This window comes from Podarcis cretensis (assembly GCF_951804945.1).
Source record: "Podarcis cretensis genome assembly, chromosome: 6".
Taxonomy (NCBI): Eukaryota; Metazoa; Chordata; class Lepidosauria; order Squamata; family Lacertidae; genus Podarcis; species Podarcis cretensis.
Genome location: NC_137175.1, coordinates 19,919,991 through 20,064,169, shown reverse-complemented (window position 1 = coordinate 20,064,169; position 144,179 = coordinate 19,919,991). Strand labels below are relative to the sequence as shown.

At 44.3% G+C, this 144,179-nt stretch overlaps 3 protein-coding genes and 4 long non-coding RNA genes across 12 annotated transcripts in view; 3 read left to right on the top strand and 4 right to left on the bottom strand.

Annotated features, from left to right (window-relative positions):
• Positions 1-24,907: 24,907 nt before the first annotated feature.
• On the bottom strand, positions 24,908-41,417 carry LOC307217979 (ubiquitin-conjugating enzyme E2 variant 1). 3 transcript variants are annotated; one of them, XM_079980099.1, is made up of 5 exons: positions 41,270-41,343; positions 36,981-37,245; positions 28,752-28,900; positions 26,205-26,330; positions 24,908-25,409 (listed from the first exon to the last, which is right to left on the bottom strand). In XM_079980099.1, the coding sequence occupies exons 2-5, from the start codon at positions 37,021-37,023 to the stop codon at positions 25,263-25,265; spliced, it is 465 nt and encodes a 154-aa protein (XP_079836225.1). In that variant the 5' UTR covers positions 37,024-37,245; positions 41,270-41,343; the 3' UTR covers positions 24,908-25,262. The 3 variants fall into 3 exon arrangements, with proteins under 3 accessions (XP_079836225.1, XP_079836227.1, XP_079836226.1); XM_079980101.1 differs by lacking the exon at positions 36,981-37,245 and adding an exon at positions 34,761-34,875 and having other exon boundaries at positions 41,270-41,284; XM_079980100.1 differs by lacking the exon at positions 36,981-37,245 and having other exon boundaries at positions 41,270-41,417.
• On the top strand, positions 37,781-38,121 carry LOC307218432. The gene is made up of 2 exons (XR_013839967.1): positions 37,781-38,005; positions 38,042-38,121. It is a non-coding gene; the product is annotated as an uncharacterized lncRNA (long non-coding RNA).
• A 7,959-nt stretch (positions 41,418-49,376) lies between the features above and the next one.
• Positions 49,377-82,329, bottom strand: LOC307217854 (plasmanylethanolamine desaturase 1-like). Its single transcript, XM_079979822.1, has 6 exons — positions 82,008-82,329; positions 72,100-72,219; positions 56,485-56,576; positions 54,561-54,705; positions 53,034-53,246; positions 49,377-50,511 (listed from the first exon to the last, which is right to left on the bottom strand). Exons 1-6 carry the CDS (start codon positions 82,312-82,314, stop codon positions 50,390-50,392), a joined length of 999 nt encoding a protein of 332 aa, XP_079835948.1. The 5' UTR covers positions 82,315-82,329; the 3' UTR covers positions 49,377-50,389.
• Positions 82,330-83,964: 1,635 nt separating this feature from the next.
• On the bottom strand, positions 83,965-85,217 carry LOC307218170. Of its 2 annotated transcripts, none has more exons than XR_013839848.1 (2): positions 84,839-85,217; positions 83,965-84,734 (listed from the first exon to the last, which is right to left on the bottom strand). It is a non-coding gene; the product is annotated as an uncharacterized lncRNA (long non-coding RNA). The 2 variants fall into 2 exon arrangements; XR_013839849.1 differs by having other exon boundaries at positions 84,856-85,217.
• Positions 85,218-95,540: 10,323 nt separating this feature from the next.
• On the bottom strand, positions 95,541-100,153 carry LOC307218036. Of its 2 annotated transcripts, none has more exons than XR_013839674.1 (3): positions 97,755-100,153; positions 96,634-97,443; positions 95,541-96,574 (listed from the first exon to the last, which is right to left on the bottom strand). It is a non-coding gene; the product is annotated as an uncharacterized lncRNA (long non-coding RNA). The 2 variants fall into 2 exon arrangements; XR_013839675.1 differs by lacking the exon at positions 95,541-96,574 and having other exon boundaries at positions 97,228-97,443; positions 97,755-97,886; positions 98,796-100,153.
• Positions 100,154-100,603: 450 nt separating this feature from the next.
• CEBPB (CCAAT enhancer binding protein beta) lies at positions 100,604-103,049 on the top strand. The gene has a single exon (XM_079979759.1). The coding sequence runs from the start codon at positions 101,084-101,086 to the stop codon at positions 102,203-102,205; it is 1,122 nt and encodes a 373-aa protein (XP_079835885.1). The 5' UTR covers positions 100,604-101,083; the 3' UTR covers positions 102,206-103,049.
• Positions 103,050-140,703: 37,654 nt separating this feature from the next.
• LOC307218517 overlaps positions 140,704-144,179 on the top strand; it is a 4,898-nt gene continuing 1,422 nt past the window's right edge. The window contains exons 1-2 of one of the 2 annotated variants that reach the window (XR_013839999.1): positions 140,704-141,115; positions 141,206-141,288. This is a non-coding gene — a long non-coding RNA (uncharacterized lncRNA). Of the gene's footprint in view, positions 141,289-144,179 lie in introns of both variants that reach the window. The other variant, XR_013840000.1, reaches the window with a different exon arrangement.

Genomic DNA, 144,179 nt, shown 5'->3' with positions numbered 1-144,179 from the left:
CATACCCTCCAAGTGTCCCTATTTTCCAGGGACAGTCCTGGAATTACGAAAGCCATCCTGGCTTCTGATTTGATCCCAGGATGTCCCTATTTCCCCCATCAGTACCATTGCCGTTGAGCTTGAACCAGTGCTTGCCCTGAGCGATGGTGGTGGCAGCAGTGGCAGCTGCGAGGGAGCATCCTGTTGCCTCTCCATGGCCACTGCTGCTGGCTTTGGGCAGCTCATAGCGGCTGCTGGAGAGCGGGCAAGGAGGAGGAAAAGCTGCTGATGGCAAGGCCCAGCCTTGTTTGATACACCGGTTCTGAGGTGCAGGCAGAGAGCTGGGTGGTGGAAATGTTTTGCAGAGAGCAGGAGGGGTCAAAAATGGGGGGGGGGGGTTCAAGGAGGGTCAGTTGGTTGGGAGTGAGAAACGTCCCTATTTCCATCTGAGGAATGTTGGATGGTATGCTATTCTAAAACAAGGCCAAGCAGATTCTTTGTCATTGGTCGTTACATTGCACTGTATGTTGCAAGTTATTCCAAACTGCGGTTTAAACCACTCAGTAGATAAGGTTTAAAAAGAATGGGGTTGCTTCAAAAATTATCTGAATATTTATGGCATGTAATGTTTTAAGAGAGAATATTATGAAAATGATATACAGGTGGTACATGACACCAGTCAAGCTTGCAAAAATATATCATTTGCCCGACAACAAATGTTGGAAATGTAAAGAAACAGAAGGTACCGATACATTCTTTCACCTTTGGTGGACGTGCCTAAGGATTAAGGCTTTCTGGGAGATGATATATAATGAACTAAAAAAGGTACTTAAGTACACCTTCCCTAAGAAACCAGAGGCCTTTCTCCTGGGCATAGTCGGCCAATTGGTGTTAAAGACGGATAGAATCTTTTTTATGTATGCAACAGCAGCAGCAAGAATACTCATCACAAAGCATTGGAAGACACAGGATCTACCCACTCTGGAAGAATGGCAGATGCAAGTGATGGAATATATGGAGATGGCGGAAATGACTGGCAGAATCCGAGACCAGGGAGAAGAGTTGGTGGAAGAAGATTGGAAGAAATTTAAAATTTACTTACAGAAATATTGTAAAATTTTTGAATGCTAATGGCATTGAAATGAATTGAAGGGGTTCTAGCAACGAGGCTAAAAATAAGATTGGATGGATAATTAGACAAATTAATTGGATATGAATTTGCTGAATTAATTTTTAACAGGGATACAAAAAAGGGAGATGTGAGGAAGTCAAGAAAATAAGTGAATCAAAGATGAGAAGTAAAAAGAGGGATTTTTGTGTTTTTTCTTCTTTTTAAATGTGTTTTTTCTTTTCTTTTTTGAAACTATTTTTCTTTCTTATGTATTTTATAACTTTGTATTTTTGTGTATTTGTTTTTCTTTTCTTTGTTTATTGTCATCTCTAAAACTTAATAAAAAAATATTTATAAAAAAAACAAAATCTAAAACTAAGAAAACAGCATTAATATCACTGTTTAAAATGACATAGGTAAAAAATAACAGCAAATTAAACATGGCTAGAAGGCCTCTCCTCCATGAATTTGCCTAATCCTCTACGGCTGCCTTCTGTGGGAGAGAGTTCCACAGTCTATACACTGCATAAACAATCACTTCCTTTTATGTTTCCTGAATCTTCCAACCTTCAGCTCCATTGCATGTCCCATAAGCTCTAGAGGGAGAAAAAACTTCTCTCTATCTACTTTTCACAAATAAAGACACTTTTGAAAGGAAATAGGAGTTATTTTAACACTTCCCACCTTCTTTTACTTGTATTTGATTTCTACGTTTTATTTTTGTCCTAGCTGTACCTCTGTCATTCACAAAATGCTAATAAAAAATAACAGCATCATCCGAAAAGAGGGAATTTGTCGGCAAAATAATAATAATGGCGGCTTATTTCCACGATGGGGACGCAGGTGGCGCTGTGGGTTAAACCACAGAGCCTAAGACTTGCCAATCAGAAGGTCAGCGGTTCGAATCCCCGCGACAGGGTGAGCTCCCGTTGCTCGGTCCCTGCTCCTGCCAACCTAGCAGTTCAAAAGCACGTCAAAGTGCAAGTAGATAAATAGGTACCGCTCCAGCGGAAAGGTAAATGGCGTTTCCGTGCGCTGCTCTGGTTCACCAGAAGCGGCTTAGTCATGCTGGCCACATGACCCGGAAGCTGTACGCCGGCTCCCTCGGCCAATAAAGCGAGATGAGCACCGCAACCCTAGAGTCAGCCACGACTGGACCAAATGGTCAGGGGTCCCTTTACCCTCCCTTTATTTCCACGACGTCTGTATGTGTTAATGTAAATGTATAGAGGGGAATTTAGAAACAATTACTGTACTATAATACATTTTACCCTAGTGGGAAAAGCTGTGTCTGGGTGATTTGTGTTCTAGCTCTGTCTGCCAATGGGCAGCTTCAAGGCTCCTGCTGTCCTTCCTTCACGGAACTGCCCCTTCCTTGTTATGGCTCTTTCTCTTTAATGTAGTCATGGACACATGGACAGCCCTTCAGACAAAGCAGGGCTTTTCAACTCTGGCTCCACAAACCTCCCACCATCTCTAGTCATCTGAAAACCCAGTGATCAGGAACTATGGGAGGTGAAGTCCAATAATATATGAGGGCTTGAAGAAAACCAAAACAGAACCTTCAACTAGAGAATGATCCTCTGTAATGTAGGACCCATGGCTAGGAAGGGTGCCACTCTCCCTGACAGACAGACTTGAGTTGCATCCAAATGCATAGTTTTTGCAAAATTGGTCCGAGGGGAAAAAAAAAGAGGTTTTCTTCTTCCCATGCAGAGCTGTAACCTTGCCAGATTATTTTGGAGGAGAGAGGATGAGATTGTAGAGCAGGAAGGGGATCACTTGAAAGAGACAGCGATGAGGACAGGCTGAGAACACTTATCTTGCCCCAAGGTCACATCGGGACTTGGCTGCTGGAGCAGTGACCTCGGACTGCCGTTCCATCCCAGAACCTCATTCATCTCCCATGCCAGCACGATTGCCTGTTAACCCTCAGTGCTAGCCATGATGACAGACAAGACAGCAATTAAGTGTTTGCCGCTCCAGCTCACTTGAGGCTGTCTACATTTCAAATGGCTTTGAAGAGTGGCGCCTGTTAAACAGGTTTCCTCGATTTGGGAGAGGGCTTCGCTTTTATTGCAGCAATATGGGAGCTACATGTAATATGTGGTGAGCTGCTTTAACACTGATGTTCAGCCTGGCCTTTGGAAAGTCTCCGTTTCCACTTTTAAAGGTTTCTAGTCCATATGTTTGCAGGAAAAGGCCTAGGGCTCCTGCAAATGACCTATTTATTGGGCGTTCGCCCTGATTTGCCATCCTGACAAAGCTTACACTTCCCTGTTATGGTGAGCAGATCATGCTTAATATTTCTAAAAGTGTTTGCACATTTTTATGCAAATCTGTGCTCTCCTTTTTTTTTTTTGGTAATGCAGCTGGAAAAGTAGATTGCCGTTCTCTCACCATTGGCTTTCTATCATGGAATTTGTTGGCATGAGATTAAGAAGGATCAAGTGATACGTAAGCAGACGCCTTCCTCAAAGCTCTGTGAACGTGCTCTGATATCGCTTTTTCACACACCTGTGACTGTAGCAGGGCCGGCCCTATCATTAGGCAGGCTGAGGCAATGGCCTCAGGTGGCAGCTGCTAGAAAGCAGCACAGACAGCCCCGCCTGCTGTTCCTCTCAAACCTCTGCCATTCCCCTTGGTTGGAGATCAGACTTCTATGAGGCACATACCCTAGACTAGCCTGATGTTCTGCTATGTTATAACTACTTGGTTGGCTGTTTTGCTGCTACTGCTGCCTCCTCTTCCTCTTGGGAAGTGAAGCACCCTGCAGCCACTCTCCTGAGTCAGGAAAGAACCCAGGAAATCCACATGATGCTTTGGCCAGGAGGCATTCCCCCCCCCCCCCCCCGCAAGCCTATGCACTAGAAACTTTGCATTCTTCTAAAAGCAGAAACAAGAAGCTTTTGGAATGCCCAGTTGCTCTGTTCATATAGGCAGCCCTCAGCACATCAAATTTAGTTCCCAGATGATAGCAGTAAAGGGTAAGTCCCTTTCAAAAGTAGCAAACTGCAGAAGGCTCATAATTAATCAGGCAATGTAAACGTACTTCAAGACGACTTGCAGTACCTTGAGCCTCTTTTGGAGATGCCTCCTTTTTGGCCCATTCAGTGATTACACCAAACGTCACCAGATTGTTTCAAATGGGAAAACATCTGTCATGTGTGCACCAGAGAAAGGAAATAGAAGGAATGGGTATCTATCAGCTGCGTCCAACCAAGTCATTGTGTTCATGAAGGTGGAATATACCTGAGACACTGCCATTATCAGCATTAAGAGAGATGGGTCTTCTCCAGAAGAGGGACCTCCATTCATGAAGTTTTTCCTGATCCAAGCCTACTTATGCATAGACCACAAGCTTAACATGAGTTAACATGTGTGATGCAGAGAAAAAAAATTTTTTAAGCGCTACTGCATCAAAAGAACCATAGTGTCCAGATCAAGGAAAGTAGCAGCACCCTGAAACAGTATCCGAAAGCCTTTGTGAAAAGCCACAAAGGTTCATAGAATCATAGGATTGTAGAGTTGGAAAGGACCCCTAAGGGAATAAAACTGGTATACAAAACTAGATGATCAGACTGTAGTGGGTAAAGATACCCTCTAATTAAAAAGGAAAAGTTACAAGGCCAAAATGGATCCTCTGAAATCATGTAACGCCTTTGTCTTAAACCCTCAAACCACATATCCCACCAAAATAAATCACCTAATCAAATTCGTTCACATCCATCCTTTTGTTATTTATGAGATTCGTTTCCTCCCCTGCCTTCTATTATCTTATCTTCTGTTGGTGATTAGATTGGATTCTCCTTGGGGCAGAGACCTATCTCCCTCGCTCTCTCTTTGGTTACTCTGTGAGATGACTATGCATCCTGTGCTCTGATAGCATTATGTATAGATTAAACAATCATAGTCATTTGTGCCCCAAGGGAAAAGTGAGCAAAGACATAGACTTTCTGGTTCCTCACAAATATAGCCTAGCCAAGCTGCACTGATAATCTTCACTGCATCAGATAACGTGGACTCCAGTCCTTGGAGCCTCTTCTTGCTGCAATACATTTGGAAACCTTCAAGGTGCCATAAGCATGACTCTTCATTGCTGCAAAAACTACACCCCCCCCCAAAGTCTTGTTTGTCTCATGGTCCAAGCCCCAAAGTGCATTTGCAGGTGCAGCAGATCAGCTGATGGGCCGTGCATGCAAACCCCTTTCTGGCCCAGCTGTTACCTGCCCCACACCTGAGATCATATATGGCACCAGATGTTGAGCAGGTAGGCGTGGCTTGGCCAAAATGGGAAAGCGTGGTCTACAGACAGGCGGTTTGGATTAAAGCAACTGCAACCCCTCTGGAACTTGTGCAATTGATGGTTCATGCTGCATCTGAAGCTGTGGGTCAGAACTGCCGCCTGGGGGCATCTATCTATGCAATTTCAAAATGAATACAAAGATTCTTTTAAACTGGCTCATGACACCCATTGATTCAAATGAAGCATTTCTGCTTTGGGTGGTTGTTGATTTCCAGGCTATGTTCACAAAGGGACTTAAAGAAAAGAAAAAACATTCTTCCTTGTGCTTCTTTTTCTCCTCCTTCCAAGGAGCTGCTGCTAATCTTGGGATCTGGATGAAAGACACTTTGTCCTTTAATTTGCTGGAAGGTCTCTGACCCTTACACCCGCACAGTGGGAAGCCAGGAGACTGGCTCCTGCCGACCAGACCTTTCGCACTGTTTAAAACCTGCTTGCAAAATTGGTCCCACAGCAAGGAGCTAATTCATTCATGAGGGTGGGAGGTGGAGTCTTGCAATGCTTACCTTTTGGGAGGCTCAATGCTTTTTTGCAATAATAATAATAATAATCCACCCCTCCAGTTGGAGTTTAAAAAGTCAGCTCCAATACCAGCTCTCTGGAATGCCTATGTACCTAAAACAGTAGCAAGTGTAAGGACAAAGGACAGTGGAAACAAGGCGTCACAAGTCGTCACCCAAACATCACCTCCTGCCACAGACAGCTGAACTTTGGGGGTCTCTTTCAAGACCACGATGGTAGCCAAGACTATCAACATTGCAAAGAAGCACATAATTGAAAGAGACTTTAAAGTCTGATTCAATCCTAGGCTGCATCAACAGAAGTATGATAAAGGGAAGCAATAGTCCCACTCTATTTTGAATTATGGTGCTGGAGGAGACTCTTGAGAGTCCCATGGACTGCAAGAAGATCAAACCTATCCATTCTGAAGGAAATCAGCCCTGAGTGCTCACTGGAAGGTCAGATCGTGAAGCTGAGGCTCCAATACTTTGGCCACCTCATGAGAAAAGAAGACTCCCTGGAAAAGACCCTGATGTTGGGAAAGATTGAGGGCACAAGGAGAAGGGGACGACAGAGGACGAGATGGTTGGACAGTGTTCTCAAAACTACCAGCATGAGTTTGACCAAACTGCGGGAGGCAGTGGAAGACAGGAGTGCCTGGCGTGCTCTGGTCCATGGGATCACGAAGAGTCGGACACGACTAAACAACTAAACAACAACCACAACCACCACCACCACAACAGCAAAATTCTGCCTTGGTCAGGCCACACCTGGAGTCCTGTGTCCAGTTCTGGTGCCACAATTTAAGAAGGGTGTTGACAAGCTGGAACGTGTGCAGAGGAGGACAACCAAGGTGATAAAGGAGGTTCTGGCTAAGCATAGAAGTTTCTGGCAGCAAATGCTGTTCAGCAGTGGAATGAACTACCTTGGAAGGCGGTGGACTCATTGGAGGTTTTAAAAAAGAGGTTGAGTGGCCTTAGCCATCATCCCTGAATTCCAGGGAGGTGGACTTGATGGCACTTTGAATGCCTTCCAAGTCTACAGTTCTATAAAAAGTCATCTTTTTTTCAAATTTTATTAATCTAGATTTTCAAAATAGCCCGTATAAAACAGATCAGAAACATCAGAAACAACCTGGCACTGTGGAGCTGAGAGGCAGCGTGTTCTGGCCTCTGGCACTGGCAAGGGGAAGATGATGTCAAGGAGAAGCCCCAACTGGCCCCATGCATGGCTGCAAGGAGCTTGCCTCCTCCCCCTGCAAGAAAGAACTTGGTAGCTCAGAATTAGTGCAGTAGTGGAGAACCCCAGAAGCAGCTGTGCCATGCTGGCCAGGGATGATGGCTCTGCACCCCAATCAAGTCCTCTTGCCTTGCTTCCATCCTTCTCTGCTAATCTCTCCTGCTTTTTGTGTTGTGTCTTTTAGGTTGTAAACCTGAGGCCAAGGATCATTGAAAGCTGTTTTAGGAGCCTTTGTAAAAAGACCACAGATCAGAGGCTTTCAACCTTTTTGAGTCCGTGGCTCCCTTAACCAACTACAGTGGTACCTTGGGTTAAGAACTTAATTCGTTCTGCAGGTCCATTCTTAACCTGAAACTGTTCTTAACTTGAGGTACCACTTTAGCTAATGGGACCTCCTGCTGCCGCTGCACCACCACCACACGATTTCTGTTCTCATCCTGAAGCAAAGTTCTTAACCTGAGGTACTATTTCTGGGTTAGCAGAGTCTGTAACCTGAAGTGTCTGTAACCCGAGGTACCACTGTACAGTCTTTCTATGGCACCCCTGTGGGGCTCAGGAGCCCAGTTATGTCACCCCTTGCCTGTGGAGCTGGCAGTCCTTCACCCCTTTTCAAACACTTTGTGGAGTGTTCCCTCAGACTCCTCTCCACTGCTCTCTCCTTGGGAGTCCTCTGGGCAGCGGCAGCTGCTGCCTCCGTTCTCTGAGCTGCCCCCACTGGCCCAATGTGTGTATGTGACCTGAAAGTGGGTGAAAGGTTTCTATTCCAGAGATTAGAAATCCTTTTTTAGTTCATGGCTCCCTTGATCAACTACATTCTTCCTATGCCACCCCTGTGGGGCTCAGGAGACCAGTTGCGCTACCCCTTTCCTGCAGAGCTTGGCAGCCTCTCACCCCTTTTCAAACACCCTCCCTTCTGGAGTCTTCCCTCCTCTCTCCTCTCCTGGGGAGCCCTTTGGGCAGTTGCCTCCCCAGTCTCTGAGCTGTGCCCCCTGCCCCAAAGAGAGGTGCCTTCTCACCCTGCCCCACAGGGGCCTGGGAAGCACCCCCTGGCCAGAGGCACCATTTGCCTGGGGTGCTTGTAGCCAGGGCTGCTGAGACAAACAGCTGTGCAAGCCTTTGGGAGTCAGAGACACAAGAAGGTATCAGAGGAGGGAGGGAAGGAAAGAGGGACAGAGGCCAGTGTTGCCCGTGGCACCTCTGACCATCATTCAAGGCACCCCAGGGTGCCACAACACACTGGCCTGAAAAGCACTGCCATAGATAAATAAACAGACAGACAGACAGACCCCCTGACAATACAGAAAGTATTATTGCACCTCTTCACTTTGACATGATTTACACCCAACTGTCACATGATTTGGGGAAAGGCCACAGATCTGTGATAGAACATCTGCTTTGCATACAAAAGGTCCTAGTTTGATCCTCAGCATTTCCAGGTAAAGCTGGGAATTTCCCCAGACTGAATCCCCTAAGAACTGCTGTGTGTCTATGTGGACAATACTGAGCTACTTGGACTGGTGGTGTAAGGCAGCTTCCTATGGCTTGTATCCAATGTAATGCTGTGTAACAAAAGGACAGGTCTCTGTTCCAATGATCTCACAATGTAAACATTGATAGAGGAGAGAGGAGAGGCAAGGACGAGGAGAAGAAAGCCCTCAAACGCAGTTGCACATTTCCTTTCCAAAGGGCAGTGTTCCAAGGAACTCCCTCAAGGGGATTCCTAAATGAGATCAGCAGCGGTGGCCAATTTTCTTTGAAATACACTGCCCTCTAGCTACCTCTGCCTCCTGCAAGGTGGTGAATTGTTTCGCTGTGCGCTGGGCGACTGTCTGCTCAATCAGCCTGGCCAGCTGGCAGCACCCATCTTGAACCGAGTGTGCCTAATAATAACAACAATAATAGTTATTATTCTTTGTTGCTCATCTGACTCAGTTGCCCCCAGCCACTCTGGGTGGCTTCCAGCAAAAATATAAAAACATCATAAAGCATTAAACATTTAAAAAGCTTCCCTGTACAGGGCTGCCTTCAGGTGTCTTCTAAAAGTCAAATAGTTATTTATTTCCCTGACATCTGATGGGAGGGTGTTCCACAGGGCAGGTGCCTGTACGAAGAAGGCTCTCTGCTCCTGCAAACTAGAAAGGGTTTGCTGAAGGTGGAAAGTCTGACAGCAACTGCAGTAAGGAGGCATTAAACCAAAGATCTCAGACTTGGGGGAGAGGCCAACATATACACACCCTGAACAGTCGCGTCAGAAAAGATGTCAGAAAAAATATTCAAATTTGTTTTGAGCCACACCCTTTGAGCCCTTGACAATTAAAACAAGGCAATTGAATCTGCTTAACTTCTCAGGATTGATGGCCAGTATATGATTAAGCAAAGTCAGCAAACCCGCTCGAACCCACTGTAGAATGACTGAGGCAGCCTGACATCTGAAATATATTGGTGCCCTTTATTAATCAAATATTGCTTATTGCTTTCAGACTGAATGACATTCGCTAGTTTGGACAGAATATCTCACTTTGGAGTTGTTGGTTTCCAGGATCCCTATGCAAAAGTAACATTCCTGTGACCAGAAGCAGGCCTCACATTTCTGTGAATCTACCCTGGGGAGCAAAACGTCTCTTCAACTCAAGGAACTAGCCTGCCTAGGATCCGCTGAGGAAAATCCAAGTGGTTGTTTGCCTTGGCAAATGAGCAAGCTCTTTCCAGCTTGCTGAGAGTAGTTGCTAACATTCTTACTTAATTACTTACTTAACTGCTAAATTAAAGCCTCTTGTTCAAGTAATTCTGATTCTCCAGTTCAAGTAATCCTAACCCTTAGTTCAAAGAGTTGCATTGCTTCAGACATGCCAGATGAACCACCAAACCTAAGGCTAAAAAAGACCTTTTCTAGCTGTCAGCCTCTACCCTCTAATTCAGGGGTATGGAACCAGTGGCCATCAATGTTACTGGACCCCAATTCCCGTCACCCCTGAATATTATCCATGTTGGTTGGGGCTGATAAGAGTGGGATCCCAAGAACACCAGAGGCTCACTGGTTCTCCATTCTTGCCTGAGAAACCAATATAACTCAGAAACACCCTATAGGAAATGACAACAGGACAATACCCGCCATGACACGAGAGGAAGTTTGGAAGTGTAGCTGAAGGTTTGTTGAATTGGTGTCAGAGGATTGAGGAATGGGCTAGGAGGAAAGGGGAAAAGTTATAGCAAGAGAGGGCTTTTCCCCACCATTTGCCCTACTTCTTTCCCTCAGGGAAGCCCAATCTTTAGCACTGAATTGGAACAAAGAGCAAGTGGGTTTGCTGCGGATTGCTGTTTGTTCCGACTTAGTGCTAAAGAGTGGGCTTTCTGGGGTGGAAACTGCTCGGACCCATGTTTTCTAGGCATGGGACCCATGGAAGGGTGAACAAGCCCTAGGAGGCGTTACTAACAGTGCTTAGAGAGTTGTCTGATTAAGCAATCTATAAATCTTTCTTTCGCTCTGTGTTTCAGGAACCAAACGTTATCCCACACTTTCCCTATGCAATTCCCCATGACTTTCTTCTTTGCAAAAAGTCTGATTGGGGAGGGTGAGGGGGATTATTGCACAAAATCCCCAAATGGCTAAAAATAATAATGGGGAAAAGCATTTCTCCTACTATATCATAATGGTTGAAAACATTTGGTCCATAGTAACTATGATTAAGCTAACATTACAAAATAATACATCTAAAGCAGCCTTGTGGAAAAATTGGTAGTATTTGTAATGTCTTTTGAACAACAGGTTCAATGTTAATGTCCAACTTTCTGCTGCTTTCAACCTGCCTTAACAGTATTGCTATTTATCTTGGGTTCATTTTGTTAGTAAATAGATAATCATGATAATCACGAATAAAAGCACCATATCAGCTGCACAGCCTGAGTTTGTTATGGGATTGGACCCCTCCTCTAAATTGCAACAGTCTTGGAGGTGCCCTGAAATCCCAACCAGGACGCACTGGGGATTGTTATTACTTCATATCCTCCAACATTTCTCCGATGAAAATTGAGACATCCGCTTGTGCCTCTTACTGAAAGTTAACATGAAACACTGATGGTTCTGGTCGACATCCCTTTCCCATTTATTTATGGTCTCTCCATTTTGAAATCCATATGAGATTAGTCCCTTAACACTTCCTCTTCCCTTCCCCACACAGGCTCTTTTAAGTGTTTCACTTAGCTAAACCAATAATATTATGTCTTCAGTCTACCACCTTGCTTCTTGTTTGCCTTCACTCACGTTGGGGCTGGAAGACAAGGAAAGAGCGGTTCTGGCCCCTGAAATCGGGAGTCAGGCACTGTTCAAAGGGGAGTCTTGTCTTGAGAAGTTGGCAGAGAGTCAAGGCAATGAAACACTAGCTATCTGGACCCGTGTTTTCACAGAGGCAATATCAAAATCCTATTTCTCTGGAGCAGGAGATAGTCTTCATTGTGTTTTCCCCTGATTTGGGGGGATTTGTTCTTCTTTTCTTCTTTGCTGCGAAGCTTTAAACCCCCCCCCCAAAAAAAAAAAAACACATGAAATGATTTCATCGTGTCCCAGGGTTTGCTATTTATTATTACAAACAAGGGTGTCAGGACCATTAAAAATAAATTGGAAAGCCAACCAGGGGGTATTGAGGAAAGGGGCTGATTGAAAACATGCGGCTGAGCATCCGCTGCAGAGATCTCAGGTGTGGAATAATCCATGGTCTGTGGTAAAAGTCAGGAAAAGAAGGGGCAGTGGTTTTTGAAATATTTGCTGGTGCAGAGAAGTCACTGGCAAAACTCGCATTGATTTGGATGTAGGGGTATCACTTGAGACCACCCCTATCGCCAGGCCCTGTCAAAACAGCTGCTACAAGTGGCTTTTGAAGGAGGCCTTGCTGGGTCAGGCACAGGTAGCTGCATGCTCTTCATCAGGGGTCAGCAAGGTTTATCTTGCCTGGGCCGGATTGGTCCCGCAGAGATCCCTCTGTGGGCTGGATCGCACCCACCCGCGATTTTCAGCGTCTGCGCAGATGCGTTTTCCGGCATCTGAGCATGCGCAGACGCGATTTCTGGCACCGTGGAGTCCCCACGCTGTGCCGGTTTAGCACAGTGTGTGAGTTGGCAACTCAGTTCAGGGGTGGCTTGGGGGCCAGTCAATCGACCCCCACGGGCCACATCCAGCCCATGGGCCTTTGGTTGCTGACCCCTGCTCTTCATGCTCGGTCTCCAAAGCACCTAGATTAGATAGACCTTTGCTCTGATGCTTCATCAGATCAACTTTATTTTATTGTTTCATTTATTTCATTCCATTTCATTTTTATCCCACCGTTTCCCCCGATTCAGGCAGGCCAAAGACAAATGCTCAACAAGTTTAACTACAGCCAAGTGTTAGGATTTCCCCCAACAACATGCCACGTGTCTTCTTCCCAGACAGGGACTGTCGATGCAGCCTTATTCCTCTTTGAATGCCCCGTGGGATTTCAAGGAACACCAGAAATAACTTTCCAAGGCTTTCTGTTTTTCTTATTTTTTACCCCCCTGCCCTTCATTTTTGCATTCTATCACTGCAGGAGGGCCACAGCTCTGAGATGGAGGGTGGCTAATCAAGACAAGAGGTTTGTGTGTAAGATTACAGAGAATGTTGGGGGAGGGGGAAGGAACAGTGAAAGAATGAAGCGCAGAATTCCTCTATGCAACTGCAATCAATTAACACTAATATAACCACAGGAGCTCCAGAAATGGAGCCTTGGCAAACACATAGAGCCACATGCTGGTTCTGGTATGAAAATGGCTAGGAGTGTTCCATGTGGTAAATGAAAAAAAGGGGGGGGGGAGCTTTCTCTGAAAATGATCAGGGCAGATCCTGATATCAGTTATCCTTCACTTCAGTATTTGTATTACCTCAAGAGGGCCACATTGCTATGTTAACTGGGGGGAAAGCACTTTGGTTCCATTCTGGTATTTTTTTTAAACCCATACTGTTAATACCCCCCTTCCCACCCACCCCCTCTGTGTGCTCACTTGTTTGTTGCACATTCATGATGATTTGCACACGGGATGGTATCAGGGCAGTTAGATGCAATCACTTTCAACACCGTTTGCACCGGCAAAGGTTTCAAGGCAGCTGTGCTCCTTTAGTTTCAATCAGGGCACGGCGCATAACTTTCTGGTGAAATCCTGTTGGACTGGTCATGTCGTTCGGATGCCTGACTACCGTCTTCCAAAGCAACTACTCTATTCCCAGCTTAAGAATGGAAAGCAAAATGCCGATGGACGACAAAAGAGGTTTAAAGATGCTCTCAAGGCAAATATTTAAAAATGCAGTATAAGCACGGAAAGTTGGGAAACACTGGCCTGCAAGCGCTCCAACTGGAAAATAGCTTTTACCAAAGGTGTCGCGGACTTTGAAGAAGCACAAACTCAGGACGAAAGGGAGAAACGTGCTAAGAGGAAGGCACATTTGGCAAACCTTCACCGTGATCAACTCCCGCTCGGAAACCTATGTCCCCACTGCGGAAGGACGTGTGGATCCAGAACTGGTCTCTGCAGTCACTTACGGACTCACTGTTAAGACCATATTCATGAAAGACAATCTTACTCAGCTACGAGTAATCGCCAAAGGTTAAATTCTGCAACTTCTTATAATACAAATGTTCTGGGGGTAGGGGGAGCAATGCCTTACTTTTATTTATTTAGTGCAAGAATGCCCATCCAGAGAGCCACAGTGTGGTAACATTGGGGAAGCGTTGCAGAACAACTAATAATGCAAATAGACGTGGGGCTGATCGCATGTTGCAGAATCAACCCATTCAAAAAATCTCCCACTCTCTGAACCCTGCTATGACAATCCTTCATCTTTCTTCTCTATACTCCACAGAGCTAGCGCTCTCTCTCTCTCTCTCTCTCTCTCTCTCTCTCTCACACACACACACACACACACACACACACACCACACAAACATACAGTTCCCTCCTCTCATACTTGTACTTAATTCACTGACTTTCAAATGGGGCATCTCTACCTGACATCATTGACAAATCATTGCCCTCTGAGCGTTTCCCACCTGCTTCTTCCATCTTTCGTTAGGCTGCAGAAAACGCAACTTTTCCAAAAAGAACAAAATAGTTATTTGCACATGACAAGCTTAGAACATCATCCACCCCTGGTTCTCTCGTAACATATTCAAGAGAAATCACATTTCATTATTCGGTCATGTTGGATGTGCAAACACACAGATCCGTGAACCCAGTGGCTCCATTCGCTTTTATTGCAGTATCGCAACCATAACATTAAAGGAAAAGAAAGAAAATATTTGTAAGGGCAAATGATGAACACGGCAGAGAGCAAAATGAGCTAATGAAAGCCTAGCATACAAACACAACCCTTTCTGTATACAAAAAAGATTTAAGTAAAGCCTTCATTTGCTAGCACTTCAGTTCATAAAGTATGGCTCCACTTTATAATCCCGCAACAGACAGGAAGGAATTCTATATTATTTACTTCATTTCAGAAAGAGCACTGGAGCGCACATTTTTCAAATAGCGTTTTGATGGTAGTTTTGTTTTTTTGGCTCTGTAAACAGAGATCATTGTTTCAATGTTGGTATTTCAACGGAGTGAACTACAACCTTAGTAGTAATGCGTCTTAAGAATTCCCTTTTCTCTAGACCCCCCCTCTCCTCCCCCCTCCAAGTATTTATGGTTTAACAGGAAATGTTCACCCGTGTAAAAATGTCACAGGGCTATCAACCTGATGGATTCAATCTGCAGATCAAGCACAGACTATGTAAACAAGCTAAAAAATAAATAAATCCCATAGCAACATTGCAAAATTATATCCTATCCCCAAGAAGGGAATCATAAAAACGGAGACCACTTAATAGCAAAACTAATTGAAGGGACGCCTACCTAAGGGAAGCAGATTTCATTAATTAAAATCACCCATTCAGTACCCCACCACACACAGAGTAATAGTAGCAACAGTCAGGTGAAGCCTTTTCAAAAGGGTGTGTGGGAATAACAGCCTATTGTGGGTCCTTGGTGCTGCTCCTCTCTGCAGAGCTTGCATTAGGGGTAGGGAGCCTTTGTCAGCCCAGGGGCCACATTCCTTTATATGCAACCTTCTGGGGGCCACCTCCCAGGTGGGCGGGACCAGAGGCAAACTAGGCGGAGCTACAAATGTACAAATGTCTCTAACCTTCACCCTGACCAGCAGGGACAATTTGGGGACACATTCCGGCCTGGTAAAAACACTTGGGGAGGGTGCAAGGGTGTGGCCTGTAGAGAGTTCCAGGGGCCAAATAGAGATGCCTGAAGGGTTCGTTTGGCCCCCAGGCCTGAGGTGCCCCATCCCTGCTTCATCCCTGCCGCAACATTCAGCTGGAGATAAATGTGCCAGTAGTTTACTTTTGAGGCAAATGATGGGAACGCCCTCCCATCAGATGTCAAGGAGATAAATGCCAGTCCTACTCAGAGTAGACCCACAGAAGTTAATGGCCACGGCTCATTTTTAAAAAGTGCCTCATCTTGGACCTTTGTTAAGTGAAGCCTTGTTAGTGTCACCTCCATTAGGGGCTGTCAGTTGACAGGATTTCTTCAGTGGCAGGTCCCTGTTTGTGGAAGGCCGTCTCCGGTGAGGTGCATCTTTCTCCTCCATTACAGACTTTCAGGAGAAATTAAAAAACTTTCCTGTTTACCCAGGCATTTGGTGGCTGAAGGACACTGTTCATTGCAATCCTGAAATCACTGTTTTTATATTGTCTCTAATGGTTTTTGGAATTGTTAATGTGTTTCCCACCCTGGGCTGCTTCAGGAGGAAAGACAGGACACACAACAGCAAGAACTCATGCTCGTTTATTTCAGTGGATCTACTCTGAGTACAACATAGTTGGCTATAACCCAGTGGGACATAGAATCATAGCATTGTAGAACTGGAAAGGACCCTGAGGAACATCCAGCCCCCTGCAATGAAAGTGAGGAGTCCATCGATTAGGAAAATCCCTCACATAAACAAACACATATCGAGCTAAATAAATTTTGATAAATTTTGACCCCGAATGACTGAATCTGTGATATGGAAAACAGGAACCCGAACAACAACAACAAAAGTCCACACTGACACTTGCTTCTGCTGCTTCTTTCTCGTTTATCTTTTCATCTTAATTACACTTTGATTTGACATCATTATCTGAAGAGAGAGAAAATATGTTATTCCCAGACACCCACCATGTGTTCCTTGCCTGCTCTTTTCCATCACATGCAACACCGCCAGCACAGATCTCGTTTTTACGACAACTTTTTGCTGAAGCCCATAAAATCTGCTTAAGCAACAAAAACAGGAAAAGGGGGGGGGAGAGAAAAAAAGCCCCCACACCGCATTAAGTTTGATCATATCCTCCTTTTAAAAAAAAATTAAATTAAAATTAAAGTTGAACTTTGTGCAAAATTGGCTTTAACCGGTTGAAAGGAGCCTAGGTGCAGCTTTTCTTTTTAAAAGGCTTTAAAAAAATGGGGGGGGGGGATATTTTGCGGTGGGTTGGTGGGGAAGGCCTCGTTTGCTGGGAAGCATGACGACATCTAACGGACTGAGAGAGCGCTCTAAGCCTTCTGGCCTAAATTATCTGCTAACACAAATAATCAAATTCCAGGGACCACACGGCTCTGGCGCCACTAGAGCAAGGGGGTGGGGGGGTGGGAGGCTTGGCCCCAGCATTGAATTAGCAGGTGGCAGCTCAGGCTCGAACCACACAAGATATTCAAGCTACATACGTACAATTCTGGACGGGTCTCTAAGGAAGGCGGCATCCCTCCGCAGCATCGTGGGAAGTTTTTAATGGCTTGCTGAAGGCTAGGCCTCTGCGATGTTTATATTAATACTTGCTTGCCTGGGTCGCCACTCATTTGGCTCTCAGCTGGAATGCTGCCAAGCAGCTGAGATGCATCTGGCCATTAACCTTAGACAACATCTAATCTGGTAGCCCGGGATCGCAGCACTCTCCGGAGGGAATGAAGTTTGGCAACTTCCCGGCTGCCGGAACATCACACCGGTCCTAAAGGATCTACACAGGCTCCCAGTACGTTTCTGAGCACAATTCAAAGTCTTGTTGCTGGCCTTTAAAGCCCTGAACGGCCTCGGCCCAGTATACCTGAAGGAGCGTCTCTACACCCATTGTTCAGCCTGGAAACTGAGGTCCAGCTCCGAGAGCTTTCTGGCGATTCCCTCACTGTGAGATGTGAGGTTACAGGGAACAAGGCAGAGGGCCTTTTTGGTGGTGGCTCCTGCCCTGTGGAACGCCCTTCCATAAGATGTCAAACAGACAAACAATGAAAAGATCTCCACCTGCAATGTTATGGGGAGGGTAAGGATAGCTCAGTTGATAGAGCATGAGATTCTTAATCTCTAGGTTGTGGGTTCGAGTCCCATGTTGGGTCAAAGTATTCCTTCACTGCAGAGGGTTGGACTAGATGATCCTCGTGGTCCCTTCCAACTCTGCAGTTGGAAGGAGGTGCATGGTGGTTGTTTTTGGAAGCAGATATGATGATTCTGCATCATTATTAGTCCTGACCAAATAAAAAGCAGGGCATTGTTTTTGGTATTTTCGCTCCCTGCTCTAACCTTATGCATGGGAAACTACTTTTAAAACTTTCAGAAAGCAGCTTGTGATGAACCATGAGGGGCAAACAAAAGAAATCCAACTAATATATAAGCCCTCAGGTGTAATGAAACAAGTTCCTTGGCTGGGAGCCAGTAGACTTAATGAAAATTAAAGTGCTACAAGAACTGTCAGTGGATTAAAGTTATGTTAACTGTAAGCGTCTCAGTAGCTTCGGTGATGAATTGGTTGAGAGCAATCCATCACCACGTTCTTAACCTATTCGTTTTATAATCTATTAAAACAGTTCCAATTAGCACGCTCGATGCTGAAGATTGAACTAAATGACTCAAGACAAAATTTTGGAGCAGCGAATAACCTAATAGATGTGTGTGCACAATTTGTTACAACTCCCATCACTACTGGAATCCTCTCATTAATACGTGACAGTCAAATCTCTCTCTCTCTCTCTCTCTCTCACACACATACACACACACACACAGAGAGAGAGAGAGACAGACAGTGCATGCATCTTACAAGAGGGTCCCAGGTTCAATCCTCAGTTATATCCAAATGAGACTGGGAAACACTTCTGAAACCATGGAGACAGCCAGTCTTTAAAATACTGAGCTAGATGGACCAATCAGTCTGACTCAGTAGAAGACAGCTGTGTCCTTACAAGTGCTATACTGAATTTGATAACCAAAAGGACAGCTTTAGGCCTATGGGTAAATTCGATTTGGAAGAAGCGGGACAGAAAAAAGCCAGAAAAGGAGAAGTCGTCTTTTCTACTTAGGGTGGGAAAATAACATACATGCATGCATGTGCATGCACACATGCACACACAAGCACACACGACAGAGAGAGGGAGAGAGATCTTTTATTCAGTCTGTGCACTAGAGAAAGACCTCTCCCCCGCCCCCCGTGTACCGGCATAAATCAAGCGTAAGTGCAAAATGCACCAAGCCCCCACCCCAGAGATTATGCAGATTAAAGAAGTGAACATTAAGAATATAAAAAGCAATGGTGCAGTATATAGGAGCCAGACTCATTACTAAAGCCAGCAGCACTTGACATGTCTGCTGAATAAGCAAGTTTTCCAAAGTTAAAGGATGGGGGTAGCGGGTGGAGGAGGACGAGAGAAGATCCAGCATGTTTCTTCTTTTGACCCCCCCCCCCAATTAAACTTAGTGGCAGGCAGCATTTCCTGCTCAGAATTTCAGATGAGATTTAGGCACTCTCTGCCTTGAAATTGTCTTTGGGAAAGTGAGAAAATCCTTGCACGGCACCATCTCCCAACACCTGGATCTTTTATGACAGCTCATTTCAGGGATCATGCTACATTATTCAGTGTCAGGGGTGGTGGGGATGGGAAGAGACAAACTCAAACTGGTTTAATAGTTATTTCCTCTTGCCGGAGAACCCTGGGCCCAGAACAGCAAATGCAAGCAATATGTGATGTGTTTTACAAGCAAATCCCAGCAGCCTACAGATCGTTCTTCTACTTCAATTTGGGGACTGGGCTTTAAAAACGACAACCCCACACTCACCTAGAAAAAGGCTCTGGGCTAATGCAGCGCCAGCAGCAAAGCACAATAATAGATTCATAGAGTTGAAAGGGACCCACAAGGGTCCTCTAGTCCAACCCTCTGCAGTGCAGGATCTCTTTCCTGTGACCACCGAAAGGAAAGCCTCCACGTTGTGGTGTTGCCAGATTAAGAACGTTAAGAGCCTGCTGGGTCAGTCCAGCATCCTATTCTCGCTTTGGCCAACCAGATCCCTGCAGGAAATCCACAAGGAGGACTTTCCCCTCTTCCAGCAACTTTCCCCTCTTCCAGCAACTGGCATTCAGCATTACTGTCTCAGACAGTAAGTGGAACATAGTACCCATTGATACCCTTAAATCTTCCCGCAGTTGTGCTGCAAGAGGTCACAGCCCTGCTACTCCTTTACCTAAGCTCCTCAGAAAATCCCAGATCTGCCCAGCGTTTGGCAGAAGAGGGTGCTCTTGCCCTTTCGTGGCCAGCCAGCATCAGGGACTGGGCACAGGATGAAAGGCTTATGCGACACCTGGCGAGGATGGGAAACAATACCAAGACCTGCAAACAAATAAATGCAGAATCCCCTTCCAAAATAACGTGAGAAAGTTTGCATTAATTTCACAAACGAACGTTTTGAGCTCTTTCCACTATGCCGGTTTCATTTAAATAAGGAAAGGGCGGCAGGGAGCGGTGCAAGAGATCCAAACTTTTCAGCTTGAAGGCAGTGTTCAAATCGCTGAACTTCTGATTAAATCAGAAAATGTTACATGTTATTGCAGTGACAGAACATTGGCAGCCCTTGTGCTCAATCGCTGTACAGCTCACTTGCACCCTCTGCTGGCGAAGTGCTTAGGTGCCTGAAAGTTTGTAGGACTACACAGCTCTGCTTCGCTTACACAACTATTTTCAACCATACACTGAGGGTTTTATAGTCTAACCCCTGCAATTCAGGAATATGCGACTGTCCCTTACAGGGATCGAACCTGCAACCCTGGCGTTATAGGCACCTGCTCTAACCAACTGAGCTATTTCAACATACGCATTCATGTTGGAAATGTATATCCAACCAAGCACTACTGCAGTTTCCTCTACTTATAGTGACCGTGGTACCTGGGAAGGAACTGCCAAACTTTATTCCGCATTTCGCTGGCAAGAGGAACTTTGCCTGCTGATTGCTACTGGCGTTCTACCACCGCCAAAAGGGTTTGGTTTGTATCAAAATATGCCGCATCTGCACAAGTTGCAAGCCCTTAGGATTAGTTCCTTTGAGATACTTATAACCTTGCTTTCCTCTATAGAATCTGCACTCAAGAGTCACTTGGGTCTTGAAGGTTGTAAAGGCATTTTTGGAACAGCAGCACCTACTGAGATCTCAAAAGCAGGAAGGACCACTGAATATGATTTCCAGTGCTCTACGCCACTCCCCATTAACAGCAAAGCCAAGACAGGTAAGTTGGTCTAAGACACTGTTAAATCTCTGCACGAAATGCTGCTTCAGTATGTTTTTGCAAACTTCAGCTGCATCTCTCTCTTCCCATTTAAGGTCCTTGCACATAAAACACCAAACATGAATATCAACAGGATAAATTGCGAGGTTGATTACCATTGCAAAGGACTTATCAAGCAGGTTTGTACTGGAGTACTTCCCTGAAAAGTCTGGCTAGCATCCTTAGTTTGATGAATTGCCTATGCACATCAACCCTTGAGCATTTATATCTGAAAGGCAGGGTACGTTTTTAGAATAGGTTAGGATAACACACGGCACAAATGAAAGCATTTCAGATTGCTGCTTGTTCAAACTCAGGCGTCGTGCATTTTTAGCACATTCGCGGAACATTCGCTGCCTTCGTGCTTGTGACTGTTTGGAAATGTGTCAGAGGGAACACCACCTCACCATTGCAGTTCCAATATTTTGCAGAACTCTCTGGTAAAATTCTTCTGCATCTGAACAGCTGTAAAGTCTTCAGGAGAATGAAATCCGGCAGCTTTTGAAAACAGCGGCTCAGGTTAAGAGGGCTGTTCCTGGACAATGCTTCCATCTCAAAATATTGCATTATATCAGGCATGACCAAGAGGTAGATTGCGGTGTCTTCCCCGTAGATCCTGGTAGATCTACTGGGAAGACCAACTTTGGTCCATCCAATGACAACGGGTAGATCACTGCCAGTTTTTTTAATACTGTGAGTAGATCGCAGTCCATTGGGAGTTGGATGTCCCTGAATTATATTATATGGCGTTGCAGTTTAGGAAGACTTGGTTTCTAGCGTAGGTGGTAGACAAGGTACTCTAACTGAAAGGCTGTCTAATAGATCTACAGTCATACCTCGGGTTGAAGTAGCTTCAGGTTAAGCATTTTTGGGTTGCGCTCCACGGCGACCCGGAAGTAATGGAGCACGTTTCTTCCAGGTTTCGCTGCTCGCACATGTGCTCAAAATGACGTCACACGCATGCACAGAAGCAGCAACATGCGCACGTGCAGATGTGGGTTGCGTTCACTTCAGGATGCGAACAGGGCTCTGGAATGGATCCCATTCCCACCCAGAGGTACCACTGTATAGTTTATCAGACCACTCACCTTCAGGCAAATAATCCCTGGGAATATAACCTCAGACTCACAAATGAGGTCTTAAATGCAGAATAGCAAGCATCTGAAACATTATTGCACCAACCAGTAAAGCAGACATCCTGCTAGCTTTCATTTCTATCATCCCACCTACCCAGCCTGTGTTATATAAATGCACAGAATAAGGTTTGGTCCAGAGAAATTTAACTGACTGTAGAATAGAAAAAATACTGTCTGCCCCTTCACCATGCATGAAGGAATGACTAGCAGGATCATTTTGCTTTGTTCAGGGATGGGAACCTGAGCCTCCCCATCAGCCCAGTGCTGTTGAGCTATGACTCCCATCATCCCTGTCCATTGGCCATGCCTGGCTGGGGTTGATGGGAACTGGAGTTCAACATCTGGAATGGCACAGGCTTCCCATCACTGGTGCAGTTAACAAATTCAGCCTTGTTTGGATGTTGCTAGACCTCAACTCCCATCATCCTCAGCCAGCACAGCCAACAGCCAAGGATGATGGGAGTTGTAGTCCAATATTACCTGGCGGGCACCAGGTTTTGGAAGGCTGTACTAGTTTAAAGAACTGTGGAGTTGGAAGGGACCCAACGGTCATCTAGTCCATCCCTCTGCAATGCAGAAATCTCAACTGGGGCCTGCCATCTAATTCAAAACCATTCTGCACCCTGCTTAGCTTTGCAACAAATGGGCTAACTACACCACTAGGAGGCCTAAGTTTTTGTCAGTTTTCCTCCTAACTCAAGGCATTCATTTCAAGAAAATGGCCTGAAGATGCTTGATGCAGTTCAAACTCCAATCTGCACTGGGCTCACCAGTGCCTGGTCTGCTAACAGTGCAAATCCTTTGCAAATTTACTCTGAAGGAAAGCCCACTGAGTGCAATGGGACTTACTCCCAAGGAAGTTTGTTTGAGTTCACATCCCAAGGTAATCTGAGGGAAAGGTGGAATAGGCATGGAGCAAAAAAAGTAACCGAGGGAAAAGGTGCTAAATGAGAATGCCTCTCCAGCTCCTATTTTCTTACACTCGTCCAAGAAATGGTACAGTAGTACCTCGGGTTACATACGCTTCAGGTTACAGACTCCGCTAACCCAGAAATATTGCTTCAGGTTAAGAACTTTTGCTTCAGGATGAGAACAGAAATTGTGCTCCAGCGGCGCAGCAGCAGCAGGAGGCCCCATTAGCTAAAGTGGTGCTTCAGGTTAAGAACAGTTTCAGGTTAAGTACGGACCTCCGGAATGAATTAAGTACTTAACCTGAGGTACCACTGTATGCCTTCAGGTTGTGCCTAAATAATGGATCTTCCTATTAAAAACATTTTCCGAAATCCAAGCAAGATTAAACAGCAGCAGACATGGATGAGAGGGGAAACGCCTTGCTGCTAGCCCCAACACAATCCACGGAAGCTGCTTAAGCAATTCCTCAGCTCTTATTACTTTGATGGGCCATGCATGGTGAGTGTCCCCTGCGCCAAACCCTCAGCAGGGATCTCCATTCTAAACATAAATACAATTACAGCACAGTAATATTAATGCACACTTTTTATTATATTAAAATCAGGCAATGGTCTGATACAATAAAAAGGCTGCTTATGGAATACTGTTATGTTAAATTTTTAATTACAGAGGATGTTAAATCCTTACAACTAATATTTTCCTCAAAAAGAGTTAATGGAAACATCAATTATTCGTTGACTTGATAAGCTTCTGCTTTTAAACGTGACTTTTTGTCGTTTTCTTTCTTTTTTCTTTTTACACAAACACGGCATTTTTTTTCTGTAAAACTCAAAAAGAGAGGACACACTAGATTGTTTGCATTTAAGCTTGCATCCATGTTTCAGCAGTCAGTGGTCCAAAACAAGAAGTCCGAAAAGGAAGTGATTTGCCAGGAAGCCTTGTCCATCAGTCTCCCTAACCCACTCTGCATGGCATTGCCATCCCGTATTTTTTATTTAGGAAGGAGTCCTCCTCTCTGCAGTGTACCAGGACCAAATCTGCCCTGCACAGAGCAGACCTGTCCCTAAGATGTGTCGCTCAAGCGGAGGTAGTGACCTTCAGCTCAGGGAGCTGGAGTGTTTTGTTTCCAATTTCCTACATAAAAGATCACTCCACGATATCTGGCCATTCTGAACAGGCTTCAGCAATCCTGGTAAATTACTGCTCTTTTCACCATACCAAAAGCCTATCTAATAGCATCAGCCATGGCCAGCTTGGCAGTGTGGAAGCAGTGCCACAGGGCAGGAAGGGAAGGGGATACTTGCGGGCAAAAACAAAACAAAACCAGACACTCTTGTTTTCCCAGCTGGCGAAGACTAAAACCGATAGCCCAGAAGAAGTCGAAAGCGCGAGGCAAAAATAATAATAATAATAATTATAATAATAAAATCAGGCAGTTTGCCAGCCACTTACCTCTTTTTTTGGCCAGGTGTAAAAGACAGCATCACAGAAGGGGCAAATAGAAAGCAGCACCCCAACTATGAGAAAAGGGAAAAAGACTGAAAGACACCCCTCCGCCCCAGATCTATTGCCCCAAGGCCCACATTATGGGGGAAGGTGATGGTGCAGAAGTACAATCTATGCCTTAGCCAAAGGTTATGGGGAGAAAGAAGAGCCTCCTCTCACAGCCCCGTGCAAAAAAAACAAAACAAAAAAACTATAGTATTCTTTTAAAAAAAAAACAGAAAATAAAGAAGAACCCCGAGACACACTCAGCATTTTACTAGAGCCTGCACAAAGGGAGGGATGACTGAGGATACCAACACATCCCATTAGTAGTCCAGATAATCCCAGCCTAGGACTGGGGATTAAAACCTTTGGGCACAGTCCTTTTGAGACATGGTCCTCAGCAAGCCTTACTGGAATGAATGAGATCTGAGCAACGGCCTGGGACGACACTCTTGCGCAGCCTCGCTTCTTCTCAAAGGTCTAGGAGAACTTCCCCGCGGATTGTGCCCTTCGTGTCTACCCTAATAAATAGCCCTGAGCGTCAACCCTATTGCGGACAGACAAATCAGATGGAAAGGGAAAGAGAAAGGGGGCGGAGAGAGATAAACCCAGGCCAAACACACAGCAATGTGATTGTGTGACGTTTGCTTTTTATGCTTTTTTCACAGTCGAGTTCAATGTGCCACACTGGTCTTGACAGTAATAAATTTAAATAGACTTTTTCTTGATACCAGAAGTTCAACTATGGACAGTGGTTACACATGACAGCATTATTTGTTATAGCACAACTTATTTTCAAATGGAAAAAAAAAATTAGTATCATTTACAGTATCTCAAGATAGACTTTCCTTTGCAAGGGAACTTCCTTTCCAGTACTTTGGAGGTCTACAAGATGCATCTAGAAAATTTACTACTGTGGAAAATGGAGAGAGCTTAAATTGATGAAGGGGCATGATTTTTCTGTTGTTGTTGTTTTTTTCCCATTAATTACTGTAACATTGTCCTTCAGGTGGTTGAGGGAGTTTCATATTTTCTTTAGACATCATTAGACGCCGGAGCTCTTGCAGAACAACTTTGATACTATAAGAATTCTGCCATTTTGCTAGGACTGATATGGCTCTTGGATCCACCTAAAAACAAATAAAAGAACCACAGCCATGAGTTTTAAATTGCTTCGCATTCCCACTGCACCTGTAACACTGAAAATGACCATTGCCAGGATCTAAACACTCACACAAGTACTATCACACGCTCAAGGTGACTTTTGAGTTGTACTTCTTAAAAGAAGAATACCCCCAATGTACACAGTTCATCACTTTTACCAAACTGGATTTTTAAAAACCCCCACTGGTGGTGGGGAGTTTGCAGAAAGTTTTTTTAAAAATACAAAAAAACTGATCACATTCACACAAAGTTAAACACATCTAAAGTGTTTAATTCTGGCCTAAGGCTGTAAATTAATCAGCCAAACATTTAGCAAATCAATCAGTAAAAACCAATTTAAATTAGTAGGGCTGGAAGGTGAAAGGCACATTTGCTTTTTTTAAGGTTATTTTGGTTCTGGTTACTGCCATAGGAAATTTACAGAGAAAAAAACTAAAGACCTCTTTTCCGTCAATCAGCAAGTTTTGTTTATTAACTGATAAGTTATCGTACTCCCTTCAGTATCTGGAAAAGGCATCTATCTACACTTCAGTTTTGGTTATTACGCAAACTTGTTTAAATTGAACCAGTTAAAAGCTGGATGATGGAAGAACTGAAATTCTTCCAAACACATACAGCTGTAATGCAGACACTAACTTCGAAGGGAGATTTAACAAAGAAACAGCTATATGCTTAGATAGATGAATTAAACTGTTCCCATCTGAAAACTGGCAAACAAAACAGTACATGAAATACTGGGACACAAGGGATGTAACACTTACCACTCCGTTAGAACTATTTACTCCATTCATATTAATTTTTGTTACAAATCTTACAAATGGAGGTGCTTCTGGATATTTAGGCCCACATTCTATTTTAAGGCTGTATATTCTGTTTTCATAAATTGTCTGAGGGAGGAAAAAAATTGTGTCAGATGATCCATCACCGAAGGAAGACCACATTCAGGTGATATACAGAGAGATAAGTTTCACATTAGCATAGATAACATTCCCACTCTGCTATGCCCTCATTGTTTGCATGAACTGATTTCATGATACAATAGGAAACGACTTTTCAATATGGATGGACATTCGTGTCTAATTGAAGCGTCAAATGTGTCTTTGCATCTCCAAGATGTAACTGATCACACTCTTCTTTTTGACAAATCAATGTATCTATCACTCAAATGCCACACTCTTCTGAACAAACTTTGCCCATTTTGTGATGACTGGTTGTCAGGGTCTGCAAATAGGTGGAGCTGTAAGCTTGCACTCCACTAAATTAGGATTTCTCAAACTTTGGTCTCTAGCTGTTGTTGGATTACAACTCCCATCATCCTTAGCTAGCAGGACCTGTTGTCAGGGATGATGGGAACTGTAGTCCAAAACCAGCTGGAGACCCAACTTTGGGAAACCCTGCACTAAATCATGGCTTGCTTGCAAGGATCCTCCAGCATGAGAAGGACCTTTGCTTCCATATATGGATGCCTGAGAGGGGTCACCAGTCCCTTATCACCTCCCCAGCCTGCTATGGGCAGCCTTCCCATAATTCTGAACCAGTAATGGGATAGGGAATGAAAGGCTTTAGATAGGTGGCACAGCTTGCTCAGTGGAATCGGTGGATCCAGTAAAATAATAATGGACTTGGGGCCGCATTCTGACTTAGCTTTCCCAGGAACCAAACTTTTTTTTAAAAAAAAAGATTGACAAGTAAAGAACAGCTGGCATTAGATGCACACTGTTCAATGTGACCCAGTGACTTGCAAATTCAGGGTCCTATCCAATGCTGCTCATGGACTAGAGCAGCAGACTTCTGCTTATGGAATAGAATTTTCCTTTGCTTTCGTCTGCAGCAGCAAACACTCCCCCCCCCCCATCCACCAAATCTCCTTCAGAAGGTTGAAGGACCCTCTGGAAAGATTTGAGGACATGTGGGGAAGGGAACTTGCATTGTGTTGAGTGGAACATCATGCGCGCAGCATTGGATACGACCTAAATTTGTTAGATTCATACCCTGACCTTCCTTCTAGGAGCTGAAAAGGGTTTACACATGGATTCTGTAATAGCAATCTATAACTTACCAACTTGTTAAAGCACAATATTTATTAGTTTGGAACTGCTTTGGTATGAATAAATAAGGGGAGGAATTCAACACAGTGCTATGGGCTGTATTTCAGCTTGCCAGATGGAATAATCCCCCTTATCTGCGTGTTCTGGGGACTCTCCCGACAAACCCCACCCCCACCCCTGCCACCAACTGGGGGCATGGGAGGCACATGAAGGAGAGCGGAGAAAGCCTACTAGCCGAAGTCCTTATGTGGGCATATGCTAGAGGGACTTGTTAGCTGAATTTGGCCCAAGGTATTTTATCAGAACAATTCATACTATCTTCACACTTTCTCGTTCTCCTAGCTACGCTGTCTGTAGCTAAAAGAAAAGGAGAGAATGTCAAAAAAGAAAAGAAATAACTGAGAGGGGGAAAGACTTGCAACTATCCAACCAAAGTAAGGAAAGGAAGAAGAGAAGAAAGCAGGCAGAAGAGGAGACTTCAGGGTGCATTATTTTACCTGCCTGAGAATGGAGGTGAAAACAGCAAGTGTCCCCATTGCATGTACTGCATTTTAAAACTTGTGTCCTGTGGGTGGTTGTGTGTGCTTGTGTACACCTAAGTACAGCTCAGAGATGTGTCTGTATGCATGCATCTACATGACAGCAAGTTAATGTTCCCATGAGTGAGGGTATGTCAGAATAAAGTGCTTTTTTAAAGAAAAGAAAGAGAGGCATCACAGAACATGGTTAACACCACCTACACAGGAAACTTCCCATTGCTGGCTGTTATTGAACATTGGGGAGGGGGGGACACTGTAAGACATTTTCCCATTTAGATAAACATGCTATTTTCTAGAAATGGTGTAAGAAAAGTCTGATATTTTACCGGTCTGCAAACTGTCTCTCAAGGGGTATGCAGGACTCCAGGGGATGAATACAAATTGTCTACCAGGCACAGAAAACCACAGCAACATCCCATGATGTTTTTTAAAAGCCAAATTGTGTTTCGCTGCTGCTGCAATCTAAAAATGGTTCATATATTCTTCCAACATTTAGCACGGATAAAGGCAGAAATACTGAACCTAGGTCAATTGATTTATTCCCAATTTTGGACAAAAAAAAACTTACTCCAAGTATTTAGCATGACGTGGTCCATACTGTCTACTACCTATATGACAAAAGCCTCAAGCAGAAAAACCAGTGAACCCTGTCACACACTGGCAGAAACAGACATAGAAAAAGCAGGGATTTATAGGATATTGTGTTTAAATTTATGCTTACTCTTGGAGGCCCAATAATCATGCCTGTCCATCTTGTAAGCGTCATATCTTCATCATCTTCAAGACCCCAGCTAACCGTCCCATCTCCAACTCCTTTCTGACCTTCTTCAAGTTCTTCCAACAGTCGAAAATTACGAGGAACTTTTACACCTAAAAACAAATCAGGATGCAGTTTTGAGATGAGAACTTACGGTAATAAAATAAGGTAGCTGATGCTTTTCACCAGTATGCTGAACACTGTATTAATTAACAATGCAATCCTATGAATGTTTACTTAGAAGTAACTCCTGCTGAATTCAATGGGGCTTCTCCCAAGGATATGGGTATAGGACTGCAGCCCCAAAAGTGAGAAATGGTGCAGTTAGTAAAGTAATACTAATGTGAGCAACAATGCACACCAATTTCAACAATATACAACATTTTAAGAAAACAACAACATGCATCTAAGGTTAGTTTCTGCAGAAGGTATCCCGTTTGGGCTTTACGGAGAAATTACAAAATCTTAGACCAATACCGAAGAGGAGCCTGGAGAAAAGAGAATCTGCAATGAAGTGGCAGAACCACCACATTATGCTACCAGACTTAAGAGGCTATTATGGCATGCCCAAGAGTTATATACTACTCTGGGCCGGCACAATGCAAGCAAATCTGCTAGCCAACTTCAGGTCCCCGAGAAAAATCACAGCTAACAATTATCTGTGGCCCTTTCTCATTTCTTTGGGAAGAGAGTAGAGCTGGAGGGGTGTGTGAGAGAGAATGCCCATCAGAATGTCTGCTTTGCTTTGCCTTTCCCTGAATGGAAATACGCACTGTGAAGTTGGCAAGTTTCTGCAGAAAGTGGCAGCCAGCCAGCCACACTGCATGGTTTACCTGCATCCTTACTGTGTCAATTATGATCAGTGAAAGTCTTGTGTGCTGCTTTTTATGAGTTCAACAACAGGTGGCAGAGACAACCAGAAGGAAGGCTGGGGGGACAACAGTGATGGAGGAATGGGTTTAAAAACTCACCAAGTTAAAACTGCAACAAAAATTCTGTTCTACGGGTAATGTAGTGATGCAGCCCTCTCAACTTTATAGAAATGAAGAAGTAGTTCCTAGTGATCTAAGCTGTGCTGTAGCACCCCTGTGAAACAGGACCCAAGTTCAAAGAACGGTACCCATTGACTGACTAAAGTTGTGGGAAAGGAAACATAAGAAGGAAAGAAAAGAACTATGCAGAAATCCCAGTTTTCACCCATCCTGCACACGTGTCAAAGGAACAAGCAGCCTCTCTCCATCAGGCCAATTACCCATTTGGTTCACCGTCTTGCTTCACATCATCAACAATACCAGCTGCTTTACTGCAAGGCTTGGGGAGATGCATGCTACTCCAGCAGATTACTACTAGTTAATCTACTGTATTTTTCGCTCTATAAGACGCACTTTCCCCCTCCTAAAAAGTAAGGGGAAATGTGTATGCATCTTATCAAGCAAATGCAGGCGGGAGGCTCTGCTCAACGCTCCCTTTAAAGAGCTGTGTGGAGCGTGTGTGCGGCTCTTGGGGGCTTTTCCCCAAGGAAGGAGAAGGGCTGCCCTTCTCGCTCCTCGGGGGTAAACCCCCAAGAGCCACACACACGCCCCGTGCGCTCTTTAAAGGGAGCACGGCTCTTGGGGGAGCCTTCATCCTGCTGCCCTGAAGAGGCTTCACATGGCTATACCAGAAGCCAGATCCCTCTTGCTGTTCTGGCTTCTGGGATTCAGAATATTTTTTTTCTTGTTTTCCTCCTCCAAAAACTAGGTGCCTGTTATTGTCTGGTGCGTCTAATAGAGCGAAAAATATGGTGGTGATAATAATAATAATAATAATAATAATAATAATAATAATAATAATAATTTATTTGTACCCCACCCATCTGGCTGGGTTTCCCAGTTCAGTGCATGAGTTGCTTTTCCACTAAGGGTCTGCTCCAAGTAAAAATATAATAGAAGTACAACAGAACCTTACCGAGGCAAACCCCCTCCCCCAACAACTCAAAATACAATGAATTAAGTATACTAGTATATTCCAAATTAGCAGCAAAAGGTTTTTCTCAAGAGAACAATAGCTATCTAACAGTGATGGAAAAACTCACTGGAACACATTTCAGTTACATTCCATGAAGGATGAAAAAGCTAAGAAACAAATATTTAGCTTATATTATTTAATAAGTCTGATGCAGGGGGGAAATGCAATATAAACTGTTTATAAGCAACATGAACTAAGCAGAAAACAATTCAGATCTGTTTAGCAGATACTATAAACCATCTAAGTGAACATACTACATTTTTTTCTTCAGTGAAACCATGACAAATATGAACTCTCCAGTTTCACAGTATCGGGCAAAGTCAAAGCGTTTGACTGAAACTGTTTCCTATACAGTGGTACCTTGGGTTAAGAACTTAATTTGTTCTGGAGGTCTGTTCTTAACCTGGAACTGTTCTTAACCTGAAGCACCACTTTAGCTAATGGGGCCTGCTGCCGCCACTGCTGCACGATTTCTGTTCTCATCCTGAAGCAAAGTTCTTAATCCGAGGTAATATTTCTGGGTTAGACGAGTCTGTAACCTGAAGCGTATGTAACCTTTAATTACATCTGATATACCAACTGCTCTCTTTTCTGTAAGAGAAAATATCTTCTCTACCTCTTGTAACTCTAGTGTCTATTACTGTGCAACATGCTTTATACAGAAGGACTTTTTGAATACTCTAGTTAGTAAAAAAAAAAAAGGTACTTCCTGAGAGCAAGTGCCCACTTATTCACTTCTAGGTACAATTTAAAATAGGTTCAATGACTAATAATGCTTGCATGAGAATATATCACAGTTGAGAAGACACCTTCTTCCAAGAAATGTGCTCCTCTTGCACACAGCTATCTGGATGCGTACTATGTCTGTACAGTGGTACCTCGGGTTACATACGCTTCAGGTTACATACTCCACTAACCCAGAAATAGTACCTCGGGTTAAGAACTTTGCTTCAGGATGGGAACACAAATCGTGCAGCGGCGGAGCAACGGCAGCAGGAGGCCCCATTAGATAAAGTGGTGCTTCAGGTTAAGAACAGACCTCCAGAACAAATTAAGTTCTTAACCCAATGTTACCACTGTATTTAATTGGCATAATATACCGGTAATCAACAAATTAGGAAACAAGGACAAACACAAAAGGGAATGCCTACTGATATGAACAGGAAAGACCCAAGTTGCTCCTCAAATACAAATTCAAATTATCTGTAGAGGTGGACAACTTTGGTCTCAACTGAATTGGGGTGTGTGTGCGTGTGTGGATTAACTGCTAAATAATGATCAAATGTGGATAAGCTCTTAGTCTATAGGAAAGACCTGCCAGAGTTGACTTTTAGGTAGTAGAAGAAAACACTAGAAAAATTATGCATTTATTTAAGTATTTGTATACCATTTGTTGTAGAGTATCAGGACAGTGTACAACATAAAAACATTTAAAACCAATATTAACCAATCATTAATATGAGTGGCTACTCAAGAGACATTTTAGACAACAGCACAGACCTGTCGCTATAATGGGTGTTCATCACCTATTATTAAGCACATAATATGTTACTCCCTTCATATGCTTATGATGATTTAACACAATAGTATGTTATGATTGTTTTAATCTTGCATTTGTATTATTTTATGGATTTAGTTAGCTGCACAGACTTCTAGCTTTGGAAAGAAGTTAAGGTGCACCATTTAGGAATAACTATCACCTGCAATAGATTTTACTTTGGCAAAGCTTTTCTGCTACAGCCATGCTAGAACTTTCAAAAGTCAAGGCATAAAATGAATGCTTGATAAGATAATTGACACAGTGACAGGTTTCCTGAATATCCTGCTCTCTCCTATTATCACTTTTGTGCCAAGCAGCAGAACTGATCATTTACTCAGTTGTTACTTTGCATCCTAAGGGGAACAATGACACCTACAGTAGTAAAAAAACAGAGAGTTTGATAGCAGCTTCAAGATATACATTAACTCAAATCAGGCAATAATAATTTCACTGTTTAAAAAGCCACCCTTAGTAAAAATTCTGATTTCTATTATTTAAATTCTACAATATCACCATATGATCTGTCTGCCAAATCTGAATTGATGATCTAGAGGGGGCATTCCAGATCACTGCTGTACAATAATAACAATATATAAAAATAATTTATTATTTATACCCCGTCCATCTGGCTGGGTTTCGCCAGCCACTCTGGGCAGCTTCCAACCTAATATTAAAAACAATTGCCAAATTGTCAAAACACATTTCTATGGAAACATCACTAAAAACCTCAAAATTTTAAGATGTCCTCTCTCCCCCCTGCAGCTCAGCACTGCAACTAGTTTATTTGAGGAGGCACCTGGCAAGGTAACCAGCAAATATTTGTTTGTGACATCAACCATGCCCACCTCCCAAGATGTCATGCTATGTTTTGGAGGCATTCCAAATTTCTTTGAGCCCCTGCAATCTGGCTGGGCCGGGTTCCCGTTTCTTTCCCCACCTTCAAGATGGGGCAGAGGTCAGCATTCTTCCCTGTTGTGCTGAGTCTCAGAAAGCAGCAAACCCTCTTGCTGTTTTCCAAGGCACTCTAGGGCTCTTTGGGAGATTCTTGGAGATTCCTCCCAACTATATTTCGGAGATCACAAGGACAAGAACGCTGCCACTTCATCCAAACACACAACTTTTTTTGCCATGAACATGAGCAAACATGTAGGGCACAGACATGAACACGGCAGAGCAAACTGTCTGCCTCTGCACCGGAAGGTAGCCACCTAAATGGCCTAGGGGCTTAGGGGCTGAGCTAGTTTACCCATCCTATTTTGACTGATGGCAGATTTATCAGGTTTACACAATTGTTTTACTGGAATAGTTCAGCAGGAAGAGAAAACAAGCTCTCAAGCTTGCACCTTGCATCTCTGTGGCGTCATGCCAGTCTGAGATACAGGATTAGATTCAATATTAACCCAGAAAGGCACTTATGTGTTTCACATTCTATTGCTTCCTGTCCAAAGCTTAATTAAAATATGAATCTGTCATATTAACCAGGCAGAATTTAATGTGGCAATGAAATGTAAACTGCTCCATCCTATTGGGATCTCATTATGCTTTAAACTGGGGTTTAAAACTCAAATGATTTCCCACCCCTTTGTCGAAATTAGCATTTATCAGATCCTTTGATTCACAGCATCTTCTACCGTTCATTGCTACAATATTTTCAAAGAATTATCACCTGCTTTTGCTACCAATCTCTCTTTGTCACTTAAAACATCTATACTCTTTTATGCACCTAAGGAAACACCTAGGCATTGTAAGAGGCACAGAGCTTCTGAAATCCATGTCTCATTCTCCTGTTCTTAGTACATAATTCAATTGTCACTGAGATGCAACTTTCCTACCCCACTGGGGGAATACACAGCACATGCAACAACAACAAAATATTTGAAAGGATATTTTGTCTTAACAGAAGCCATAAAACGGATCAGACAAATTCATGTAAAGTACACTTATCAGAAGACATTTGCCATAATAGCTTTATATTCAAAGGCCTTGCACTTCTGCTAGGGTTCAATAAGGGGCAGCTATTTCCATCCTGCACTGCTCAAAAACTTCCCAGGGCAGCTCACTGGCCACAATTCGTTACCCAGCTGGGCCTTTAGTCTAAACTAGAAAGTCAGTTCTTACAATCTCATGTCAGAGGTTATTCAGAGTTCATGGGTAGATATTACTCACTGTAATCTATGAATACCATTCCATGCCGTTAATAGAAACAGCCAGGCAGCATTACCACAAACAAAATAACATCCACGAGATCACAGTGCTGATTCTTGTGATTTCATAATAAAATTCATTATTTCTAAAGAGATCAGAACTCTTTTTTAAAACAAACAAACAAACAAACAAACAAACAGGTTTCTATGGATATTACACAGCTTTGTAAAAATAACATTTTGGAACATATGTTACAGCTAATCTATTTTAAATTAACCTACTTTTATCTATAATTCCATATAGTCACAAATCTTAAGTTTTCATAATTTTGATAGTTGATAGATCCTGGGGTGCACCCAATGCTACCCCTTGCTACTGATCAAGAGCCAACTCCATCTGAATCGGAAGCAGGGAGAGAAGGGAATGTTAAACATCTGGCAGAATGGTGACCCACAGACATTTTGCCCTTATTATGGTTTCATCCTACTCACAAAGAAGAGAATTGGTTTGGAACTGTCCTAAGTTTTAAACAACCCTTTCAAGATTTTTCGTATGCTGAATTCTCAATGAATCCTGTTGTTTCTACTTTTCACAGCCTATTCTGAATGAACCTAAAACATAAATCTATTTGACATTTTGGACAATGCATTTTAGATTTTCTTTGAACACATAATGCTAACTTCTAATTTACCTGCTAGAAAAGATGCTCCCTGTCAGTTTGAAAACAAAAAGAAATCCCTGATATATGCATTTGAAATGGGACTTACTTTTCACCCAAAGAAACATCCCCTCTACAGCCTTTGCTCAAACTCACATAAACATAGAATATAGCATTGACTTTCCTTTCACCCACTGTTCAGATAGGCTATAAATTACTAACCTTTCTATTAAACTGTAAGAAATATCTCCCTTTCTGTAAAACAGCATGGGTTTCTGGATATTACGTGTTCATTTTTTTCCAAACAAGTAGACCAAGATTTTCCACATAATTCTCTAGAGCTTTTAGGCATTTAGCCTTTCCAAGCTTAGGAACCCACCTTTAACCAGGGATCTATCTTTTTTTGCTCACCTTCTTAGGAAAGCCAAATAATGTACTCAGCAGCTACAGGATCCTCTGCTCCCATCAAGCCCTCCTGGTATCTCTAGGTGGAAAGAGTAGACTGTTGGCTACCAGAGCCTGAATACACCACTGGACAATGCTCTCCCTGCCCACCCTTCCTGCTCTGGAGCATGAAAAGTGGTGCGTATTGTTATTTTGGCCCTGCACAGCCAAGGTTCTTTGAGCGCCCTGGCCACTACAGCTTCATAGATAGAAAGGAAGGCTGCCAACTCATCATCACAGGTGCCCAAGATATAGGCATTTCCGGTTGATTTCAAGTAGTAAGACTAGAAAAGCCCCCCTTCCCACTCTGTTTGGAACCCTGGAGAGTTTCTGCCAGTCAGAACAGCCAGTGGTGTGGTGGGCCATTTGCCTAACAGCCTCATTTGTCCATGTACCATATACTGCTCACTGCTACTAGAGGAGCACATGTTTGCCAGCCGCAAAAACAGTCACAAGGCAGTTGCATTTCTTTACACGTTGTTACACCTGTGCTGAATCTTCATGCAATACAAAAGTAATGAGGGGAAAGCACAAGAAGAAATTAAGCACAACAAAGGACAAAAGCGCAGTCCCACCCTAACCTGAATTACTGTCAGAAGTTCTGTATCGTGACACTCTGCCCCAAATGTATTAAGAACTTCCCAAACCCACACTGCAGGCCAGGGGTAGCCAAGATGGTGCCCTCAATATGTTGCTGTTATTATTATTATTTATTAGTTGCTTACTTCAAAAAAGATTGTCTCAAAATCTCTCTCTCTCACACACACACAAATAAATCTATTTATCTATATCTATCTATCTATCTATCTATCTATCTATCTATCTCACACAATGCTAAATTCAACATACATCAGAAGAATTTTTTCAAACATGCTGGCAAGGGCTGGTGGGAGTTGGAGTTCAACATCTGTAGGCCACACCTTCTACCGTCAAGATATGACCAAACCCCATTATTTATTTTTCAAATTTAAGCAATAACTGTCAATACACATATGTGTCCTTCCTTGATCAAAATTGGAAGATACATCTCATTACTTTTAACTGTACAAAGTCAATCTTGCGGTAGAGACTGACAGGCAGGCACAAGAGCCCAGCCATCAACTGTCTAGCAATATTATCTGAATGTGCATGGGCCTGGTACATTCTAAATTACTACCCAACTAGCCTGCTATTTAAGGCATTTTATAAACCACTTACTCAATGAACCTCGCAGTGTACATAACAGTTAAATTAATTCTCAGTAAAACATAGACAGTATTGACAGAATTTAAAAACAAATATACATGACTGAATTATGTGGCCAGAAAGGCTTGCTGAAATAAATAAATAAAAGCTTTTGGCAGTCGCCTAAAACTGTACAATGAAGGTGCCTGCCTAATGTTATGTGGAAGCCACTCACCCAAACTGTAAGTCTGTTTCTTTGAGAAATAGGAGAGTGGCATCTCTCAGTGAATGCTCTCAAAGCCATCCAGGAAAATAAAAGTCATTTGCCTTGTTCTTCTTCCAACCAAGTCTAAACTGCAAAGTCAGCAGCTGCAAAGGATTAAGAGACTGCAGGCTTGACAGGATGAAAGGACATGAGGTCCCCATGTCAGCATCACATTTTATACAAACAGCCCAGTGCTAGAACTTCCTGCAAGAGCAAACAGAGAATGTACCACCCACTGTTGTAGTGCAATGGCACAAAACATGGCATTAGGCTCGCACTGCAGTGATAGTACACCAAGCTAGTGCAAGTGCTGAGAACTGGGGTGCCAGCACTTCAAATCTGGTAGCTGAAACAGAACTCATTTATAGGAGGAATGAAAAACATCTCTGTAAAAATGTGAGCCTCAAGCAAGTTTAAGTAATTAACTGAAATTTTGCAAAATACTGTTAACCATACTTCCGCCTCAAACTTCTAAAATGAAAACTGGTTCTAAAAGCAGCAGAGGTAGCTTTTCAATTCCTCATTCAAGAATTATTTCCTGTGTGGTAATGTATTTAAATAGGTCTCTATGCTAAAGTTTCAAGGCAGAACATGAAAACCAATGTTATAGCTCTATTCTGCACAGGCAAGGCGGAAAGTATCAGATATGAGGAGTGAAGAGAACTTTAATCATTTCTCTGGTTCACGATTTTTGTGTTTTTACAATTTTGTATTTTTACTTTTTCCATCCATCGTTGTTGTTGTTGTTATAAAACAACAACAACAACTTTAAAACTGAGAGCAGGCATTTTTGTCCAACAAGTTCAGGAAACATATTTTTGCTCAACAGAACTTTGCCTGGAAGTAGGAGTGATAACAGTGTGGTATATTGCTTACAGCATCAGACTAGGGAGATGTGAAGCCTACTAGGCCATTTTTGGCCAGTCACACTGAATCAGGCTCACCCACCTCACAAGGCTGCTGTGAGGATAGAGTAACATAGAGTACTCTATGCTGTGAGGATAGAGTAACATAGAGTAACATGGATAGAGTTATAGCCCCTAGATATATATTCTATCCTAAGCTCTGGAAAGAAGGATTTTGAGTATTAAATAACCACCTGACCATAGAAGCCTAGTATGCTATTTCTTTTGCCAATTTTTGCCTTAAAACATCTTGATCAGAGCCAAATTTGAAGCAACAGCCAGAAAAGAATTTGAGAAGATCAATGGTAAACCCTGAGAATAAAATTTCTTCATCAGTAAAATTAGTAATAATAATAATAGTTCATACTCCACCCATCTGACTGGGTTAGCCAAGGCACTCTGGACTGCTTCCAACAAAATATAAAGCGACAAAACAAAACACCAAACATTAAAAGCTTCCTGAAACAGGACTGCCTTCAGGTGTCTGAAATGTCACATAATTGTTTAACTCTTTAACATCTGATGGGAGGGTGTTCCATAGACTGGGCGGCACTACCAAGAAGGTCCTCTGCCTGGTCTTGCATTGTGGGAACTGCCAGAAGACCCTTGGAGCTAATCCTCAGTATCTGGGCTGAACGTTGGGGGTGGAGAGGCTCCTTTGTGTACACAGGGCCAAATCCATTTGGGGCTTTAAAGGTGATCACCCAATTGGCATTTTATTAGCTACCAAACCAAGTTGCTTTTAAATAGAGGTTAAAAATACAAGATCACCAACATGAGTTTGACCAAACTGTGGGACACAGTGGAAGACAGGAGTGTCTGGCGTGCTCTGGTCCATGGGGTTACAAAGAGTCGGACACGACTAAATGACTAAACAACAACAAAAATACAAGATCACTCTAACTCAAGAGATGGATACAATTCACATGTGAAAGAGCATTCCTGTACTTCTGCCCTGACTTTGTCTATCCTGAATCTCTTACCAATCAGTTTCATTGAACTACTTCGAGTGTGCCTCTGAATGCCAGCTGCTGAGAATCACAACTGGAAGAATACAGTTGCACTCAGATCCTTCTTTTGGTCTTTCCACAGACATCTTGTTGGCCGCTGTGAGAACAGTGGTGCTGGACACTGGCCTGATCCAGAAGGCTCTTCTTATGAATTCTGGTATTAAGATAGTAACTCCCCTCTAATTACTTTGTCCACACTGCAGCAATCATGCCAGGTGCATCACAATTGCTCCCATTTTACAGGATAAGGATGTGGCCATGGAACTTCATGGTTTGCTAAAAGCCATGCAGTTTGTCCACAGCAAAGGTGGAGCTTGAACTCATATTTCCCAGATCTAACTAGCTTTCTCACTATATACTGCACTGATTTTCCTAGAAGCCCATTCTTTACAGTTCAGAAATCTAGAAAAATTGTATACTACAAGAAGTAGGATACAACCATTCTGACTTATGCCTCATCCTCTTGTTACCAACACCAAAGGTTACTATCATTGACTCTACTACCTCCTGAAAACTGATCAGTTTTATGGACAGTAGCAGTTACAATGCTGAGCTTCAACATGGAGTGAGGTTCAAAACCCTGTTCAGCTATGATGCTTTCTGATCATCATTTGTAGACTAACCTAGTAAATACTTATTATGCATATAACTTTTTAGTATCCAAAACGCTTCACTTTACAATGGCAGCAGTCCTTATGGTGGCCTGGTTAGGTTGTCTAGCATTGCCATGATAGGTGTGGGGACTGGACTCAGGGATGGAAAAACCTCCAGCTTACCTAACAATTCGTTACTAGTGAGCTTATAGCAGAGGCATGATTTGAATCAGAAACTTCCTGGTTCATGGTTTCCTGAACTATGCTGCCCTCCAGATATTTTGAAGTACAACTCCCATAAGTCTCAACCATTTGTCATGCTAACTGGGGCTACTAGCTGTTACTATGCTACACTAGTCAACCTCTTGGGGCTATTGTGTAGCAAGAGAAGCATTCTGGAGGATGAGACAGTAATAATTAGAGAGCAGCTTCCTTGCAAGACATCTATCTGTCTTCCTGTCTAGCCTGCCTCTTCTCTAAGTAGTGTCCTAGAAGTCACGCCCCATCCTGTACTAAACAAATAGATTAACATATTTATATCCATTTTTCTTCCTAGAAGGACTTCCATGCATTTTACAATAAATGCAGATCAATGTACAGCAGGGGTGGCCTACGTGGTGTACTCCAGGACTGAAAAATACACTGTGCTCCAAAAAACCCCAACAACCTTGAACACAGGGCACAGTCTGATGGCACAGGATGCAGCCACCTTGCTGAACCTAATCAGTGCTGGGGCTGATCAGCATCTGGAATGGAGCCCACCTGGGAGTCCCATGCATGTTGCCTTAAGTTCCAACGTAGAAGGCAGGCAGGATATAATCCAGCAAGAAAATAAAACTGCTGCTTATCATTCCAGGTCCGGATTCCTCAGTGGCCACCCCAAATAAAACCGCAAGAGCCAGTGTGGCGTGATGCTTTTAAGAGTGCTTGACCCTGGGAGACCAGGGTTCCAATCCTGACTCTGCCACCAAGCTCACTGCGTGACCTTGGGCCAGTCACAGTCTTTTCCAGTGTTTCTCAAACTTGTAGCCCAACAACAGCTGGGGACCCAACTCCCATCATGCCTGAGCAATGGTTCTGCTGGCTAGGAGTGATGGGAGTTGCAGTCTGACAGCATCCAGGGCAGGGGCCCAGGTTTGAGAAAAAACTACCTGGCAGGGTTGTTGAGAGGATGGAAGAGGAGGAGAACCATGCAGGCCACCTTGAGCTCCTTGGAAGACAAAGGTGGCATATAATTGTAATAAATAAGAGCAAAAAAGAGCAACCCGTCAGGTCGTGCTTTCTTAGTCGCAGCCTGCCAGGGAATCGGACAAGGGCAGTTCGAAATTGGGAGGGAGGGCGCGAGGGCCGCCGCAGTCTTCGGAGGTGCAGTGCTTCTGAACATGGAGGCTCTACTTGGCTGCCCGCATGCGGTCCCGTCCATCAGCCTCCCTGACACGTTTCCTGCGGAGCCCCCTCCCGCCCCCGCCAGCCTTCCAGCGCCACCCCGGCCCAGGCCCCTGGCCTCCCCGCGCCTCAGCCCCGCTCCGGCCCCACAGCACACCGGCTTCCCCGGCCACCGCCCCTCGGGCCCCAGACACACCCAGCCGCCGAGCCCCGGGTGGCTCCCGCCTGGTTGAGGGGGGAGGATGAAGCGGGTCCCTCCTTCCTCCCGTCCCCGAGGACCCCCGACCCCTCGCGGTCGGGGTAGGAGGCCCCGTGCCCTCCTCCCGCAGGCCAGGCTGGCCTCGGCTGCCGGGTCCCCCGCTCACCCGAGCCCGTGGTGGCCGCCATCTTGCGCCGCTTGTCGCTGCGAGCCCGGCCTCCCTGCCGCCCACGTCACCTCAACGCGGGAAGTGAGCTGCGGCGGCGGTAAGTGGCTCCGGGGGCGGGAGGGCGCGGGGCCCGGCGAACCAAAAGAACAAAAGCGCACGCAGACGCACACGCCTTCCGAGGGAGGTCCGGGTGGGACCAACAGCGTCTCGCCGCAGCTGCCCTGCCCGCAGCGCGCGGGTTTTCGTTTTGCTTTGAAACGTCTTTGCGGTGCACGTATTTCGCCGGGGAAAAGGAGGCGCTCGGGAGGGCGGGACGTCAGAACATAACAAAAGAGCCCGTGCGGCTCGACTAGGCCAGCATCCTGTTCTCACAGGGGCCAACCAGGTGCGGGGGAGCCACGGATTAGGACTGGACCACAAGGGCATTTCCCCCTCCCGTTGGTTTACAGCCACTGGTGTTCAAAAGCATATTCTCCATGCCCAATCTTCTTTTAAAGCCATCAGAGGGTAGTTCATGTTAGGTACAAGCCCCATGTTTGAAGGATCAATAACTCGGTTTGTGCAAAGCACTGGGTTTTCGCTGCAAAACAACTGCAAAAAACTTTGGCGCAGGTCTGCAGATGAGATATTAGCTCTCTTGCAAAATAATGGCAAAATACAAGTTTAGGAGCCCAAGGCCATCGAAGGTTTTGTTTTGTTTTGTTTCTTGCACCAGTCTCGCCCTTCCTGGCAGTTAAAAAAATAAAATAACAATAAGTTAAGCATTTGCTACCTTTTCATGACAACGAAAGCCAGTTGCCAGAATCCCCAGCCTGAATGAATTCTAATGAATCCCTGGCCACAATTCATTAGGAGGGGTGGGGCAGGAATAGAAATTTGGGTCTACGGGCCAGTTTGTGAGTTTTGTGGAGAAAATCCAGGACTTTAAGTAACTAGGGTGTTCAGCTGCACTTTTCATTGCAAGTCCACTACTGATTACACCTGAAGATATTTGGAAAAATGCTGTAAGGCTGCTAATTCCAAACTCAGGTTGGGCTGGGAGCACGTTGTTCTGCCCATCCCACCTGATCTGCTGTACAGGGAGGACTCTGAGCCAGGGCTGTATAACCTGTGGCCCACATCATTCTTGAACACTGTCATTGACCATTTGGGCTGAAGCCGATGATACCTGGAGTCCAACATAACCTGGAGGGCCAGATTCCTCATCCTTGTGTGAAGGGACTTGAATTGGGGAACCCTGCTTCAGAAATCCCGGTCTTGCTGTCAATGGCTGATATGTGTTGCAGCTCAGCAATATCTACAAGGCCACATTCTCTCCACCCCTGGGGATTAAAGGTAGGCAGATAGATTCCCAAGGGGGAAGAGAGACTTCCTGAGATATGTCAGGCCCAGATTCTCAGGGTTTCCTGCTGTTAACACAGAACCGCTCATGCTGCCCTTTAAAAAGCAAATGTGTGAGCAAAATTCATAGTTTTCACTATGTGCTGTGTTTCTCTCCTGAATCTTCATTGAGCTTCATTTCTAGTCTTCTGAGAGAGGGAGAAAAGCTTTTTTCTATCCACACACGTACATCATTTTATTTCTATGCCACCTTTCCATAGTTCAAGCTCAAGGAGGCTTACATAATTATAAACATAACAAATGTTGTCGTAGACAATAAAACAGCAAAAAGTACCCATATCCTAGCTAAACAATTTCCAATGAAATCATAAGATCTAAAATGGATGCAAAAAATGAATAAGAGCAACAACATACATGCACCTAAATAACACCCCAGCCCAAGGGTCTGTTTAGCAGCCTCAGCTTTTGTAACTGGAGTCAGTCAGGGCCCCAAACAGTCAGCCTCAAACTTTCTCAAGTCCTGGATAAATTGAGAGTTTAATAGTGGACTTGTACGCATATTTACTCAGAAATAGGATTCACTTTATTCAATTATTAGACTTACTCCCAGGTTCAGTATGCACTGAGTTGCACTCTCAAGCCACTGCCTAAGAATAAATCAAAGGTGCAAGTCAGGCAATATAATCAAATTAAAACTTTGTAGAGGGCTTTCCATTTACTCCAGTGATATAGATTGTACCTATGCAAATATATCTTGTTGGTTATTTAAGTGCTCATCAAACAAGCAACTGTGCTATTCCTGGTCTATAGTCAACATTTACTCTAACCACTAAACCCCATTGCCTGTCAAGCTTGATGTGATGGTGAGACAGTGAGAAAAATGTGACTGCTTCAGAGTTAAACCTCACCTGCCACAAAGCGTGTACTGTTCAGGTTTCTGTATTTGTCAAAGGAGTCGATTTCCTTGAATTTGAAACACACCGTTCATTTTAAAAACTTGATGTGTGTATTATTCAGGCCTCTGTATCCAGACCTCAGGACTTGCTCCAAGCTCCACCTGTCACTGCCACTGCTCCATGCCCCCTTCAACCGCTTTTGCCTTGCTGGAATGTGTTCTTGGACTGCGATAATGCTTCTTGCTTGAATGGAGACATGAATGTGTAGAAACCTCTGACTTCTCCATGGCTGGAATGCAGCCTGCTATACAAGTCATGTGTTCTGCCCATGCACTAGCATGTAGCCTATGGAAAGGTATGTAGTTAAGGACAGAAGATCCCAGGCCTTTCTTTCCAACTTCGCTGACAGTAAACTAAGATGATGGAGGCCACAATCCCAGGAGAAGATCCCTTGCCAAGCATCTTTAAACAAGCGTGCTGTTGCACTGCTCTGCTGGTTCCAAAGGGGCTTTGTACAAGCAAACTTGCCAATGCACTGAGCTCAGAGTCTAGTTCTTTCTGCCTAGTTTTCCTAAACTCTAATCCAGAGGCAATAGGATTCCATGGCCTACACACGTTGACACCTTGACCCTAAACACACACCTTGATATGCATATAGTAGAGCCAAGCACTTGCAAGGTAAGAGCGTCTTGATGATTTCCACCTTGAAAACATATGCATGAATATCTTCATCTGGAAGATCTGTATCTAAAATGGTGTATATGAAAATATTGACAGACCAAAGTGAAGGTGAACGGTTTAAAATGCCCAAATGTGGGAAGTGTTGAAGGCAGCGTTAATTTAGAAACACTTCACACAGAAATTATTCCCCCCCCCCACACTACATTCATGACTCCTTGCTAAATCTTTCTCCCATAGATCAATTGATTAAATGTTTTTTTCACATCATGGGCATGATCCAAAAAGCTGCACAGCTACTTAAATGCAGCAAAAGAGACTGTGGGTAGTACCTGACAAAATTATACTTGGATCAGAGCCATTACTTAATTTTAGCCATATTAGTCAGCAAATATCAGCAAAGGAGCACATTGCAGCAGTTTTATCCTTGCGAGCTGCTGCTAAGATGTCTTGCCCTGAAGGAATTTAATACCAAAATGTCTTAGGTACAACAATTTTTAAAGAACCTGCTCTGTTCCGCCCCCGCCCCCGCCTCCTCCCTTTTTTTGGGTGGGGGGAGATTCCATTCTGAGTGTGACTTAGTTGGATATGATTGGGCCTCTATTTCTCAAACATTATTTATACTGCAAACCATTTTTGGAACTAAGGAGCCGAAAAAGGCAATCTCTTTTTATACGTGACTGCCGCAGCTAGAGTTGTATATGCGACAAAATGGAAAGAAAAAAAGAGGTACCCAGGAAAAAAAATTGGCAGAATAAAACGATAGAATACACAGAATTAGTAACTATGACTGTGAAATTAAGAAATATGGATGAGTCACAGATAAGAGATGAGTGGAAGTGTTTTGGAGAGTATCTTAGAGGGTACAACTGTCAATATAACCTTCTGAGCAGCAGATAGCACTATATAAAGGAATATTTGAGATGAAAAAGATTGGAATAATAGCATATGCAGCCGACGAGACTACCTAGAATGCCATGAAGAGATGGAATGGTAAGTCTGAGCAAAAGGGATAAATGATGGATACTGTATGATGTATATATAAATTGTAAAAACACATGAACAAAAAATAAAAACAATGAAACTAAGGAGACTTTATGAGGCCATTTATGATATAGTGAGTGCGTGCAGGAGGAGGAAGAAAAACAAGAATTCAAAGAGAAAGAGAAAACCCTACCCTTTCCAAACCCTTTTGCACCTAGTTGGATACTTAACCTTTAATGTAGTCGTTGCAATATCCAACTATGGCCGGCAGGAGTCCCTGTTCACCTAAGGAACGGTAAGAGACAATGACAAAATGTATCTATAGCATGACTGATGCCAAAGTTGCAGCTGTACCGCCCGCAGTCCCAGATCTCCGATGTTAAGAATGACGAGATTGTGTTAAACGACCAACAAGTAAAGCGATCCACTTTAAAAGCCATTTATCCCCTCCAAAGAGAGTTGGAGGATGAAAACCAGACAGCAAGTTTGATATAAATCAAACTGATTTTCATTAAACGATTTCTAAAAGGGATACTGCAAATACCGTTCCTACTCTCCTTTTGACAAAATAAGAGTGCCTACTCAGTGGCGTAGCGTGGGGGTGCAGGGGGGGGCTGGCCGCACCAGGCGCAGCATCTGGGGGTTAGGGTTAGGGGGCGCAAATTACTTGCCTTGCCCCGGGTGCTGACAACCCACGCTACGCCACTGTGCCTACTTCCACATTTATAATGAATGTTCTCATTATGGTGGTAAGGTATTTTATTCCTTATATAGAGTTGGAGGAATAGGGTCTTTTTTGGGGGGGGGGGGTTGCTCCCAGATCCATCCTTGTCACTAGAAGTCCACATGGCTGCAGCAGCAAGGAGAACCTATTTTCAGGTCCATAACTGGTTCCCAAGTTATGGCTGTCTGTGAATCGTGATAACTTGTCCACTTTTGCATGCAACAGGAACCACCTGTCTTGTGTCCTGAAATGTAGTCTACATGGGGCTACCCTGGAAGACAGCCCAGAAACTGCAGCTGGTGCAGAATGCTGTTGTCAGGGTCCACGTCTGGGACTTTTGATGCTTTGCCACATTGCACTTACTTTGTAGGATCACTGTTTGCTTCTATGCTACAGGGCTCGATTTAAGGTGTTTGACATACGAAAAGCCTCATCAACTTGGGACCTAAAAGGTGCCTTTCCTTGTATCAGCCAGCCAAGGTTCTAGGATTGGCGGAGGGGACCCTCCTTGTCCCACTGGCAAGTACCACTCTGTGTGGGGATGTGAAATTCTTATAACGTGACCTTACAACTCTTTGTAGCACCATATTCATTTTGCATGTTTTTTAAAAAAGGGGGGGGGGGAAACCTTATCACCTTTTGGCCCTCCAGACTTAGGAGTTGCCTTACTCTGGAATTCCCTCACCCTGGAGGCATGGATGATTATATTTTCAATGTGTTTCTGTTGCTTAATTAAAACATTTCTGTTCTCACAGGCTTTTTGAAGCTCTAGTTATATCTGCATTCGGTTTTCTATATTTTTGCTGCTTCCTGATATTATCTGTATTCCCTTTCTGTTGTTGTCCTGCTTTTGTTGTTAACAATCACCTTGGGACTTACACCTTGTAGTGAAAAGTGGTTTATGGATTTAATAAATAAAAATGCTTCTGACAAAAATATGCAAATGGACAGAGACTTATAAACAGGTAGTTCAGTTTATTATCTTTTAATGGACTACAGGGCACAGCTTATCCCCAGGCGGGTATGTTTAGCCCGAATAAGCAGAGACTTAGAGGAGATACGATTGGCATCTTCAAATATCTAAAGAGCAATCACCTAGAAGATGGAGCAAGTTTCTTTTCTCTTGCTCTGGAGGGTAGGACCCAAACATTCAACAGCTTCTAAGTTACCAGAATGGAGATTCCTATTTAACATCACAAAGAACTTTCTGACAGCAAGAACTGTTCAACAGTGGAACTGTCTCCCTTGGATGGTGGTGGACTCTTCTTCCTTGGAGGTTTCCAAGCCATCTGCCATGGATGCTTTAGTTGAGATTCCTCCATGGCAGGAAGTTGGACCAGATGAGCCTCGGGAAACCTTCCAATTCCATAATGGTCACACACCCATCCAGGAATTGAGCATCAACAGCTGCTTTATACTGAATCAGACCACTGGTCCATTTAACTCAGTACTGTCTACACTGTCACTGACTGACAGTGGTTCTCCTCAATTTTAGGTTGAGGTCTCCCAGCCCTACCTGCTTCTGCATGCGAAGCAGATACTTCAATCCCTGAGCTGTCCAGAACATGCAGGGCAAGTGTTGACAGCCATCAGCCATCTTTTTATTATTATCAAATCATTTTAATTGATTTTCCAATAAAGATAGCCAATCAATATATCCACATCATAATCTGATTTAAAAAAAAAAACTAAAAAGACCAAATTGTAGTCCAAATTGTAATTATTAATTTTTCCATGCTCCCCGTAGTCTGGACCTCTGAAGCATATCTCCAAATCTTCAATCCTACCTCCTCTCATTGTTTTCATATTTTCCACATCCCGATCCTAACACTTTAAAGTTCTCCATCCCTGGCTCTACAATTCTCAGTCATGTCAAAAATCATATATCCTTTTGTCCGTCGAATACAGCTTTATTTGTGTATTCATATTTTTTCAACTGTATTTGCCAGTGCAGCTTTCCCTGGCTCCATTCCAGTTCAGGCTGTTGTCCAAGTCTATCATCTGAAGTTTAATGACATAGCGACTCCCAAGTTGTTAGATCATTCCAATCTGGGCTGTTTGATCAGTCATTTTAGAGACCCGTCTGGCATTATCAGCTGATGGCAATAGTAAATAATGCTTTCCCTTTCGTTGGGTCGTTTTATTTGCCTGGAAGGTGTGTTGATTATTATGACAGTTTTTGTAAATCTAAAAGTCTATGGTATTGTTTTAACATAGCTCAGTTGGTAGAGCCTGAGATTCTTAATCTCAGGGTTGTGGATTTGAGTCCCACAATGGGCAATGTAGGGGGTTGGACTAGATGATCCTCGTGGCCCCTTGCAACTCTATGATTCTATGAACTCACTGTTTTAAGGTTGAAGGGAGTTTGCTTTGTGAACTGCTTTGGTATTTTCTAACTTAAAAGTGTGGTTCATAAAGGATCCCAATAGACAAATATTTAGAAGGTCACACCATTTCTAAAAAGAGAGCGAAAGATATCGTGGAACCTGTTAATAACAGCAAGATGGTTCAGAAGTGGTAAAGTGTCCCAGATGCTACTGGCCTGCAACTCCCAATGGCCATGACAATCCGTCATGTTGGCTGAGGTTGATAAGAACTGGGAAGTCCTGAAGGCCAAAGGGTGATACAGTGGTGCCCCGCAAGACGAATGCCTCGCAAGACGGAAAACCCGCTAGACGAAAGGGTTTTCCGTTTTGGAGGTGCTTCGCAAAACAAATTTCCTATGGGCTTGCTTCGCAAGATGAAAATGTCTTGCGAGTTCCTGCGGGTTTTTTTTCCTTTCCCCCCCTTTTTCTAAGCCGCTTAACAGCTGATCCACTAAGCCGCTTATCAGCTGATCCGCTAAGCCGCTTATCAGCTGATCCGCTAAGCCACTAATCAGCTGATCCGCTAAGCCCCTAAGCCGCTAATAGCACTAATCCGCTAAGCCGTCAATGGGCTTGCTTCGCAAGACGAAAAAACCGCAAGACGAAGAGACCCGCGGAACGGATTCTTTTCGTCTTGCGAGGCACCACTGTATAAGTAAAATAAAAATAAAGCACAAAAAATGTACACAGTGCCACAAAGTGATGGAAAGGCTTGGTTATAAGAATGAAACCATAAGCAAATACCTCTATTTTATCTGTAAGTTAACTGCGTTTGGCCATCAGATTTATATTAAGAAATAAGAATTCAATGGGAAACTTGACTTAAATCAACCCACTGCAGCACAAATATCTACATTTCTAATTGTTCTGTAGAGGCACAGAGTTCCACAGATCTACCTTGATGGATTTATTTTCTAGAACACTGACTTTTCAACAGTATTCTGTACAAATCAAGAAATCCACTCACAGCTTCATGGGTTTTGTCAGTATCAGCATGATATATTAAATTGCTCTGTGATTTGTATTTGCCTGCTAGAGATGAGGTCACACCCTCAAACCACAACAAAAATAAAAATTGCAAGGAGACTGAACAAATGCAATTAGTATAATCGAACTGCTTTGTTATAAATATATTATATACATTCAGACCACATTAAAATATTAATCCATGTTACACCAAAAAGATTAAGGCTTTATAATATTTACATGAATGAGCAAGCACCTTTAAAAAATACACACCATTAACCTATCCCTTTCTAACATATAAATCATGTGCCCAATTTCCTAGAGCTACTTTGAACAATGATTATTGGAAGAGGAATCATACTGAAAGGAATCCCAACTGCTGAACACTAAACGACCTAACACAAGCATCTTTTATGTTTGGACACTTGCGCAGAACACGTTCTGCTCTTCTTCCCAGGTTGCTACCAAGTCAGTTGCAGGCTTATACAGCAACAGTCTGCTCAGATATCAAGGAAGTAAAAACACTTGTTTATTTCAGGAGACAGACAACAATAAGGATCCTTATCCACTAGCAGAACGAGACTCCCAAATGTTCTGTTGCACACCACATAGACTAAGACTGGACATGATAGCAAGATGAAGCAACTGGAAGGTGTACCAAACATTAAATGTATTGAAGTGGTGACAATTTCATAAACTTCCCTTCCCCTCTGGCTGTTGTTTTTTTTACATGCAGTTTGAACCTGCTCCTTAAAAACGCAGTGCTCGTCTGCTTATCTTCATTATTCCACATTGGTCTTAACCCTGTTTTCAAAGTGGTAATTCATGTTGATACAACACATTTTACTGTGCCAATGACATATCTTACTAGAAAATGGTGCATTGTCTTCTCCAACTAATGGCTTTTGAGACTCAAGGACGAAAATGGTCAACATCAGCAGATGTGGCTAACAGAAGGTGCTCCGTACAAATGGGAATTAGCCATTTGCATTTTCAAGTATTATTTTGAAGAGTGAGTCCTTTAACTGCAGTCTGTTAGCACTTTTTAAAAGCATTGTGCTTTAGTCCATTATTTCTTTACAAGTCTTTAATTTGGCTGATGGCTTTTTTCTTTTAAAAATATTGGCAACAAGTATAAGGACTGCAGAAGCCTGGCAAGAGTTTATTTTATTTTCTGGGCCCATTTCATGTCATCTGCTCTCGGTTTTTCTCCGGTCAGTCCTTGAATGATAATCTCGAGGAACCTCCAAAATCTGATTTTCTCAAGCGGGTAGTTGAGCCAGCCTGGAAAACGATAGAAAGGGAGAATACAGATGTAAATGAAGAAGTACAGTTGTAGATAATTGAATTGATTTGTTTTAAGATAGTCTAATAAAAAAGTAAAATGAAAGGCAAATGATTATTTGGGTCATTCAACAGTAGTGTGTACCCCCATCTTATGGAGGTTCAGGTAGAAGCAGGTCAACTAATGTCAATCCCATTACCTTCAATAGGATTGGCTTCAGGTAAGTGTATAAACAATTGCACTCTAAAGCTTTCGCCTATATGGGAGCTTTATTTTTGAAACTAAAAGTGTTCAACACAACACAAGTCTCATTAACAACATTTTTAAGGGCTACTTTCAAACCATGCAAACTGTCAACCAAGTTTGATTTAGTACAGGTTTTCCATACACCAACAAGGTTATTCAACTTTTACACACAGCTCCTGTTCAACTAGCATGAATTTGTAATTAGTTGCTACACGCCAATGAAAACTGGAATGCCAAGACCAATTTTGAAGAGGTGATGCAAAAGCAGCAACTGATCCCCTTTAAAATTGGGAACATATTGCGGTAGCTGTGTCAAGGGGAAAGAGGTGTTACTGATACACTCTGCTGCTCTCCCCTTGCAGGGAAAGTGAAGGACAGGAAATGTGGAAAGATAAACTTTGCAGTTAGTTGAGGGGACAGAGCTCTGGAGTAGCTCAACATCTCAAATCGGAACCTGGCCACAAAACAAATTTTAGTATGACAAAATTAAGAGTAATTTAGACTGGGCTGGAATGAGTGTTAGCTGTCAAAATACCAAATGCCACAAGCCATCAAATATAACAGTCCATTGAACATCAGGTGTTGAATATCACTGAATGCTAGCTATCAGATATAAACCCTGGAATCATGTGTTGTTGTCAAACATAGGAATATCAAGTGTCGAAACAATGATACCCAATACCATTTATTCCATGTCAAAATTTTCAAAGGAATGGGCAGGGGGGTGGAATGTTGGCTCCAATGGTAAACCCTTCGTCGTTTGATTTGCAAGTCCCAGATTATGAATGTCTTATGTGTAAAAGTATTGCTGTGAACAGTAATTAGGACTGCAACACAGATGTGATTTAATAAATGTAGGGATTCCAAACTTTCATGGGTAGCGCTCTGCTCTGTGCATCCTCCCTCATTCCAGCACCAGCTCCCTGCACACATTAAAAAGTTGACCCTCCAGACCCAGGCAAGGCGCTAGAGAGCTACCGTTGGATGAAAAGATGAGCCCCACAGTTGTGTGTACTCAAAGAAGCACTTTCTGCTCACAAACATTTTTATATACAGTGATACCTCAGGTTAAGTATTTAATTCGTTCAGGAGGTCTGTTCTTAGCCTGAAACTGTTCTTAACCTGAAGCACCACTTTAGCTAATGGGGCCTCCTGCTGCTGCCGCGCCACCGGAGCCCGATTTCTGTTCTTATCCTGAAGCAAAGTTCTTAACCTGAAGCACTATTTCTGGCTTAGCAGAGTCTCTAACCAGAAGCGTATGTAACCTGAAGCATATGTAACTTGAGGTACCATTGTACAGTCATACCTCGGGATAAATACGCTTCAGGTTGAGCACATTCGGGTTGCGCTCCGCAGCAACCCAGAAGTAACGGAGCATGTTACTTCCGGGTTTCGCCGCTCGCGCATGCACAGACGGTCAAAATGATGTCACACGCATGCGCGGAAGCGGCAAAACGCGACCCGCGCAGACGCGCTATCACATCTTATGTTCAGGATGCGAATGGGGCTCCGGAACGGATCCCGTTCGCATCCCGAGGTACCACTGTATTTACTTCAATATAATATATTCCAGGGTTGCTTACCAGATCATACATAACAATTTTTTAAAAAATGGGATAGAATTGCAGTGTTAAAACAACCAGAAATAAAGAGCCTGGGAAAAGAACAGTCCCAATGTGGTGCAACCCGAAGCTGATGTATATACTGAGTCAAACCACTGGGTCCATCTAGCTTAGCACTGTTTACATTACAGTGGCTCTTGCTGGGCTCCGGGGGGGTTTTGAATGCAGAGAGCATATGCACTTCCAGTGGGCAAAAGTGCCTCCTCACCATGGCAGGTGAACATCCTTGAAGAAGGGGCGCTCACAGCAATGACAGTTCTCTCCGCAGTCGCTGCCTGCCTCATTCCAAAATGGTGTCGACACCCAGAAGAGGCGACTCGAAAGAGATCTTAATGTACAAGCAGGCTCGTGTTGGAATAGCAAGTTGTATGATATATCCCCACTGACTGGTCCCAGTCAGCAGCTCTGTTGCTGCCCTAGCTGAAGTTTCAGATGGCAGATGCACAGGCAATGCATTCCAGTAATGGTCACCAATACCTGGGGGCTGAGCACATTCGCCCTGTTCTTTGACTCTTAACATTTTTTCACATGTTACACCTGGCGCCAGCTGGTGGGTTTCAGTTTTAGTTGTTTTTTTAAAAAAAGCAGAAAAAATAGAACCCATAAGCCTATAGTCTGCTCATCAATGAAAGAGAAGCTTCACTTCTATTTACCTGTAGTAATACAGAAATAAGTTTCATGAGGAGACACGTGATGGATCCGGTGGTGTTTGCGTGGCAGGATAACATGCCAGTCTTGCAGGAAGATAACCCAGCGAGGAAGACCAAAGTAGGTGTGAGACCACTTGTGAATCTGGTTTGTCAAGGTTCCAAATATAGCCAGGGCAAAGACGTAACACTCCCAAGGGCACGATTGGTGTAATGCTTCTAGAAAGGGGGGAGAAAAGGGGGAGCAGGATCTACATGACTCTCACTGAAATAAGCTGGCAATAGAAGGTGCCTAGACACATAGGTCTCCCCCTACCCCCCCGCCAAAAAAACCCAGAACTGTTTCTAAACTTTGGTTACATTTAAGCAGTTCATTGTACAACACCAGAATGCTTCATCAGAGGGAACTTTGTCTGATTCAACAAGCCAATTATTGACAAGGACATGTGTTTTTTACCACTCAAGACTGTATTGTTTTCCCATCCCACTTTGAGGCATTTGGCACTGTGAACATCAGGGCACATTTGCCATGCCAAGCATGAACTGACCTTCAAGATCAAACTGATAGGCACTTAAGTTCTACTTAACTACACCAGAAACATTTTCTTGGGGTGCTTCCAGATGGGCGGTTCATGGTGGGATGGATGCTCCCAATGCATGCAATTTTTTCAGTGTCTGCACAACATCTCTGGTGCCAGAGTATCGGCCCATATTCCAACCCCCATTTAATCTGGGGTTAAGCTTCCCAGGGAAACCCCAATAAACTAAAAACAAAAGCAAAACACTATTGCCCACAACCCATTTGTGCTAACTGATCAACCCGTTAACAATATCAAGCCCCATTCTGGAAGCACCCTTTTCTCCATCCATGTTAAGCTACTCATAAAACAAAAGAATTATGTTGGATGTTTAATTACAAGATACATCCTCAGGTTAGCTCCAAATAGGCTTTGTTTTGCTTCCAAAGTGGAAACGATCACAATATCTCAAGGTAGTTATCCTTCTCATTCTCCCTTTACTAGTGTAAGACTTGCTAGCAACTAGAGGGATGCTTTGGGCCACCACTTTGGCTTGGTTCACTCACCAGATGCATCTCTTAACATGGGTGTACCTTACAGATTACCTTTGCTTCTGCCACAGTACACACTAGATGAAGTGGTTCCTATCTTCTAGTATCAGGTTAAGACTAGGTTGATATAAACCTTGCAACTTACGGTTTAAATATTCTAGAAAAATATTTGAAATGGTGGCAAGTTAGTTCTCATGCCACTCTACTCCTTTACTAACCTGCAACTATTATTTCTTGCTCTGACACTATACTGCTCCACCCACAAAGATTAAAACTGCTGTAAACCACTTTCGGAGTCCTTGCAGGGGCTGAAAGGCAGTCTGTCTCACAGGTACATTCAGCCTTCTCAGCTGTTCCCGTATAAATAGCTTCATTCTGCCTGTCTCTTTGGAGGTCAAAGGCCTATTCACTGTACACCGTGGAAGCTGCAAGTCCAGTTTACTCATGGATTTATAGTCACTTACCTGGTGATAAAGAAACCAGTTTGTAGGCCATGTTTGCCAATGGAACTACCGTCAACATGCAGTTATCTCCATTGGTCTCTATGAAGTCATGTCTTGTAATTGCTGTTGGGTCAATGTGATGTTCTCTGAAAGGTCTGATAAAAGCCTTAAAAAGTAAATACAGAGGGTGGGGGAGATGTCTGTCAGTCTTTGAAGTCCATAGCCTGCACAAATTTTTACTAGATACCCCTGCCCACAAATTACATACGTAGTTAATTTAGGTCTCAAAAAGAGACCTACCAACCTGGCCTGTCACCTGGAGAGAATTCTCTCTTTCCACAAGCAGACAACTAGTTTATTTTCAAGTTCTAGGCCACAGTGACTTGGGTTAGGAGAACAGAGGTTATTCTCTCCCCATACTGAAATATGGTGGGCTTGCCTGAGGCTACGTTGGAAGTGCTGGGATGCAACACAGCTTGAACTAGAGGCTGATGTGTCTGCATAGGAAAGAATAGAGAGGAACCTCCAAGCTTCCTAGACTGCTCTTTCTGACCTAGCTTGTGCTGACCTTCCCCCAAGTGTTATTCATATTCATAGGTTGCTGATCTCATTTCCTACTTGCTTCTTCACCCTCACCTTGGTAGAGGAGACCTCTTTTGTGTTTCACCTGTTGCAATACAACAGCAAGAATGACTCAAGGCCTCTCCACCTGAGATAGACAGAACTTAGCATCTTTCCTGTCAAGAATGCATTTCCTGTAATAAAGCTTTCTTACTTTCCCAAACTCTGAGTCCCAGATTAAACCCAGGGTAGAGTGTGCTCCTCCAGCAGGGATACAGTACAGTGTTAAGGTGCAATTTCTGCTGGCTATTTTAATGCCAAACGCGCAGTGAACTCATGGCAGAGGTGAGATTTGAAATCAGGGACTCGCAGGTTACAGATAACTCTTAAGAACTGTTACTGGCCTGTATTCAAATGTTAGTGTCTGTATTTATAGGTACAGTGTGATCACCATGCAAGCGACTAGGAGCTGGCTTAGCACCACACACACTGTAATCTCAAAGTTAGCAATAGGGCATGTCACAGGGATGGCTATTCAATATATCCTGGCTCGCTCAACCTAGGACCATTTTAACCTAGGGTTACATGTCCTTTTTGCTGTTAAGTACACCAAGCTTATTAAGATGGGATAAAGTGGGGAGCAGGGAAGGAGAAAGCAAATGCCGTCTTTCATTAGTCTGATCAACAGAGAGGACACTTGCATAAGTCAGCATTACGACAGCAAAGAGTGAAGTGAGGATGAAGTGTTAGTACCAAAAGCAGATTGGTAGCTTAGGGGTGGGGGAGAAAGCACAAGCTGTGTACTGCAGATCTCAATAGCAACATTTTTCAATAACACTAAAAAGTCCCAAACCAGTCAGAAGACATTCTGCATGTGCTCCTGTAATCTTATTCCAAAACAATGCACATCTGAGTAAGTTGTTTTGATTTACGTTGGCACATGACAATTTGAACATTACGCTTTAAGACGTTTGAAAGCATGAGGTCCTGCAACTTTGGCCAGATACAGATTCCAAACCCAGACTTTAGGAATGTGTTTTGGGCTCACGGGGTTCCTCCTCCCTTTGCGTGACTGGATTCCCTTCTTCCCTGGTTTGCAGTTAACTAAAGTTTGCCATGAAATCTGAATCTGGCCAACCATGGTTACCGCAAACTGAGAAGTGTGAAAGAGAGAGAGTTGGAGGGAGTGTGCAAGCCCAAAGCATATTCCCAACAGCCAAATAATCGTTTAGATACAATGACTACAGTGGATAATTCTGAAAAGGTGAAGCTCAGGATTCTCAAGCTCTGCACTCAAATTCTGCCTACTTAAGCGATAGTGTTTTGTTCTATTACTGCCTGAAGATTATTGAAGTTTATTATTTCCCAAAATAAAAAGACAAACCTTTCCAACTATTGGCAGATCGACAGATCCCCAGGTATCTGCTCCCCAGTGCACTAGACCAGAGGCAAAATCAGCAGTAATGATTCCTGCAACTTTAAAAGAGAAAGGGAGGAGGGGAGAGAGAAGAAAAGACATTCGTGAGACATTCAGATCAATTTTAAGTATGTGTAAATGCTATTTTGACAGATACAAAAAGGGTGACATAGTGACTTCCCCCTCTCGAGACAATAAATCACTTCTGTGACCAACTCCCAAAGCACAAGAAAAACTACTTACCTGCCACTGCTGCATCTATTCACTACCACCTCTATCATATGCAACTTGTACACAAAAACACCTATGCTTTTACAAGCACTAAATGTAAGCTATGACATGCCACTCCCCACAAGCATCCATGGAATCTGAGGTCATTGGTCCAACTCCCTTTTCAGCACAGGATCTGTAGCACACATGCAATGGCAGCATCCCTGGCAGATGCCCACCAAGTCTCTGCTTCAGTCCATCCAATGAAAGAGGAGAGACCACCTCCCCAAGCAGCCTCTTCTACTGTCAAACAGCTCTTACTGTTGGGAAGCTTCTCTTGATGCTAAGCTTCCCTCCTATTTCCAGCCTAGTTCCCCGCCCTCTGAAGTGAGAAAACACAGATCTGCTCCATCTTCTGCATGCCAGCCCTTCAGGTAAATCCAAGTTTGCCATCACGCTCCCTCCCTCCAATCTTCTCCTCTCCAAGCTAAACGAGGTTCATTTTTTCAGCTGTTGCTCATATGACTTGGTTTCCAGACTCTTCACCATCCCAGCCTCTCTCTCTGGACATACCATAGTTGGACAGTATCCTCCTTAAAATGCAACACCCAGAACCAACAGCACATTCCAAATGCAGCCTGATTGACACAGAATAGAGTGGAAATAGAGTGATTTGGACACTATGCTCCTATTAATGCAGCCTGCAATTGCACTAACCTTCTTAGCACCTGCACTGCTGGCTCATGTTCTGCTTGAGATCAGCTAAGACACCTAGATTCTTTGCACACGTATTGCTGCTGAGTTGGGTCTCTCTCCACACTGCATTTCCACCATTGAAATTTGGTAGTGAAATGCAAGACTTCACATTTATTTCTGTTGAATTTCATGTTGCTGGTTGTGGCCCAGCATTCTAAACCATCCAACTCAATCTTGACTTTGTCTTTTATGGTGTTTAGCCACCCCTTCCAACAGCTTTCTGTGATCTGCAAATCTGTTAAGCATCCCCTCTGCTCCTTCACTGGAGCCATTTCTAAGGATGTTGAGCAGCACAGGACCTAAGACAAAGTGGCATTCCACCCAAGCCCTCCCTCTAGGTTGACACAGGAGCCATTTGCTATTAATAAAGCACTTCTAAAAGTTCAAAAAGCTTCATGCATACTTTCTCAGTAATCCTTATGGTATCCTGTAAGCGGGGTCTGTACTGCCACCACATTGCAGGGGCAGAAGGAAAGCCAAGGGAGTGCAGGGTCTGATAGAAACTTTATACCAAAGGCAAGGTCTGAAGTAGGAGCTTCCCAATTCAGTTTTAACTGTGCTAAACTAGCTCACTGCACTGCAACTTTACAACACACACTGCTGAAGTGTTGACGGCATTTCTACACCAGTGACTCATCTAACAGGGTAGGGCAGGGGCAAGAGAGAAAGATTAAATTAAGTCTACCTCTTGATCCCAACGTTAGCAACCTGACACGAAGTAAAAGGAATCCCCACAAGGTTCTGAAGTTTAGCTTCCAGTAACATTTGCTTGAGGCCTGTATAAAGCACTAGTAAACCAGGCTGCACAGTTTTCATTCACAAATAATGATAATGCAAGAGTGATCTGGTTACTTGAGTGAGACTGCAACAAAGCAGAGGAGCAGCAAGGAGAGCTGCATTGCAATCAGATTACGAACAAAGCACTTTGATTTGACTTGCAAGGTGTGGCTTGTTTAATCATGGCACTCTGGAAATAGTCAAAGAGCTCGCAAGCTACTGTGTTCAATGGCATTTGCAAACAAGCAGCCTAGAAACCAAAAAGAGGCTCATCTTGCGGGCATAGATTTTGCATGTTTTGATTAGTTGGGACAAAAATATTTGCCATGAAAGCTTCCCTTGGCCAGGACTGTGTGTGGATTAGCCCTTTGGCCCCTGACATGCTCCTGGTGAAAATCCCCTTTCCCAAAGCTGCTATCTGTCCTGGGTGGGAAGCTCCCATCAGAACCAGCTATAAGAGGCAGAAGAGTGGATGGATTTTCACCAGTAAGACTTAAGTCTATCCTCCCAATGCAACAGCCACTATCCTGCTTAGGGTGTTGCTCAGCAGCTATTTACACTCTTAAACATATACCTTTAATGCAATTAACATTAGGTGTAGCCTGGTCCCAATTCAATAGGCCAAGAGAGTGGTGTTGAGGGAGGCACTGGGTCCCAATATATCTTATCCTCTTAACAAGGGAACTCGTATCATTTGCCCTGAGCCATGAGCAAATCTAAGCACGTGGCTCACACAAATCACGGCTGGCGAGCCAAACTTCATCTTCCAATCAGGCCACTTAGATCAGCTCTCTTAGATCCCAGTTAACAGGATTTGGTTCAGAATTAGCAGGATTCCAGACAGCAAATAAGTGTAACAATCTGGAAGACAGGTCATTCACTTTTAGCAGCATGCCACATTTTTCTCATCTATTTGCAGAAAGGAATTCTTTTCTACATTAACACATAGCCGGGCAGGGGTTCACTTTGCTCAACACAGAGTGTACTACATCTCTAAAGCAACCATTTACATTCATAAAGGCTATCGGCCTCTTCACCTCCATCACAATATAAGCGTGCATGATTTCAACTGAGCGCATATAATACTCTTGTGAAATCCTCCCAGGCAGAAATGCAAGCATGAGATGCCTAAACACTCTATTCCTACCAAATGCGGAACAGAGAACTCTCGTGAGAGTTAAAAGGGCATGGTAAACAAGGAAGAGCAGTGCTGAAGCAGGCCAGCTTGCACAAGACCTACAGGCACCAAGGATTTTATTACCCCAGGCATTTTCTTAATTTGGCCTCTGATGCTTTTCACTGCTACCTTCATTGCTGGACCATTTATTAAGCTTACATTTTATGACTGGTGGCTTTGAGAGTTGTGTTGTACACATCATTGTGGAAATGGAGGATGGAAATGGAAGTAAGGGGGGAGGGAACCCTGAAGTCAACCCTGATAAATGATGCTATACATCAAAGACCTCGCAGCTATAGAAACCTTGAAAATAGATGTTACAGCCCAGGGCTTTTAAGACAGCCTTTGCCAAGCAGTCCAAAACAGCTAGAGGGTATCAGGTTGGCAAAGGCCATTTAAAGCAGATAAGTAGCAAATAGCACCTCAGATTCTAAAAATAACAATGGACATCCAAGACCAGATCAGTCTGTGGAAGCCCCTGGGCAGGGCTAATTGCCCCAACTCTACCCAGTTTCACAAATCAGCCTAGAGCAGGCATGTCCAAAGTTGGCAAGGGTGAGGAGCTATAATTCTTCAAAGACTCATAGAACTGTAGAATTGGAAGAAACTTCAAGGGTCATCTAACCCAACCCCCTGCAATGAGATTAAGAGTCTCATGCTCTACCTTCAGATGATGTTGGACTCTACACCAACATATCCCAACCCACATAGCCAATGGTCATGGGATGATGAGAGCTGAGGTCACATAACATCTGGAGCAGCACAGGTCTCCAACCTTGGCCTAGTGAACTTCACCTGAAGAATCTTTTCTTGCGGCCTGCTGCCTGGAAGCACTGGCCATTAGGGGGGAATTTGTGGTAAGCAATCACTTGTACTACAGCGATTGAATTTGTGGCTTGTGGTTTGCGATTCCTGATAAGCTACACGAAATGTTTCAGGAGAGGCTGTCAAGAATGCATTCCATCTCTAATGCACCTGGCCACACTAAGGCACTAGCAACACTAAGGACTGTAAGATATGCAGAACGCTGGCAGAAGAATATAAATACTTCACATTACCAGTTCATGCTACCTTCTCTGTTTCATTTTGCATCTAGTTGTATTATGTATTGGTATAAAGGCCATGGTCAAACCCAAATCAGTCACACTTAAATCACATTAATATTAATAGGAGTTATTGCCATCCGTCTGTCTCAAGAGACAATGGAGTGCATTGGGTTGGGGGAGGAGTCAATCTGCTGTGTTAGCAGCACAAAAGTGACCTACCTGGGGCACAAGCCTGGGCAGTGTATATGGAGGTCCTGGGTTGCCCAGGTTGACAAGACCCTCCCCCACTTGGCCTCGCTGATGTGGTCCAAAGGAAAGCAGAGCAATACATTTGGGAGTACATGCTTAATTATAATTTATCCCTAATTTCTAATCACAGAAGCTCAAAAGGTCTCTGATACTCATAAGATGCAAGAGTAAATATGAATGTGGCTCCAAATTATGTTTGCTTTGTCCAATAATCTCTCATCTCTCTTCAGGAAAAGAAACAGGACACTAATGTGACTTGTTAACCACTTACAAAGCAAGAAAAAGCTGCCAGCTACTGGATAGGGAAGGATGAGAGCCACTCTCACCTGAATTGGGCACTTATTCTGAAGTACAGCAATAAGCATGCAGAGATTCATGATTCACAGGCCAAGTATGAGGAAGTCTAATGCAATTTAGCAGCAGCTCTTAACAGAATTTATGTACGGTATTCTGAAACTACTCAGGCAAAGAGCCTCAACAGGTTTCCTAGTGTTCTCAGCAGAGTGTGTAGTTGACCCTTATATGCTGAGTTTTAAAGTGAAATATTTGATGAGTAGAATATCAGAACATAAATTCAGCAACACAGAAATTACATTCGGGGTTTCGTAACTGATCCGGCAGGAAATATACGCATGGATCACCTAGAACAGGAATATGAAAGAGTTAAAAGTTGGAAACACTGTAAAGAGAAAGTGAAGTGTGCCCTTTAAAGTCAGGCTGGGATGCTGGCCAAGTGACTGATCAAACATTTAATCAAGAAGCTTTCATAATTTTTTTGTATGCCTTCCCCTACCCCTGTGTTTCTGTGAGCCCTGACCATTTAGCCTTAGGAGTCATAGCTGCTAGCAGAATAGCTGGGCAGCTATTTTCTGCTCCTTGCTGCTGAACAGCTGGCTTTTAACATCTGTATCTTGGGGGGGAGACAGCTTCATGAGCTATGTAGGAGCTATGTATGGCATGTTATAAGAGCAGCCACTAAGAGAAGCTGTTCCTTTGAGGTCAGGAGTTGGGACAAGGGCACCACCCTAATTGATTGCCACGAGGTGTGTTTTTTTAATGTCCATTGTGTCATGAAGTAGTGATCCTGTGAGCAAGTATCGCTGGGTGAGGCCCCTCAGGAAGGTTGTAACAACTAGTCGCCAAAGTGGGAGCATGTGATGGGGCTGGCTGGTTGCCAGCATTCCCCAGCCCCTATAAATCTTACCCTGCCGAGTGAGAGCTGGGTGAACGTCTGAGCAAGTTAGTTAACTGGGTTGGTGTGCTGAGAATACTATTAGTGCCTGGTTCCTACTTGCCTGCACTGTGATTTTTGTGATGCCAGGAGCGGTGTGTGATTGCAGAGGCGAGAGGGCTTGAAATATGTGCTTGTGAGGGAGGCGTGGTTGGGGATGGAATGAGGCTTACAGAAGCCAACACACAAGCTGTCACCACATTGACAAGAAGCCATAACTTCCCAGGAGACGCATATTTCCATCAGATTTGCTGTGGAGGAAGACAGTCTCACAGTCATGGTCTGGCATGATATGGTGCAAAGATTCTGGGACAGAGCAGACTCTTGAGTCCAATGCTGCTCTCCAGAAATGCATGCTTTAAACTTGACAAAGCGTTGGCCCTACTACTTTAGTGTTAGCTTCTTAAGTTTGCTAGCAGATTCTGTCTAGGAAGAGATCTGGTAAGAAAACCACAAGGCTACATACAGTGGAACCTCAGGTTGCAGACGTAATCCGTGACAGAGGCACGTCCACAACCCGCAGCGTTCATAACCTGCAGCGGTGCGTCTCCACACACGCATGGCGCAATTTGGTCTTCTGAGCATGCATGAGCAGCGAAACCCGGAAGTAACCCTTTCTGGTACTTTTGGGTTTCCCGCAGTCCGCAACCTGAAAACACGTAACCCGAAGCATTTGTAACCCGAGGTACCGCTGTATTAGTTTCTACCTTTACTTCTTCATGCATCAAACCTTCCCAAACCGCCATCTTTTCTGCCATACTTTTACTTAGAAATTGCCATTTCATTTGACCTAATAGAAGTGATCCTTTACCACTGGTGAGGAAGACTCCTAAGCAGTGTTAAAAACTCAGATATATATCAGATCCCTCTAAGTGATATTTTGCTTTCCCCAGTTGCCAACCTGACATCCAGAGATTTCTTATGTCGTCTCAATTGGACCCGAGCCAGTTGCAAAACATGCCTGGCACCTGTTTTCTAGCACTGCTCCCAAGGAACCGCAAACAGGTTCTCAGGTATGCTTTAGTCCAAATAAGAAACAGCAGGAATTCGCTCCGCTGTTTCTTCTCCTATCCGAGTGTCTGCACAAGGGAGGCAAGGCTGCCTCCCCTCCAGCCCTCTCTGGTTGCTAGAGGGCTCTAAATTGGGAGAAAGGAGAAAAATAAGCTTGCTGGTATGTCAAGCTGACCTAGGGAATGGGCCACAGCTCAGTGGAAGAGCATAGGCTTTGCATGCAGAAGGTTCTGAGTTCAAACCCTGGAATCTCCAGGCAGGACTGGGAAGGTTTCCTGTCTTGAAACCCTGAGCGTCACTGCCAATCAGTGTAAGCAACACTGGGCTGGATGGACCACTGGCCTCACTCTGCCCAAGGCAACTTCCTATGTTGTGGGCATTTGTGGACCCTTGCTTCAAGTTACAATTCACATTTGGAACTGAAAGTTCCTACTGAGACCTCCACAGAATTCATTCTGCCCCTTTTGTGAATGAAAAAGTCTTTTTATAACAAGACAAAATATTCTTTGTCAATGCGTCCATGCTCTGCCTTCAAGCTCAGTAATAGATTCACTGTTGCCTACAAACAATGGAGTATTCAGAGTTGAACTTCCCAATGTCACCTCATGAGCAAAATTAACAGGACTGGAACAGTCTCGTAGAAAATCCAGGACCTCTTCTGAAGTACACCATGCCCACGTGTGTACCCAACAAGTGCTTTCCGTTCCCCAGAGTCACTGTGTCATTCTCCCCTTATGCCTGTGCACACATGACTTCACTCCCTTCCAACTGCTGTTGCAATCCTACCACTCCTAACACAACAAATACTCTCCCCCTCCCTTCCCTGATTATCACTGTCCACTCCTCTCCAAAACTAGTTTCAGCACAGCTTTAATTTTAGTTGCTGCCCATTTCCAGGATGATGCAATTGCTAACTTCTCCTTCCTGCTACCGGTTTCTGGCCAGGCTGTGATGTACAGCAAGAACGACTGTCTGCATTCAAACTGTTGCCATCAGAGGCTCTCCTCTCAAAAGCTTTATGACTGCTCAAACACCCTAAAACTAGCCTCCCACAGCCTAGGGCTCTCCAGATGTTCTGGGCTACAACTTCCACCAGCCCCTGCTTAGCATAGCTCTGCAGGCTTATGCTGATGCATGTTGCAATCCAAAACATCTGGAGGGCGCCAGGTAGGGGAAAGCTGCCCTAAATTTTCATGCCGTGGGCCATGGGTAGGAAAAAGGCAACACCTCACTTTCAACACCAGGCAAAAACATGGCTATCTCAGCATTTGATTCGAGCAATGTCCCTTCCTTGACTGCTGGTGTTGTTAGCAGATTGTCTTTTAATATTGTTGTATGCAAAAGATGCGGGTGGCGCTGTGGGTTAAACCACAGAGCCTAGGACTTGCCGATCAGAAGGTCAGCGGTTTGAATCCCTGTGACGGGGTGAGCTCCTGTTGCTCGGTCCCTGCTCCTGCCAACCTAGCAGTTCGAAAGCACGTCAAAGTGCAAGTAGATAAATAGGTACCGTTCCGGCAGGAAGGTAAACAGCGTTTCCGTGTGCTGCTCTGGTTCACCAGAAGCGGCTTAGTCATGCTGGCCAGATGACCCGGAAGCGGCTCCCACGGCCAATAAAGTGAGATGAGTGCCACAACCGCAGAGTCGGTCACGACTGGACCTAATGGTCAGGGGTCCCTTTACCTTTTTAAGCAAAAGAAATATTGTTTTAATAGAATCATAGAACTGTAGAATTGGAAGTTTAATATTGATTATTAGTCTGAGATTACAGGAACAAGAAGAGTAGGATATGAATAATGCAAATAAATTAAATAGAAATAGACCCATCTTGTTAGATAGAACTCAAAGCATGGAAGCCTACAGGAAATGGCCAACAGCAACAATGTAAACAATCCTCATATGGGACAGCTGCATATTCCTGCATCGTGGCAGGTGGAATAGATGATCCTCAGGGTCCCTTCCAACTCTACAATTCTATATTCCAGAAAGGGAGTATTTCATTGTTTACACTTAAACCAAATTGTTTAGGGAAGTTATTAAGGATTGATGTTTTTATTATGTTTTTAGATAGGTTGTAAGGCACCCAGAGTGGGGGGGGGGGGACCCAGCCAGATGGGCGGGTGGGTGGGTAGGTAGGTAGGTAGGTAGGTAAATAAATAAATAAATAAATAAATATAATAATAATATTTAATGAAGCAGTTCTGTTGGCACAAGGATTTCCTGTTGAGCAACAGAACTTGCCCCTCCTCCCACCTCACATCCACCTAATTCGGAGGTTTCCGCCCACCCTCTGGAGCAGATTTGGGGAAGGTAAACAAAGAGGGTGAAGAAGTTATGTTGTGCATATGGTAATTCTTGCATTAACAGAACTAATTTGTTGGATACCACCCCTGGTTTTTTTATTATTATTCCAATGTATCTGCTGACAAAAATAAACAAATAAAGCCTCACCATCTTGTTCAAGGAGCACAGGGGACAATGTTAAAAAGGCAAGCCAAGTTGCAATGCAAGAAACACTTCCAAGTGTAGGAACGCAAGTAATACTCAAGTATCAGATCCGAAAAGGATCCATGTGAGCTCCCAGTGCTTTTTGTTTGCAATATCAAGGAAATGTCAGAAAGGACTAGGGCTGAAAAAAGGTACAGGAATGGAGAAATGCATCTAGTACAGAGTAACAGGTCCCATTCTTTAAAAATAGTGATAACAGGACTCATGAGAATTTGTTTTCCTACCAAAGCAACCATGATAACAGTATCAGAGTGCCACAGTCTTCTCAAGCAACGGCTCCTTTTGGTTTTTCTGTTATAGAAGCCAAATACAGGAGACATATTCCAAGAGCAGGGGTCAGCAACCTTTTCCACTGTCCCTCAGACCTTGTGGGGAGCCGGACTATATTTTGGGGGGAAATATGAACGAATTCCTATGCCCCACAAATAACCCAGAGATGCATTTTAAATAAAAGGACACATTCTACTCATGTAAAAACACGCTGATTCCCGGACTGTTTGTGGGCCGGATTGCGAAGGTGATTGGGAAGCATCCTGCCCCTGGGCCTTAGGTTGCCAACCCCTGTCCTAGAGCAGTGTTCCCCAACCTTGGGCCTCCAGCTGTTTTGGGACTACAACTCCCATCATCCTTGACCACTGGTCTTGCTAGCGAGGGATGATGGGAGTTGTAGTCCAAAAACAGCTGGAGGCCCAAGTTTTTGGAACACTGTCCTAGAGTATCGGTCCAGAGTTATATTGCAGAGGCAGCTGTGTTAAGCAATGAAATAGTCTTGAGGCACATTCATTAAAAATCAATGATGATATTGTGACAAAGGCTTTTTTGGGCTAGGAAACTGCTTCATCAAATGCACAAAGGGGGGGGGGGGACAGAATGAAACCAACCATTTCACTTCAACCAAAGGTAAAACTAGGTAGCTATATTGAGTGGAATACGTCCTCTTCTAAAATGCTTGATTAAACAATTCAAAAGACATCTTGCTTGAGAAGAGGGGAGATGCCCAAGGGTCAGGTGTTTCAAAGTAGTTGAAACTCGCACCACTTGACATCCATTGCTTGGCACTGAAGTTCCCAAGAATGCATTTTCAAATTGACAGAACCACTTGAGTACCAGCCTGCCTGTCTTTTGAGAAGAGCTTCAGCAGATCTCCAAGTGCCTTCTCATCAGAAGCACACTACGCAACAATAAAGGCAGCTATTTCGGTGGTGGTGATTCTTGGTTACAGAAAACCCAACACCTAGCACCTACATCACCATTTCCCCCAGACACCTTAAGTTCCATAATGACATAGGCTGGTGTTATGTTTTTAGCTTCTGCCTCTTAATATTGTTAATGTTACAGTTTTATTGTATGTTTTAGGGCAGCGTTAGCCAACCTCGTGCCCTGCAGATGTTTTGGGACTGCAATTCTGCAATTTAGCCAAGTGTACTGTATGTGCTTTTAAATTACTGGCTTTGTTTTATATTTTAAACCTGACACCCACCAGATGTTTTGAACTACAGTTCCCAGTTTCTTTTCGGAAACTGCTTAAGAGGTTTTCTTTACAATCAAGCGGTATATAAATTTTACAAAATAAATAAACAACTGCAGTTAATCACTCATTTCTGCTAATTGGGGCTGATGGGAGAAAAATACTCCAAAATATCTGGAGGTTGCCAAGTTGGTGAAATCAGCTCTATAATCTGCAGTGTTTCTCTAGCCAATGAGCAAAATACAGACAAGAAACTATTTGCTTTTTTTTAAAAGAGAAAGGAGAAGAAAGTGCGCAGCCTCTCAGCGCCCGCATCTCATCCAGATACAAAGTGTAGTGAAATGGGGAGAATCAAATACTTGCATTCTCATACCTGTACACGTGTTAGGATTCCCAGTGCCTGAGCTTATCTCAGGAGCAAGACAGCTCTATCCCTGCAAAACTGTGATAGGAGCAACACCACTGTGAAGCATCTGTTTCAAAATCTAAATCATGTTTCACTAAAAAGCAAACAGCTTGCTTATTATCCTTCTGTAAATTCATTTCTGACATTAGGACAAATGTCAGTTTAAAGTGCATGAAATTTCACCCCATCATATTCAGCCTTGTTGGAAAATTGCCAGGCATGTTATTGCAAAACAACCCACAGATCAAGGGCCCAGTTCTTGAACTTTGCTAAGGGGGGGGGGTAGCTGCCTTGCTAAGGTACATACAGTACCTTAGATCTTAAGACTTAAGTGTAATCTAGTGTCCACACATTTGCACTAAGTTCCTCTTTTCCAGTCAAAGCCACAGGGCTTAAAACAACAGGCATTAAAAGCGCTCCCCATTTGATACCAAAATAAGAATTGGAAGAAACATTAGGTTGCTCTTGCACACAATCTTGTCAACGAGCCTCTCTGCTCCAGGCTAGAATTCCACATCTAGTTCTCTGCAGCTCGTTAATGCAAGACAACAAAGCTCTGTGGCAATATCACAGCTACTCAATGGAAGAGGTTTTGAGATGTGCAGGTTAGATATCAGTTGCTAGAAAGGGAATGAACAAGTCCTAAGGACTAGAACCTACAAGTCAGGAAGCCTATGTTTGATTCATGCAAGAATCCAATATTCTTGGGTTTCCATCAACAGCACAGTATAACAGCAGCAGCAATCCCTTTATTGCTGTTTAAGTTAACAACGGGTGCCTAATGTCCTGAACAATTACTAACCTCGTAATGCCAAACAGTTTTAATTCGCTCAACAGTTTATGGAGCGCCCTCTGAGTAAGTGAATGTAAGCCTACAGAACACACAGCTATACTGCTTAGTAGCCCTGTTTAAGGGCTCCTGGCAAATAGAAATTCAGCTTGTCACATGACATTGGAGGAATTCCTCAAGTGTAAGCAACTGGCTGCTTCTTTGGATCTAGACCACAGATAACATTAAAAAAAAAAAAGGAGTGCCAGTGGCTGCCAGGAAGCTCTGCTTACACTGAATCACAATTCCACTATTTTAATAATTGACTACTATCTAAATAATATTATCAGTTAAGTTGTCAACCTTATCAATTAGTAGCTGAACTGACAACAGATTAGGGATCTTATCACCATAGATGTGAGAAGTACCTGCTATCAATTAACATGTGCGAGAACTAAAAGCAGCAGGTGAATCTTCCATATATATTTCTACAAGCAAGACTGAGCCAAGTTTTGTTTTTTTTTTTTTTTTTAAAAAGGAATTCCCCTGAAAAGAAAGAGGAGGTGGTAGTGGCACTTGCTCAGCAGCTCGATGCTCATTGAATGCATTGATACATATTCATCCCCAAACAAGCTATAAAAACCCTTCCACTCAAGAAGAGCCATGAGTGGCATTGCTGAAACCAAGGATGATACTGAAGGAAGTTTTACTCAGAGAAGACTCACTGAAATTAGTCATGTTTACTGCCGCAATTATTCAAATGTAATGCACACCATTAGGGGATAAATTGTGATGCAAAAATTAGGGTGCATATTAGATTTGATAGTGCCGGCAAATGGTTTTAAGGCATGCATGTATGAAGTCCATTTCGGGGCCTAATCTGGGCCGCCGGTCGGTTTAATCCGGCCCCTGTGGCAGTTTATTTCCTGGGGGGAAATCCAATAAAAGCTCAACAATTTCAATCCAAAAAAAAGAGGTTCACGTCATCAAATCTGACCTTCTTTGAAAAAAGTTTGGACACCCCTGGAATTGAGGTGCACATTAGATTCAATGGTGCATTAGATTTGCACAAATACGGTAATTTTTATGGATCTACTCTGAATATAACTTCAACACCATCCTTGCTTAATATATTTCAGCAGAACGAATTTATTATCACTTGAGTTTTCATCAACCGGTAGCCACTTCATGATCTGCATAAAGTCATAGCAATTTCTTGTTTTATGCAATCATTTTATTTGTTCTGTAATTGTCTGTTTTATTATTGTAACCCATCCTGGACAAGTAAGAAATCCACTGAATTAAAATTTTAAAAAATTATCTTCAGCAGATATGTGCAATGACCAGAAGGAAAAACTGCGAATGATTGGGTTAAATTGTAATAAAATGCAAAAAAGAACAATTTATATGTGAAGGCAATAGACATATTTTTAAAAAATGCAATAGCAGCTGCAAGGAAATTTAAGCAGCCTCTAGATGGTGGGTGGGTGGAACAGAAATTTCTCTCTGTTATAGTCCCTGCCCAATTTAACTCTCTGAAGCTGCTCTGTGAAAGCATCCCTTGAGATGCAAGTAGCAGCTCCAGAGAGGTTGTTTTGTGAAGCTTCCCCACATTTGAGGCTGCTCCAGTTTCCCCCACAACTGCTATTTACATTTAGACAGGACATTAGCAGAATCCCAAATCAGAACCAGATCCCAAAGCCAGAGAGAACAAGCCACAAAATGCTGCTCCTGGGTGACCTGTATTAAGATGAATGGGTTTCACACAGGCACTTGCATAAAGCACAACACCACATGCAGCATTAACTGCAGCAATATTTCTCTGAAAGTCAACAAATACATTTTATGAATGACAACACCAAAGTATACATCCTTGATATTACAAACTAAGCCAAGGTGGAAGAACTGTCTGGCCTGCAATGCAGAGCTCGGATACAGAACTTCTAAGAACCACAGTTCAATCTCTCTACACAGGAGCCCTTAAGTACCAACTCATTAACCATTTCCCTGAACAGGCAATATTGACAATTTACACTCAAGTGCCGAGGAGCCAGTCAAATAAAGTTATTACAAATGTATCAGGTGTCAGAATGATATCTTTGTATTCATTTAAGTATTTATAAACCACACTTTCATGTAAAATATCACAAGGCAGTATACAACGTAACAGCACAGTATTACAACAAAAACAGCTGTAAACATGTCAAACACATCAGTAAAGCTGGTTGGCAAAGAATCTTAGGTTTGAAAGGTCTGTCTGAGTATTAGCTCTTAAAGGTAAAAGTAAAGGGACCCCGACCATTAGGTCCAATTGTGGCCAACTCTGGGGTTGCGGCGCTCATCTTGCTTTATTGGCCGAGGGAGACGGCGTGCAGCTTCCGGGTCGTGTGGCCAGCATGACTAAGCTGCTTCTGGTGAACCAGAGCAGCGCACAGAAACGCTGTTTACCTTCCTGCCGGAGCGATACCTTTTTATTTACTTGCACTTTGACGTGCTTTTGAACTGCTAGGTTGGCAGGAGCAGGGAGCAACGGGAGCTCACCCCATCATGGGGATTTGAACCACCGACCTTCTGATCGGCAAGCCCTAGGCTCTGTGGTTTAACCCACAGCGCCACCCATGTCCCTAGCTCTTAGAAGACATCTAAAAGCAAGTGATAGTGGCTCCTGTTGAACTGCTTATAGGCAACGCATTCCACAGGGTAGGCCTATGCTCGGGAAGGGCTAGCCAAACCTCAGGGTTTCTTGGGCCAGGTGCTGGTATGGTAGCAAGTTACTGGACAGCACAAGTCAGGGCAGAAATTTAAATGCTGCTAGCCCAAAAAACACAGCATCTTCAATAGAAGTCAGTGAAGTCACTTTGAATCCTCTTTTGCTGGGGTCAGCACACAGCAGCCACTCTCACAATGGAAGGTCCCAATGAAACCAGCATTTCAAATGACCGAAGTGGCATTAATATGGCTAAGGGAACATTTTCTGTTTCGGATTTCTCAGTTAACCCGAAGGTAGGCTGCGTATTACACAGCTCCGATTTGCCAAGCTGACTTGTGCAAGCAGGAGCAACAAGTGCAAAAATGCAGGAAGAAGGAAGCTCAGCTATATACCAGATGACTACTTGGTTCATCGTTTCTGAGAAGCCAAATGTGGTTTGGTAACACAACAAAAATATACGCCCTCACGGCATCCGACTGGTAGCACTTCCACCAAACAGCCCAAAGGATATGGGTACTAAACTTGAAGACGTTTACAAAAACCAATTCTTTTGCAGATTTTACTTAGCCATATCCACCACACCAAATCTTATTGCTCTCAACTTATAAGCCACCTTCAAGAGCCCAAGATTTATGAGTATAGAGAGGAGGCAGGAACACGAATATTATCCTTGCCCCCAACATCCCCATCCCCACAGGAAGAAACTTTGAGCCTCTGCGCACTTAGCATGAAATTCTGATGAAAATTCTGCATTTACCCAACTGAACAAGCTTAGAAACCTCCATGTGAATGGGAACATTGCATTATCAAGGTTCTCAGTCACAGGGAATATTGTAAGCACTTAGAACACACTTAGAATCCTACTTCAGACATTGTGTTCAGTGTGTGAGGATCATAAGTGAAGGCAACAGGCATCAGCATGTGTGTGTTGTTCTACTCATTTTAAGCCCTCACCTATTCTACAGCACACCTGAATAGAATAGATGCTGCAGATAATAACATGGTTCCCTTAATTAGGGAGCTAAGGATTAAGCTATAAGCATTTATGATGGCATCTTTGTTTCCACTGTGCACTTCTGCAATTCACCTACTGTATTATATAATCTGGTTGGATAGTGTTTTCGAGGTTACCAGCATGAGTTTGACCAAACTGCGGGAGGCAGTGGAGGATTAGAGGTGCCTGGCGTTCTCTGGTCCATGGGGTCACGAAGAGTCGGACACGACTAAACGACTAAACAACAACATTATATAATCAGTTCATACTTACATATCCCAAAAATAATTGAGAAGGCATGTTCCAGTCTCAAGCAGAAGAGAAGATGGTAGAAGTTGAAAGACATCAGAGAAAAACATAGGATGACACTAATCCATTCCTGCAGTCTCTTCCCTGTTTAACAAAAAAAAAAAAAAAAGCATTTTTTTATTTAACAGGTAGATTGAACAGTGAACACAAACAGCGCTTATTTTTTAAATTCTACAATAGTGAACATAAGAAAAACACTGCTGGATCAGTTCAAAGGTCTATCTGGTCCAGCATCCCATTTCCCACAATGGCCTAGCACAAGCAGTGACAGGTGGATGGGCAAGTTCCTAGCAGTGTTTGAAACTCCCATTGTTCTAGGCGCATTTTGTGGCAGGGGAGTTCATTAGTGCAAGCAATTTCTCAGCTCTGGGCGCAGTACTGTGCCTACGATTTCAGATTAAAACTGCAGAGTGGAAGGAAGACCTTTTTCTGCCTCTGCACTTCCAGCTACTCCTTGAAGACTGGAGCAGAGACCCTCTTAAGAATATTATGGAGGTGGGGTGGACAGGGGAAGGAACAGACCATGTGAAAAATGAACATAAAATTTTAGCTGCAGTTCCTTCATTTTCAGCTTTGTATTCTTGTTATATAAAAAAAGTGTCCCTAGACATTCCGTTGTTGTGCCCACAATCTAGGTTTAGCTCCTAGTTTTCATATCTCAGTTTCTATCACTGGTTGATTGTAGTCTATGAGTAGTAAGAGGAAGCTACTGGCAGTAGCAAAATAGCAAACTTATCCGCTATAGGCTACTACCAGGAGCAAAATGGTATAAGCAACATTCCTTTCGCAGCATACTCTCTCCATTATTTTGCATTGCTGAATTGGGCTCCTCAGCTGCGATCAGCTTTTGCACACTTGTGAAAGTTGCAAAGAGATTGCACAAATTAATGCCACTAGATTATTCCAAGGCAGGGGCGAAACCAGGCTTTATTTCGCCTGCGTCAAAGACCCAGTTTGGCACACACACCCCATGTATATTTGCGCGCGCACACACACACACACACACACACACACACACAGAGGCTGGGAGCCTCAATGGTGCCCCTCTGGAGGCTTCACCTAGGGCAAAAAAACCCCAGCAAGCCCCCCTACCCCATAGCTATGGCTCTGCCCAAGGGTCTTATTTGTGGTAGCATTACCCTTGTGTATAGGACTGGGCAGCGCTGCAAGTGTATTGCTTAGAAATTAATGGGTGCAATTCAACATTGTGCTATTACAAATGTTACATCTACCCAATAATTGCAGGTTGCCAGATCAAATGATTGCCCCCTCTCTTCCCCCACCTCCACTGTTCTAGTAGCTCTTCTGACTCCCCTCCCCACCAATTCTTGGAGGCCACAGGGAGAGGCGAGGGAGGAAAGCTCCATTGTGCAAGCAGAAGTCCTTGCACAGGGCTTCTGACGACAAGACTCATTAGGTGAATCCCACCCAATATTTCTTGTACAAGTAAATATTGCATCTCATCAGAGATACACATGAAATAATAGAATTGTAGAATTGGGAGGGACCACGAGGGCCATGTGGTGCAACCCCCTGAAATGCAGGAATCTTTTGCCCAGTGTGGGGCTCGATTAAGAGACTCATGCTCTTTAATGTGCCAAATTGAAGAGAAGACTCCCTGGAAAAGACCCTGATGTTGGGAAAGATGGAGGGCACAAGGAGAAGGGGACAACAGAGGACAAGATGGTTGGACAGTGTTCTCAAGGCTACTAATATGAGTTTGACCAAACTGCAGGAGGCAGTGGAAGACAGGAGTGCCTGGCGTGCTCTGGTCCATGGGGTCACGAAGGGTCGGACACGACTAAACAACAATCTTGCATTATTCCCCTCCCCAACACAAACACAAGAAATGATCCTCTGAGGTCTCTGTTGGCTTACTATACAAACTGTGCTAAGTTTGAGAAGCAAAGCTATTACATCCCGTAGGGTGTGTTGTCATCTGAATGAAACTAAAAGGTTATCTAAATAATTCAAAATGTAACCATTACAGCCCACAATTTAGAGGCTGCAGTCAGATATAAAGCTAACTATGGCTCAGCATTACGAGAACAAGCCTAGCCCTCCCTCCAAGCTAAAATGTTCCCCAACCAGCATGGCCACAAAGATACGATTAGAAGCTTCCACTCCCATTGAAAAATTAACTGCAGTTCATTAACTACACCCTGAATTGTGGTATGGAACTGGCATGCTTCTATTATCAGACATCTAGCATTAACCAGGTGGTCCGTATCAGTGCTCAGACATACCAAGGTCCACCTATAAGGCAGTAGGAAAGATAACTGCATGAACGGACATAAATTTGCATAGAGCACACAGTTCACAATGCCCTCTCTCTGCATGACAGTGAGGATAAGCTCCCTCCTCCACTATGCAAAGCAAATGCATGAAGTAGGGAAGGATGAAATGTACCTAAGTGAAGTATGCATAGCATGCCCACACCCACACAAAGACTGGCCCTGTCTCAAATGAAACAAGCAAAACCAGAAATGTAGCTTTAGGTCAGGCATAGGCAAACTCAGCCCTCTAGATGTTTTGGGACTACAACTCTCATCATCCCTGACCACTGGTCCTGTTAGCTAGGGATGATGGGAGTTGTAGTCCCAAAACATCTGGAGGGCAGAGTATGCCTGCTTTAGGTGATAAAAGAGAAACTTCATGGCGCTTTCATGCATCGCCCAAGGGAACCATGTGCAAGCTGCTTGTGAAGACAACCCTGCCATTTCAAGTCAAAGCTGAGGATTTTGCAGAATTGGTGGACCGAGAAGTCACCCCATTATGCATGTATCCACGTGGAATCCAAATCTGTCCATACAGTATGGCCAAAAATGAACTTAACTGTAAAGTGCCTAGATTAATGTAGACAGCAAGTGTTGATAGCGCTGTGGAACCTTCAGTGACAAATAGCAAAACGCCACGTAGATTGCAGCAACGGATTTTAAAGTGAATCACCATCTACACCAACACACTGTAAAGGTTTCAAGAACTGGTGGCCCAGGAGACAGCCTTCTCTGCGGCAGCCTGAAAACTGCAAGTCCCTCCCTTATAGAGGTACATCCAGCATAATTATTTGCCTTTTGTTACATGCTGAAGACACACCCTGGCCTTTGACAGCTGTAAAGTATTTTGGTGATTTACCTGGAAATTGCTAATAAATGTAGGACTGTTGTTGTAGTTGTGATTGGGTTCTATGTGGTTTTAAATTCTATTATTTAAGCCACTGTAACCCACCCTGGGAATTTAAGAGTGAAGGGCAGGTAGCAAGCCTTAATAACAATGATTATCATTTGTATTTGTACAGCTGCCAGCTTTACAAGGGGAGCTTCAGGATTTTTTAACTGTGCAAACGAATTTAATCCATTTAGTGCATTCATGATTTATGCCAGGCTTTTGGACCCACAAAGTTAACTACAGTCCACTAGCAGCTTGAGAAAACTCCCTTTTTTGCCAACTGCCTGAGAAAAGGCTTGTCAAGCACCTGGCAAACCACAATTCATGACTGCTTGGCGGGTCATACAGTGTGCAAGTCTGGTGAACACACATTGCATCCACCAAGATTAGCAGATTCCCTTAAAGTACAGGGCTTAAATTGCCCACCAATTTTCACACACAAGAGACAGTGGAAGTAATAAGGTGCCTGCTTTGAGGACTGAAACACTTCCCACAAATAGCCACGTTCATCTAACACAGAACGCATTCTAAAGCAAGAGTATTACAGCATCTTCTCTGAACAAATTTAATAAATACAAAATACGGATTTAAAAAATGATGATGACGATAAACATTCAGATACTGAAACAGGCAGATTTGATGGGTTGACAAGCTGCTCAACGGCAAACCTCAGCGGCAAACAGGTGAAACTGTTCAGCTGGCATAGGCCACCTGACAAGTGCTAAATAGCAGAGGGAACTGGAGAGCTGAAAATCCACAATCCACATATAGTGCATACTCTTATATTTAAACCTGCCTGCTAAGGTGTTTTAGCCCAAAAGCAGTTTAGGGTTTTTCTGTTGAAAGCAGCAAAAATGGTCACAGCTACTAAATGCTGCAATACATTTTATTCACTTGAATGATTTAGGTTGAGTGAAGGGAAAAGTCTGCTGGCAATGTGCCAAAGGCACCTGCAATTATCCTGCAACAGCGGTAGAAAATTTTCCATCATGTGAAATTTAGAAGTTATTTTACCTGTTACTGTAACGGTGTAACTGCAAATGAACTGTCAGTCCACATCCATAATGGGTGGTATCCTGGTCTCCCTTTTCTGATGGAAGGCATCTCTCAGCAGAATGTGGAGAGAAGCAAATTTCCAATGATACCACCCTATCCACACACACACACACACACACACACACACACACACACCCTCCCAAACCTTCAAGTGTCCTTGAAACCTACAGAACAAATTTTAGGGGGATGTATGGAGAGGGAAAATTGCTGAAACTGACATGTGCCTTTCATCAGAGATGTAGGAAAAACTTATACGACCCAAAGTTTCTGAACAGGCGGGTGCACTAAGAGCATTTTGAAATCACCTGCAAATTAAAAACCAAGCATGAAAATCTATGTTGCTAAAAAAGTGTGGAAGAGACCCAGAGTAGCGAAGAAGAAATGTCTATTAAATCCAAATGCCATGGTCTAATACATGTACTGAAGTTCTCCATGCTGTCATTTACACTGCTGCATAGCCACATAGAAGTAAGTCAGAGCAAAGTGAATGATATACTCACAGTAAAACTGCAAGTTGCACAAAGGAAACACGGAATCATGTCTGCTGCCAACCTACATAATCCCAGTGACATTTAAAACAGATGTAATTCAGTGTCACTGTACCCAGTTATTTTTCTTTCAAAGCAACTGTCAGTGGAGTGAAGCAGGAGTGGAATGCTCAGTGCCATGACAGCACATATAGATCTAGCTTAATTGTTATGAGAGAGATAATGTCCATAAAGTCCACTTTACATGTGGTTTACAGCCCCTACAAAGCCATGCTTGTGATCATGGCTCCTGGAATAAGTTAAGTCACCCTCTTGGAGCATCTAAGCTTCCTGCTTCATAGAATCATAGAGCTGGAACGGGACCACAAAGATCATCTAGTCCAACCCTCTGCAATGCAGGGATCTTTTGCCCAATGTGGGGCTCAAACCCACAACCCTGAGATTAAGAGTCCATGCTCTACCAACAGAATTAACCCAGTTTGGCTTGCATCAAACTTTAAAAACTCTGGTTTCTTTTCTCAATTTAGGTTACTTTCTGCACCATCCTCTTGTGAGCACCAGTGATCCACAGATTTACATTCAGGGAACTTTTTGTACTGCATTCAATTTTGGCAACAGCTTGGGTAGCAATCATTAGACTCCTAGAAAAAAATAGGATACCTTGTCCTCTTTTAAAGCCACACATGTTTAAACATAACAAAGAACCTGCCCTTTCTTAACTTCTTCAGAAATCACCTTAAAAAGAAAAAATGCCACTGGAAATCAAATGTGTATCAATGGGACAGTCCACTGCCAGAGCACAATGAACTGACTCAAGTTCCCTCCACCGCACCCTAATAAGCACATGGACTAAATCATAATTGCAGGCTTAGATTCTGAATAGAAACCTATTTCCAGCATTACTCACACAAGTTGCCTATTTTCATTTACATATTATGAGTAGTGTGGTATTTAATATCCAAGCACTTTAATAGGTTGATACTCTTCCAGTTTCAGATATTCAGATTGGGATGTGTGCTGGGTCACACATGGCTAAGAAGAAATCTGAAGCGAGAATCTGTTGATCCAAGTCCAACATTTTATTTTTTAGGCAACAATGGTTGTTAGAAACAATGGAAGTGCAGGGCTTCAGATCTAGAAACATAAGAAAAGCTTTTCCAACAGCTTCCCTTTAAACTTGTTCAATAACTAGATTTCTTAGACGTCTGTTCTGTGAATGGGTTAAGGCATGAAGGACTGGTAAGTCCTGTTACCACTGATGCCATCCCCTTCATAATACACACGTCTTTCCTCTGGGTTGGCAAAACGTGGGTCAGGCAGTACCCCCTCGGAGGACCTGATTAAAGTGGAGAGCCTTTAAGCTGCCAATTCCTATTTTAAGCCTCTTCCAAACCTTAAAAAGTTCTGTGTTCCTTTAGGACACAAAGGGTTCCTCTATTTGTGCTGTAACCTTGAACAAGACATATTTGCTGTTCCTACAACAACTGCAAAATAGGGACACTGCCAGCTCTTGCATGTGCTAGATTTCTGGAACAAAATCAATATAGCCAGACACGTCCTCAGACGACTGGATTTCAGACTCCCCAAACATCTTTAAAAATGTTTGGAATAGCCCGTGAAGGAGACTTAAATGTGGGGTTAATCAGTTGATTTTGCTACGAACAGGAGCTTGCTCCAAAGCAGACTTGTAAATAGCCACTCACAGGACGCAGGTGGCGCTGTGGGTTAAAGCCTCAGCACCTAGGGCTTGCCGATCGAAAGGTCGGCGGTTCGAATCCCTGCGGCGGGGTGCGCTCCCGCTGCTCGGTCCCAGCGCCTGCCAACCTAGCAGTTCGAAAGCACCTCCGGGTGCAAGTAGATAAATAGGGACCGCTTACCAGCGGGAAGGTAAACGGCGTTTCCGCGTGCGGCTCTGGCTCTGGCTCTGGCCAGAGCAGCGATGTCACGCTGGCCACGTGACCCGGAAGTGTCTCAGGACAGCGCTGGCCCCTGGCCTCTTAAGTGAGATGGGCGCACAACCCGAGTCTGTCAAGACTGGCCCGTACGGGCAGGGGTACCTTTACCTTTTACAAGCAGAGTACCAAGTCACCTGCTGGTGACTAAGACAGTGAAGCTTTTGTAAATTTTAGGAGTTGGATCTTCTGTGGCACACTGATGTGCCATGAATAACACAGACAGGTTAAGTGGGGTGGACTAGTGACTCACGGGCTTATTTGCATGCTTTGTCTCAAGAAGCCCAACACAGAATCCTTTCCAAATGCAAGTAAGACTGCAAACAGTTTTAAAAAAATGCCTTAAACAACTTTCTTATACACTGAAGAGATGCTAGCTCCTATCAGCAGTGGCAAGATGACAGGCTGACAAAACAGAATTAAATCAAGGAGATCAGTTTGCACTGCAACTGCATCCACTAAGGGCTGGCATCTGCAGGCTTCATTCACTGGAGCCTGGGATGGGTGGGGTTTTGTCTTTCAGTACAGCAAGAAAGTGACCTAAAAAGCACACTTATAAGCCTTAGTCACATGAGGCAGGAAAGTTACCGAAGGAAGTACGTGCTGTTTCCTGAACGAAGGCGGGACTTAGATTCTCACAGTGTTTGGCTGGCCAAGACAAAATGTCTTGTGCTGAACTGAAGGAGGAGGGCCCAAGTTTCTGAATGCCATGAATATCTAAGTTACCAGCGAGTTTTAAAGATACCAGCCCTGGAGATATCCAAAAGACTCCCAAGTATATACAAATGTTTGGCACTACAGGATCCATAAGCCTTGCTCTTTCTTTTATGTTCCCCAAGCTTGCTGCTTATCATTTCTTAAATGGTGTTCTATGAAGGGCAAGGGAAGTAGGAAATCATGCGAAGGTCTCTGACTTTTCTCCAGATTCCTGTTCCAACTGCCAGCCGGCACTTACTAAAAAAAGGAAACAATATTTATGATGGGTCACAAAAAGGATTTCAAATGACTAGCATGCACTGGATTTCTGGCAACACCTCTGACCCTAATGCCCTCTGTTAGAGGTGCATACCAAAAGTGAGCAGGACCACCCAAGCCTCTCTCCCTGCCACTCCCATTTCTGTTTCAGACACCTTTCTCTCACCCTCCCCACCCAGGTGGCAACTGGGGAAAGGGCAGATCGTTCTTGACGGAGTCCTGAACCAATCACTTGCAGTGGGTTTCCATCACTACATCTATTTCACTACATCTTTCTCCTCTCACAAAATGGGGCTGAAGGCTGCCCACCCCAGCTCAAAATGTTCTATCAGCCATGTAGCAGCTACCTGTGAGGCTGAGATAACAAATATCTGATCAAATCACACTGGTTGGGCCAACAGAATGGTCTGCCCAAAATAATCAGTCTCTGGGTTTCAAGGGAAAGGCCAACCAGTCAGGGCCTGCCCTCACGGCTGGGTAAATTATTTTAAGTAGGGTTTCAGCCAGATGCCCAGTAGGGAAACTGAACTTAGAAACTATAAAAAATGAAATTTTATTGCATGCCCATTTTTCTGTTCACCACACCCAAAGCTGGAAACACAAGAATTACCAACTTGCTTACCCTCACACCACCTAAAATAGTAAACTAATATTAGAGCTGATAGGGGCATCCTCCAGACAGACTTCCACTCCCATCGGCCTCAACCAGCAAGTCTAACTGCCAGGATAATGGGAATTATAGTCCAAAATCTGGAGGGCCACAGGTGCCCCCCATTACAGGACTGTAGAAAGGGTTCAAAGAGCTCCTTCATATGATACAGTATATACTCCCAACATAGTAACTAATTTCAGGAAAAGACTGAAATGACCATGGGGCCTTTGTAACACTACTTTTGGAGAAGAAAAAAGTTTTGGAGAAGAAAACAGGAAATGGGCAACTACTCAAACACACTATTTCGTAAAACGAATCATCATAACTATTAGGATGAAATGCAGATTTTTCTTTAAATTCATATGCAGTGGGAATACTAAAGCACATGTGAATATGTAAGATCACACCACTGTCCTCACTGTAAAACAATAGATAAGAATAGTTTTTTGGCCTTGTAGCCTAAACTTGCCACAAAATATATTACCTGCCCTAACCACCCAAAGCCACTATGAATAAACACATCCAACATACCAGTAACTTCTGTTAAGATACACAGCCTCAGGCTTTTAGCAAATCTCCTGGGAAATAATCTCCCAGTGGAGAATGTTAAGGACATGGCTACTTTATAGTAGTTATTCAACTGTAAAAAATGGTCAGGTTTGCCAGTGTGAGCTTTTGCAACATACCTGGCTCTATGCCTCCAGAAAGTCATCTCACACATTACATGGCAACAACCACACATTTGCCACTCAACAGAGATTTGCAGCTAATCACAGCTGGCAAGGATACTTGTATCATACGTGTTTGTTGACTTTACAGGACAAGTTCACAGTCCAATTACTTTTACTATAAAATCACTACATTGAAAATATCATCAATTGAAAGAAATAGTAGTTAATTAACAATATTCTGCCGACTAAATCTGAATTTCAAGTATGCATGCCCACATGCCAGCTGGCCTCAAAACCTTCTCTTCCACTTTACATCCACAAGTATTGCCACTTCTAGGATGGACCTGCATATGTCAAAGGACCAACCAGAACAATATTTGTTGGATTGATTTGATAAATCCTTTTGTTTAGCTAATAAAGGGAGCCAAGGAGTCATAAGGTAGAATATATATATGAGAGAGATTAATTAACTGGTTAGGAAGATTATAATTATTATTCTTTTCAACCAACTAACCTAAGCCATAAAATCTAGTCACAACTTGCAGAAAGAAAAGTTGGTTAGAGCATGGTGCCGATTTCCCTTCTCTAGCAGCAGAATATTCCCAGGAACTCCCTTTTCAAGGGAGCCACTTCACACGCCCGGCTGCCATTCCTCAAGTGCGCAACAATCCCGAGTAGAAGAGTAAAGGAGACGTTCCTTGCAGGTGTGAACCAGGCCACGCTTTCCACTAGGGGCGAGGTGCGTGCGTGGGGAAGGCTTCAAAGGTTCCAGGCGCGCAGATATCGGGCGTCACGTGTGAACAGAACCCTTGACCTGCGTCAGACCCGGAGTCCCACCCGCGCCACGTTTTAACCCAGAGGCGAGAGAAAGAACACCTCCCCCCCCCAGCCCCGCTCACGCCGGCCTCACCGGGGGAGTAGAGCTCGGCCAGCTCGCGGGCTCCGGCGTGCTGGGCTCCCCAGCGGGGACCGGCGCCGTCGGGGTCCCCTTGGGCAGCTGACGCAGCGGCCTCCGCCTCGGACACCGCCCTGCTGGCCCCGGCCGCCCGGCCCCGGGCGCACTCGGCCGTGGCCCCGCCGCGGCCTCGCTCCCCGCCTTCGTCCTGCTGCTCGCGGAGGCCGGCCTCGTCCTGGAGCTCCGGCCCCGCCATGGCTCGCGCTCCAGCGCCCGGGGCGCCTCCCGGCAGAAGCGACGAGGGCGGCGGCGGCAGCAGCATCGCGAGGCAACCCGCCCAAAGGCCAGCCGCCGCGCGCGACTCGCCGCCTCTTTCTCGCCCTGCGGGAGGGAGGGGGCACGGAGGGACGGGGCGGGCCCACAGCTCCGGGCCACGCCCCTCCGAGTTGGAAGGTCCGCCCAATCAGAGGAGCTCCGCTGGCCGCAGCCGGCCAATGAGGCCCGAGCTGGCGAGTGGGAGGGAGGGGCGACCGCCTGGGGGGTACGGCGGGTTCAGGTCCCCGCCCACTCCTCTTGAGGGAGGTGCTGGAGGGAACGCCTCTTTCTCCTCGCCGCTCGCTCTCTTTTCTGCCTCGCCCGCAGGCGGCGTTACGGAGGGGGAGGGGGAGGGGGCGGGGCAACCCATGTGGCAGCCTCGGCGCCGCGCGCTAAAGGAAAGGGGGCAACCCCCCCCCCCAAGATGCAAATTCCGAACCGCGTCTCTGACTTCAGGACGGAGCAATGCAAAAAAAATGGGGGGGGGGGCGGCTGCTTCTGTAGCATCAAATCCAGATAGGCGGCTAGTACAGGGGTACCTCGGGTTACATACCCTTCAGGTTACATACCCTTCAGGTTACAGACTCCGTTAACCCAGAAATAGTACCTCGGGTTAAGAACTTCGCTTCAGGATGAGAACAGAAATTGTACTGTACTCTGGCGGCGTGGCGGCAGCAGGAGGCACCATTAGCTAAAGTGGTGCATCAGGTTAAGAACAGTTTCAGGTTAAGAACGGACCTCCGGAACGAATTAAGTTCTTAATCCGAGGTACCACTGTATAGGGTGTTTGATGTCACCATAAAGAAGGCTGGTCGCCGAAGAATTGATGCTTTTGAATTATGGTGCTGTAGGAGACTCTTGAGAGTCCCATGGACAGCAGGAAGATCAAACCTATCCATTCTTAAGGAAATCAGCCCTGAGTGCTCACTGGAAGGACAGATCCTGAAGCTGAGGCTCCAGTGCTTTGGCCACCTCATGAGAAGAGAAGACTCCCTGGAAAAGACCCTGATGTTGGGAAAGATGGAGGGCACAAGGAGAAGGGGACGACAGAGGACGAGATGGCTGGACAGTGTTCTCGAAGCTACCAGCATAAGTTTGACCAAACTGCGGGAGGCAGTGGAAGACAGGAGGGCCTGGCATGCTCTGGTCCATGGGGTGACGAAGAGTCAGACACAACTAAACGACTAAACAACAGCAACATAGAGTGTTTAATTTAAACGTTCAGGTATTTTTCAGAAGGGTGTGTTGTGTCGCTCCTGGCTGTTGCGGCAAAAGCAGAGTGTTTGTTGCTGACATCATAAAAGGGTAAAGGTAAAGGTACCCCTGCCCGTACGGGCCAGTCTTGACAGACTCTAGGGTTGTGCGCCCATCTCACTTAAGAGGCCAGGGGCCAGCGCTGTCCGGAGACACTTCCGGGTCACGTGGCCAGCGTGACATCGCTGCTCTGGCCAGAGCCAGAGCCAGAGCCGCACACGGAAACGCCGTTTACCTTCCCGCTGGTAAGCGGTCCCTATTTATCTACTTGCACCCGGAGGTGCTTTCGAGCTGCTAGGTTGGCAGGCGCTGGGACCGAGCAGCGGGAGCGCACCCCGCTGCAGGGATTCGAACCGCCGACCTTTCGATCGGCAAGCCCACAGCGCCACCTGCGTCCCTAAAAAAAGGGTAATGGAAGTTTATTAGGGCATCAGCTTTTGTAGGCTACAGCTCACTTCACCAGATACAGGAAGTGTTCCGCAGTACTGAGTTACAGGTGTGCACAAACACTCAAACACACACACAGCTTGCTGCAAAGAAAGGGAGATTGCAAACACAGAAACATCGTGTTTCAAATGTGAGGTTGCATTTAAATAATCGTTGAATGGCTGTTGTAGAAGTTGCTTTGGCACCAGCCATGGGAAAACGACATATAAATCAAGGCAGCTTTTGCCCTCAAATGGCAGTCTTTAAAAACAAAATAAAATGTATAGATAAATGACGCCCGGGTTGCCTCGTTCAGAAGTAATGGCAGCGCCGGCCCACCCATGAGGCAAGGTTGGGCGACGGTCTCAAGGAGCAGGGTCTCTTGAACTCCTGGGAGCTGGACTGATTCCCAAATAAGTGTGCTAGGAGAGCAAAGCTGTTAGAAAACCTTCAAGTTCAGAGACATGGGAACATAGGAAGCTGCCTTGTAGGGAGTTGGACCATTGATCTATGATCTAGCTCAGTATTTTCAACAATAACTGGGAGCAACTCTCCAGGACTTCAGATGGGTCTCCTCGCCCTACCTGAAGATGCTTAGGATTGAACCCGGAGCCTTCTGCACAAAAAAGCAGGTGCTCTACCACTGAGCCACAATAGACTTTTGGGGACAAAATAATAATAATTGAGGAATATTGTGGTCTTCATGCCCTTCTTCTGGTCTTTCTGGAGGCATCTGGTAGACCAGTTCTGAAAAGAGAAGAAAGCTGGGTTGACGTCATTCTATTTTGACAATGTCCCCTATTATCCATTCGTTCCTGTGCTTCTTATACCCTGGTCCTATGCATATTTACTTGGAAACGTGTCTTACTTGAGTTTGATCCTAAGCATAAGTGTACATGGGACTTAAAGAATGCCTTTGTCTATCGCTATTATGCCACATCTTGTGATGATAACCATTGTAACCATAGTAGCATCGACTCATAATGTTGTGCCATGACCGTGTCATAGATTGGTTAGCAACACTGGCATAGTATTATAGGCATGGCGTTGCACTGATGCAACTGTCCTGGAGCCTAGCTTTATTGATTTATTTGCCAATATTTGTATCTTACAAGACTAGGCCCAAATGACTCATTGTTCATTCATTATGTCACAAGCAACCAGAGGGAAGCGATGGAACATACAAGTGTGAATGTGAAGTGGATAACCAGTGGGTGCAAGAGAAGTCGAAATCTTACTGTATTATTTATTTGAAAATTTTTGGGTAATAATTTTTTATTGAATTTTTTTAAAAAATGACATATATACTTCAATATATAATAAATTTATCTTTTCTTAACTTCCCGTCCCATTTTTCAGGGTGTTTTAATTCTGCCCCCCCCCCCTTTGCTGCACAATACCCTCTATTTCATATACAGTGGTACCTCTGGTTTAAATACTTAATTCTTTCCGGAGGTCCATTCTTAACCTGAAACTATTCTTAACCTGAAGCACCACTTTAGCTAATGGGGCCTCCCACTGCCACCACGCCACCGCTGCGCAATTTCTGTTCTCATCCTGAAGCAAAGTTCTTAAACCGAGGTACTATTTCTGGGTTAGCGGAGTCTGTAACCTGAAGCGTCTGTAACCTGAAGTGTCTGTAACCCAAGGTACCACTGTATCAACACAACAATACTGTATGCTCTAATTCTTTCTGTTGCTTATATTTCAAACCCTGCTTGCGAGTTCATCAAACCATAATATGTCTTTAAATAGTCCAGAAAAGGCTTCCATTCTTCCACAAAGCTCTCATTGTTAGATTCTTCTATTTTGGCTGTTAACTTTGCCAATTCTGCATAGTCCATCACCTTGCTTATCCATTCTTTGGTGGGAACTTCATCTTACTTTTATTTGCCAATATTTGTACTGTATACTGCTTAATTGACAAAAGTCTTTAAGCAGCTTACATAAAACTATATAAAATATTAATTAAAAGTATGAGCCAGATTTTGTACTATTTTGGTTGATATTACCCTGCTGTGGATTTTGGATTCTTCATCCAATAGCCAACTTTAGCATAGGACGTGAAGAAGAGTTGCTCAGCCAACCTGAGTGTGATATCAGAATGTATGGTCAATGGCACTGCTTTTGTGACGACTGGACAAAAATGATCACCTAGACCAGGAGTGAGGATCAGCTGTTGTTGGACTACAACTCCCATAATCCCTGATCATCAGCCACAAGGGCTGGGGGTGACAACAACTCTAGAGCCACAGGTTCCCCAACCCTGTCATAGACTGTGGTGATTTCTAGATGGCTAGCCATGTTAGTCTCTAGCAGCAAAATTTACCAGATTTGTCAAAGTCCACAAAACATGCCCCAATTAATATTGTACCTATTTTTTTTTAAGTGCCACAAGAATCTTTGGTTGTTTTAGATTGTGATGAGACAGTAAATGTGCCCGGACCCCAATAAAAAGGCAGAAAGGAACAGCAGCACATCCAAAGCTATTTCTTTTGGCTGCCTATTGTGGAACATGGGAAGCCTTGTTGCTTTCTTTTGTGCAGGCTACAGAACAGTGCGTCTGAAGAAGCAGCTCTGCCGGGATGTATTATTATATAGAGAAGGTAAAAGCCAATCTGGAGTAATTTCCAAGTTGCAGCGTGCCAGGCTTGGGAATGTAGAAAGGGAGTGGGAGCACATAACCCTCGTTTCCGGAAGGGACCCTAAGTAGGTCTCCCCCACTTCTCTTGCTTCTGCTTGAGAAAGGCTTGTGCTCCCTGAGGGGAGCTAGGGTGCAGGCTGTAGTCAGGGACTTATAAAGGGACTGTTAGTCAGCCCTACAGAGCGAACTCTGTAGTCCTATATACCATTTTTGCAGCATTTAAAAAAAAAAGTTAAATGAATTATTATTATTATTATTATTATTATTATTATTATTATTATTAATTGAATTTATATACCGCCCTATACCCGGAGGAATGAATGAATGGCTGCATAACAAATGCAGAAACCAAAGACCACTGGGTGTCAAATACAAATTTAAAAACAACTGTGGAGTATTTGCCAAATATTTGAACATGCAGCTGGGTGGATCTTTTCCAAATCCTGCTTTTTTAACCTCTTCTGGACGTGAAATCTTGCTGCTTATGTCGTCTTAAAACACTAGGCTGTGTACACACCATACATTTAAAGCACATTGTTTACCCCACAGAATCCTGAGAGCTGTGTGTTTACCTCCCACAGAACTACAATTCCCAGCACCCTTAAGAAACTACAGTTCGCAGGATTCTTTGGGGGAAGTCATGTGCTTTAAAGGTATGGTGTGCACCTTTTCATTCCTCTGGGCACATGGAAACCTGCTTTACGTCCAGACACTCTGAAGGCAGCTGTGCATATCAGACTGACCTGACTGTAATCATTAACCTATTTCTGAAAACAGAGAAGTTGAATAATTAGAGAAAGATTAGTCTATTGAGCAAATGGCTGGCTAATATCCTCTCTGCTTTTCCTGGATTTACTGGGCAAAGTCTCTTTAATCAAGTCCCATAGCAACTAACAGTGTGAATTTCCATAATTCAAGTTTCCCTATTACAGCCTTGCAGATAAATGCTTTCAAATTTTATCTTTTTTTTTTTTAGTGGTACCCAACAAGCTAGTTGCCCAGAAGCTGGTTTTACTCAACCTAAGTACCGTACTTCATGTCTGCCTTTTAATCTGAACAATATTTATGCCCTATTTGGTGCTAGATACTGAAAACTAAAACCTGAAGCGTATGTAACCCGAGGTACCACTGTACAGGGGGGGGGGTGTCTGTACTTCTGTGCTGCTTTATAACCAGGATTATTTGAGTGGCTTACATTTTGAAAATTAAACATGCAAAAGCAATAGCATCACAAATGAAGCATAAAGACAAACACTGATAAAGTCAGTCAGTACAATAGCAGCCTCACAGCACACACATCCCAGCCTTTTAGAGGCATGCATATATACTGTATGTATATATGTATACACACACACACACACACTTCACCTAGCATGAAAAGGAAGACAGAGAAGTCTCTTCAGAGTTTTTCACAACTTGGATGCTACTGCCGAGAAGCTCTTTTCGGTTTAATGTGCAAGAAAGGAGACATTTGGCAGTTATAGCTGCACTGGGAATGTGTTGATGGGTGAGATAAAATTGATTCTCACCCGCCTTCCCCTAAAATGAAAGGTACAAGAGAAAAGACAAATCCTTTCCGCCTAAGAGGGAATGCTGGTATAAAAATAAATTAAGCTCTGCAACAGCTCCATCTTGTGGCCAAGATCCTCGGTTATGTTTGCAACAAGATAAGCATGTCAACTCTTCCCTCTCTTGTTAAGTATTTGCTAATTTTTATGCTAAAATGTAAATGACCTTATGAAGAGAATGCATGGACAGATTAAACTAGATTAGAATTTTCCTAACCAAACTGAATTTGAAAGCTGGAAATCCGTGCTAGTGAATGTTCATTTACCACACAAGCACTTTTTTCTCCAAAACGTTACAGTCCTCATCTTTTCTACAGTTTTATCTCTCTTCAGCTGGTCACAGTAGCTCCTAGATCTCCTGTGATAGGAGCCCTGAAGACTTAACTGATTTCTAAGCCCTTGCCAGGCATTCAAAATGCAGAGAGGACGGGTGGCAGGCTCAGTGAGATGAACATAAGAGCCTACTGGATCACTGTTCCCACAGTGACTGACCAGACACTCCCTTCTGGTGGCCTCCAGCAGCTGGTATTCAGAAGTATTACTCCCTACAGCTGTGAAGGCAGAAGCACTATCTAAGTTGGTGGCCACCACTGCTTCTTGTGGGAGTGAGTTCCACAGTTTAACTATGCACCGTGCAGACCCTCTGAGTGTCCCTATTTTGTAGGGACACCCCTGATTTAGAGAAGCCATCCCAGTTTCTGATTTGATCCTGGAATGTCCACTTTTCCGTAGGATGTCCCTATTTTCATTGGAGAAATGACGGAGGGTATGGCGTTATCTGACCCCCGAACCGTTTGAAGGCAATCCTGTATAGGGATTTTGAAAAAAAGTTTAATATTTCATTATGTTTTTATATATGTTGGGAGCTGCCCAGAGTAGCTGGGGCAACCCAGTAAGATGTGTGGGGTATAAATAGTAAAATTATCATTAGGGAATGGGATGTCCTTACAGTGGTACCTCGGGATGTGAACGGGATCCATTCCAGAGCCCTGATTGCATCCTGAACAGAATGTAAGACACAACAGCGTGTCTGCAGGTCATGTTTCGCTGTTTCCGCACATGCACATGACATCATTTTGACCATCTGTGCATGCGCAAGCGGCGAAACCCGGAAGCAACGCTCTCCATTACTTCCAGGTCGCCCCAGAGCGCAACCCCAAAATACTTACCCTGAAGCGTATTTATCCTGAGGTATGACTGTATTTTCATTGGGAAAATATTGGAGGGTGTGACTGCATGAAGAAGTACTTCCATTTGCCTGTCCTGAATCTTCGAACACTGGATGCCCGTGAATTCTAGTGTTATGAGAGAGGGAGAAAAACTTTCTCCATGCCATGCTACAAACTTCTATTATGTCGCCTCTTACTTGCCTTTTCTCTAAAATAAAAAGTTGCAAAAGCTGCAGCCTTTCTTCATAACAATCCTTTCTTCTTCCCCCAAAGAACTGTGGGAACTGCAGTTTGTTAAAGAGTGCTGGGAGTTATTCCCAGAACAAACTGCAGTGGTACCTCGGGTTACATACGCTTCAGGTTACATACGCTTCAGGTTATAGACTCCACTAACCCAGAAATAGTACCTCAGGTTAAGAACTTTGCTTCAGGATGAGAACAGAAATTGTGCTCTGACGGCACAGCAGCAGCAGGAGGCCCCATTAGCTAAAGTGGTGCTTCAGGTTAAGAACAGTTTCAGGTTAAGAACGGACCTCTGGAACGAATTAAGTACTTAACCTGAGGCACCACTGTACAGTTATTTCAGGGAAGCCACGATTGTGCTTTATATTGTAAACAGCCCCTGTGTTCCTCGTATGAAGGGTGGTATAGAAATCTGATAAATAACAAAATGATAATAAATGCCAGGTATGGAAGCGTTCACGTTTTGGAGGGAAATGCATTTCTTTTTCTTTTGTTAGGTCACTAGATGGCAGCATGAGCTCGCTGCCAACTCTTCTGAAGTCATTAAAAATCCTAGGGAAAAAATCTCAAGTCAAGGGTAAGGAATTTGAGAGTGTTAAGACTTCAGGCATGCAGAATGAGCTGCACAGGTACAGCATCCCAAAACTGCAGGGAGACGTCCTCCATGCAAAAGGTTGTCAGCCTAGAGTAGCACAGAAAGGACTGTTCAAATCGGTAGGCGCTGTCCCGCTAAGCCAAAAAAAGAAGGCCTTCCTACCTCTTTAGTGGCCTTCAAGGATGCCAACTTGAATAAAATATCGAGTGGAGGGCTGGCAAGCCCCGTCTGGCATAATCAATCACAAGACATGGCACATGTAAAGCATTTGAATGACAATGCCCAACAACTTTGTGGGGCTCCAGCCCCCTCAAATATTTTATTGTGGGGAACGAAAGGACCTTGGTTGGTGGGAATTGGCTCCTATGGCAGCAAAGATACACTTGCTGCGGGAAGGTGTCACTCAAACATTTCCCCTTGGGCTTTAGCAGCAGCTACTCTGTACTCGTGTCTTGGAAGGGACGGGGGTGGCGCTGTGGGTTAAACAGCAGAGCCTAGGACTTGCCGATCAGAAGGTTGGCAGTTCGAATCCTCGCGACGGGGTGAGCTCCTGTTGTTCAGTCCCAGCTCCTGCCCACCTAATAGTTCAAAAGAACGTCAAAGTGCAAGTAGATAAATAGGTACCACTCCAGCGGGAAGGTACACGGCGTTTCTGTGCACTGCTCTGGTTCGCCAGAAGTGGCTTAGTCATGCTGGCCATATGACCCGGAAGCTGTCTGCGGACAAACGCCGGCTCCCTCAGCCTATAGAGCGAGATAAGTGCCGCAACCGCAGAGTCAACTGCAACTGGACCTAACGGTCAGGGGTACCTTTATCTTTACCTTTTTACTCTGTACTTGTGTCTTGGAAGCTCCAGTAAATATTTTGATCAGCCTTGCCCAACGTGGTGGCTCTCCAGATGTTTGGTACTACAACTCCCATCATCCCTTACCACTGTCCATTTTGGCTGAGGCTGATGGGTTTTGGAGTCTGACAGCACCCAGAGAGGTCTGGAACCTGTGTTGCACACAGCAGTTTATTCCGTTTCCACAACTTCCCCCTAACTGTTAATGTCTGCGTTATGTTTGAGCTTCCACATGGCATAAAAGCCAGTTCCAGAAATACAGTGGTGCATGGAGCAAGTTTAGTGTTCATTTCCATGCTTCCGGGGGTGAGGGGACATTCAAAGAACAATGAAACATTTATTTGTTTGTTTATACCTCCTGCCCCTCCTGTCCAGGGCAGAGAGCAGAAAGTGAAAAAGTAAAAACGTCCTAAAAACCAATTACAGTACAGATACAGATTATCTACTTAGAGGGCTTGTTGGAACTACAGAGACGACACATATCTAATATTCAAGGAGAGCTCATTCCTTTTTTAATTATTATTATTTTATTAATGATTTTCAATTTTATACATTTCAATAATTTTACAATCATTTTAACATTTCAAAACTCGACTTCCTTCCCCCTCTTTCTGCAGTTCCTTAAATTTATTTTTTATATTTTCTGCATATTCCAAATTAACTTAACTTATTTATTCATCTACTTTAAATATATACTCTTATCAAACTGCAGGCTATTACAACAATCCTGCCAATGTTCTTATCTGTTAACAGTTTATTTGTAAATATTCAATAAACCATTTCCATTCTTTTATAAAAAGTTTGTTATCTTGATTTCTTGTTTTTCTGGTAAGGAGAGCTCATTCCACAGCACTATGGCCCGATTCCTGCACCGTATGCACCTAATCACCTAATGAGATGGCACTGCATAGAATCATAGAATTGGAGAGTTTGAAGGGATCCTCGAGGGTGATCTAGCTCAACCCCCCTGCGATGCAATGAACCTCACACCTGCAGAGTGAAGTGATCAATTAGGGTATATAAGAGGTGAAACAATATTTCAGGTATCCTGGTCCTAATCTGTGTTATTACTACTAGTCCTACTACTAACACTATCAATTTTGCCTGCCCTTCGCCCTAAGGTGCAACCATTGAAAATACAACATTGAAAATAGTTTAAAACAACTTACAGTCACAAAAATAGGATGAGTCCTAAAAATATACCTCTTATGTGTCAAAGGCCAGAGTGAAGAGATGTTCATACCACTTTATATTCCAAAACCAGCACCTTCAACCAGCACCCAGTAGCTAATTAGCAGCCGGTTTTTGCTATTATTCTCATTATTATGTTATGTTGTTGTTAATTGTTGTTGTCTCTGTCTAAAATCCCTCCCCCCCCCCCTTCCGACTATGTACCCGTGCATCTATCTCGGCATTCAAAAACTCATTGCAATCTGTCAAAATCTGGACCGAGGAAATAAACTGAAATGATGTCAATAGCTTCAGGGAGTAAGCGAGCGCAGAGCAATTAAACATAGGGAAAAGAAGAATAAAGTAATTGTTTGGGCTGCATGGGCTTGTCTTAAATGGGTTTGTGTTGGCAGCTATAAAAACATGCGAGCTGCTATTGCACAAAGGCGGAGAGATCGTTCCAAGAGCATTTTGCACCTAGGTAGTTGTTTGGAGAGTAAGTCAGTGTGTGGTTGAGTGGAGGGGGAAGGGAAGAGGATATCCATGCATTCCATTGACAAATCCCCATTGCTGCATCCCACTATGATCCACTTGCGGGAGTGGCTAGGGAAGAAAGCAAGGCTGTATGGCGTATTGTGTTTTGGACTTACTTATTTATTATTCTGTCCTTCATTTGAAGATCTCAGGGCAGTTCACAAGATAAAAATACAGGATAAAAGAACAAATAAATAGAATAAAAACAAAACAATAACACCCCTTCCCACAAACACATTTAAAAGGCCGTAGAATATTAATTAACAAAAGGCTTGGTTGGACAGAAACGTTTTCGCTGGGTGCACTGTTCATTTCGATTGTTTGCAAGTATCTGGCATTGTATATGATCAGAGTTACATTGTGAAATGCTTAGTTCAAATCTCAATGTGAATATGTTAGGTTGTCTTAGTCAAGTCACTGTCCCTCAGTTTGTAGTATGAAGGTGGTAATACTGGCCCAGCTTACTATTATTGCATTTGGAATGCACTACAGATTCCAAATACAGTCGTATCCTGGAAATTGAACGGAATCCAACTTCCAAAACATTTGAAAACCAAAGCGCGGCTTCTGATTGGCTGCAGGAAGCTTCTGCAGCCAATCGGAAGCCGTGGAAGCCCCGTCAGACGTTCGGCTTCCAAAAATAGCTCACAAACCAGAACAGTCACTTCTGGGTTTGCGACGTTCAGGAGCCAAAACATTCGGGAACTAAGCTGTTTGACTTCCAAGGTATGACTGTACAGTTATTTAAAGCAGTGTATCTTAATATACACACTATCCTGTGTGTATGTAACAAATTAGTGTACCATGCTTGGTTTTGTTTGAAAATCAATTTCTTGCGTTTACATTGAATGAGAAAGCCATTTTATATGAATTTCCCTAGAAACAGAGATTCTTTGCAACTTAGGAAGGGCTTTCTCAGGTCTTGTATCCAGTATCCATTTCCTATGGAGTGCAGTGATTAAGCCATAAGCAGACCAAGCAACGAATTAGCCAATGAATGAATGAATGAAAGGCAGCAATGATCGCTTCCTAGAGATTAGTAATTATGTTGTAAGGCTATAGTAGTAAGCCTACTTACCTGGAAATAAGACTCGCAGATACCATGGGATAGATATGGGATTTGGCTGCAAAAACGCTCAGGGAAGTGGGCATTTATTCAGCTCAGACTTTACATATGAAGGTATTACATATTTCATGTTTGAGTACTTGTAAAAGGCAAAGAGGCCTCCTTTCAGTCAGACAAAGCGTCTGAAGCAAAAATTCCATTTTGCCTTTGTCGAAAATGCCCAGTCAGTGTGGGTTAGCCCTTCCAGCAGTTTCCTCCATAAAGACGAGAAACGCAGCTGCTACTTTGACCTCTCCGATGCACTGGAAATTTTCCGAGAGTTAGAGGAAAGCATTTTGGTCATGCTGTCCCACAGGCAACAGGCAGGAGCTGCCGATGGCCAGGTGACGTCTCTCATGTACCCTGTAGGGCAAAGAGCATCGCTTGGGCAGATAAAGCGAAAGGTTGTGCAACCTCACGTGCTACAAAGGTTGGGAGTGCTGGGTCAGAGGTGAGCCTGGAACAGGATGAGTTTAAAGCACGGTGGAGACCAGAAGAAGCAGGGGCTAGGAAGATAGGCTCATCTTTTCTAACATCTCCTGTTTCCTTTCCTAGGGCATGCTTTGAATATTGGACCCAGGGATCGTTTTCTCTTCGGTGGGCTCATCCATAACTCATTTTGGCACTTTCCCCCCAAACAGTGGAGAGTGTGCCATCAAGCCACTTGCTTCACATCAGCCCAGTGGCTCTCAAAGGGTGTTGCAGGAGAGGAGAGCAAGTGTGGCGAAGAAATTCAAGGACAATCAAAGAAACGTTTCAACATTTAGGTGTCTGAAAACACTGGTATTGTTGGACCATTTGTAAAGACAGATTATCAGTGACCAAAAAGATTAGCATTTACAAAACTGTCGTCTTCTGCAGGTGAGGCATTAACAACAGTTATAGTGACTCATGCATTCCCAATCTTCATTTTTTAAAACCAATGGATGTTGTGCAATATTAAGAGAGAAAACTTATATTCACAGCTAATTTGGAATGTAATGTACTTTGAAGACAAAATGGTGTTGGCCGTGTCACCTTTGTGTGGAAATTTGTCCAGGGAGCCTATCACTTGGCTAGGTAGAGTTGAAATATTGCTTTGGAGCACTAGGAGTAGTCAACTGACATCACATCTCTTTATCTGGCAGTACAGTGGTACCTCTGGTTGCAGACATGATCCGTTCCAGGGTGCCGTTTGCACCCTGAAAAGTCTGTAACCAGAGCGGCGCTTCTGTGCATGTGCGAACCACACAGAACGCTTCTGCGCATGTGGCGAAACCTGGAAGTAAACACTTCCAAGTTTGCCACGTTCTTAACTCAAAAAAACCGCAACATGAAGCGTTTGCAAGAAGAGGTATGACTGTATTGACAAGTGTCAAAAGCAGGACTGTGGCAAACTCTGAGCCCATCTCTTGAAACTGACTACCAATGAAAACTGGGGGACAACTTTAATTTTCTTTCGTGGAGTCTGGAGGTCATTGTAATGTGAATATTATACACAAAGCAATAGAAGGAAGGAAGGACACTGGTATTTATAGCTAGCACCTCAACTATATAGAGGTTTTTTTGAATGCAAGCCCCACTGACTTGGGTGAGCCTTGCATCCAAGAGAACATTCTTCAGATTATAGCCTTGCAGAATCAGGAGAAAGCTTTTGTTTCATACTACATGTGTTGATGGTCTTACCGATGCCAGGATATACCTCTAACTCAGGACAACACTTCATGCATCTGATGGAGTGGATCGTAATCTTGTGCCATAATAAATGTGCTAGTCTTTCAAAGTGGATGATCACAAGCTTTGCATGTAGAAAGGTTGAGGTCCAATCCCTGGCATCTCCAGGTAAGGCTGAGGGTGGGTTCCTGTTACTCGTCTGAGCTACAGATAAGGGATAGGGAACCTGTGACCTGCTAAATGCAATAGGACTCCAACTCCCATCAGCCCCAGGCAGGATGGCCAATGGCAAGGAATGATGGGCAATGTAGTCCAACAACATTGACCTGGCCACTCTTGACGGGAAGTTGATCTTATTCCTGTTACGGTAAAACAAGCCAATAATAGCAAAGGAATTAACATGTTGTTGTTCTTCAGGAAGGAGTCTGCCCTCTCGCTTTTGCCCAACTTCAACTGGTAGGAACAGGTTACTAAAGACTGGAGGAGAAGATGAAGGCTATGATTGGTTATGAAATTCTAATTAGTCCTACTAGTAACTATCTTTGAATCCTTGAAACACAGTGTGATGAAGGAACACAGAGACTTTATTGGGAATCCATTTACTTGTGCCAAAATATTACTGAGAATGAGAAAGAAGGGGGTGGGGGGTGTTGACATGCAAGAGAGCCATGAAAAAGCAACAACAGAAAGTCTCAAAATGGCACTGGGGAAAAATACATGGCAATTGATAATAAGCAGCTAACAGCCCAATGGCTTCTTCAGGCATTCATATAAATAAATAATAACATGTATTGTGGTTTATTTATTGAGCCATACACTTCTTATTTTAGTCATTCTGAAGAAGGCTTTAATCAAAAACAAGCTCCGTATTTTAGGCTCCCACTTACTTGGGAGTAAGCCCACTGAACCCAATGAGACTTACTTCTGAGTAGACCTGTGTAGTATTGCATTTTTTACTGTTTTATTACTAGGCGGTCCAGTGGACCCAATGGGTTTTAATTCCATGTAGCCATTAATATATTTCTGCTATAATTTAAATATTTTTTTCAGTACCTTGTGAAGCTTTGCCCTTCCTTCCTTCCTTCCTTCCTTCCTTCCTTCCTTCCTTCTTGCTGCTAAACCATTACTAGTAAAGTACTGGGACAACAAGGAAACCACATTAAGCTAACAAACTAATTAATTCCAGACTCTTATGGAACCTTGTTATGGAATACCAACGTCAGAAAAATGGTGCCATTTCATTTTATTTTGGAGTGCCCGTAAACTAAAAAAAAAAAAAAAAAAAAGAGGCCACCAGTAATATAGTTTAATATTATGTATAAAACAAAAGGTTTTTTTTTCTATTTAGAAATTGCAATCTTTTATATGTCAACATTAGAAAAACACATTCCAGATTTAAAGCAACAACTCTACATCCAGTTAACTGGAAGGAAGCCCCACTGAACACAGTGAGACTTACTTCTGAGTAGACATGTACCGAATTAGGCTGTTAGGTGGAAGGATCATCATGTGAAGAGGGCTTGGAAAACAAGTAGGTTTCACTATGTGATCTTGGGGAGAGCAAGTGAAATCTAGGGAGACCATGAAATCATGAGCCTAGACTTGATTGAAGATCAGTTGCTTCTCCCTTCGCCTTTTCAAAAAGATTAATCACACTACATTCTTTTGGCAGCAGCACCTCTCCTTTCCAAAACAACACACACACACACAAAATATCCACACACTCAGGTTTTTTTTTTAAAAAAAAAAAAAAAAAACCAGCAATAGAAATACTGCTATTCTTAGCTCTTTGGAAAGGGCTTCTCAGCCTTTGATGAGAGGAGTGTCTGCCTTGAAATGCAGGTGCAGCCGCTGTAATCCACTCTTCAAGAGGATAATGGCACAGAACAGGAAGAGAACTGCATACAGAACTAGCTATCAGTGGTACCCACCTAAATTTAACCATTAAAAAATAATGTACATTGAAGATGGAGCAAACTTGTTTTCTCCTGATCCGGAAGCTAGGACCATAATCAATGGATTCAGGTTACAAGAAAGGTGATCCCAACTAAACATCAGGAAGAACTTTCTGACACTAAAAGGTATTATTGGAACAGACTCCCATGAGAAGTGCTACATTCTCCTTCCTTGGAGATTGTAAAGCAGAGGTTGGGTGGCCAACTGCCATGTTTCATCTAGTTGAGATTCCCTGCTAGTGATGTTAATTGCTTACAATAATCTTTCAGATATCGTATAAACTTACTCCAATCCTTTTGGAATACTTGATCGTGCTGGTTTCGGATTTTTCCTGTCAGCTTCGCCAGTTCTGCAAAGTCCATCCTCTTCATCTGCAACTCTTCTTTCGTTGGCACTTTTTGTTGTTTCCATTTTGGGGCTGAAAGAATTATTGCCGCAGTTGTTGCATACATAAATAGTCTTTTATCTTCCCTTGGGATCCCTTCACCCACTATACCCAGTAAAAAGGCTTCTGGTTTTTTAAACAAAAGGCCACCCTATAACTTTGAACCAGAGCAACGTACCAACCACCTGCAGCCTGCACAAGATGCCATGGTACCCACAGAGATGAAGATGCTTGCCTTCACAGTCAGGTGTGAAGGTGGGCACAGAGCAGGGATGGGGAACCTGTGGCCATTCAAGATGTTGTTGGACTTCAACTCCCATCAGACCCAGCCAGCCAGGCCAATGGTGAGGCACTTGAAAACACATGTTTGATTTGGGCCTCAGGGCTTGCCTACACTTCTGCTTGTCCCATGCTAGAAAGCACAGGTCTGAGCAGCTTTCCATTTGCCCCACAACATTCCCTGGGAAAACACACTTTTTAGTGCGTTTTAGCAACTCTTAACAAACAAGAGTGCCCAGAAATCTTTGAGGGAAATAATGTGCTTTAAAGGTACAGCATGCACATAGCCGCCTTATGTCCTCAGCTTTTCTCAGCATTTGGCATATAAAACATGCAATGCTTCAGAGGACTAGAAACCATGAGGACTAGGAACCTACTTTTAAGGAGAATTTTTTTTAAAAAAAAAAACAACAACAAGCAACCCAGAAGGCCACGAAGCCAAAGGAGTGCACATAGGGTACAACAGCCCTGAAGGCTTCTAGGTGTTCTGTCATTGCTGCATTTCCAATGAAGAAAATCATTTTCAAAATAGAGGAGAGAGAGAGAGAAGGGAAGGGAACGCAGGTCTGTACAACCCGATTTCTGAATTCTTCCTCTTTTTGAATCTCTCTGAGGTTTGAGCCCTCGTGAACTGTTGACTGTTTGAATCACATAATGCAATACCTGTTCCTCTGGCTTAACGTTACAATGCTTCTCACACCGCAGAATTGCTTCACATCACTCTGAGATGCAATGCCATGTTCTCTTCAGCGCTGGGTCGTCTTTGCAAAGGACACTCCTACTTTCTTTAATTATATGTTTTGTTTTAAATTGATGTCCTTTATTCTGGGAGTGAGTCACTATCTTGTAAACAGGTAAATGTGGGAGTGAAAGAGGGTGAAATATATGCTTGGCTCCAAAGGTGGGTGTCTTTAATTAAACAGGGTACCAGGGTTCATTTTCCCCCCAAGCTTGCTGCAGCTCTTCCAGCTCAGTCGTGCTTCCCCAGTCCCGGTGGGAGACTGCAGGAGTCTGTAAGGGCTGTATTTTGCCATATAATGTCACTGCCCTACCAAGCAAGGCTTCTTAAAGTGTGGTACCTGTCACTACCAGGTCAAACGCAGGCCTGCAGCAGTTGCAAAACAAAAGAAGAATCTCATGTTGGAAAGAGGAGCGCTTTCTGCCTGGGCACGTCTGAAGTTGCTAGACCCAAATAGTGACAATTTAGTATCTGGCCCACAGCCTTTGCAAGAAGAAATTGCCTGGCCAGGTTAATCTCAGAAGTCTTGTGCAGCTCTCTGGGGCAATTCAAATATTAGAAGTCCATTGTTTTCCAGGGCTTGGAAAGTATTCAGTGCCAAGGCAGAACTCAGGAATGCGTGAAGCAAGGAAGTAGTTCTGATTGGAGGCAGGGTGACTTTCCACCTCCCATCATTCCAGAACCAGATCTAGGATTAAAGAGGTCTAAGTGGGCAAGTGGTGTGATGCCCAGACATGCTCAAGCCTGAAAGGCTGATAGACACACAGTGACCATTTCCAGTCACTTCCAGAGGCCCATTAAAACCCTCCTTTTAGCCTCCTTTGAATCCAGTCTAGGGCATGGCTCCCTTACCTGATTTCTCTTCCCATTCCTCAAACAGGTGGCCATCTCTGAAGCATGTGAAAGAGAAGGGGAGAGAGAAAAGGCTCAGGGTTCTAAAATGGAACGTGCAGGATCTCACCCCCAAACTTGAGTAACTTTGCCTCACTGGCCTCAGTTTTGCACTTGTGGACACTTCTTCCTCATTTACTTCAACATGAAACACAACTGGCTCTGTTCCTGCGCTCAGAATCCCTGAGGTGCAGAAACCGAGGCTCAGGTATTAAAGAAAGAAAAAAACCTGCTGTATTCAGTGGGTCTGGTCCCTAGTTGTGTGTTTAGCATTGCAGCCTAAAACAGATTTTAAACTCCGCTGCTCTGAAAGCAAAGAGGCTCTGCTGTTGCCCTCCTCTGATCCTAACCCTTCCTTCCTCTGAAGCTCCACTGTTCAGAAGAACTTCCTTCTTACCCTGCTGAGCCCCCAATCCTCAGCACGTTTACTCCAGAGTAAGTAAGCCCAACTCAACTCCACGGACCAGGACGCAAAAGGAAACAATCTTGAGTGTGCATCTTGAACATGAAACACACTGGACAAATGGTTCCTCTTTTTGAGTGTGCGTCTCCCAGGACCAGGCTGCAAAAGAGCCGGTGGATTTGGCTGCAAGGTCGCATCGCCTGTTCTTGCCTTGGAAAGATCCAAGCAGCGTCGTAAAGACACGCACAGAGAGAGTTAGACAGATCGATCGACTTGAAATGAAAACTTTGTCCCGGCTGGGGAGAATAAAGCCCCTCCCCGGGCCAAACCCAATCCACCCATGCCTCCCTCCTCCCCTCCCCTCGATCCGCGCCTTGTTGTTGTTATTATGAATGGCCCAGGCTCCGGGAGGTCCACACGCACTCGGAGCGCGCTCCTTCGAGGCTGCAGCCAGCGGGCGAGGCGCTTTCGTGCGCTGCGCGAGCTCGTGGCAGCCAGCCAGCTAGGCGTGACGTCCCGTTGCCAAGGGACGCGCCGCCCCTATAAATAACTGCGCGCAAAGGAACTTTCCCAAGTCCGGAGACTTTTAAGCGACGGCGCGGCGCCCGGAGCAACCAGATGGTCCGCAGCGAGCTTCACCCGCAGCCACACAGCCCGGCAGCCAGCGGCCGCAGCACCAGCAGCGGGGTCCAGGAGAGCCTGGAGCTTCGGGGTCTCTGAAGCATTGCGGGCGCGGACGGTCAGCGGGCGCGCTGGGGAAAGGAGCCCTCTCCAAGGAACGCAAGGGCTTTGCGCGACCGATCGTGCTCGCCGTCTGAAGCCAGCGACTCGACCGCCCCAGCAGCTCCGGGGGGCCGGGACTCCCTCTTTCTCCCTCGCCCCCTTCCCCGTCTGCTCCCCGCCTCTCCTTTTGCTTTCATGCAACGCCTGGTGGCCTGGGACCAGGCATGCCTCCCGCTCCAGCCGCCGGCCTTTAAATCCATGGAAGTGGCTAATTTCTATTACGAGGCGGACTGTCTGGCTGCTCTGAGCAAGCTGCACCCCCGGGCTCCAGGGGGCCGCTCCATGACCGAGCTCACCGTCGGAGACCACGAGAGAGCCATCGACTTCAGCCCTTACCTGGACCCTTTAGCATCGCAGCAGCAACAGGCGCAGCAGCAGCAGCAGCAGCAACAGCAGCCGCCTCCTTCCGCGGCAGCAGGGGGCAACTTTGAGCCGGTTTGCAGCAGCAGCGGAGGCAGCAGCAGCAGCGGCGGCGGCGGCGGGAACAGTAGCCAAGATTTTCTCTCCGACCTCTTCTCGGAGCAGGACTATAAAGGCGGCGGGAAAAAGCACCCCGATTACGCGTACATCAGCCTAGCCAGGCACGGCCACCACCACCACCCGGGCGTCGGGCAAGCAGGCCACAAGGCCGGCACGCTGCTGGGCTGCTACCCGCCCATGGTGGAAACCAAAGTGGAGCCGGTCTTCGAGCACTTGGACTCTTGCAAAGGGCCCCGCAAGGACGAGGGCGGCGGCGGCGGCGGCGGCGCAGGGCCCGGCCTGGGGGGAATGTCCTCTCCTTACGGCAGCACCGTGCGCTCCTACTTGGGCTACCAGTCGGTGCCGAGCGGCAGCAGCGGCAACCTCTCCACGTCGTCGTCTTCCAGCCCGCCGGGCACCCCGAACCCGTCCGATTCCTCGAAGTCCGCCTCGGCCGGAGGAGGAAGTGGCGGCGGCGGCGTTTACCCGGCAGGCCCCGGTAGTGGCGGCGGCGGAGGTGGCGGCGGCGGCGGCGGCAAGCACAAGTCGAAGAAGTGCGTGGACAAGCACAGCGAGGAGTACAAGCTGCGGCGCGAGAGGAACAACATCGCCGTGCGCAAGAGCCGCGACAAAGCCAAGCTGCGCAACATGGAGACGCAGCACAAAGTCTTGGAACTGACTGCCGAGAACGAGAGGCTGCAAAAGAAAGTGGACCAGCTCTCCCGGGAGCTCAGCACGCTCAGGAACTTGTTCAAACAGCTGCCCGAGCCGCTCTTGGCCACCTCCGGACACTGCTGACCCCCAACCGACCCCCGACGAGAGCTGAGGGGGGAAGGGGGTTGAGTTGGGGAGCAGGAGGGCGCAGGCGGCGCATGGAGTTGGGGGAAAGGATCGGCGAGGTTGGGGGCGGTGGGATCTGGGGTGGGTTTGTACACGCGCGTCTCCTCGCTCCTTACAAGGCGAGGCAGAATCGTGGGGGAGAAGTCGAGGGAGAGAGCGAGCCCAGAGGGTTTACATATATGAATGCGTATCATTTTTATTTTTATTATTTCTCCTTTAATTCGCGCGGTCAATTGGGAGAAGCCTTCCGCTCTAAGCTACGTGCTGTCCAACTCCTTCGGCTGGCGCGGGGAGTCTCCTGGCGGTTTCCATTTACCTCTGCAAACCTCATGGAGGAATCGTGATTTGTTTTTTTTTTTACCCCCTCCAACTTTTCTTGTTACTGTTTTTTTCTAAGAAAAAAAAAGGTGACGGCAAACCCGACACAAGCCACTTAATTTCCGATCTGATGTCTTTGCAGCGGTTCCCCCCCTTTCCCCCCTTTTTTTTCTTTTTGGGTTGAATGCTTGTGTTATTTAAGAAGAGAGAGAGAATAAAGTAGAGAGAAAGAGAGGCCAGAGTGATGCAATCTTTAAAACATGGCTGGAAAAGCTGGCTACACATGATGCAACCTCGTGTAACTGTCAGTCATGGATTGAGTAATCTGTTAAAGATGTTCCTACAGTTGTTTTTTATTATAAAGAATGGTCTATTTCTATAAGGAGAAAAAAAGACATATGTATATTTTGGGATCTATGCATTCTTGCTACACATGAAGCATTAATGAACAATTTTAATAAAACTTTATTGTCAGGACGGAAAATGAGAGCTTGTTTTCTTCAAGGTGCTAACTCTCCACTATATCAGGGGGGGGGGGAGGGCAGCAATCTAGAACCATTAAAATAACGGAGTGGTGTCCCAGTGGCTGAAATAGAATATAGATTTCTTCCAGTTCTTCGTTCAGCAGAAATTCCCGAGAGAACCAGCTTGGAACCAAAGCAGTCACTTCTTCCAGTTCACTGCCTTGTTGCTGAAACTGTCGATCTGCTTGTGAATGACTACAAATTGGGGAGACCTGGAACTGCAGGTAACGTATAAGGGGATGACAAAAACATAATGGGTCTTGTTTCCTTTATTTCTCATTTATTTTCCTGGTGTGATAAACCAATATTTCTGATCTGTTTAAGTAACTGCAGAGGATTGGGGGGCGGGCGGGCGGGAGGAATAAGAAAAAGATAGATTTGTGTGTCATAGGGATACATTTGAGCTGGTTATGCTGAGAATACATTCATCAGGAAAGGTTGGAATAAATTATTTAGGCATATCTATTTCAAAACTTTTCCAGAATTTCTGAAAGAGTTGTGGGCAGCCTACTTCTCTGCAGTCCATTTTTGTGAATGCCCAGATTTTAGTTTTAAGGGCGGGGGAAGTTTCTAAGCCTCATGACACAGATTAGGTTGAGAACGATACAGTGTCAAAACACAGATGCCAAGTAAGGCGTTAAAATTCTTTTTCGGATCTCATTGCTTTTTTTTAAAAAAAAGATGTCATACTTTTAAATGTCAAACTAACTTGTTTGTGACAATCTCGAACAACATTCTCGCATAGGCAATTAACAACAACAGAAAGAAGGGATTGCAGAATAAGTGAGATCTATGTCCCCCAAGCCTAGCAGCTACCATATTAAAGTGAATTAGATGCAAAGTGTGTTAATTGCAGGTAAAAATAAGGCAATTAACCCCCGCCTCTGGCGTGTGGATTTCCAGTGTTCTTTATTTGTAGAGCATGCCTAGCCTAGCATCTTCCGTCCAACTTTATTTAGTTACTTACTTTAGCGAGGCAACCTGTGGCAAAAGCAGTGATGTTCATGTAGAACTTCTGCCTGTCCAGTGCACTGAGAGCAAGCAGTGTTTTTGCACAGGGGAAGCGCACTGGACAGGCAGATATCCAAAAGTTCATGCTAGCGATTGTGGAATCTATGATTTCTCAAGACCAGGAAGCTGAATGTTCCTAGCCTTGCATAGTTTGCTCATGTGTCTATACTGCTAGTAAAATGTTAACAGTATGTGAAGTTGGGGTGTGTGTGTGTGTGTGTGTGTGTAGAGGAGAGCTTGGTAAAGGACTGGTCTTATTCAGCAATTTACTATGAATTTAGGCCCTTTTAAAGTACTTCTAGGTTCTAAATTCTGATACGTGTATCGAAGAAAAAAGCTTTAAATCTTCCCTGCTGCCCTTTGCACTGATGAAATGCAGAATTCACTTTGCTTGGAGGCTGTTGACCTAAACATTGCTCTTGTCGATATCCACTTCAGGGAAAAGCAGCAGCAGCAGCTCCTAATTCTCTGCTTGCTGATGAAACTTAGGTTTTCGCTAACAACGAATGCAGCTTCATGGAAAAGTTGAGCTCAGTTTTTACCTACAGTGGTCCACAGCCCAGTTACGTTCAGGCTTTCAATCGTTTGGTCTGCCAAACTGTATTATGACCTCCCCAAAGGCTTGCAAAGGCATACCAAGAAGAACAAAGGTATAATGTCTTTATGTTGCTTTGCAGATGGTTCGTAGGTAAGGGAATGTGAAAACGGCGTGAACTGTTTCTGTTCATTGGCCTTCATCAAGGGCAAAGGCTTGCTGAAATGACGCAGTATCCGGTGGTGGAGAACCTGTGGCCCTCCAGATCTTGCTGGACTCCATCTCCGATCCATCAGATCCAAGCATGATCAATGGTCAGGGATGATGGGAGTTGTAGTCCAACAGCAGCTGAAAGGCCGCAGGTTCCCCAAGCGGAACTGATCAACCTCTCTGCAAAGTAGAGTCTTGTATCTAACATATTGTTTTCACACAAATTATTGCCCTCCTCAGATTGCTGTTCTGTGCGTGCTTCCTTGGAAAAAACATGCCATTGAATTTGCTGGTCTGCTGAGTAAATAGGCAGTGGCGGACCTTGGAGACTCAAATTTCAGCGGTGCCCTGTGTGACACCAAAATTTCACGCCCCCTGCCTCTCGTGCTCCATTCTAAATAATAGTTGTGGGGTCCCCATTGTGGCTGAACCAGTCGAGCTCCCCTAAATCCGCCTATGTAACTATGCACAGGATCAGTCTCTTAGAGTGCAACCCTATATATGTCTCCTTGGCAGTAGGTTTCATGGAGCTCTGTGGGACTTCATCCTAAATAAGTGGGAAGTTCAGCCTTAGTCTGGGAAAAGCAACAGCTTGGAGTAAGTGTGTATTCAGGTGCAATGTATTGTAAAAGGGCAGGTTCTTGGGGCAAGCGCTAACTTCTTAGTTGCAAAATGCAGGCCACAATCCCGAGAACTGAAGAAGCTCTGTGTGCCCAGGAGGCCTTTAAGACCTGTATTTCTTGTACAGCAGTTCCCTATGCCACATAGCAGAAGCACTTTATGATCTCATGGAAAAAAAATATGTTGTGGGGAGCAAGTGGGAATAAAGGTTCCTAAAGTAGTTTTTTGAGTTGTGGTTTTAAGGTTGCAATTGTGCTTCATTAAACTCAATAAGGCCTAGATTTTAAAAAGGTTTTCCTGTGCTCGTTTGATTTTTTGTTGAGGATGGGTTATTTGAATAGCAAGCTGTCCTTCTATATCACAACTTGCTTTTGAAACTTGAAAATAGTTTGCTGTGCACTATGTGAGGCTGCTGCTCAAGATACAAAAGGCCAAAGCAACTCTTGTTCCACGACACTAACAGCACAGTTCTTTGACAGATTTTCTTGCTGATTCCTGTATGTGTTTCGGTGAGGCAATTTTTAATGGCTCTTAACAGAGAGAATAATTATCCTTTGCCTTTTCTGATATCCCTCTTCTGGCCTAGCATTAATGTAATAAGTTATTTCAGAACTAAAGACAAATTTCCAGAATTTTTGAAAAGTTCACAGTTCCAGGTGTGATCCAGGCAGGGTTAGGCACTTTAAAATTAATTTAATTAAGTGGGAGAGATTTAAGTATGTGCTTAGCTCTCCCTCTGGAGCTAGACTGCTAGATTCCCGGGTTTTAAAATAGTGGTTTTATATATATTTCAGTACTTGCTAGTTAATTTAAAGTTCAGTGTAAATTAGTCTCTCAACCTTATCTGTTTTTTTTAAAAAAATATATATAAAATGGTTTGATTCAAACAATTAAAAATTCCATCTCACCACTAGGCACGATATATTATCTTGAAGTTGGTAGTAGCATTTGTTGTGGTGTTGGAGGTTTGTGGATCTAAATAAATTTAATGCCTTATTTCTCTCCATTCAACAATGGCTTGTGGTTGCCTTCCCTATGTCCCAAAATAGCAATATGAATGCACATACATTCTTTTTATTTATTTTTAAATAAATTAATAATAATAATAATAATAATAATAATAATAATAATAAATAAAAAAAAAACAAGCAAACATAGATTACAATTTCATGGTATTAACAATTGTTAGTCTGTTACTACAGCAAAATCAATTTAAAAATCTTGGGTTTCCCCCCATTCTGATGATTTGTAGCCCTTTTTTCTTATCCGAAAAGAAGCCCAAGGCAGCTGACTACATCATACAAAAATTACTTAAGTGGTATTTTAAAGATTAGCAGAGTTTCTGTAGCATAAGCGGACTTCTTCACAAAAGTTTTTGCTACAATAGACTTAAGGAATTGTAAGACTTCTTCCAAACGCAATTGTGCACTGATAAAATAAACTGTGTGTGATTTTACCAATATGCTATGTTGAAATATATTTACTAGCAAATGGGTTTAAGAAGATTGTGTAACTAGTCTCATAAATCTAAAACAGAATGTAAGCAATAATTTCTTTATTCATTTCTTTGCATTTATAAACAAACTTTCACCCAGCATGCAACTCAATGTGGCACAAATGGATTCTCAGGTGACCTTCTTTTTGGTCTGATCAGAACCAGACCTGATTAGCTTCCTATAATGTGCTTTCAGATCAGTTAACTTAACCTGTCTCAGGGATGTGAATTTGCAGGTTCCCCTATTGCAAAGAGATTCATAAAAAAGTGTGTACACACGCAAGTGTGCGAATGAGAGATATAGTATACATGCTAGCTAGGCCATTCTTTGTGTTTTTCAAGCAATGCTTAATTAGTCATAATTATTTAAAAAGAAAAACATATTTTGAATTAGATTGATGTAAATTAAAGCAGAAGGGGCCCCCCAATACCCCAGAGCAGGTTTCTTTTTCCAGGGTTTGGCAGTTTTCAGGTGCAGATGAGGGGAAGCAACAGTCCTGTTTGTATGAGACCAAACCATTGTGCAAGCAGACCACCGTGGTTTCATATCACCCTCAATATTTGAATAAACCAAGTATCTTGCATCATTTTCTCAAGTGCATTCTTCTTGCACCATTGTGAATGTGGGGGGTTATTCTGTTTTCAGAATCAATCTCCCCGCTTTTTTACTTTTGAAAAGAAAAACTCAAGAGAATGTTAGAAATCTACCTATATATAGGAATCTTTTTTTAAAGACAGTAATCCTAGGTGGATTATGTTTAAGCCTACACTGTACATTCATTCATTTCTTTGGAAATATGTGGATTATCGTCAGGCACAAGCAAAGCAAACTGTTGGACCTCCCCCCACCCTTTTACATTGTCATCCAAGTTGTGTCACAGTCCCATCTCCTAGAGCCCATGTGCAGAGATTTCCATGTGTATGGTGAGGTGACTGCTTGGGATTGGGGGGGGGGGCAGGCTGAAATCCCACCACACAGTCCTGAAACTTACTGAATGAACTACTTGGAGGAAAGTTGGGATATACTTAAAAAAAACACAAAAAACTGCACTGATCATAGCTGTCAACCACCCCTCTTTTTGTGGGAAATTCCCTTATTCCAGTGCCATTTCCCGCTGCTATCCAGGATTGTTAGATATCCCGTAGACTGTCCCCGGGACAAGTGAGGCTGCTGATCCCTTATTTTCAAATCTGAAAGTTGACAGCTATGGCACTGATCACATACATGCATCATGCTGCAGCTGTGCCTTAGACCTGTGCTACATGAAGAGGGCATTCTGTGTCTCACAAAGACATGCAACGTTTAGGGCCAGAACTGGGCTTCACATAAGTGTTGCTGATGCTCAGACCACAGGGAAGGTTTGACCAGAGCTAGTCTTGTTCGGAGAGCTGTTGTGTAGGGACATCACCTGCCACATCAGCTCATATTGGACCAGTCCATGTCTTGGGAACTGAGAGGGAGGTGGAAAGGGCCATTTAAGTTACATTGCATAAATTCCTCCCAGATCTACTGAATGTTGCTAGTCAATTCCCTTCCTTCCAACTCTCGGATGCAGCCTGCTTAATCCGATCTCCGACTAGCCTGGTAAGGACTGTAGCACAGACAGACACCCCTTGTAGGAGCTGTCTCTCTCTTCATTGTCTAAGGCACAGCTGTGGTTTTTCCATCCATGTGAAAAAGTGCCTGGTTTGTGTCCACACCCATATTTGGAATGGAAGAAGTCCTCAAATGCAGGGCTGGCTTGTGTAATCCCAATGAAAATCAATGGACACAAAAATTACCCTCGTTTTGGGTTGTGGTCAAGTGCTGCCATTGCACCCACAGCAAGGGAGTAAGTCTTTGATGGTTTTAATGGGACTGCCTCAGTTTCCCAAATAAATGGGGTTGAGAAAGTCCTTATTACGACACGAGTTTTCAACATTCTCCTTCATCTGACATACAATGGGCCAGCTATGCAAAGGCTTCTTCTTTTAGCACTCAGTCTTTCCACCCTCCTGCATATTAGACTTCGTTGAAGAGAAAAAAAGAAGACCCTAGAGCTGAATAAATAAATCTGTCAGCCACTGGGACCCGGCCAACTTTGGGGGACTTTGAGAAATCCTGAAGCTAGCACATGAAAGGAAGCAACAATTTGCAGAGGGTGGGTCCTGAGGGAGATGGCCTTGCACTCACATATATATATATATCTCCTCTGGGATGCTGAAGCAATCAGACTGCCTGTCCTCTCTCCTAGCCCATTTTCTGCTCAGGGCCAAGAAGGCCAGACAGAATAAGATATGCGGGAATGGGCCAAGAATTCAAATGATGACAATGGAGTACAAAGGGGATAAGCAGGCTTGGGAGAGAGAGGTCAGAAGATTAGAACCCCCAGGTGTGGCCTGGATAAGATAAGGCATGTCTCCTTCCAAAAGGCCTTCAGGCATATTCCTCTTAACCATTATGAGATGAGCTGTTTTGAAAAACTCCCCTTTCCTATGCACGCGCACAAAGGCACAGCGCCTCAAGACTCCTGGCAAATTGGCACACATGTCCCGTTCCAAATAGGCACGTAAATAATTCTAAAGCATTGCTGGAACACCAACATGTCCTTTGGCTAATGCTGCTTCCACCTTTGGAAAGCCAGTTCAGGCAGTCTCACAACAGAGAGCCCTTCACCCTGCCTCGGCTGGTTAGCTTTGTCACATTGTCAGTAATACACAGAGGAATATGGGATAGCTTCTCAGGTGTCATCAGTGCCAGTTGCTTTTGCAAGAAGCCGAAAGAACATGCCAATGAACCACTGCAGAAGTGAACAAGGTGATAAGGAAGGTATCCTTGAAAAGAACAGGTAACTCCATGAAGTTATATAAATGTTGGGCGTTTTCTGAGCTGAGAGTTGAGAACAAGCAGGTACGATCTGATCCTAAGCACCCCAAGATGAGTCCTGGTTTCAGTGAGCCTACCCACTTCCAGGTATGTGGGCTTAGGACTACAGCCGTGGCTTGCACTGCAATACACATTTACTAAGGAGTAAGTCCTCCTGGACTCAGCAGGCTGAGCAAGCAGGCCAAGGACCAGGGTGTGAGACTTCAATGGACCAATGTTCATATTGAATGGAGTGCTGATGGTCATACCTTTGAAACAAAAAGTTATGTTAATCCAATTGCAAAAAAGTACAAACAAATCCAGTACCTGTCAGATCGCAAGCCAGCTCCATTTTAGCATATCTGTGATCAAGCCCTAAAGTCAGGGGGAAACCACATAAATCATAAAGACAAGAGTTGACAAGCATTGAATGAAGGTATATGCAGAAGTTGCTGCTCTTGCTGGCAAGGACTCCTCAAGCAAGAAAAGGAACTTGCAACTCCCCAGGAAATGTCTAGGTGCAACATGGTTGCCAAGATCCATGGGAGATCATCCTTGGAAAACTGGGATGTCATACAGCGGCCAGACTAAGATCCCAATTGCGCTCCCCTTTGATCCAGATTTGATCTCAGAAAGATGGCGCAGGGATTGGCCACAGAACACACATTCTCCTGAATGAGAACCTTGTGGGTGGATAACCAAAGTGCTGGGAGTGTGTACAGTTGCCAGCTCTCCACTGACTTCATGCTCTTGTACCCTTTCCAAAGTCAGAAGTGGGAGGAACCAGCTCTGGTTGTTTAGTCTTTCTTCCCTGCTGCAAAGATGCAAAAATGAGCTCAGATATTTTGGTGTCAGAGGCAGCAAATTCAAATGCCACCATCTCTCTGGTGATTATGAGAATAAATGAAAGAATATACAAATTTGTTCCACCTTAAGGGTACTCCCAAACCTTTTCTGGTAGACAAGGTTGGCCTAAGACATTTATCTGCCTGAGGTGGCATTTCACGTAATATCCTCATGCAAGGGTACCAGCTGAAGTGCTAGTCGAAATTATTTTGGCACCTGAAGCCTGGCAGAGAAAAACATGTCTGAGTAGAAGCCAGCAGGATTTAAATTAAGCTGATGCAAATTACCCCTGTTCTAAGCCTTTAATAAGTGTTTAAAACAGAGTTTGACCTAGCAGTTCGAAAGCACATCAAGTGCAAGTAGATAAATAGGTACTGCTCCGGCGAGAAGGTAAACGGTGTTTCCGTGCACTTCTCTGGTTCACCAGAAGTGGCTTAGTCATGCTGGCCACATAACCTGGAAGCTGTACCCCAGCTCCCTCGGCCTATAAAGTGAGATGAATGTGCAACCCCAGAGTTGTCTGCGACTGGACCTAACGGTCAGGGGTACCTTTACCTTTTACTTGTGTAAGTTCTGCCAGGTCACCAGGCATAGCTGTCAAGTGTCCCTTATTTGAAGGGACAGTCCCTTATTCCAGCGCCATGTCCCGCTGCTGTCCCTTATTGATGGATGTCCCTTAAATGATGTCCCTTATATTTCAAAGGAAGCAGCGCCTCTCCCTCCCTCCCTGCCGGCCAGGGAGGAGGGAGGCTCCAACTGTGTTGCTTGGCTGTGTTGCTCACCCAATAAGAAGTCTAAGAACGACGGGGGGTGGGGGGTGGAGCTTGTATGCCTTGTGTGTGACTAGTTAATGCAAGCTGAGGGGTTTTTTGAATGTTGGACGCCATTTTGTTGCACGTGCTGCTGCAAACTTTGCAGTGCAAAGCCAGGCCGGGGAGCCATCTTAAGTTGAGGCTGCATAGGCCTTGTGGTGCATGTGATTCAGATTCTATTCAGTTGAACCTCTGGTTACAAAGTTGGTTGGACAGTGTTCTCAAAGCTACCCAGCATGAGTTTGACCAGACTGCAGGAGGACAGGAAGACTGGAGTGCCTGGAACAGGTGAGGCTGCAGGTCCCTTATTTTGGCTGCTGGTCCTTTATTTTCAAGGCTGCTGGTCCCTTATTTTCAGATCTGTAAGTTGACAGCTATGTCACCAGGTCACAGTTAGGGTCCAGCATAAATCTCCTCTGCTCAATCCTGCCTTTTCCATTCCCCTGGAACACCCATTTTTCAGGACTTAAACTGGTGTAAAATCCACTGGATTCAGCTCAGCTGGAGGAGCCCTGAATAACCCCAGACCAGGGAGTTAACACAGACTGGGATCAGTTTAACTGGGATGTGGGGTTTATGCTGTTGTAGGTAAGCTGGGCCAGAAATTGGTAAGTATGGAACTAACAAAACATTTGAGAACAGCGCAAGCTTTCAAATTAACTATATAGTAGAACAATGCATGAGTAGCTCTGTCTTCCTCAAAAGCTTGCATGCTTTCACAGAAATCTCTCTCTCCCCCCCCCCCCCGCCCCTTCAGTTAAGGATATATCTCCCAGCCAGTTTTATATTTTGAGGAATCAGTGCACAGAAAATTGTTACTGCAAATTCACTACGTACCTAAATTCCATTCACTTTTCACACAGAGACTTTTTAAAAAAATTAAATAAGCTGCTTTCTGATTGGCTCCCTAACCCAGGCCTATACAGTTGTGAGCCAATCAGAGTGAAGATTCAAAGGAAGGGATTGAGAAAGTACAGCTGTTGTTAAGACCAGCTCATTGTAAATTACAGTTGTCCTCCCCTTCGAAACAAGCATGGGGACGTGTTTGTTTTCTATAAATACCTTGGGTTTGTCATCTGATTGCAAAAGCAATTCATTAGTATCAGGGGAAGATCGCCAAATCGGCCTCCAAATGACAGTAACGGCGATCAGGGCTCTCGCAAACCAATGCTAAACTTTATCCACCTCCTACGCTGGGCTGCCAGCAATCTGTGTCCACAGGAGTTTTACAAGCCAGATTTATGCATATGCCAATAAGGTGAAATTAACGTTGCAGTGCTGCAATGGGAAAAAATGTTTCTTTGCAACATGATGAAACAGTTACTTGGCTGGAATAAAACAGAAGGAGGCTTGCAGGGATAAAGAAAGGTGCCCAAGCCTTCTCAGGGGATTGAGGGGGCGAGGATCTGTTGGCTGGCTGAGTCTTTTGTTCAGTTCCTGTTCCTATTCCTAAAAGGTAAAGGGACCCCTGCCCATTAGGTCCAGTCGTGGATGACTCTGGGGTTGCGGCGCTCATCTCGCTTTATTGGCCGAGTGAGCCGGCGTACAGCTTCCAGGTCATGTGGCCAGCATGTCTAAGCCGCTTCTGGCGAGCCAGAGCAGCGGACAGAAATGCCATTTACCTTCCCGCCGGAGTGGTACCTAGTTATCTACTTGCACTTTGACGTGCTTTCGAACTGCTAGGTTGGCAGGAGCTGGGACCAAGCAATGGGAGCTCACTCCGTCACAGGGATTCGAACTTTCTGATCGGCAAGTCCTAGGCTCTGTGGATTAACCCACAGTGCCACCCTGGCGTTAAATCATGTTTTCTTTTTTAGGATGTGGTCAGGGCAGGCCATAGGGGTGAACTCCCTGGGGCTCTGAGCACCCACAAAATTCCCTATGAAGGAACCTACAAATTTTGGTGCCAGGCCCATGCACAGTGCATGGCGCCCACAGCCCCAGAAACCCACAATTAAGCTGACACTTCTGGGGGCAGGCCCAAGACATTTTGCTACCTGAGGCAAAGCCAACAAATGACAACCCCTAACTACCCCCTCCCCTGCTGCCTCCAGACATGGTGCATTGTTCCCAAAGGCAGCAAATAAAATAAAAAATAGTCACCTGAGGCAGGAAAACCACCCAGCAGCTCCCCCAGCTTTACAGCGGCAATAATAAAAAACCAAAACCTCCTAAATGAGTCCGATTGGATTCATAGGGCTTTCTTCTTTTTTCCCACCCTCCTCCTCCTATTTATTTTTGTTGTCTTACCTACCCTCCTGCTCTTCACCCTAAGATCCCAAGACTGGTCTCAGAGATTTAAAATTTATTTTAGAAATGGAGTCTTGCTTCAGTTTAAAGCAAAAGTGTTTGAAGACCAAGATGCGCATGTTCTTTTCACAGTTGTGGAACCATTCACAGGTCAGATCTCTTGCTTCAGACCAGGTAACACTGAATTGCACCTGTTCTTCTAGTGATAATTGCAACTCTTCATCTGATAGTGTGGCTGTATAAAATAATGATAATGCAACATTACATAGTGCTCCCCACTTCTTCTTATAGAGTTAACCCACAGGATTCAAAGGTAAAATGAAATCAAACAAAGGGGGAAACATAGGAATCAATGAAAATTAACCAAAGGCTCCTGTCTAGTTTTGAGACAAGAATAAAAGACAAAAATAATTTATTACAGTATTAACTTTTGAGGGCTAGAGGCCAATTCATTAAAGGCTGTGTGTGTGGGTGGGGGTGTGGGGGTGTGGACACATGTGTGCATGCACACCCACACCCATATTTACATCCATATTGATGTAGAGAGAGCAGGGTGTGTGTTTGTGTGTAAACCGTGATGGCAAAGAGGAACAAAATGCAATGTGGCAATTGCATTTGAAGCAAATCTATCTATAAAACAGTCCCAAGGACCTTTCACAAAGCAGCACTGTTGATAACACAAGCATCCTGGCACTGGAAAGCCAATTTGCACAAACGCTGGGCTTGAAAACAGCCGCTGCTATTTCAGTTGTGGCCTGAATCAAGGTAACAAGTTTTTACTCCGCTGTATGTCTTTCTTAGTTTACCAGGGCAAACACTGTTTTTGTGAACGGTCTCTGTGATTTTTCAAGGGGGAGGCCATACAGCACCAGCTATTCAGGAAGAAAATCCCAGGTTAAATTCCTGCTGCCTCCAGGTAGGCTGGGAATGTCCCAGGGCTAGTCAGTTTAGACAACAGTGAGCTGCATGGACCAATTGTCTTCCTATGTTCTGTTCAGTTTATGAAACTTTATGTCGTAATAAATTTGTTAGTCTATAAGGTGTCACAAGACTCTTTTTGCTTACAACAGTCTAAGATGACTACCCATCTGGATAAATGCATCATGTTTCTTTTCTTTTATTTCTTTTATTAAATTTATATCCCACTTTTTTCTCCCAAAGGGGCTCAGGATGGCAAATGGTAAGGTATAATCAGATTAAAGTGTTGTTGTTTAGTTGTTTAGTCGTGTCTGACTCTTGGTGATCCCATGGACCAGAGCATGCCAGGCACTCCTGTCTTCCACTGCCTCTCGCAGTTTGGTTAAAGTATATGTAGTCAAATATATATTTTCCAAAGGACTGATGGCTTAATGGGAGCTTAAGAAATGGGCCATGATTAATATGTGACACAGCGATAATAAGCAGAGTATAAAGTTGGTTGGTAAGCTCTTTTGGCCCATAGGCTCCTACAGATTATTGAGAAAGTGCCATGGGCGCCGCCCAGCTGGTCATTTCTCTTGTCTCTCCTTTGGATCATCCCCAGCCCTGAGAGACAGAAAGAGTGAAAGCTCACAGACATACTTTGCTTTCCCGAGGGATCTGGGTAAAAGTCAGATCCAGTAAAATTAATCTGAGCCTTAAAAAGCACACAGAGCTGGAAGAGGAAGTCGGAAAGTGCGCCACTCTTTCAACTTCCTCCTTCAGCTCTATGGACTTTTCAAGGGGGGGAAATGGTAATCTCCTTCCCCACTTCATGGAGTGGGGAAGGGACTTCATGGGCCCCAGTTTTACAGGAGGGATTCAATTGCATGCCATAAAGTTAGGTTTGATCACTTAAACTGGATAAAAATACTCAATCCCTCTACCACAACGAATCCACCTTAAGAAAGACTCTGACTTTTTGCAGTTAGGAAAGTGATGAGGAAACGCAGTAGAAAATGTGCTGTGGGTGAATAATTAAAGAGAAGGTGTGTAAGCACTGTGCACGCAACTCAGGATGAAATCAGAAGGAATGTTCATTGTCTTATAACTGTGCAACCAAATCAGATGTTCAGGAAAGACTGGGCATTGACTAACCTCCACATAAGCTTTGTGCAAGCAAAGCAGGATGAACTCTCAATAAATATGTTATCTAGAGAAGCCTTCACTGTGACAAAGCAGATAAGCCCTTACTTGTCTTTCACCAGAGAAACCAAGCATTCTAGGCAAACTCATCTTCATCTGCTTATGAAAGGTGTACAAATCTCCCCATTAATCATTCATCCTCACACTTTTCATTGAATTTTCCCTTCACTTTCCTAACTGCAAAAAGCCAATTTTTAAAAAGTGAATTTATTGTGTAACTGAGCTCTGCAATCCACATAAATTGTGCAAGCCTCGATTGCCAGTATGTGTTCAAATCCCTCTCATAAAATATGTACGGTCTGGAGATGGCCTGAGGCTTATTCAGAGATGCGCTTTCTACTGTGGCCTTGAGGTGGTTCTGGTGTGTGCCTGGCGAATGCAGTGCAGAACCTGGGTCCCCAGAATGAAGGTACAGACTTCCCAATCTAGGTCAACTCAAGCTCAGGCAGGCCACTAAGAATTCTGGTTCTTCTCAATGACAAGGAGAGTTCCCTGTTATATGGAATGTATGTGCCTGGCCTACCTAACAGGGTGTTAGCAACTGGCTGGGGATCAGAGACTTGTGAAGCAATAGCTTATTAATTTAGCAATGTCTGGTGCCAAGATCCATAGGCTCCAGCAGTTTGGAAGACAATAGCTGAAGCCAGTGGAGCCTTACCAGGAAAGATAATATAGTAGTTGGGTTAGTCTGTTAGCCTTCAGATTATTGCAACCGATTATGGAATGTTCTTCGTGCACCTGCCGGGATCTGAGCACTCAAAAGTGGAAGGTTAGACTTCTCCTCTTGTCCTAGATCATGGACAAGGGAGCCACCAGGAATACAATTCAGGCTGCTAAAAACCCAACCTGGCAGATAAAAAGATGGCTACGTAGAAATCCTACTTGCAGAGCAATCCTAACTATATGATGCTAGTGAAATGTACTGTCCCAGATAAGGAAGACACACTTCTGATAGTTAAAGCTTTATTGACAAGTATCAAACATCTCAAGGGCTGTCTCATGGGAGATGGAACAAGCTTGTTTTCTCCTGCTCTGGAGGACAGGACTTGAACCAATGGCTTCAAATGGCAAGAAAAGACATTCCGACTAAACATAAGAAAAACCTTTCTGACCCTAAGAGCTGTTTGACAGTGGAACAGACTCTCCTTCATTGGAGGTTTTCAAGCAGAGGTTGGATGGCCATCTGTCATGGATGCTTTAGTTGAGATTCCTGCACTGCAGAGGGTTGGACTAGATAACCCTGGGGGTTCCTTCCAACTCTACAATTCTTTGATTCTATGTGAAACACTTACAGCAGCTCCCACAGTGCTCCAGATACACACACGCTCACACACATTGAGGCTCTAGGTAGCTGTCCACAGGTCTAGGCCCTGTGAAGCCGTCATAGCAACAGTGGAGCCCTGCTCCCCCTCTGGCTTATATTCCCTCCTCTGAAGGGTTTCATGCTAGCAACCTGAGACTTCTCCTGCATGGATGTCATCACTGCTCTTCCCTTTTTAAGCCCCTCCTGGTTCTAGGAGACAGTCTTCCTCAGACTGCCCTGACTCTCATTCCTCCCCTGGCTCCTGCGTTATGGGTGGCATAACACCCCAGATATCACTGGTCCCCTCTCCTGGTCTCCTGCCTCCACCACACTCTCTTCTGAGCCCTGCCAGTCCCTGAGACTTACCTCAGCTTCAGTTTGTTACCCCAATTCCAAACTCCGGAGTGTGGATATCCTTGGCTGAGCTGGCCTAAGCCTGGCAAAGGGAAAACTAGAATTTGACTTACATGATCTTTTTTGTTGATTTAAGTTTCACCAGGTTGCCAGGTCATGTGGCCAAGCTGAATAGAGTTAGGATCCATAATAAGTCCCCCCTTCCTGCTGGCCCCTTTCCCGGAACCCCCATAATTCGGGGCTTACACTTGTGTATTTTTAGCTGAGGTGATATGTAGGGCTTATGCCAGCATAGCCTGGCTGTGCCAGGAACCTGCCAGCTGAGTTGGAGATCTGCTGGATCTTAACTGGATCTTATCGTTGTAGATCTTGGGTTTGGACCACTCCCTTGGATGTCTCCATTCCTTGTCACGTTCAGCATCTCAGGGCCATGCTGAAGGTCATGAGGGAACTAGGTCAGATGCACTACAACAGGGATAGCCATCTCCCACCAGCCCCAGGCAGCATGGCCAAGGGTCAGGGTTGGTGGGAGTCCACATCATCTGGCAAGCACCATGATGGCTATCGCTGAGCCATCACTGAGTACACAGCAGCTTTCCCCCTGAGACATAGAATTGAAACAGCAGGGCCGTTGGCAGGAGATCACAAGCAGAGTGTTTTGAGGACAATGCCCTAACATTCATACTTGCAACCAAGTAAGAGGTCATGCACAGGCTTCTGTCTGAAATCAGGAGGAATTCACATTTGCGCAAAGGGCCCCTCCAGTCTGCTGTCTTATTGTGAGTTCACTCTGTTCCTAACACAATAGCAGAGCGTTCGTGGTGGATTTATTTTGCTTTAGTTTGGTCTGTGAAGCTTCCACAATGCTACCACATGATTGCTGTCCACAAGAGCTATAGCACAATGAAAGCAGGACATTAAAAAGCCCCAAAACTTTTGCAGGTGTGAACAGTGTCAAAAGTGAGGCAGCCACCAATCGATGTCTATAAGGGGCCCACCTAGGCAGGCAGGTGCTGGACCGCTTCCCTGCAGTTGCTAACTCATATGGCTTCACTGTGCATGTGATGATTACCTCTCAGTTAGGGAGAACTTAGTGGGACATTGTCAAACCCTGAGTACCTGTGGATGTCATGCATGCCACTTGCCCCAAGAAGACAGAGAGGGAGAAATAGCAGCTTTATTGGGCTCACTGTGGATCTCCATCTGGAATGTGACAAGCTATGTAAAGAAAAAGAAGGCACCTTTCATCATATGTGGTGGACGTGTAAGGTAATAAAAACATTCTGGGAAATGATATATAATGAATTGGAAAAAAATGTTTAGAGTAACTTTCATAAAAAGCAACAACAACCCAGAAGCTTTCCTATTAGGAATTGTAGTTGCTGATATTCCAAAGGAGCAGAAAAGACTTTTTATGTACGTGATGACAGCTGCATGGATGTTATGAGCCCAGAGATGGAAAGAAGATAAAGTTCCTACCAGAGAAGAATGGCAAATTAAACTGTTGGACTATGCTGAGAAGGCAAAACTGACCGGAAAGCTCAGGAACCAAGAAGATCAAAACTTTAACAAAGAATGGAGGAAATGTATAATTTATCTTGGAGACCACTGTAAGCAGATGAAAACATTAGCAGGATTGCACTAACACTCTCAATGTAGCAAGTACTATGGAGATAATGGACTTCTGTAAAATATGGACTATTGAAAAAGATGCAGTAGAAAAGGATTAATAACAGGACCCATGGAGGGCAAGGTGGGAAGTCCAAAGATTTGGAGGAATCTTTAAATGTGGATGTGTATGGTTGTATTGTTATATATAATTTTATACTTTTAAAATCAAATAAAAAATATTTTTTTAAAAAAGGGGGGGAGAGACAAGCTATGCTCAGCAGGAGCAGAGGTGGCCCAGACAGACTCATTTTCATGTGCAGACTGAATGTTATTATCAAAAAAACAACAACCCAGTTGTTTGCTGTGGAAGGAAAATGGGAGAAAGGGGAGGCGAGATCAATTAGGCATAGTTCTGTCCAGCCAAGTGACTGACTTTAGCTAACAGTGAAAAGGCGGCTCTTGCTCCACTTCTCTTGACTTTTCACATTCCCTTTCCACTGATGTGCTACTTTACAATATGCAGGGAGCTGTTTATAGAAGGGTGTCTCCACAAATATCAGCTTCCCACAGTTTGAAGGGGAACAGCCTTGAAAGGTTTTTACAGAAGGAGGTTTCAGGCGGTTGCTATTTTCAGGTGGGATTCCTTCATGCACCAACCATTTCAGGTTATGCAGTTACAGTTGGAGGTGCACCGCAACAAAGCCACTTCCCAAAAAGATAGGACCTTTTGCAATAAGAAAGCGCTGGGGAAACGCACCGGAAAGCGTGCAACTGCATTTGCTTGAGGGGAACGTCATCTAAACTCCCCGTGAACAAGATCAGAAGGCATGCTCCATAAATAGACAGCTTCATCTAACCTCCCTGCAAACAAATCAGGACGAAGGCACAATAAACAGGTCACCTGAAAGCACCCGGAGAGTAAGGTAAAGGTAAAGGTACCCCTGCCCGTACGGGCCAGTCTTGACAGACTCTGGGGTTGTGCGCCCATCTCACTCAAGAGGCCAGGGGCCAGCGCTGTCCGGAGACACTTCCGGGTCACGTGGCCAGCGTGACATCGCTGCTCTGGCCAGAGCCAGAGCCAGAGCCAGAGCCGCACACGGAAACGCCGTTTACCTTCCCGCTGGTAAGCGGTCCCTATTTATCTACTTGCACCCGGAGGTGCTTTCGAACTGCTAGGTTGGCAGGCGCTGGGACCGAGCAGCGGGAGCGCACCCCGCCGCAGGGATTCGAACCGCCGACCTTTCGATTGGCAAGTCCTAGGCGCTGAGGCTTTAACCCACAGGCACAATTCCTCAGCGAAGATTAGTGTTGGGTGCTGATGCAATTGAGTTTATGGGCTTTTTGAAATTTTAATGATGTGCTGTGTTCTATCTACTGTTTTAAAATTGTATTGCATCCGTTTTTGCCTTTTAATTGTACAATAAGCCCGCAACTTACACACATTTAACTTGTGTGTTTTATGCGCTTGGCACAAATGTTTAAAAAAATAGAAAAGGGAGCGGAAAGGGGGCGGGCATCCAGGAAAAAAGCTTCAGCAATCCCACCCATCATCGAACCCAATGCAATTTGACTATGCACAATTTTGGCTTTACGTCTGATCCCCGGAATGTGACCCTTGCCTAATTGTGGACTTTACTGTATTGTAGCCTACCCTGGCATTGTCTGCTGAAGGGTGAGATAAACGTAATCTTAATAAATAAATGATAAATACGGTGACTCTTCTGGACCTCTCCCTCCATGTAAAATAGGCTGGGATTCTACTTATCGTTTTCAAAGTCACCCAAAGCAAAGGGAAGAAATCCACGGCTTCAGAGTGTCGCAATCCCTTCTGCCTCAAAGTGGGAATTACCCTTTGAAGGGCTTGTCATTCATTCTTGAGGCTCCATGGCATCTACTTTGAGGAAGTGGAGACAGGCTGGGGCAGATGGGAAAGGGCATGAATCACCTGCTTACGTAACGAGCGTTTCATCATGGGCAAAACCCCACCAGCTGAGCGACAGTCTGGCCTTTTGCCCCTGCACTATCATCTTCTGGAAATGGTGACTGACTCCATTCCCATACCCTGATGGTTGTTCGAGTTTGTGACTACGTGGCCTTCAGAGCCACCTCCACTGGCTGGAAGAGCTCACTTGAAATCGGAACGATGACTTACCTAGTATTGACCAAAGAGCATCAGAGATATCAATAATGGCTCCTCGACACTTATTGTAGAAGAATGTAAGCAAATTCAGGGTTATAAGTTTCAAATCTGGGCCTGGGAGAGGTGTGAGTGGCTTGGGCAAATGCCTGAGGCCCGCAGCCTCAATCAGCCAGTTGGAGAAAGCATATGTGATGCTTCTTTCTATTAAGTCCAGCCACCAACCCAATGGGCACAGCATTGGCCTAGTTTCTACAACACTAAGCCATAATTTATTAAGCTACAGTTTATTCAGTCATGGGTTAACATCTGCCCAACACACCTTCACTATGATTTATTTACTGCCAACAAACCACAGTCTGAAGCCAAAGTTTGGGTTTGTTTTCACTTACATGTGAACATAGCTTTCTTCCATGGTTTGTTTGGCCACTGGAGGTGGCCAGCAGTTTGGAGTGGGCTTGGGCAGCATTGCTTACTGGGTAACTAGAATCCTAAAGAGATGTCTTGCTGTTGTGGCTAAAAGCGTGAGCAGTGCTTCTTCGAGAACGCATGGTGTGAACTTTGCTGCTTGATTTAGTCCTGAGATGGCAGCAGAGGAGGACACCCTGTCTGCTTATTTGTGGCCCGTACTAGGTGCTGCCCACTATCTGGATGCAACCTTAAATTACCTTGTCTCATTTGCTGCTGAGCTGCTCCAGGTCCTTCAGTTGCTGTGCAGTGATGGTGATTTAACTCACCTCCTAAGCTTAAGCCGCTGATAACCATCTATGCACCCAAGATGGGAGTGGAGGAAAGCCGCAACTTGTGTTCCTCTAACACAGGGGCCAGCAAACTTTTTCAGAAGGGGGCCGGTCCACTGTCCCTCAGACCTTGTGAGGGACCAGGCTATATTTTGGGGGAGGGGAAATGAACAAATTCCTATGCCCCACAAATAACCCAGAGATGCATTTTAAATAAAAGCACACATTCTACTCATGTAAAAACACCAGGCAGGCCCCACAAATAACCCAGAGATGCATTTTAAATAAAAGGATACATTCTACTCATGTAAAAACAAGCTGATTCCCGGACCATCCGTGGGCCGGATATAGAAGGCAATTGGGCCGGATCTGGTCCCTGGGCCTTAGTTTGCCTACCCATGCTCTAGCAGAGCTCTTTGGCCGCCTCCAAAATCTCTGAAGGCTGAAACAATTGTAGCTTGCAAAATGCGTCCTGAATGAACTTTGCTGCTATTGCTCCCATCTGAAATATGCCTTCAGGCTGGGTAAAAGGGGGATTTGTAATTTTGTTTCTTTTCCTTTTTTTTCCCAGTGGTGTGTTTGTGTTCTGAAATGACCGGCCAAAATTTGGTCCGAAATTATATGAGAATGTCTCATGTGTTATCGCACGCACACACTGCTAGTTTTGCTGTCAGCCCTCCAGCTTAGTTGCCTTCCCCTTAGGCTGCAGGACATTCCATAGGCTGGTGGGAATAGTCACAGTTTTATTAAGTACCTAATAATACACTGTACAGTGACAGCATGTAATAGCAATAAACCCTCTCTGTAATTCTGCTTGACTCATCAAACAAAGTGGGGCAACTATGATTGATTGGGTTTCAGTAAACACGGCTTGAAAGAAAGCTCTTGGCAAAGGAGAGACAGTTTAATCCTCAGAGAAATTAGCAGGGCAGCCCCAAGTTTTACATTGTTTTGTTTTGCTTAGTTTTGTTTTTTAAAACACATTTTTGCAGAGCAGGAAAATAACATACCTAAATTGCAAAACACATTGGCTGCTGCTGGTGTGTTTGGGATTAAAACAAAAGCAATCAGTTCTTGCTATATGCAAACTGACTCTGCTGCTTGAGTTATCTAGCGAGCTTAGTTCTGCAGCAGACAAAGTATGTCTTCGTAAAACATTTTCTTGTGATGCTCAAGTAAGTTGAAGTTCAAGCTACAGGAAGGGTGGGGCTCCTTTTTTTTGGACTTCTTGCCCAACAACTGATTGGTTGTGTAAACTGAGAATGAAAAATGCTAGTACAGGGGGATCAACAGGGGATATCTGTGGCAGAGAATATAGCTCCATGTAATGAGGGAAGATCCACACCATACATTTAAAGTACATCTAATGCACATTCAAAGCAGATGGCTTCCCAGCAAAATAATCCTGGGAACTGTAGTTTGTTAAAGGTGCTGGGAATTGTAGTACAGTGTTAAGGAAAACTACAGTTCCCATGGTTCTTTTGAAGAAGTCATGTTCTATAATGGATGAACCAATTGGTTATGGTCCCAGACCAGAGATTATGTGCTATCACCATTCATTGAATGTGCTCTGAATGTATGCTGTGGATCTGCCCCTCAAGCAACAAAGTCAAGTTGTATTACAGTGGTACCTCGGATTAAGAACTTAATTCCTTCTGGAGGTCCGTTCTTAACCTGAAACTGTTCTTAACCTGAAGCACCACTTTAGCTAATGGGGCCTCCTGCTGCCGCTGCCGCACTGCCGGAGCACGATTTCTGTTCTTATCCTGAAGCAAAGTTCTTAACCCGAGGTATTATTTCTGGGTTAGCGGAGTCTGTAACCTGAAGCGTCTGTAACCCGAGGTACCACTGTATTAGCAAGCATTGCTTTCCCTCAAAGAACAAGAATGCAGATTGATGGCCCTTCAAATGTGGAAGCCTTGAAATGACCTTGAAAGTCAGCAGAATGGATCTTCTGCCCATCTAAACTGGGAATCCACTCTCAAGAAGAAAGCACGCAAGACCTGATGCCCTCCATGAACACATTAGCAATGAGCTGGTGTCTCCTTGCAGCCTAGGTAAGTTCTTGCCTGCTCTTCAAAAGCACAGGTGCGGGGTGTCTTTTTTTGCAAAGGGCCCTCCTGATTTATTTATTTTTTAAATGCATTCAGGATTATTTGTGCTGATGGTATCAGGACAATCAGATGTGCTGCCACTTTCAATACTGCTTGTGACTGCAAAATGTTTGGGGCAGACATATGGCTTTGTTTCTAACCAGTGCATGTCCTGTAGATTGCTGAAATCCTGCAACTTTGAATGAATGAATTTTATTATTTCGGTCACAGACCAGTTCCAGCCCACATACAATATCAAGGAAGTCATAAAACACAATAGGAATACATTTGAATTTGCAATTAGGTATAACAGGGACAATACAGATATTGTTGTTGTTTAGTTGTTTAGTCGTGTCCGACTCTTCGTGATCCCATGGACCAGAGCACACCAGGCACTCCTGTCTTCCACTGCCTCCTGCAGTTTGATCAAACTCATGCTGGTAGCTTCAAGAACACTGTCCAACCATCTCGTCCTCTGTCGTCCCCTTCTGTTGTGCCCTCCATCTTTCCCAACATCAGGGTCTTTTCCAGGGAGTCTTCTCTTCTCATGAGGTGGCCAAAGTATTGGAGCCTCAGCTTCAGGATCTGTCCTTCCAGTGAGCACTCAGGGCTGATTTCCTTCAGAATGGAGAGGGTTGATCTTCTTGCAGTCCATGGGACTCTCAAGAGTCTCCTCCAGCACCATAATTCAAAAGCATCAATTCTTCGGCGATCAGCCTTCTTTATGGTCCAGCTCTCACTTCCATACATCATTACTGGGAAAACCATAGCTTTAACTATACGGACCTTTGTTGGCAAGGTGATGTCTCTGCTTTATAAGATGCTGTCTAGGTTTGTCATTGCTTTTCTCAATACAGATATAGCAACAGTTTAAAAATATATAAATTGAAACTTAGTCACTAACATATAACCTAAAATTACCATTAAAACTTTTCATACCACTAATGTGCAGCTGGGGGCGGGGGGAAGGGGAATGTCCTGCTTTTGATACACTATAGTGCAAGAATGCCCCCCCTTCCATGTAGCAACCTTGCAGTAACGCTGGGTACCCATTGCAGAACTGACAAAGCAGAATGATGTGTGGACTGTCCAGTATAAATCCACTAAAGGTAAAGGTAAAGGTACCCCTGCCCGTACAGGCCAGTCTTGACAGACTCTGGGGTTGTGCGCCCATCTCACTTAAGAGGCCAGGGGCCAGCGCTGTCCGGAGACACTTCCGGGTCACGTGGCCAGCGTGACATCGCTGCTCTGGCCAGAGCCAGAGCCAGAGCCGCACATGGAAATGCCGTTTACCTTCCCGCTGGTAAGCGGTCCCTATTTATCTACTTGCACCCGGAGGTGCTTTCGAACTGCTAGGTTGGCAGGTGCTGGGACCGAGCAGCAGGAGCGCACCCCGCCGCAGGGATTCGAACCGCCGACCTTTCGATCGGCAAGCCCTAGGCGCTGAGGCTTTAACCTACAGTGCCACCTGCGTCCCATAAATCCACTACAGATCCACAAATGCTGGGAGAAGCACAGAGAGAGAAAAAACACCATGGCGCACCTGTAGCAGGAAAACTGGATGTCTTCATCTGCCCCACCTGCAATAAAACATGTCTCTCCCATATCAGTCTTTGCTGCCCCAGCAGGCATTGTAACTCTCCAAAATTTTGACTTTGCTCCTGAAGGCGCACTCTTCCATTGTCTCCCAAGACAGACGGATGCCAACAATAATGCATCAGTGACGTGTTGCAGAATACACCGGCCAAAGCAAACAAGCAAACAAACCACCAATCTTGGGCGGGGACAATATAGCTTTCCAGCATCACCTTCCCTTCTTCCCCCTCCCCTTTATAATTTGTCCACTCCAAGCTGTGTTTCTGAACAGAAAGCATGACTCTCCAAGGTCTCAGAATGCTGGGGCCGGCTCAAGACATTTTGACACCTGAGGTGAGTCACAAAATGGCACCCTCCTCCCCACCAGGGAAGAAGGGGTGAGTGAAGATCTGTATCAGGAGCAAGGGGGATAAAGATCTACGTTGGGATCTGCTGGCCCTGTCTCTCCTGCCACCCACCTTAGGGAAATGGATAACACGGAAGAGGAAATTGTTTAAAACATATGTGTTTGATCTGTAAAGTATTAGATTAATGATGAATGACTTAATGTCATTTTATTTATCATTTTCATTTTTCTTTATTAAGATTTAACTGTATCGGTATATGATATTTACTTATGTTTCTGTTTTTCTTTCTTAATTTCTTTTCTCTTTTTCAAGTTTGTAAGTTTTGATTTGGACGTACAATTATACCTCGGGTTACAGACGCCGCAGGTTGCGTTTCTTCAGGTTACAGACCGCCGAAACCCGGAAGTACTGGAACGGGTTACTTCCGGGTTTCGGCGGTCGCACATGCGCAGAAGCGCCGAATCACAACATGCATGGGCGCAGACGTGCTGCTGCGGGTTGCGGACGCTGCGTATTGTGAATGTGCATCCCGCACAGATCACGTTTGCAACCTGAGCATTCACTGTATTTGCAATCAATCAATCAATCAATCAATCAAGATCCACATTGGGATCTGCTGCCCCAGTGTCTCCTGCCATCCATCTTAGGGGCTGCACTCAGGATTTTTGTAGGGTTTGCTCCTTAGCCTTTTCTTCTCCTGAAGATGTCCCACAATGTAGAGGGTATGGAATTTTTGTTAGGGTTTACTCAGTATTCTTCATTATGCCATGTGACTTTTCATATTATTCCTCCTTCCCCTTTTACATGAAGAGAGCACAGGTAGATTTAAGAAACGGAACAGGGGAGTTGCATTTAACTATTCCTGATCCAAAACACCCTTTTCTCTAAATCTGAAGGGGGGGGGAAGCATTGCAATTAATTGTTGCATTTGAGCCAGGGCCCATTAGAGCACAGCAGAACGTATTTGCAATGCAAGGCTCAACCCAGAAAATGTGATGTAATGATCTCTGCTCATGTGTAGAGTTCATCACACTGGACTAACCATAAATGAGCCTCTGTTATGTCTGAGAGCTTAAACACATGACCTTTCACACATGCTTTCAAATACATGCTTTGGAGAGTATCCCTAACTTGGCAAGGAGAGAGAGAGAGAAGACTTGAAATACAGAACAAAACTGTATCAATACAGGACATAGCATTTTACACTGAAATACGGGACAATCTTGTATTATACAGGACAGGTGGCAACCCTATATAACATATGCAGATGTGGAAGTGTGCTGTTCAGGGGTGCCCAAAGGAGGAAGGAGAATTGTCCAGATGCGTCAAATATTTGTTTATTTTCTTACATTTATATCCTAATCTATTAATTTCCCTACATTTGTATTTTCTTGCATTTGTGTCATATTATGATGGAGGAGCCGAATGATGTTCACAAATTGGGCAGCCAGTTTTCAGAAGGACAGTCCACAAAGCATTACAATTTACAGTGTCAAAGGCCTTAAAGTTAAAGGTAAAGGACCCCTGACAGCTGCAGACAACTCTGGGGTTGCAGCGCTCATCTCACTTTACAGGCCGAGGGAGCTGGCATTTGTCCGCAGACAGTTTTTCCAGGTCATGTGTCCAGCATGACTAAGCCGCTTCTGGCACAACGGAACACTGAAACCAGAGCAGTGGCCGGAAACGCCATTTACCTTCCCACCAGAGTGGTACCTATTTATCTACTTGCACTTTTTGTGTGTGTGTGTGCTTTTGAACTGCTAGGTTGGCAGGAGCTGGAACCAAGCAACAGGAGCTCACCCTGTCACTGGGATTTGAACCGCCGACCTTCTGATCGATGCAGGGGCTGGTTTTGCTCTCTGCATTTTTCTTGAAGCTTTTGAGCAGTGAAAATCATGTCCATTGCCCCCCTAGAAGGCCTAAAACCATTTTGGGATTCAGGAAGGGTCGCCTTGGGTATTGTTAAGAGACAGTTTGCCAAGATCCTTGCAAGTATTTTGCCGGCCGCCGCTAATAAAGACATGCCTCGATAGTTCTGCAATCCATTCTGTCACCTTTTTTTAAAAAAAAGAGATTGATAATTTTGGCATCCCTAAATTCTGCTGGCATCTCCCCTCTCTCCCAGATTTTTTTGATGGAACCCAAGACTGCAGAACATACATGTAGTTCCCAGGCAGTCTCCCCACATCCATGCACTGACTACACCGCCTAGCTAAGCATACCCACTGATTTGGGTATCCTTAGCTAGGCAGTGGCCTCTTGCAGCTTCATACCAGGGGTTGGGAAATCTTCTTAGCCCATGGGCAACCCTCCAGGGGTTGCCTGCCACTGCTGGGTGGGGCCAGAGGCAAAGGTGGCCAGAGTAGCACATGTAAATTTTACCTCTGTATGTTATATTACTTTACACACACATGCACACACACCAACACACCCCTCTCTAACCTCCACACAAACAACATTCTTGGAGTTCAAGGGCATATTCCAGCCGAGGAGAACTAAAAAGAAAAAGGAAGCTTCCAGGACAGTGACACTTTCTTTTCTTCCCATGTGTGGAATGATTTTAATCCTTCCAGCTTTCTCCCACACGCCTATCAGATAAGCTTTGCCCTGGGAAATAATGGGCTGCACCTGGTCCTCACTTCTTCTTCTTCCCATTCACCTGAGTGCACCAGCTCCAAATCTCTCCCTCTCCTAAGCGTGCTGAAATACATAGACTGAGCAAAAGAGCTCTCGATAAGCAGACATGCGCAGTGGTGCAAGGGGTTAAAACAAGACACCCAGAGCCCTCGCTGGCCACAAAAGCATTTAAGGCAACACATCCCATGTCAAACGATTTTGTTTCCAGCTCCAGCTTTAATTATAAGATGTCATGTAGAATGATGACATAGAGTTATAATAGGCACATATAACACACTAATCTGATATTATATCTTGGCTTTCAACAATAGGCGCAGTGAACCAGCCTAAGCTGCTAACTCGTTCTGGACGCATCTGCAAACTCCACCTAGATACTTATCGGTCTCTTTAATTAAGTGGAGGGAAACATCTCGAGGCCATGCCCATAAAGCCAGACTCCGGTGAGAGCAGAGTCGCTGCGAGCCGCCAGTAACTTCTGACGCCCACAGAGTGGGGTCAGTTTCTGAGCTTGGTCCTCAGCCCCAAGGCATGGGGGAGCACCATGTGTGGTTTCAGAATGAAGGCAAATCAAAAGCAAGTCAAAAGTGCATGGAAAGAACGAAGCATGCACCAACATGGATTTCAGCAGGGGCAGAAAAGCACCTGGAAAGTTAGGGGGAAATCCATAACCCAGAAGTCATCTTACTACTTTATTCTTCCTTGGTCAGACCACACCTGGAATACTGTGTCCAATTCTGGGCACCACAATTCAAGAAGGATGTTGACAAGCTGGAACGTGTGCAGAGGAGGGCAACCAAGATGATCAAAGGTCTGGAAACCAAGCCTTGTGAGGAACAGTTGAAGGAGCTGGGTATGTTTAGTCTGGAAAAGAGGAGACTGAGAGGAGATACGATCGCCATCTTCAAATATCTCAAGGGCTGTCACATGGAAGAGGGAGCAAGCTGGTTTTCTCCTGCTCTGGACTCGAACCAATGGCTTCAAGTTACAAGAAAGGAGATTCCGACTAAGCATCAGGAAGAACTTTCTGACAGTAAGAGCTGTTCAGCAGTGGAACAGACTCCCTCGGGAGGTTGTGGACTCTCCTTCCTTGGAGGTTTTTAAGTAGAGGTTGGCTAGCCATCTGTCACTGATGCTTTAGCTGAGATTCCTGCATTGCAAGGGGTTGGACTAGATGACCCTCAGGATTCCTTCCAACTCTACAATTCTATGATTATATAATTCTATGATTCCAGTTATTCCTGAAGGTGTGCCTCCACCCCATTGTTCAGCCGGGACACCAAGGTCCAGCTCCAAGGGCCTTCTGGCAGTTCCCTCACTGCGAGAAGTGAGATTACAGGGAACCAGGCAGAGGGCCTTCTTGGTCCCTTCAGATGTCAAGGAAATAAAGAACTCTCTGACATTTAGAAGACATCTGAAGGCAGCCCTGTTTAGGGAAGTTTTTAATGTTTGATGTTTTATCAGCCTGATGGGCAGGGTATACATAAATTATTATTATTATTATTATTATTATTATTATTATTATTATTATTATCATTGATTATTTTCCATAAACTGATTACAGATTCTATTTACAATCCAGGGGTATATACATTTTGTGATATAAGCAAAATAAACTCTGTATTCGTGCTGGGGCAGTTAAGATGAATCCCCATCCTAAATATGATCCTATGCACCTTATCAGAGCCTTTTTCATCCCGAGGGCCACATTCCCTCATGCACAACCTTCCAGGGGCCACATACCAGTGTTGCATGGCCCTTGATGCAAAAGCTGGCAGGGCAATGGACATGATCCTTACCTTTGCACCATAGTCATTCCACCTGGTCAAAAGTCTGATCTTTCTACCCACCCACATGCCTCTCCATTCTCCTTCCAGGCAAGCAAGAGGCATTATCGCATTTTACAAGCAGCCAGTGATCACTGGGTGGGGCAGTGGAGCTTGCCTGATTTCCCATCGCCGGCTTCAGTGTGGTGCACCAGGAGGGACTGCGGGAGGGTTGAGGGGGTGGTGAGGTCAGTGTGGTGCAAACGCAGTGGCAGAGCCAATCAGGAACTGTTTGTGCTGCACTGACCTTAGCATCGCCTTCTTCCCTCCCCCCAAGTATCCCACAGTAATGCAGGTGACAGGTGAAGAAAGCACCACCGGACCACCAACCACTTCTGTTTATGCGCACATTCCAAGCCAAGGAAAAGGACTCAAGGAGGGTGTGGCCTGTAAGAGGGGGTGTAGCCTGTAGAGAGTCCTGAGGACCAAGTACAGAGGCCTGGGGGTCTGCATTTGGCTTCTGAGCCAGGCGTTCTCCACCCCTAATATTCACAGAGGGGGAGCTAATGTTTCCCAACTCCAGTTTCCAGCATCTTTGGCTATCGAGGGTCAAACTACACATTGTGCAGTTATGTTTACTATTATTGTTGTTAGCAATAATATTTGCACTCTCTCTCTCTCTGTGAATTTTCTGTGGGGAAGGTCACAGTCTGGAGAGGGCAGGGGGAAAGATTTATCTGATAAACTTCCCCTTGCAATCCAAGTAACAATAAGCATTGCACATATAGTTGAAGGCTGTAAGACTGGTGAACCCGTGTGGTGTTGTGTTGAGAAGGACGGATGGGGACTGAAGATGCAGGTTCAAATCCCTAGGGGTAAAGGGACCCCTGACCCGAAGGTCCAGTCATGACCGACTCTGGGGTTGTGGTGCTCATCTCGCTTTATTGGCCGAGGCAGCTGGCATACAGCTTCTGGGTCATGTGGCCAGCATGACTAAGCCGCTTCTGACGAACCACAGCAGCGCACGGAAATGCCGTTTACCTTCCCGCAGGTATTTATCTACTTGCACTTGGACGTGCTTTCGAACTGCTAGTTTGGCAGGAGCAGGGACCGAGCAGCGGGAGCTCACCCCGTCGTGGGGATTTGAACCGCCGACCTTCTGATCGTGGTTTAACCCACAGCGCCACCCTACTCAGCCACATATTAGGGAATGTTATTCTGGGTGACCTGAGCTCAGCCACTATCTATCAACCCGACCTACCTCACAGGGTTCACAACGAATAAATAACACAGTTTGCAACAGTTACATCCTACGCTTGTAAGCTGATTTGGTGTTGTATATTTCCCAGATGGAACCTGATCATTGGGCACATAGTCTGGGAACGGGTTTCATGAGCATCGGTCAGATTCAAGCACTATGGCCCAGAGGAATCAAGGGGAAGCTTGCTCCCTGGTTTTCTCCACATAGGTGGGGCAAATAGGAAAGAAGCATTGTCCAGTTTGACCCATAAATGGTCATTCATGGGTCTCTTTGGGCTGGTCTACACATGCATGTTCATCACGACTACAACATCAAGTGACGATCAGCTGGCATGAATGAGCCATCACAGACTTAGTGCCGTTAATCACCACCTATAGCCCTGCAGATGCAACGCTTTTCAAAGAAGTCATGATGCCATGCATTCAGGGCCAAACTGCACATTACATGGGAGACTTGTGATTCAGTTTCAAACCTTCCTTAAACAAAACAGAGAAATACTGCAGCGGATGAGGGTGCAACTGCAAATCTGATCACAGCAGGAGAAGGGTTGTTTAATTCTTCGCATATGTGTCATTTCCTTCCAGCTGCTGTTTGTACCACTGGAGGAGAGATAGAGGCTCCACAGCTGCATTTCATTGCAGCTGAAAAATAATAATAATTAACGGATTCAATCCTGGTTCTTCCACATTCATGCATAGTTTGATCCTCAGCTGCCTGTCATCAAGCGTACAAGACTCAAGTGTTGAGAAATCAAGTAGCCTGCTCTGCGTTTTTTTTTTTTTTAAATCATTATTACATATATATCTCACGTTTCCTCCAAGCAGATCAAGGTGGCACCCTCCCCCTCCCCACTTTATTCTCACAACAAACCTGTGAGGTAGGTTAGGCTGAAAGACAGGGACTGCCCCAAGGTCACCCAGTGAGCTTCAGAGCTGAGTGGGGATTTGAACCCAGATGTCACAGGAGACAGGTTCCACGGTTCAACACTAGCCACTCTGGCTCTCTCTCTAGATGTGTGAATTGACCCGCCTCTGATGATTGCAATATCAAGTGACAACAGGCATATGTGAACAGGCAATCTCTGATCTAACACACCAAAGTTGAAACTGTCACCCATTTTGCATTGCCTCAATTGCAATATTTTTAGTTGAGTTAGCTTTCTGACGTTGGGTCTGTTCTGGATGAAAGCAAATGGATGATACACTGGCTGGGAAAGAGGGCCAACAACCTGGTTTTGCACGTTTGTTTTGTAATCGCGAGACCTATAAAAATACAATGGAGCAAAAGTTTCTTATTGCCACAGTTTTCAGTGAAATCACTTTACAAATGACAATAATGAAGTGTTGAGCCTTCAAGTGAAGGGCATGCATGTTTGAGCCAATTCCAGGTCTTGGTTTTTATGTGTGAGTGAACAATCGTGAACCGAGCTATCACAAATATTGCACCACAGACAGGAGATTTCATGCCTCCTTACCACACCTTCATTGCGATACTCAATTCATAGAATCAAATGGTGCACAATGCAATGATGCACGTGCATTGGTGAATCAGGAGCAAGATATCGCCTTATTTCCCGCAGCTCAGCCTTATTGATAAACTTTGACAAGGGAGGTAGGCCCCTCTTGCTTTTTCATTTAAGAGGTACTGCTAAACTTGTACAGTGCGCCTTGTCATACCACAGGCATTGGGAACCTTTGGCCCTCCAGATGTTGCTGAACTGCAACTCCCATCATCCCTGACCATGGGCCATGCTTGCCAGGGCAGATGGGAATTGTAGTCCAACAACATCTGCAGTACCATATGGGCACATTTTAGACATGCTGTACGTGGGTAGCAGCAAATGCAGTGGGGTGCAGCTGCAGAGCTGCTAAGGCGCGTTGAATTTTTCAACTTTTCAAACTCCCCAAATGAGGGGTGCTAAAAAATTGTAACGTGACTTGGGAGTTTGAAAGATGTTATGGTTAAATTAATATAATTTTGTTCTTCTTGGTAAGCAAAATGTGTGTAAAATTGCACAGAAATCATTAAAATTGATTGCCAAGTACTTGCAGTTATTATTATTACAGGGTGAGTCTTTTAAAAGAGGCCCCGTGGAACATGTGTACTCTGTATCCACAGGGCCTCTTTTAAAGCACTCACCCTGTGTTATTATTATTATTAGTAGTAGTATTAAGCATTACAGGCAAACCCATTCGCATAGGGATTGCGTTCTGGGTCATTGCACATTTGCATAAAATCAGGTGAAATTGGAAACCCAGGGAAAAAGCCTGCAAACACTCTGTTCTGCCCAGCCCCCGTTCCGCCCTTTTAGTGACGTTTTAGTGATGTCTTTAAGACGTTTCTGGGTCACTTTCGGATTCGGCGCATGTGCATGATTGCACAGATATCAGTTGCACCTAAAACAGGAGTTGCCTGCACCTGATGTTTTCAGAGGATGCAATTAAAATTATTTGCTTTTCCAAAAGCCACTTCATCAAACATAGACTTAAGCTGCCCAGTCCCAAAAAATAATAGCGGATTTGCATTCACCATCCCAAAAACCATATTTTTACGACCCTTGCTGAAGAAATGTGCAAGAATTAAGCTTTTTCTCCTACAATGACACTCCCTAGCAGATCTGCTCTCTTGACACTGGTGTTGCTGCTATTTTGCTGCATGGGGCAGGGTGGCAGTGGGTCGTGCCAGGGGGCTGCACTGGTGGGAGTGCTGCATTGGCAACAGCAGTCTTTCTGGTGCAACTGCAGAGCCCCACCCAAGCCCTGTCCAGGTCAGCAGCAATGGTGCCAGTATCAGACAGACAGCACCTTTGCCTCCCACATGTATAGCTACTGGTTATCCCAATTTCTGCTTGTGCGGTTCTGTACACTGGGTGCCGTAGGTCAAAAGGTTGCTTGGAGAGGGAGTTTTCTGCTTTAATTCAGAAGATTAGACTGGATGACCTTTGGGTCTTTGGTGTCTCTGAATGCTGATGGGTTCAAAACATCTGGAAAGCACCAGGGTGGGAAAGGATGCACACCCTAAAGATTTGCAATCCTAGAGCTTGCTTTTGGTGAGAACCCATTTCTGAGCTGCCTGATGTGCAAAGAAGGTCAACTAGTCTGCACAACGTCCACAACGAGGAACCAAGTGTGTGTGGGCAGATCACAGGGCTGCCAACTCACAAGTCTGTCATTACCCTTGTGCTATAGGTGGGTGTTTTCTGCAGAAAAGCTCGTGAGCTGATGGTTTGTTTGTTTGTTTAAAAGAAGAAAAATCAGGAAGGGGAAGAAGTGACGTTAGCCCTCCAAATACTGCCATAGATCTAGGGTACCAGAGTTAGTGCTAGAAATTAAGAAATGGTAGCATTTAGATCCCCTTCATGGATCACTGCCTTGCCAGGGCGAAGGGGCTTGAATAATTCAGAGAAGCTATGAACTATGCCAAGCAGGGCACCCAAGATGGACAGGTCATAGTGGAGAGTTTTCGCCAAACGTGATCCACCTGGAGCAGGAATTGGCAAGCCACTCCAGTATCCCTGCCAAGAAAATTCCATGGACAAAGACAACAGGCATATAAAAGTTATGATGCTAGAAGATGAGCCCCTCAGGTCGGAAGGTGTCCAACATGCTACTGAGGAAGAGCGGAGGACAAGTACAAGTAGATTCAGAGCTGATGAAGCGGCTGTGCCAAAGCCGAAAAGTCGCTCAGTTGCGGATATGCCTGGAAGCGAAAGGAAAGTCCAATGCTGTAAAGAAAAATATTGCATAGGAACCTGGAATGTAAGAACCAAGAACCTGGGTAAGAAGTGCCTGGGTTAGCTTATGCAAACCAGCCTGGCCAGGCTTGCTAAGTGCAGAAGTGTAGAAAAACAATGGGGAACCAAGTACAGTGGTACCTCGGGTTAAGAACTTAATTCGTTCTGGAGGTCTGTTCTTAACCTGAAACTGTTCTTAACCTAAGGTATCACTTTAGCTAATGGGGTCTCCTGCTGCTGCTGCGCCGCCGCTGCACGATTTCTGTTCTCATCCTGAAGCAAAGTTCTTAACCCGAGGTACTATTTCTGGGTTAGCGGAGTCTGTAACCTGAAGCGTCTGTAACCTGAGGTACCCCTGTACTGGGCCATTGAGGGCCATTGGCGATGCAAAAAGCTATCCCCCCCCCCTTCCAAGGAGTAGGCAGAGACAGGAGATTTGGGAGGTTGCCAAGGTAACAAGAGGGGTGTGTGATGTCACAGGAAAATGTGTCCTTTTTGAAATCTAGGAACAAGAAGGAGGAAGTAGGCAGAACTCCATGCAGCACTGGCCGAAGGAGGTTGCACCGAGAGACCAGATGCCATGATTGACCGCTGCTTTTTGGTGCCTCTTCTCATAGCAAGTGTTTTGGTGGCTTCTTGCAGCCTGATCCTATGCACATTTACTTAGATGTGTCACATGGAACTCAACAGGGCTGACTCCCAAGTAAATGTGCATAGGATTGCAGCTATGCAGGCCAATCTAAAGTTTGGAATGTGCAGACCACCCCCCAGAAATGTCACCAGTCTTGACAACTTTCCTGTTTAAATTATAGTAATTATTTCAAAATATGCATCCACCCCTATAAATAAGCATATGCATTTTCATGTAAATCTGCACTTTGTTTTGGGATTTGTGTGCAATGTATTTCCTCTTTTTCTGGCAGTGCATATGTCCATCCTAAGAAAAGATCAGAATGAGACTACAGTGGTACCTCAGGTTAAGTACTTAATTCGTTCCGGAGGTCCGTTCTTAACCTGAAACTATTCTTAACCTGAAGCACCACTTTAGCTAATGGGGCCTCCTGCTGCTGCTATGTCGCCAGAACACAATTTCTGTTCTCATCCTAAAGCAAAGTTCTTAACCTGAAGCACTATTTCTGGGTTAGCGGAGTCTCTAACCTGAAGCGTATGTAACCTGAAGCGTATGTAACCCGAGGTACCACTGTATTGGTTTCAGGAACCGCTGAGAATGTATAACCGCCTCCTCTTGTAAATTTGAAGTTGTTGTTTTCAAACATTTGCTTTTAGTAACCAGAGGCTGACAACACATCTAGTGGTGATATCAGTTAAATGATTGTTGATACTGCTTTCTCCCCCCCCCCCCGCCCCCCCTTGATTCTCTCTCGGCTCCAAATGCTCTTTCATTGCCCTTTGGACACATCTAATTAGTTCTGTTAAGTAAGACCTCCTTAATCATGTAGCAGCACCTCCTTGTTACATAGTGGCAGGTAAATGCTGGCTGATGACAGACTGGCAGATAAACGGTGTCAAGGTTTGATGCGTTTAATAATTTAGCTACAAGTACAATCCACCTGGTGTGAGTTTATTTCCACAATGCAAATTAAATTAGAGCAAAAGCTTGCATTTCAATTTCAATTTTAATTGCAACACAAAAACAAATTACCCATCTAGGTTGCAATCCAAAGCCGCTTTGAAATCCTAAACGTAGCCCACCGACCATCTGTGTGTCCTGCCAAGTGCTCAACAACCCCCCTGTTTTTGCAGAGGTGGGTAGAGATATAGTCTCTGGTAGGCTACCATACACAGCTGATACGGAAAATAATGTTTATTTTTGCATACTTCCACTTTATCTATATTTGAAAATTTTTCTCCTGCTTTTTCTTATTGCAAAGTCTTTAATCAGACCCTCAGATCTTACATAACACACCTGCCCTCTATACTTAGAGTAGAGGTAAGGCATGCAGCCGGCCTTGTTGCATAGTTGTTCTGTTGGGATTTTTAACATACTTCAACTGAAAAAATGTACGCTCATCTGAGCCATTTGGTTTTTTTTTTTTTAATAAAATTTTTATTAATTTTTTAACAAACACAAAAACAACATAAAAACAAACATAAAAAATCATACTTTCTTTACCTTATTTCCATAAGCCTCTTTTCCCGGACTTCCCCATGCCTTCCCCTTTTTGCATCCTTTATTTTAAACAATTGTTCAGCAACCCTTCTTAGCCAATTAAATATAAATTCATTCTCCTTTTCAATTTCACCCTAACTTAACACAATTTACCGCTGCAATTCTACGTCTTCCTCTCCCTCAGCATTTTAGCACTCCTCAATTTTATAGTAACTCTTAAGATATATTTTAAACTTCTTCCAATCTTCTTCCACAGTCTCTTTCTCTTGGTCGCGGATTCTGCCGGTCATTTCTGCCAGTCCCATAAAGTCAATCACTTTCCATTTGGTTTTTTTTTTATTCACTTATGATTTTCAATTTTATAAATTTCAATAATTTTACAATCATTTTAACATTTTGAAACTCGACTTCCTTCCCCTTCTTGCTGCAGTTCCTTAAATTTATTTTATATTTTCTGCATATTCCAAATTAACTTAACTTACTCATTTATTTATTTATCTACTTTAGATATATACTCTTATAAAACTGCAGGTTATTACAATAATCCTGCCAATGTTCTTATCTGTTTACAGTTTATCTGTAAATATTCAACAAACTATTTCCATTCTTTTATTAAAAAGTTTGTTATTTTGATTTCTTATTTTTCCGGCAAGTTTCGCCATTTCTGCATATTCCATAGGTTTTTGTATCCATTCTTATTTTGCTGGGACTTCTTCTTGTTTCCTTTTTGGGCAAGTAACATTCTTGCCGCTGTAGTCACATACATGAATAACTTTCTTTATAGTTTGGGAAGTTCTGTCCCTATAATTCCCAAAAGGAAAGCTTCTGGATTTGTTTGTTTTTTTACAAACATTATTTTAAACATCTTTTTCAATTCATCATATATCATTTCCCAGTGAGCTTTAACCTTACTACAAGACCACCTCATATGATAAAAAGAACCTTCTTTCTTTTTTACATTTCCAACACTTATTTGATCTCAGCTGAGCTTTTTGTGGCCATTAATGTTAAAAATCCACCGATGGAAAACGTCTGTGAGGGGTAAAGAAAGAGGATTCATTGGAGGAAATCGTGCTTTAAACATGTATGTGCAGCCTTAATTCAAAAATCAAGATTGAATAGACATTTCAAGTTTAACAGACAACTTGCTTCCATCGAGTATTATTTGGTAAAAGGTAAAGGGACCCCTGACCATTAGGTCCAGTCGTGGCTGACTCTGGGGTTGCAGTGCTCATCTCACTCTACTGGCCGAGGGAGCCAGCGTACAACTTCCGGGTCATGTGGCCAGCATGACTAAACCGCTTCTGGTGAACCAGAGCAGCGCATGGAAATGCCGTTTACCTTCCCGCCGGAGCAGTACCTACTTATCTACTTGCACTTTGACGTGCTTTCAAACTGCTAGGTTGGCAGGAGCAGGGACCAAGCAACGGGAGCTCACCCCGTCGCGGGGATTTGAACCGCCAACCTTCTGATTGGCAAGTCCTAGGCTCTGTGATAGGTTTTAATCTCCAGAGGTCACAGTTTTTATCTGTGATATGTTGGGGGATCCGGGTGCTTAATTCTCCCACCAAAACCAACAGGATGCAGAAGTGCTAGGCTGAAGTTGTTTGGAACCCGCATTTTCGCATGCATTTGGCTAAAAGACAGACAATCAGGAATTTTAACTGAATCCCAAGCCAAAAACACACCATCCCCTTGTGCTGACTTGTGGAATGAATAGCAGCTAGCATCATTCATATTGCTAAAATAAGCCATCGCTTGTAGTACTAAATATAAACCTGGCGCAAAAATTGACGCTGGGAATGTCTGGCATGCAAACTGTTTCAGGCGAGGGGAAACAACAAGCAAACACAAAGCAAGTTTTCTGGATGAGTTCAGGCCAAACACATTGCCTCAAACCCCTTCTTAATCTCACCGTTTCCCCATTTGCTTTTCTGCTGAAAGGAAAAGCCACAAAATGAAGAACAACAGCAGACCCAATTACTCCGGAAGAGATGGCCTGTTTCACCCATTGCAACATCAACCTCGCTCCAAGTTAGTACTCCTCTAGCTAAAAGTAGAACCAATTTGAGCTAATTTTGATGTCTGAACGTCCTTGCCTCTTGATGGATGTGAAATAGTATGTTTGATGTGCCTTAGGCAGCTTCATATGACATGACTGGGGAACCTGCTACTATAGCCCCATGCAGGCATTGCAAAATTGTAAGCACTGAGTGTGCTCCTCCCTCCCTGGAACATTGAGCAGCAAGATCTAAAAGGGGTTTATGAACATAAGGCGAGTCCACTGGATCAGGCCAATGTCCCATCTAGTCTAGCATCCTGTTCTCACAGTGGCCAATCAGATGCCCGTGAGAAGCCTGGAAGCTGGATGTGAACACAACAGCACTCTGCCCACCTGCAGTTCCCAGCAATCATACGTGCTCCCTTTGACTGTGGAGGTAGGACATAGTCATTGTGCCATATTCTAGCCCCTTTATGGAAATTCTGGCCGAACCAGCAAGAATATTATTGGGACAAAAATGGAAACAAGAAGAACTACTGACGAAAGAAGAACGGAGGATGAAGTTGATGGACTATCAATGGAGAATGAAGGAGAATGGAGGATGAAGTTGATGGACTAGATAAATTAACAGGAAGGATTCGAAACCTGCAGGATCAGAGATTCTTAGAAGACTGGAGTAAATATATGAACTATTTGAAAAGTAATTGTGATGAACAGATTACGCTAGTAGGACTGCAAGAAGTTTTGTAAGGTGGATTATTGGAAACATTGCAAGAAAGACTATGAAAGAATTATTAGTTAAGGACAATTAAATGTAATATAGAAATTAAGAAATGCAGAATTAGTGATAAAGAATGGGAAATCATCAGAGGTGCTGATGAAAGTCTAAACTATTGTATAAGATGAGAAGTTATGTTGTATGACTGTTGGAACTGATATGTTAAAAAATCAATTAAAATGTATATACATATATAAAAAAGGAAATTCTGGCAGCTGTTGATAGCCTTCTCCTCTGTGAAGGACCCAAGCACAAAAGCTTTCTCCCAACCCACAGTTTCCAGAAACTAGTTAACTTGTGCGCACATTCACCTGAACGGACTCGCAATGCTCCCCACAATCAGGAACCCAAATTGAATAGAATCATAGAATCTGAAAGCTGGAAGGGACCCTGGGGGGTCATCTGGTCCAACCCCCTGAAGTGCAGGAATCTCAGCTAAAGCATCCACGACAGATGGCCATCCAACCTCTGCTTAAACACCTCCAAGGAAGGAGAGTCCACAACCTCCAGGCTCTACTCTGGGGGCGTCAAGCCTGAGGGCATCATGACTTGCCTGAGGGGTGTGGCTATGCATGCTGTCCTGGTGAGCATCTTCACTTCAGGATTTTCAGTTACACCATTGCCAGTAAATGCAATCTCTAGCCAGCCACAGCCCACACCAAATAGCTCTTGTGTGGGAGCTATTACAATTTATGAAGGCAGAGTCAGTTGGGACTAATTTCATGCAACAACCACCTTTCCCAGTACTGTTTACACTGACAGAGGCTCACTAAAGATTCGTGCAGGTAGAGGCTATGCTTGCTGGTCTCAAGGTGGGAGATCATTCTGCTGTGGGAGATTTTCTGCTGTAGGAGATCATTCTGCTGTAGGAGATTTTCTCACCAAATTTAATCTGCTTTTAGGTCTAAAGCTCTACAGGGACTGGGTGGTGCTGTGAATAACGTGTGAAGTTCAAAAACTGACTCTTATTACCCAAATATAAGATGTAAGTGGATTATTCATTTCAGTGTTGTTAACAGATATACTGGCAGGCATATTTCTTTCGTTTATAAAATAGACTCGAACCACAACTCTGTTACGGCACTAAAGGGATAATGCTTTCAAACCACAGGGTTTTTAGTGCTATCACACCGCTTGAAAGCACTTCACAAACATTAACTAATAAAATACTCATATATCTCCGAGGGAAATCTTCATTGTACAATAAACAAACAATCAGGAAAAGTGAACTTAATCCCGTTTGAAGCTGAGGAAATTTGATTGAAATTTTGGGCGGAGGTTTGGTCGTTTCATTGTCATCTTTTATCTGAGATGCCTCACTCAGCCCTAATCTTCCCCATCTAAACCACATTATTAACAAACAAAATAATTTTTTTGAAGAAGACCAGGTCTTGGCAGGAAATAGCATGTCCTATCTTGTCTTGACAACATTCGCCAGAAAAATAATTGTGGTTGGTTCAGTTAAGGAGAGGGGATGAGGGAGGGGGAAGCTCAAACAGGTTTTTGTAGAAAAACTGTTTGTTTGCTCTTTACCGGAATGATAAATTTAATGGTGGTAGAGATCCTTCTGATTGTGCATGAGTTTATATGCATATCCAGGCCCTATCCATGCTACAAAACTCCTGCAGGCCTGCAGGCAAAGGTTTGGCGGGCAAATGCCAACACACACAACCTCTGCCGATCGTCAGATCGTGGGAGAATCTTTCAATTCTCCCCAGTGTAAAAAACTGTGAAATGAACAAAAACAGCACACGATGAGGAAGGAGCCCACTCGATGTTGTGATGGTTTTATATTTGCAGTGTAGGACAGGGGATAGCTGCATTTCCTAGGCCCAGTCAGGGTTCTTCCTCATAAGGAGACCTCAAAGCTGCACCAGAGAACATCTGTACTATTCCGCTCCAACATCCATGGAGTGCCTGGACATCAGGGGAATGTGGCAGTGGTGGCAGATGCGGTTAGTACCCTTGGTGGCAGGTCTGAATGGCATGACCCTGCAACCATGCATTCCTTTGGCACATGGAGGGTGTTGTGTATTCAGGGGTCAATGTTTGCCTGAGCTTCAGTCTGGACTAAGGATTCTGAGCCCCTGTGTTCCGATTTGATACATGACACCCAATCACAGAACATCTCAGGATTTGGGCCTCTGCCATTGGCCCTTTCTTTACAGCATTGGACTTTCCTTTCGCTTCCAGGCATATCCGCAACTGAGGGACCTTTTGGCTTTGGCCCAGCTGCTTCATCAGCTCTGCATCTACTTGTACTTGTCCTCCGCTCTTCCTCAGTAGAATGTTGGACGCCTTCTGACCTGAGGGGCTTATCTTCCAGCGTCATAACTTTTATATGCCTGTTGTCTTTGTCCATGGAGTTTTCTTGACAGGGATACTGGAGTGGCTTGCCGGTTCCTCCTCCAGGTCGCCACGGCAAGGCAGTGATCCATGAAGGGGATATATAGTTAAAGCTATGGTTCTCCCAGTAGTGATGTATGGAAGTGAGAGCTGGACCATAAAGAAGGCTGATCGCCGAAGAATTGATGCTTTTGAATTATGGTGCTGGAGGAGACTCTTGAGAGTCTCATGGACAGCAGGAAGATCAAACCTATCCATTCTGAAGGAAATTAGCCCCGAGTGCTCACTGGAAGAAGCTGAGGCTCCAATACTTTGGCCACTTCATGAGAAGAGAGGACTCCCTGGAAAAGACCCTGATGTTGGGAAAGATAGAGAGCACAAGGAGAAGGGGATGACAGAGGATGAGATGGTTGGGTAGTGTTCTTGAAGCTACCAGCATGAGTTTGACCAAACTGCGGGAGGCAGTGGAAGACAGGAGTGCCTGGCGTGCTCTGGTCCATGGGGTCATGAAGAGTCAGACACGACTAAACAACAACAACATTGGCCCTTAAACTCTGAGTCATGATTCACCCATCTACACTTTAGAGGGGTTTATGGGAACCCCCACTATGGAAAGCTAGAAGGAGGGAGGGAACTGGTGGTGTGCAGCTCATAGCCTCCAAGTGTCCTGATTTTCCAGGTGCAGTCCTAGAATTCTGAAAGCTATCCCAGCTTGGATCCCAGAATGCCCCCATTTTCCCTGCCAGTGCTGCCACTGCCCAGCTCAGGGAGGAGGATGAGACAGCGCTTGTCCCGACCAATGGTGGCGGTTGCAAAGGAGCATCCTGTTGCCTCTCCATGGCCACTGCTGTCGGCCTCCTCCCTTGAGCTTGTAGCAGCTGCTGGAGAGCAGGCAAGGAGAAAGAGAGGTTGCTGGTGCTGAGGCCCAGCCTTGAGTGACATACCATTTCCGAGGGGCAGGCAGAGGGCAGGCCCACCCTGGTCACGAAGAAAGGGAAAGAGGAGAGGATCGCAAAGAGTACATATTTGTGCATCTGCATCTCATCTCGCCCCTTTCTAAAATGTATTTATTGCTGCGTGTTTTTCTTTTTTGTCAATCTACCAAAGAATAAAATAAAATCGGGATTAAGGGGTTTTCTCAACACGGTGGAAGGGGTGTTGTGCTGTGTCCCGTTGGTGAAGTAGTGGCGGCACTTTTTCTGATAGGAAATGCTCTGTGGTGGGTGGGTGGGGGACAATGGCAAGAAAATAGGGTCAGCTGGGCACGAGCGGACCAATGTCCCTGTTTTCACCTGAGGAATGTTGGAGGGTATGGCAAGCTTTCTGGAAAAATGCACAGCTAGCAACGAGGAACAACCCACACTGCAAAACATGGTTCCAGAGCCCACTTGTGAATATTACAGTGACCAGGTGGAATGCCCTCTGAGTAAGACCATTCTGGGAGAGAAGGAGCCTCATTATGGCCCTACATTCCAGCCAAGCTGAGGGTCTTCTCGCAATTGCCCCTGTCCTCCAGATCCATCCTGGTGG

What these genes read in the sequence shown, in the direction of transcription:
- LOC307217979 (XM_079980099.1), bottom strand. Translation starts at nt 37,023, where the DNA reads ATGCCACTCTCCTATTTCTCAAAGAAACAGACTTACAGTTTGG. An exon ending in GAAACAGACTTACAGTTTGG is followed by an intron (nt 28,901 to 36,980) that starts GTGAGTGGCTTC and finishes ATTTGTTTTTAG; the next exon opens with GTGTAAAAGTTCCTCGTAAT. An exon ending in TAAATAGTTCTAACGGAGTG is followed by an intron (nt 25,410 to 26,204) that starts GTAAGTGTTACA and finishes ATTTGTTTTTAG; the next exon opens with GTGGATCCAAGAGCCATATC.
- LOC307217854 (XM_079979822.1), bottom strand. Translation starts at nt 82,314, where the DNA reads ATGCTGCTGCCGCCGCCGCCCTCGTCGCTTCTGCCGGGAGGCGCCCCG. An exon ending in CTCAATTATTTTTGGGATAT is followed by an intron (nt 56,577 to 72,099) that starts GTAAGTATGAAC and finishes TCTCTTTTAAAG; the next exon opens with TTGCAGGAATCATTACTGCT. An exon ending in ATCTGCCAATAGTTGGAAAG is followed by an intron (nt 54,706 to 56,484) that starts GTTTGTCTTTTT and finishes TTACTTTTTAAG; the next exon opens with GCTTTTATCAGACCTTTCAG.
- CEBPB (XM_079979759.1), top strand. Translation starts at nt 101,084, where the DNA reads ATGCAACGCCTGGTGGCCTGGGACCAGGCATGCCTCCCGCTCCAGCCG.